The following is a 118,625-nucleotide window of genomic DNA, read 5'->3' as shown; positions in this document are numbered from 1 at the left end:
TCCCTGGGTTGGGACCCAGAGTAGAGGGTGGGCCTGGGTCCCCCCCCCACCAGCCACTGGGAAAGTGGCCTGAACATGGAGACACCCCAAAAGGGAAACTTAACTGTAGCGGTCCAGTTGGAGAGCTGCAGCCAGAAAGGCCATGAGAGGGCAAAGACATTGCCTCCAGGGAGGCAAACCTGGGGCACCACTGAGCAGGGATAGCTTGAGGGAGACATATGGCAGTGAGAGAGGTCCCAGTTGGACTTGTTTAACAGGGCAAGTTAAACTTCTGAGGGGTTTGCTTTGCTTTTATCTCAGACTGTGTGAGACTCAGCTGGAGGGCTGAGTTGCCAAAGACCCACCACAAATGGAGCGAGAGAGTGCAGGCACTGAAACGGGGGTGCTCACGAGGTGAGTGCACCCCATTGCAGTGACCTCGAGTGAATCACTTCTCATGCTTTGGCTGTTGCGCCTATTTACATGCAGGCTCTTTGGGGCAGGGACCATCTGCCACCATGTGTTTGTGTGGTGCTGTTTCTGGGCAACAACTCACCGGTGCGGCGCCTCCTGTCTGTCATCCTGGGAATTAGCTCTTCTGGCCAGGAGCACCCTCTGCAGGCTGGTGTCTCTCCTGCTGCTGGCCCCCATGTCCCTCCTGGACCCCAGTGCCCTCCTCATCAGGGTTCCACCCCAGCAGTAACCCACAGTCTGAGTCTCCCCACCCAGGGGAACCCCCAACCCTCACCTGCCACTGCCAGTCATCTAGCCCCCACTCCCCGGGGTAGACTGCAGTCTAGGAACCACTCCTCATCGGCAAGGGGGGTTGGACCAGCTGCCTCTGGGCTGCCCCTCTGCAGCCCCAGTACCTTTTATAGGCCTTTCACTAGGCCTGCAGCCTGGGCCTTTGCTAGGCCAGAGCTCCCCAGCACTGCTCCACCCTAGGAACCCTTCTTAGCTTCCCAGGCAGCCAGGTCGGGGTCGGGGTGGGTGGGTGGGTCGGTCGGTCGGTCGGTGTGTGTGTGTGTGTGTCTCTCTCTCTCTCTCTCAGAAGCTAGAGAGAGTGTCTGTCTTCACTTCTGGCCCACAGCCCTCTTAAAGGGCCAGGTGGACCCTGATTAAGCTGGCCACAGCTGTGACTGCTTTCCCAATCGGCCTGCTTTTCCCACTCTCAGCCCTCTCCTGGGATGCTTTAACCCCTTCAGGGCAGGAGCAGGGTAGTCACCCTGCTACAGGTGCCTAGCATAGTGAGACTTTTTGATCTTCACTGAGGCCTCTAGGAGCTACCTCAATATTGATGATGATAAAATGGCATCATAGGTTTCCATGTTTAGCAATGATTCCAGAGCAAATGAGCTCAGTTTATATATATAATCTCACACACAATGGGGGAAGCAACTGACTCTTCCCCCTTACCTAGTCTCTGTGGGCTTTGAGAATTGAGCTGGGCTCTTAACTTCTCAAATCATCAACTCTAGTACATAAGAACTTAAGAATGGCCATGCTGGGTCAGACCAAAGGTCCATCTAGCCAAATATCTTGTCTTCCAGCAGTGGCCAATGCCAGGTGCCCCAGAGGGAATGAACAGAACAGGTAATCATCAAGTGATCCACCCCCTGTCGCCCATTCCCAGCTTCTGGCAAACAGAGGCTAGTGACACCATCCCTGCCCATCCTGGCTATTAGCCATTGATGGACCTATCCTCTATAAATTTATCTAGTTCTTATTTGAACCCTGTTATGATCTTGGCATTCACAACATCCTCTGGCAAGGAGTTCCACAGGTTGACTGTGCATTGTGAAGAAATACTTCCATTTTTTTTAAACCTGCTGCCTATTAATTTCATTGGGTGACTCCTAGTTCTTGTTATGAGGAGTAAATAACACATCCTTATTTACTTTCTCCACACCAGTCATGATTTTATATTCACCCTTAGTCATCTCTTTTCCAAGCTGAAAAGTCCCAGTCTTATTAAGCTCTCCTCCTATGGAAGCCATTCCATACCCCTAATTATTTTTGTTCCCTTTTCTGAATCTTTTTCCAATTCCAATATATCTCTTTTGAGATGGGGCGACCACATCTGCATGTACCATTCAAGCTGTGGACTACCATGGATTTACACAGGGGCAATATGATATTTTCTGTCTTATTATCTATCCCTTTCTTAATGATTCCCAACATTCTGTTGGCTTTTTTTACTGCTGCTGCACATTGACTGGATGTTTTCAGAGAACTATCCACAATGACTCCAAGATCTTTCTTGAGTGGTAACAGCTAATTTAGACCCCATCATTTTATATGTATAGTTGGGATTTGTGTTTTCCAATGTGCATTACTTTGCATATATCAACATTGAATTTCATTTGCCAATGTTTTGCCCAGTCACCCAGTTTTGTGAGAACCCTTTGTAACTCTTTACAGTCTGCTTTGGACTTAACTATCTTGAGAAGTTTTGTATCTGCAAATGTTGCCATCTCACTGTTTACCCCTTTTTCCAGATCGTTTACGAATATGTTGAATAGGACTGGTCCCAGTACAGACCCCTGGGGGACACCACTATTTACCTCTCTCCATTCTGAAAACTGACCATTTATTCCTAACCTTTTTTCCCCGATCTTTTAACCAGTTACTGATCCATGAGAGGACCTTCCCTCTTATCCCATGACAGCTTACTTCGCTTAAGAGCCTTTGGTGAGGAAACTTGTCAAAGACTTTCTGAAAAGCTAAGTCGCTATATCCCCTGGATCCCCCTTATCCACATGCTTATGGACCCCCTCAAAGAATTCTAGCAGATTGGTGAGGCAGGATTTCCCTTAACAAAAAATATGTTGACTCTTCCCCAACAAATCATGTCCATCTCTGTGTCTGATCATTTTGTTCTTTACTATAGTTTCAGATAGTTTGCCCGGTACCGTATTCAGGCCTATAATTGCTGGGATCACCTCTGGAGCCCCTTTTTAAAAAAAATTGGTGTCACATTAGCTATCCTCCAGTCATTTGGTACAGAAGCTGATTTAAATGATAGGTTACAAACTACACTTAGTAGTCTTGTAATTTCACATTTTGAGTTCCTTCAGAACTCTTGGGTGAACACCGTCTGGTCCTGGTGACTTATAACTGTTTAGTTAATCAGTTTGTTCCAAAACCTCCCCTAATGACACCTCAATCTGGGACAGTTCCTCAGATTTGTCACCTGAAAAGAATGGCTCAGGTTTGGGATTCTCCCTCACATCCTCAACCATGAAGACCGATGCAAAGAATTCATTTAGTTTCTCCGCAATGGCCTCTTAGCTTTTGAGTGCTCCTTTAGCATCTCGATGGTAAAAGAGTAAAAGTTATGCAGATCACACCCTTCCCTCGGTGACTCCTTTTCAGTCCCATTATCTTCACTGGGTTTGCAAAAGTGTAACTGACTGCAAATTAATAAATGAAGGCTGCTCTAACATGTGCCAGTGGCTAATGGTCATCTCCATGGGGCTATTGCACGAAGGGATCCCCAGGGCATAGGAAGGCCCTGACCATGCTCCCTGCACAGAGCTGGGAGGTGGGTGGCATACAACATCTGTATGCTACCTGAAGATTCTCCTATGCAAGGGAGGCTAGATCAACTGAAACTGGAGACACTTTTTGCCCACAGAGCAGTACATGGAGACTGCAGTGTGGCCCAGAACAGGGTCAACAATCCAAATTCTGCTCCTATTTACCCTGGTGTAAATCTGGGGTATCTCCATGGATGCCAATGGTGGTGTTCCAGTGTAAAACTGGAGAGAATCAGGCCCAAGATCTGCCCCAGAAAAGATCCTGAAAGAACTATGTATAGTCAAAGTGTAGTGGTCTGTGAGCACAACATCACTGTTCCCTTCACAAACATTCCATGTTGTGTTCTCTTCCCGTTACCCAGGTTTCTTTACTGGAGGTGCAATGGGATTGCACTAGGGTAATTGAGAACAGAACTTGGCCTGACATCCCAGACCACGCACTTCTCCATTTTCAAAGTACTCCATGAAGGTTTTGCCAGTGACTCTGGGGCAGAAGTGTCCGAAATGGGTTCTGAGGACCAAACATGGTCAGTCCTCCAGCCATTCTGCAACTGCTGGGTGAGCCTAAGAGAGGTCATCCACCAGTGCTTGCTGCTGATGAACTCTGGGTGGGAGGGTCTGAAGTCCCTCAGGCATTCTTGAACATCTGACCCACAATCAGCAGGCAATATCTCTGGGAAGGAAGGTAGAAGCATTCTACTTCTGTGCATCTATTTTTGGTTTTAAAGAATGTCAACTCACAGGCAATTTTGGCCCAGTGGCAAGTTGCAGTCTCAAAGTTTAGGTACCTGCTGCTTTAACAGGAATCACATGGCTAGCTGGCCTGCATTCTCTTTCCTAGGCTGACCTTAGGAGCCAATATATTTGGCTCCCAGCAATGGGAAGTCCTCATTTCTCTGTTAAATTGGCAGCTGCTCATCAGAGAGGAGGATGAGCAGATTAGCCACTGATTGCAACACAAAAGGGAAAACACATTTTCCAGTTCTCCTTTCACTTCATTTTGCTCTAAACAGGGAGACGCTGTCTGTAATGGGGTGATATTTATTACTGAGGCATTGTGGAGGGTTCTGTTCTTCCCCTTTCACTTAAGAGCAGTAAAAAAAATACTCGGGTCTCACAAATGTCTCAAACGCAACTTTACTTTACTTTCCTCCAGCTTCCTGGGAGCAAGCTGGTGTCATGTTACTAATTCGATCATGCTTACACAGCAAGCTCTTCCACGTCATGGCTTCATGAGTCAGGATTTTCAGTCTGAAAAAGATCACGTCAAGGGTCCCAGACACACGCTCCCCAGAGCCTAGCAACGGGAGCATACTGTAAGCCCTGATTATGGACTCGAGTGAGAGTGTTTCAGTGGTGCCAGTGTGTGCCAGAGTCGGCACTTGCAAAGATATTTCTGCCCCTGGCAATCTTCCCTATTGGACAAAGGGAGTAACGGTCAATGAGACGTCTCATGACTCAAATGCTTTGCTTCTCAAGTAGAGTGTGAAACTCCATAAACCTGCAATACATCTAGACGGAAATGTAAAGGGTGGGTTTGCTGATGCAAGGATGCCTTTGAAGTCTCTGTCAGTGAACTGTTTGCTGTTCAGTTTCCTTCAGCACTAAGGAAACTCCAGTGGTCTGTTGCGTGTGGTTGTGGCTGTTGTTGTTGGCAGAAAACTTCAGACCTTGCTAGGGCATGTAGTGATCTTAGAGCAACATGCAGACAGCCCATTGCTGAGTGATTCAGATTCATTACATCCAGGGTCTTTGCTCAGTCATACTTTGATGCTTCATGCTTTTTGATGTCAGGAAGTTTTTGTTTCTGTGTAAATTTGGAATTTTCACAGGCTTTTAATTCTTTGATATTTCCTCTCCTGTCTGATCATTATAATCCTTAACACTTCCCTTTTCATCTATAGGTCTCAAAGTACTTTGTACAGGAGGGTAAGTGTCATCCCCATTTTACAAATGGAGAAACTGAGACACTGAACCAGGCAGTGACTTGCCTGAGGTCATACATCCCATCAGTGATGGGCCCAAGAATAGAACCCCAATCTTTAGTGTTCTGTTGGAAACTTGTCTGGAGTTTGTACTAACATAACCCTGTTTAGAATTTAATCTACCATTAAAATACCAGAAGAGCCTTGTGAAATGGGCTCTGGGAAGATGTGATTCCTTTCTTTGAAGGCAGCATTTCTATTTATAGGGCACAATTCTGGTCTGCACTGTCTCTTATCTTTAGTCTGAATCTGTTGTATATTCTGGCTGCATTTCAAATCTGGACCTGTCACAAAGAGTGACAAAACAGTTGCAGAATATGCACAAGGAATTCCTGCTGCAGAGCTTTTGTAATAATAATAATATCTAGCCCCTATATCTGTAGTTTTCAAAGCACTTTGTCTAAGAGGTCTCTCTCATTGTCTCATTTTGCAGAAGGGGAAACTAAGGTGTGGGGAAGGGACTTGCCCAAAGTCACTCAACAAACTGGAGTTAGAACCAGGAATTGAACCATTGTTTCCTGAGTCCTAGTCTTCCACCCTAACCACTAGGTCATGCTATTTTAATATCCGCACCTTTCTCTATCAGTACACTCTAGCTTATATATTTGCAAGAGCCGCAGGGACCTAAATGTGGTGCAGATTAGCCCACATTTTCCTGTGAGCTGCTTGTATCTTTTCTCTGAAGCTTCTGGTGCTGGCCACTGTTGGAGATGGGATACTGGAGTAGATAGACCAGATGGGTCAGACCGGAAGTCAAACAAATGTTTATGCATCACTAGCTAATCTCACTGGAGATGAAAATTTCGCTGACACTCAGTACTTCTGCAGTCCTTTGAGAAACAGAGGGTATTTTCCTTGGGTTTCATAAGAGTGGAGCTTAGAGAGTTGATCCATATACCTCCCTCAATACATACAGCATTCCACATGGAGTACGGATAGGCCACCATCTCTCTGCCTAGCCCCAGAAATAAAGCAACTTACCTGTTTCACAGTTGCCTTGAGAGCTCTGAGTGTGGGAAAGCACTGCTGGGGAGTTGAGAAAAGATCCCACTTGGCACATAATATAATGAGGAACAAGTGGACGTGCGTGTTGAAAAAACTTTGTATGGTATGAAGAGCTTTGCAAGCAAAGTGTGGTAGAAAAGGATTAATCAGGTACATGGACAGTGCAGGGAGGCATCAGTGGCTAGAAACTAGGAGGGAGACAGGGCTTGTAACTGGCCTGGCATTCGCTTACCGTGTGACCTTCATGGCTGCCTAAGCCTGAAGGCTCTGCAAAACACTGATTGAAAAACACTGCGTTAGAGGCTGAATGCTCCACCCCTGCAGCAGTCCCCACCCAGCTGCAAGTCCCATAACTCCCAGCTTTGTGCCCCAGACTTTGGGGGGGGGGGGGGAAATGATGCTTCCCATGACCCCCAGGCTGCCTTAGATACTGGGAAGAGGCAGGTTGTGAATTTTTTTTTTTTTTTTTTTTTTGAAGAACTGAAGCCCAAAATATTTAGAATGTGATATGTCATCACAGATCCTCATGGGCATTATAGTTGTCGCATGATTCCCATTCTCCGTTATTGGCAGGGCTTCCCATTCACACAACATCTGCCATTATTCAGCACTGCCATGATGCAATGCCTCCCCCCATCAACAGAGGAGACCGTGATGCATCATGGGCAATGCAGTCCAACCAAGGAGTTGAGATCATAGAGGAGAATGGGGACATGAGACATCTGAACTACAACTCCCATGAGGCACCATAGTGACATATCAGAATCTTACATCTATTGGTTTGGGATTTTTCAACAAAAACTTGAAATTTTCTGTGGTAATTTTTTTTTTTCCCCCAACCTGGCTTAGCTCCTCTTTCTTTCATTAGCACTGGCCAACAGGAGTGGGGGCATCAAACTTATCTGACATCAGAGGCTGATGCAAAAGACAGTGCCTTCGCAGGAATCCCAGCACCTTCTCAGCAACTGCACGTGGGCATTTCATTAGCATTGCCCCGGACCTTGTTCGGTTCCCAGCTTCTTCTTTCCTATCAACTGCTGGCTAGCAGGGCTACTCCTTTAGCTAGGTCTGTGGGTATCTGGTAACTTTTTTTTTCCAAGACCTGCTCGCAGCAGCGTTGTAATACACTTCTGGTTTGATTGAAGCCAGATGAGAGTGTTGTGATTGACTCCAGTGGGACCAGAATTTAGACTGCTAGGTATAAAATATGAAGGAGCTGGACTGGCCTACTTGGACAGGAGAAGGAGGGGCGGGGGGGAAAGGCTCCTTGACCTCCAAGGACCCACTAGCTATTTCGCCTGTTCCCAGACCCAAGGAACGCACCTCGGCTGCAATCAAAGAAAGCACATGACTAGGCAACTCTTTGCAAAGAGCACAGGTCCTTGTGGGAGGGGAGTGAGGCCCAGCCAGCTCTGGGCTCTGCTGTGAGACAAAGCGCTATTTAGAAGACAAGGAAGTCTTGATAACTGCTGAGTAAGAGTAAATTCTAAAGCAGGGGAAGGATGCTGGATTCGGCAAGGCAAGTCTGTTCTTGGAGGAAATTTTCCTCTGAGGCCAGTTAGGAAATAAAAAAGGGAATATAGGAACTGCTGGGGTGGATCCAATCCAAGGTCCATTAGTCTGACCCTGACAGTGGCCAGTACCAAATCTGCCAGAGGAACCCCACAGTAGCAGATGTGGGGTAATCTGCCTCCACGCTTGGTTTCACCCTGAGCTCTAATAGTTAGAGATCAGCTTAAGCCCTCGAGCAGGCAGTTTCATATCCCTTTCCAAAAAATTGTTCTCAGGAGCCCAGGAACCATCCAGCACTGCCAAAACCAAACCGTTTGCTTGGGGGGGAAGAATCCAGCCAGTAGAGCTGTTCTATGGTATTGGTGTACGAATCACATTGCTGGAAGCAAAAAGACTTCCAGCTGGACCGCTCCGATAGAGGCATCACTCTATATCATAGAAACATCAGCCTGGAAGGAACCCTGCAAGGTCATAAAGTCCCACCCCCCCTACATTGAGGCAGGACCTTGTAACCTGAGACGGGTTTGTCCAACCTGTATTTAAAAACCTCCAGTGTCAGGAAGGTGCTGGTAACTTGACCTGGATGCACTATGCTTCAGTGTAAGACTCACTGTCGGACCCCACTGGCTACTTCAGAGTCTGAAATAAACTTAAACTGGAATAAATGGACACAAATCAGACGTCAAGAATTCTAACATTCAAAAACTAGTTGGAGAACACTTCAATCTCTTTGGTCACTCAATTACAGACCTAAAAGTAGCAATTCTTCAACAAAAAAACTTCAAAATCAGACTCCAGCGAGAGACTGCTGAATTGGAATTAATTTGCAAACTGGATGCAATTAACTTAAGCTTGACTAGAGACTGGGAGTGGATGTGTCATTACACAAAGTAAAACTATTTCCCCATGTTTATTCTTCACACACGCACACCCCTCACTGTTCCTCAGATGTTCTTGTCAACTGCTGGAAATGGCCCACCTTGATTATCACTACAAAAGGTTTTTTTCCTCTCCTGCTGGTAATAGCTCACCTTACCTGATCACTCTCCTTACAGTCTGTATGGTAACACCCATTGTTTCATGTTCTCTGTATATAAAATCTCCCCACTGTGTATTTTCCACTGCATGCATCCGATGAAGTGAGCTGTAGCTCACAAAAGCTTATGCTCAAATAAATTGGTTAGTCTCTCAGGTGCCACAAGTACTCCTTTTCTTTTTGCGGATACAGACTAACCCGGCTCCGACTCTGAAACAAACTTGACACCACTGTGCATGTTTGCGCGAAGAACATGCAAGGCCTTCCTGTGACTATCCAGAAGGAGCATTCAACCATTGGGGGTTTCTGAGGCTGTGGTCAAAAAACAACTCTCTGCTACACACAGGGGGCCAGACCATCCTGTCCCTTACACCCCTTCTGCTCCATTAAAGTCCCTCTAGACTAGGCTATCAGCACTTCCTCCCAGCGGGGGCAGAGCTACTCTCAGCCACGCACCCTGCTGAGAGCCCAGCAACTATGTTTCTGTCCCCTTTTTCTCCGAGGCAAGGAACCTGTAGCTCCACATCCACACCCAGGGGTGACCCTGTGGCACAGAGAGTGGGTGAGGGGAGGAAGCTTTAGGCAAATTGCTGATCGATCGAATGGGAGTGAGTCAGGGGTAGGAACTAAAATGTGCCCTGCTCTCGTTTTCCCTACTTTGCCTTCAGGTAAGGAGCTGTGCCAAGCAACATGCTGGTCCGCATGCGGGCTGCCACTGATGGAGCCAGGCCCCTCTGGATGCTGCTAAGACATCCCTGACTAGTAGCGTGAGCCCTGCAAGCTCCAGTTAGTCAACCTGCCTCTGAGACTCTGCTGTGGTTTTGTGGGGGTATTGTGTTTTGGGTGGTGGTTTGTTGTTTTTTTGCAGTGTAGACATACGCAATGAGGTCTACAGCCTTCCCCAATTTCATATTGCAAGGGTTGAAACCTACTTATTTGCCAAGCTTTTGCTTAATAGTGTCCCCATTCTCACTGATTTAAAGCCATAGGCCTGTATCTTGCTGGTAGGAAAGAGAGAGGGGACTGTTTAATTTTAACCGGAGGTGCTCACGTACTACAGTGATGAAGGATAGAGCCTCAACATACAAAGTATCTCCTATGATGCGAGCTCCTTGAGCACAAATGTTCTTCCAGTGGCCCAGAGAAGTACAAAGATCAGGGAATCTCAGCTGCATGGATGTGGGAGGAAGCAGCATGAGGAATGACAGGATCATTGGGATGGGGTGGGATCTGAATTACTACAGAAAATTCTTTCCTGGGTATCTGGCTGGTGAATCTTGCCCATATGCTCAGGGCTTAGCTGATCGCCATATTTGGGGTCGGGAAGGAATCTTCCTCCAGGGCAGATTGGAAGAGGCCCTGGAGGTTTTTCCCCTTCCTCTGTAGCATGGGTCACTTGCTGGAGGATTCTCGGCACTTTTAAACCATGATTTGAGGACTTCAGTAGCTCAGACATAGGTGAGAGGTTTTTCGCAGGAGTGGGTGGGTGAGATTCTGTGGCCTGCGTTGTGCGGGAGGTTGGACTAGATGGTCAGAAGGGACCATTATGATCTTAGTCTCTATGAATCTAGATGAGTGTGGGGGGAAATAGAGGGGTATGGATGATAGATTAGCTTCAGATTGTGCTTTGAAACAAAATTTTGTCATTTCCAATGACACACCCTCTGTATGTTTGTCTCCCTGGCTGCCTTCCTCCTTTGTTGTCATGAGCAGACATTTTTCAAGTCAATGGCCAAAAGAATGATTAGCTTCTCTAGCCCTTGCTAGTAGCACCAGCACCTGCAACACTGGCTTTCTCACAGATTAAGGCAGGCCCCGCTGGTTATGGCCCCGTGTTGGAATACTGGAAGTTGATTGATTCCTTTCCTTTCGTGTCTGCTCACATGGATCCTCTGCTGTAATAAAGGTGTGATCTACTTGGCTATTACTGGCCTGAGTCTCTGCCAGTGTCCACCCAACGCTCTGCCAGATTTGTGCCAGCGACTGCCCCATTCTGCCACTACCCACCTAAATTGCTGCGAGTGCCTGGCCAAACCTTACCATGGGATTTGGCCCATTTCTACTGTGCATTGTTCCTGTGTCTGCACCACCTTTCCCTTGTGTCGGCTTCCCCCGCATGTTGGCACATTGCTTATAAACATCCTCTCCTGAAAATGCCTCTGGAGGGGGAGTTTTCCCAGACACATGTAAAGCCAGTTGTTGCTCTTGTGACATTTATTACTGTCAATATATCATTTGTTTCTAAGAAACTAGCAACCCAGTTGGAAAGCCCTGAGGGAAGTGTGTCTGCTAGATCATCAGGGTTGTGGTTACTGTCTGGCTGGAGGCTGCACTGAGGGCAGGTGTCAAGAAACAGCTGCCAAACATCTCCTCTGCCTCTTAGAAATCAAAAGCAATAGTCAAAACTCTGAAGTGCGGGGACACCTGCACGCACAAATACACACAGAAACATGCAACCATAGACATGTCCACGTAGACACACGCACACAACAATGTGTACACACAGGCAGGCGCACACATGCACACAGATCCATACATGCATTGACATGCAAACACCTATGCATGCACACAAACATATGCAGATGCCCATGCCCACACGCATGTACACACAAAGAAACATGCACAGACAGCATAAACGATTATTCCTTCATGGGTCTGAGAAATGCTGTCAGCATATTCAAACTCACATTTTTCCCTTTTGTGATTGAAATTAAACATGGCTCGTTGGTCCAAGGTTTTCTTTGCTTCAGTGTTTCTACTACAATCTGGAGTACTATGTCCAGTTTTGGGCCCCCCACTACAGAAGGGATGTGGACAAATTGGAGAGAGTCCAGCAGAGGGAAACAAAAATGATCAGGGGGCTGGGGCACATGACTTACGAGGAGAGGCTGAGGGAACTGGGCTTATTTAGTCTGCAGAAAAGAAGAGTGAGGGGGGATTTGATAGCAGCCTTCAATTTCCTGAAGGGTATGGGGTGTGGGGGGTGGGGGCGGAGTCCAGAGGGGATGGAGCTCGGCTGTTCTCAGTGGTGGCAGATGATAGGACAAGGAGTAATGGTCTCAAGTTGCAGTGGGGGAGGTTTAGGTTGGATATTAGGAAACACTATTTCACTAGAAGGGTGGTGAAGCACTGGAATGGGTCACCTAGGGAGGTGATGGAATCTCCTTCCTTAGAGGTTTTTAAGGTCAGGCTTGACAAAGCCCTGGCTGGGATGATTTAGTTGGGGATTGGTCCTGCTTTGAGCAGGGGGTTGGACTAGATGACCTCCTGAGGTCTCTTCCAACCCTGATATTTTGTGATTCTATACTATAATTTGGATGTGGGTAGCCCTTTTGGGATCACTCAGTCTTTTCTCCCCTCTAGGTGTGGAGGGACACCCCCACTTCTCTTTGGAGCCTCCCAGTCTTGATGGATGGTTCGCTAGGAGCGCAACTGATCAATTTTGTGTTTGAAACTTTTGTCAACAAAAAAACCAACCTTTTTACAAAAATTAAAAATTGTCCTGTTAATATTTTCTGCTATTTTGACCCCCAAAAAATCAAACCTGAAAATTTTTTCTGCGGTTCTTTCCCCACCCATTTCTCCCTTTTTCCACTTTTCCACTGGAAAGAGGCAAAAAAGGAGGGGAAAAGTCAGAGAAGGATGGGGGGGGAATGAGAAAAAAGGGGGATTCATTTTTTTTGCATTGAAAAATGGGACTATTTTGGAATTTGTTGTGGGAAAAATGGCCAAAAAATGCACATTTTTGAAAATTATTCATGAAAGAGCCTCATTGTATGGTGAGCAGTTCTAGCTAGGAGTGAGAGGTGCCATAATATTGCCAGCTGTGAAATGAGGCATCTGCTTTGCCACTTCCAAGGGGGAGCCTGTTGGATCCTTGTTTGCCAGCCGCTCCAAGAGTCCCAGATGGAACCGCACAGTCCTGTAGTGTCGCACTAGCTGTAATGTTTCAGTGTTGGGTGCAACCCTGGCCACGCTGAAGTCCAGTAGAACCACTCCCATCGACTTCAGTGAAGTCATGACTTCACTGCGCAGCAGAGAGGTCATCGTTGTAAGGATGCTGTTACTAGCTGCTCTGGGCTGTGAATCAAGCTCTTCCCCCCCCCCCCCCCCGAGTCCCTAATGCTCATTATATAGACTCATATTTACCTTGTGAGCCCCAGATCTCTTTCCGCAGTACTCCTTCCTAGGCAGTCATTTCCCATTTTGTATGCGTGCAACTGATTGTTCCTTCCTAAGTGGAGTACTTTGCATTTGTCCTTATTGAATTTCAGCCTATTTACTTCAGACCATTTCTTCAGTTTGTCCAGATCATTTTGATTTAATCCTATCATCCAAAGCATTTTCAACCCCTCCCATCTTGGTATCATCCACAGACTTTATAAGTGTACTCTCTATGCCATTATCTAAATCATTGATGAAGATATTGAACAGAACCAGACCCAAAACCGATCTCTGTGGGACCTCACTCGTTATGCCCTTCCAGCATGACTGTGAACCACTGATAACTCTCTGGGAACCTCTCTGGGAACAAGAAAAGGAGGATTTGTGGCACCTTAGAGACTAACAAATTTATCTGAGCATAAGCTTTCGTGAGCTACGGCTGCATCCGATGAAGTGAGCTATAGCTCAAGAAAGCTTATGCTCAAATAAATTTGTTAGTCTCCAAGGTGCCACAAGTCCTCCTTTTCTTTTTGCGGATGCAGACTAACACGGTTGCTACTCTGAAATCTCTGGGAGCAGTTTTCCAACCAGTTATGCAGCCACCTTATAGTAGCTCCATCTAGGTTGTATTTCCCTAGTTTCTTTATGAGAAGGTCACACGAGACAGTATCACAAGGCTTACTGAAGTCAAGATATACCACATCCCCCCTATTCACAAGCTATCAGGTTGGTTTGACATGATTTGTTCTTGACAAATCCATGCTGACTGTTACTTATTACCTTATCTTCTAGGTGTCTGCAAACTGGTTGCTTAATTATTTGCTCCATTATCTTTCCGGGTACAGAAGTTAAGCTGACTGGTACAGAGTTAAGCTTTCCTGAGAAAGCAGGATGATCAGCAAGTTATCTTAAGTGCCTATACACAAATGCAAGAAGCCTGGGAAATAAGCAGGGAGAACTGGAAGCCCTGGCACAGTCAAGGAATTATGAAGTGATTGGAATAACAGAGACTTGGTGGGATAACTCACATGACTGGAGTACGGTCATGGATGGATATAAGCTGTTCAGGAAGGACAGGCAGGGCAGAAAAGGTGCGGGAGTTGCACTGTATGTAAGGGAGCAGTATGACTGCTCAGAGCTCAAGTATGAAACTGCAGAAAAACCTGAGAGTCTCTGGATTAAGTTTAGAAGTGTGAGCAACAAGGGTGATGTCGTGGTGGGAGTCTACTATAGACCACCGGACCAGGGGGATGAGGCGGACAAGGCTTTCTTCGGGCAACTAACAGAAGTTACTAGATCGCAGGCCCTGGTTCTCATGGGGGACGTCAGTCACCCCGATATCTGCTGGGAGAGCAAGACAGCGGTGCACAGACAATCCAGGAAATTTTTGGAAAGTGTACGGTCAATTTCCTGATGCAAGTGCTGGAGGAACCAACTAGGGGCAGAGCTCTTCTTGACCTGCTGCTCACAAACCGGGAAGAATTAGTAGGGGAAGCAAAAGTGGATGGGAACCTGGGAGGCAGTGACCATGAGATGGTCGAGTTCAGGATCCTGACACAAGGAAGAAAGAGCAGCAGAATATGGACCCTGGACTTCAGAAAAGCAGACTTTGACTCCCTCAGGAAACTGATGGGCAGGATCCCCTGGCAGAACAACATGAGTGGGAAAGGAGTCCAGGAGAGCTGGCTGTATTTTAAAGAATCCTTATTGAGGTTACAGGGACAAACCATCCGGATGTGTAGAAAGAAAAGTAAATATGGCAGGTGACCAGCTTGGCTTAACAGTGAAATCCTTGCTGATCTTAAACACAAAAAAGAAGCTTACAAGAAGTGGAAGCTTGGACAAATAACCAGGGAGGAGTATAAAAATATTGCTCAGGTATGCAGGAGTGAAATCAGGAAGGCCAAATCACACCTGGAGTTACAGCTAGCAAGGGATGTTAAGAGTAACAAGAAGGGTTTCTTCAGGTATGTTAGGAACAAGAAGAAAGTCAAGGAAAGTGTGGGCCCCTTACTGAATGAGGGAGGCAACCTAGTGACAGAGGATGTGGAAAAAGCTAATGTACTCAATGCTTTTTTTGCCTCTGTCTTCACGAACAAGGTCAGCTCCCAGACTACTGCACAGGGCAGCACAGCATGGGGAGGAGGTGACCAGCCCTCTGTGGAGAAAGAAGTGGTTCGGGACTATTGAGAAAAGCTGAACGAGCACAAGTCCATGGGGCCGGATGCGTTGCATCCGAGAATGCTAAAGGAGTTGGCGGATGTGATTGCAGAGCCATTGGCCATTATCTTTGAAAACTCATGGCGATCGGGGGAAGTCCCGGACGACTGGAAAAAGGCTAATGTAGTGCCCATCTTTAAAAAAGGGAAGAAGGAGGATCCTGGGAACTACAGGCCAGTCAGCCTCACCTCAGTCCCTGGAAAAAGCATGGAGCAGGTCCTCAAGGAATCAATTCTGAAGCACTTAGAGGAGAGGAAAGTGATCAGGAACAGTCAGCATGGATTCACCAAGGGAAAGTCATGCCTGACTAACCTAATTGCCTTCTATGATGAGATAACTGGCTCTGTGGATGAGGGGAAAGCAGTGGACGTGTTATTCCTTGACTTTAGCAAAGCTTTTGATATGGTCTCCCGCAGTATTCTTGCCAGCAAGTTAAAGAAGTATGGGCTGGATGAATGGACTATAAGGTGGATAGAAAGCTGGCTAGATCATCAGGCTCAACAGGTTGTGATCAATGGCTTGATGTCTAGTTGGCAGCCGGTATCAAGTGGAGTGCCCCAAGGGTCGGTCCTGGCGCCAGTTTTGTTCAAAAGCTTCATTAATGATCTGGAGGATGGTGTGGATTGCACCCTCAGCAAGTTTGCAGATGACACTAAACTGGGAGGAGTGGTAGATACGCTGGAGGGTAGGGATAGGATAAAGAGGGACCTAGACAAATTAGAGGATTGGGCCAAAAGAAATCTGATGAGGTTCAACAAGGACAAGTGCAGAGTCCTACACTTATGACGGAAGAATCCCATGCACTGCTACAGTCTAGGGACCAAGTGGCTTGGCAGTAGTTCTGCAGAAAAGGACCTAGGGGTTACAGTGGACGAGAAGTTGGATATGAGTCAACAGTGTGCCCTTTTTGCCAAGAAGGCTAACTGCATTCTGGGCTGTATAAGTAGGAGCACTGCCAGCAGATCTATGGACGTGATCGTTCCCCTCTGTTCGACCTGGAGTACTGTGTCCAGTTTTGGGCCCCACACTACAAGAAGGATGTGGAAAAATTGGAAAGAGTCCAGCAGTGGGCAACAAAAATGATTAGGGGGCTGAAACACATGACTTATGAGGGGAGGCTGAGGCAACTGGGATTATTTAGTCTGCAGAAGAGAAGAATGAGGGGGGATTTGATAGCTGCTTTCAACTACCTGAAAGGGGGTTCCAAAGAGGATGGATCTAGACTGTTCTCAGTGGTAGCTGATGACATTACAAGGAGTAATGGTCTCAAGTTGCAGTGGGGGAGGTTTAGGTTGGATATTAGGAAACACTATTTCACTAGGAGGGTGGTGAAGCACTGGAATGGGTTACCCAGGGAGGTGGTGGAACCTCCTTCCTTAGAGGTTTTTAAGGCCCGGCTTGACAAAGCCCTGGCTGGGATGATTCATTTGGGGATTGGTCCTGCTTTGAGCAGGGGGTTGGACTAGATGACCTCCTGAGGTCCCTTCCAACCCTGATATTTTATGATTCTGTGGTCTGTAATTCCCTGGATTGTCCTTATTTCCCTATTTATAGATTGGCACTATAGTTGCCCTTTCTAGTCCTCTGGAATCTCTCTCGTCTTCCATGACTTTTTGAAGATAATCGCTAATGGCGGAGATCTCCTCAGTCAGCTCCTTGAGTATTCTAGGATGCTTTTCATCAGGCCCTGGGGACTTGAAGACATCTAACTTGTCTAACTAATTTTTAACTTGCTCTTTCCTTATTTTTGCCTCTGATCCCACCTCATTTTCACTGATATTCACTATGTTAGACGTCCAGTCGCTACTAATCTTTTTGGTGAAAACTGAAACAAAAATGTAATTTAGCACTTCTGCCATATCTGCATTTTCTTTTTTTGTTTTTCACCCTCTTGTCTCCGGTGCAGGGGTAAGGCCAGGATGTCCCTATTCCCTCTGATCCCCAGAGTGACCCCTTCAGGGCTATTGGTAGCTGGGGTAAATTAGAATAGCTCTGAGGCTGCTCTAATTTACTTTGGGGACTGGCCCAGTTTCCAGCTGGTCCCAGGATCTGTGTCGTCATGTTCTGAGTGCAGGGTTGGCAGAATGTCCAGGCAAGGAAATGAACAGTCAAAACCTCCTCACATTGTAAATGGCCTAGTTACAAAGCTGGGCTGACCTAACGCAGCCTGAAGCCCAGAATGTTCTGCGACTTCATCTCTAACAAGGCAGGGTGGCCCACAGTATCTGTAATAATAGCTCCTTCTGGAGGGAAACACTGGTCCAAATTCACCTTGGGTGTAACACTGATGAAGTCAAGAGAGGGATGGATTTGGCCCAATCCCTGCTTCATCTCTGCTCCCACCATGGCTTTGCCTTGCTCCCAGATGGTCATACATTGTATTCATTAGACACCTGCTGTCCTGTGGAAACACCAGCCTAAGAACTCAGCAGAAGAAACCATCTGGGCTAAATTTAACTGTTGAAAAATATGTGGGAAAAGAACTTTGTCTATTATGAAAATAACTGAATAGGATTTTACTAGTGGAAATTAAGGGTCCAACCCTTGGGCCTGGTCTACCTTAAAAAAATGAATCCAGTGAAGCCCCTAGAACCCACAAATATATGCCAAAAGATCTTTCAATAGCCAGTTAAAGCTGAGCTGCTTCAGTCTGAACTAATGTAGAGCTAGTGCAGACACAGACACGCTGATATGGTTCAATTCATCCTCTCCAGGCACACCAGTGGCCTTTTGAAATCTCCCATAATGCATTGCTTCTGGGAGATTGGCTGGGAAATTGGTGGGACAGGTACCCAGATTGCAGCTGAAGCGATTCTGGATACCACCAGCATGGCAAGGCTCAAAACTGACACTGATTCAGCATGGCTAGTGTGAATGCACTTAACTATTGGTGCTTAGACCAGTTTGGTTTGACTACAAACATTTCTATTTGTTAGTGCAGACAAGGCCTTGCGCTTGGTTTGCAATGAAGCTCGGAGCCAGTAGCATGGAATGGGAAATCTACAGGGTAAGGAGTTGACAGGTTGTGAGAAGGGTACCTGAACTCTGACTTGTAGATGAAAGCCAATCTTTGTACCAGGTGAACTCTTCCTCCAGCTTCAAAGTCCCAGTCTGCTTCAAAGGAAGATGGAACTCCAGCAGCTGGTTCCTCCATCGCTACCCTTGATATGCCACTCTGCTGCAAACTTTGTGTATCAGCATCAGTGATCACAGCAAAGGCAGATGGAGACTTTACAGAAATGAAATTGTATGAAAAATGCCAAAAAGGAGATTAGATCTTGGCCATGACTATTTCATCGCCTTTGTCTCTAGGAAGAGACTTCTTACCTCCACTTTCTTTTCTTTCTTGCTCTTGAAGCCTTCACCTTCCCAGCTAATTTTCTGACTGTTTTCCTTGGTAGGGCTAGAAAATGATGCAAAGGGCTTGCCTACATGACAGGGTGCCAGCTTAACCACCGGTGTGTGTTTAAAACTAACATAATGAAACCAATACAAAGGGCTGTGTGGAGACAAGGGAGGGATAGTTTGGTGGTTTGAGCATTGGCTTGTGAAACCCAGGCTTGTGAGTTCAATCCTTGAGGGGGACGTTTAGGGATCTGGGGCAAAAATTGGGGATTGGTCCTGCTTTGAGCAGGGGGTGGGACTAGATGACCTCCTGAGGTCCCTTCCAACCCTGAGATTCTATGATTCTATGATGCTCTTATTTCTCTAAAACCAGACTTAGTTCAGTTTAACTTAAATCCACTGGGAACATGTTTAAGCTAAACTTAAATTGCGTGTGATGGGGCAGTCAGGGCTCCACACTGGCACGGAGAGGGTTAATGAGAGCCTGAGGACCCACCCTGCTACACCTGCAGCGAAGGACGAGACCTAGCCCAGTTCAGGGTGAAGCAGGGATGAGAACAGAGCTCTGCAGAAGCCTGTTTGCACAGAGGCTGTGACCGTTTTCCCCAGGAGGCTTGTCCACCCAGCAGGGATTGACCCAGACTCTGGCAGCCAGTCAAAGTACTGGTTCTGTAAAGCTCTTCTAGAAGGGGGGTCCTGCCAAAAGTTCCTTAGAAGACCCTGTTTGAGTGGCGGTTTGTCCTGATTTCTGTGGACATTAATACTCCAGAAGGGACTGGGCTGGAGGGCTCAAACAATGCTGCACTGGGCCTTGCAAGAGACCCTACCAGCAGAGACCTGCGGCTGGCTGAGTCATGCCAAAATAGGTCACAAGGGGGCGCTGCAGAGGCAAACCTGGTCACATTGCCCTTAAACCAGAATAGGCAAGTCCACACAAAGGGCTGCACCAGTGTGAATTTGACAATGGTGGGGTTACTCGTCATTTACACCTGAGTAAGTAAGAGTTGAATCAAATCCATATTTTCACTTTACTCCCCTTTCACTGGTCTAGCACTGACCTTCTCTCTGACCTTTCATGCCGTCATCACAGCCGCTGTTCTTGGCATCTGCTCTCAAGCATCTTGACTTTGCTGCTGTTTTCAAACCTCTTCTGAAATGACTCATCATTTTTCTCTCTCCTCTTTCTTTGCTTCTTTATGATTGATACAGAAAGCCTGGAAAGTTGGCTTTGGTTGTTTGATCTTGTTTTGTCACAGTATCAGTTCAGAGTGGCAGCCGTGTTAGTCTGTATCAGCAAAAACAACGAGGAGTACTTGTGGCACCTTAGAGACTAACCAATTTATTTGAGCATGAGCTTTCGTGAGCGACAGCTCACTTCATCGGATGCTCAAATAAATTGGTTAGTCTCTAAGGTGCCACAAGGACTCCTTTTCTTTTTGCGAATACAGACTAACACAGCTGCTACTCTGAAACCTGTCGGTAAGCAGTATGTATATGGAAAAAATGGGAGTTGCCGTACCGAGTGGGGGGTCAGTGCTAATGAGGCCAATTCAATTAAGGTGGAAGTGGCCTGTTCTCAACAGTTGATTACTTTTGTAGTGCTAACGAGGCCAATGCAATCAAGGTGGATGTCGGCCATTTCCAACAGTTGACAAGAAGGTGTGAGTATCAGCAGAGGGAAAATTACTCTTTGTAAGGCAACTCCCATCTTTTTATATATATACTGCTAACTGTATTTTCCACTCCATGCACCTGATAGAAATGGGTTTTAGCCCATGAAAGCTTATGCCCAAATACATTTGTTAGTCTCTAAGGTGCCACAAGGACTCCTCGTGGTTTTTGCTAGTATCAGTTCAGGTCTTGTCTCTTCCTGCTTTCCCTTGACAGATTCTATGGAAGGATGAAAAATCAGAAGGGATTATGACACCACAATCCCAGCGAAGTTAAACTTGGTTCATTAGGAGGGGGAAGAGATTTGGGCTCCGATCCTTGGTCGCACGGGATTTGGGCACCTAGATACCTTTGAAAATATGGGCCTTGGTATCAGACAGTTTACAATTTGTTTTCTGTTTGTTTTGTTTTTTGTTAACACCTTTTTAACTCATACACCTGGCAAACAGCTGGGAGAAAAGAACTTGGTGAAAGATTCAGTATCTTTGCCCTGAGAAAGCACCCACTCAAGTTCTCTAGTTATCCACGGAGACCTCCAATGCAAACAGAGAAAATTAGAGTAGAAATTCCAGAGATTTTTTTAAGGTAAAAACCAAGCAGAAAAAAATTAAAAACTAATTCAGGCCTTCTTTCACCATGATGTGGAAGAAAAATAAGATAAAACACCCTTATTTTCTCCCTTGCAAGTCACATTTAAGGCCCTGCAAAGGGCTTGCACAGCCTTAAGCATGATTAACTTTACACAGTGAGCAGTTCCAACTTTGTAGCTGTTTCATTTAACTGTGTGGTGCATTTTGGGCTACAGTTTTTAAGCAAAAAGAAAAGGAGGACTTGTGGCACCTTAGAGACTAACCAATTTATCTGAGCATAAGCTTTCGTGAGCTACAGCTCACTTCATTGGATGCATTTAAGCCAGATTTTATGCCAGAGAAAGTTGCGTGAGGTTTCACTGTGGCATAGTAGCTAGAGTGGACTGGGACTCAGGAGACCTTAATTCTCTTCTCAGCTCAGCCAATGACCTGCTGGGTGACCTTAGGCCAATCACGTTAAGACCTTGTTAATGAGTAAAATTGGGGCTATTGCTGTGCGTTTGATCATTCTGGATCTCTTCTGCTCTTTCTAGGGCCTGCTCTTCAAATGCAGCATAGCTGAGAGCCTCTGTGCAAAGTCGGTTCTTATTAATGCTACCCCATCAGAGGCAAAAAGCTACCGAGACAGTAGCAGAAGTTTCTGCATTTTCTCTTTTCAGCCAAGGCCAAGATAACTGCATGCTCTGATCAGATACTTTATCTGATTGTGGTGCTGCCGTTGATGATGATAACGTAGGATATTGTTGCTGACTCAGGGCATAAGATGAAGCAGAATGTTCTGTTCCCAGAGTTGGCCCCATTTGTCCCCAACCTCACACACACATCTGATTTCCTTTTTAAGGAGGAGTGAACTTTAGTGATGGTGAAAGGTAGCAGACAGGCCACTTGCGGGACCAAAGCAGGGGTGGTAATCGTGGGGGATGGGGAGGGTGAATCCACACACCCTCCCCCCCCCCCCCCCGGTTTTTGCAATTGCTCAAAGTTTCACAGGCCACAGAACCAGGGGGCCGGCCCACGGCGTGAACACTTTTAAATGCAGCCGCTGCTGGAGCTGTCTGGAATGTGGCTCTGGCTGCATGGTCGCAATGCCACTGGAATGTGACCTAGCTGCCCCTCCGTACAGACAGTGGGCGGCAAGGCCAAATTTCAGCAAGTGGCATTGTGACCTGGTACACAGGGTTGCAGCAACACTCAGATTTGGCGGGCTGCCCCTCTGCCCAGAGGGATGGCTGGCTGGGCCAAACGGAGCTGTAATTAGCACACAGGGAGTCTGTTCCTGTGCAGCAGAGTGCAGGGGAGTCTGCTGAGAACCCAGCTCCTCCTGGCAGCACCCCCATGCTAGCACTATGTCGGGAAGAGAGGGGAGACTCGTGTCCCTGCAGCAGGAGAGGGGCACAAGTGAGGACAGGACAGGGTTCCCAGTGGGGCAGGGCATGGAAACAGGGAGTGGAATCTCTCCCTCACCCCAAGAAATAGCTGAATTGACACCACTGGAAATCCTTTTCTCCTTCACTGAGCAGGTACAGTCACAATGCAACAATCGGGCTCAACCCTAATCTGGGGAATGATCTGTAGGGGCTGGGGGTGAGTTCTGTCTGTCTGGGTTTGTATTCAGCACCAAAGCGTCTGATCGCTGAGTCTCTGGGACACGTTCATTCCTAATCTCACCTGCGAAACTAGCAACAAGGATCAATTTAATGTCAGGTGGGATGTGGGCATCTGCCTTCCAGAAGCTGGACTTAAGCCTGTAAGGGTACAATTACACGTCAAAACCCCCTGGCAGCAAGTCTCAGAACTGGCCCTCATGGGTGGCCACTGGGAACCCGGACATTGAGGGAGGCTAGGCCCCGGTACCTCCCCTTCTGCCCAAGGCCCTCTCCCTCCCCCAAAAGAGTCCAGAGCACCCCCACTGCGGCCCCCAGCCCTGGGCCCCCTGAGCGTCCCAGCCCTGGAGTGCCAGGCAGCACAGTCCCAGCACCTCCAGCCCCGGAGCGCCAGACAGCTTGGCAGCCGCGCCCCCAGCCCTGGAGTGCTGAGTGGTCCGAGCACGGCCCAGGCCCCAGCACCAGTCACCCCGAGTCCCGGCAGCAGGCCGCCCGCCCCAGCCAGCCTGGGCCATGGAATAGTGCTGGGAACTGCAGTAGGAGGCCTGGGAGCGGAGCATGGGCAGGGCCATGCCAGGCTGTTTGGGGAGGCACAGCCTCCCCCAGCCTATGACAGCTGCTGCCCATGATGGGCCTACAGCTCAGGCTTGTGGGGCTGATGCTGCAGCACTAAAAATAGCGATGGAGACGTTCCAGTGTCGGGCAGAGCTCCAGCTCTGGAGCCCGGTAAGGTGGGTTTGTTTCCGAGCCCGAACTCCAGCCCAAGCCGGAGCATCTCAACTGCTTTTTGCAATGCTGCAGCGTGAGCCCGGGTCTGTAGCCCCAGGCTCAGAGGCTTGCTGCCAGGTTTTTGCAGGGTGGTTTTTGACATGTAGATGTTCCCTTTCAAAGGGGTCACAAAGTGCTGTGAGAGCCGCACTCTTTGCCAGTTCTAAGATGACAAAGCAATGACAGGCTCCATAACTCACTTCCAGCCCTCTGTGCCTTCCAGGCCCTTAGGTAATCTCTGTGGAAAGGGACTGGAAGCTGTGGTCCCTCTCTGTTTTCAGCACTCTTGCTGAGTGTTACCCACTGCTGCTTGCTGTCATTGCTTTGAGGCCCGTCTCCGTTACAAAGAGTCTAAACACTCGCTTGTGAAAGCTTTGTACACCGATCTCGGATGAGTCCAAAGGGCTTGTTTCTGATCTCACAATGAGTGTTACATCTGTCTTTACCTTTGATGGAATTACTCCTGATTAACCCCTGTACAAGGGCAGAATCCAGCCCATGTTTTCTACATTTCCCTTCAACTCCTGATGTCCTGTCCCCTTCTTTGTGATAGAATAAATGCTTAAGATGTAGCTAGTCTAAGTAAAACATGCTGAATTACTGAGGCTCTGCCCTCACTTCCTCCTCAGGCCCATTTATTTGTTTCGCTTGCCAGTTACGTCGTGTCTTTACTTAAGATTGTAAGTTCTGTGGGGCGAGGCCCATCTCTCACTAAATGTGTGTTCCACACCCAGAACAATGGGGCGCCGACGTGGTTGGGGTCTCGAGGAATTTCTGTACTAATAAGACCTATATAGTGTTGTGGTAGCCATGCTGTCCCGGGATATTGGAGACACAAGGTGGGGGAGGTAATGTTTTCTATTGGACCAATTTCTGTTGGTGAGAGAGATGAGCTTTCAAGCTACACAGAGCTCTGCTTCTGGTCTGACCTGAAAATGGTCCAGTAAAAGATCTTGCCTCACCCATCTTGTCTCTATAATAATCTTCTTCTTCTTTTCCCTTTACGCCACTTTTCCTGCTGAGGGTCACGGCGGCAGCATGGAGAGTAGGGAGGTCCAGACCTCCTTTTCCTCCGCAAACAGATTCCAGCTCCTCCAGGGGGATTCCCCAGCGATCCCAGGCCAGCCCGGAGATGTAATCCCTTCAGGGGGTTCTGGGTCAGCCTGGGGCCTATGCCCAGTGGGACATGCCTGGTACAATTCCAATGGAAGCCTCCCCGGGAGCATCCTTATCAGGTGCCTGAACCACCTCTGTTGGCTCCTCTTGATCCGGAGGAGTAGCAGCTCTACTCCAAGGCCCTCCCCAATAGCCAAGCTCCTCACCCTGTCTCAGAGAGCAAGCCCAGTCACCCTGCGGAGAAACCTCATTTCTACCACTCGTACCCATCATCTCGTCCTTTTGGTCATTACCCAAAGTTCATGACCATAGGTGAGGATGGGGACATAGAGCGACCTGTAAACCGAGAGCTTTGTCCAAGAACTCAGCTCCCACTTCACCACCACAGATTGGTACAGCACCCGCATTACTGCTGCCGTCACCCCAATCCACCAGTTATTTTGCACTCCCGCTTGCCATCACTTGTGAGCAAGACCTCTAGATACTTGAACTCATCTACGAAAGGCAGCTACTCCCCCATCACCTGAAGAGAGCAGTTCACTTTCTTCCAGGAGAGGACTATGACCTCTGATTTGGAGGTCTCTATAATAATAATAATTAATAATAATTAATTAATAATGTCTCTGGAACAGGTGAATTTCTAAAATACTAAGATCTTGTTTTCATGTCCTTGGCTATGTGAATTTCAGATCCATGATCTCTTTCAAATCAGAACCTTCCAGCAGTGGTGGGTGCTTAGATTCAGGGATCTGGTTTAAATTCCCTTAAAGACCGCCCCAAGTTATGGAGATCAGTTCCAGATCTAATTCTCACTACAGCCCAGGCATGTTTTAAGCCAGATTCTGGCTTGAGCCAGGCTCTCTGGAAGAAAGACCCTAAAACTCCACCCAAGCCTGAAGAATCCCATGTATAGATTCATAGATGGTGAGGCCAGAAGGGATCATCTAGCCTGACTTCCTGTATAGCACAGGCCAGAGAATTGTACTCAGTGACTCCTGTAGCTTGGGGAATTGCTCTCACCTACTCGATAAGTGACATTATCAAGCCCAATACCTTGTGGGTGAACTAGACACAGCATGTTGTTTCAGAAGGCATCCAGTAACATTGCAGAGACTGCAGGCGACCAGCCACATCCCTTGGTGAGTTGTTCCAATGGCTAGTTGCTCCCACTGTAGGGGAGGGGGCTCCAGTGGATAATTGCCCTCTCTGCAGGCAGACATCACATATCTGACATCACATCTTTCAAAAGCTCCTGCTCCTCTCTTCTGGGTAACTTCCGCCTAGCAGCACCTGTGGACTATAGGAATTTCTTTAACCACAGTAAAGGGCAAGTCGATTATTTAAACTGGAACTCCTTCTCTCTGGGGCTAAGTCATTCCACTTCTGTCTGATGCTTTGACCCACTCAGTGGCCTATTCCATGGTGAGTGTTTCCCAGGTTTGGTGAACCCTTGAAGAAAATCTCATGTTTCAACAGTAAGTGACTTTCTGAGCCAGATCTAAAACTATTTGATGTCAGTGGAAGGACTCCCATTGACTGTAAGGCCTTTGGGTCAGGTCCAGGATCCATCGGTATTAGGGGCGGAGCTGGCCCAACATGCTTGCGCCATGGCAGGAGACATATTTCCTTCTGCCATCAATTTGCCTCTGCAGCGTGATGAGGAGAGAGCAGGTCACCGGGGTGACCATGGAAGGCCAGGACTCCTGCTTCTGCTTTGCACCAGGAAGTTTTGCCACACTGATTAGTGCTGCTTTATCTTTCAGTAGGATCATAAAATGTTGTTATCTGCTTTTGGCTGACTCAGTGTTTCTAAAATGATGAACTGAAACTAGGCTGAGGAGCTGGGCCCGGATATGCCTGGGCTTGAGTCCTGCGAGTCATTCTGAGTTCAGGCTGCAGGCCTGAGTCCTTTAGGAAGCACGAGTTTCTATAGGGATCCAGATTTCAGAGTAGCAGCCGTGTTAGTCTGTATTCGCAAAAAGAAAAGGAGGACTTGTGGCACCTTAGAGAATAACCAATTTATTTGAGCATAAGCTTTCATGAGCTACAGCTCACTTCATCGGATGCATAAAGTGGAAAATGCAGTGAGGATGTTTTATACACACAGACCATGAAAAAATGGGTGTTTATCACTTCAAAAGTTTTTCTCTCCCCCCACCCCACTCTCCTGCTGGTAATAGCTTATCTAAAGCGATCACTCTCCTTACAATGTGTATGATAATCAAGATGGGCCATTTCCAGCACAAATCCAGGGTTTAACAAGAACGTCTGAGGAACAGTGGGGGGGCAGAGGGGGAAGGTAGGAAAAAACAAGGGGAAATAGGTTTCCTTGCATAATGCATAACCACTCCCAGTATCTATTCAAGCCTAAGTTAATTGTATCCAATTTGCAAATGAATTCCAATTCAGCAGTCTCTCGCTGGACTCTGGTTTTGAAGTTTTTCTGTTGTAATATCGCAACTTTCATGTCTGTAATCGCGTGACCAGAGAGATTGAAGTGTTTTCCGACTGATTTATGAATGTTATAATTCTTGACATCTGATTTGTGTCCATTTATTCTTTTACACAGAGACTGTCCAGGTTGACCAATGTACATGGCAGAGGGGCATTGCTGGCACATGATGGCGTATATCACATTGGTAGATGTGCAGGTGAACGAGCCTCTGATAGTGTGGCTGATGTTATTAGGCCCGTGATGGTGTCCTCTGAATAGATATGTGGGCACAGTTGGCAACGGTCTTTGTTGCAAGGATAGGTTCCTGGATTAGTGGTTCTGTTGTGTGGTATCATATCATAGAATCATAGAATATCAGGGTTGGAAGGGACCTCAGGAGGTCATCTAGTCCAACCCCCTGCTCAAAGCAGGACTGATCCCCGACTAAATCATCCCTGCCAGGGCTTTGTCAAGCCTGACCTTAAAAACTTCTAGGGAAGGAGATTCCACCACCTCCCTAGGTAACGCATTCCAGTGCTTCACCACCCTCATAGTGAAAAAGTTTTTCCTAATATCCAACCTAAATCTCCCCCACTGCAACTTGAGACCATTACTCCTTGTTCTGTCATCTGCTACCACCGAGAACAGTCTAGAGGCATCCTCTTTGGAACCCCCTTTCAGGTAGTTGAAAGCAGCTATCAAATCCCCCCTCTTTCTTCTCTTCTGAAGACTAAACATCCCCAATTCCCTCAGCCTCTCCTCATAAGTCATGTGTTCCAGTCCCCTAATCATTTTTGTTGCCCTCTGCTGGATGCTTTCCAATTTTTCCACATCCTTCTTGTAGTGTGGGGCCCAAAACTGGACACAGTACTCCAGATGAGGCCTCACCAATGTCGAATAGAGGGGAAGGATCACGTCCCTCGATCTGCTGGCAATGACCCTACTTATACATCCCAAAATGCCGGTAGCCTTCTTGGCAACAAAGGCACACTGTTGACTCATATCCAGCTTCTCGTCCACTGTAACCCCTAAGTCCTTTTCTGCACAACTGCTGCCGAGCCATTCGGTCCCTAGTCTGTAGCGGTGCATGGGATTCTTCCGTCCTAAGTGCAGGACTCTGCACTTGTCCTTGTTGAACCTCATCCGATTTCTTTTGGCCCAATCCTCCAATTTGTCTAGGGCCCTCTGTATCCTATCCCTACCCTCCAGCGTATCTACCACTCCTCCTCTGCAAACTTGCTGAGGGTGCAATCCACACCATCCTCCAGATCATTTATGAAGATATTGAACAAAACCGGCCCCAGGACTGGCCCCTGGGGCACTCCACTTGATACTGGCTGCCAACTAGACATGGAGCCATTGATCACTACCCGTTGAGCCCGACAATCTAGCCAGCATTCTATCCACCTTATAGTCCATTCATCCAGCCCATACTTCTTTAACTTGCTGGCAAGAATACTGTGGGAGACCGTGTCAAAAGCTTTGCTAAAGTCAAGGAACAACACGTCCACTGCTTTCCCTTCATCCACAGAGCCAGTTATCTCGTCATAGAAGGCAATTAGGTTAGTCAGGCATGACTTTCCCTTGGTGAATCCATGCTGACTGTTCCTGATCACTTTCCTCTCCTCTAAGTGCTTCAGAATTGATTCCTTGAGGACCTGCTCCATGCTTTTTCCAGGGACTGAGGTGAGGCTGACTGGCCTGTAGTTCCCAGGAACTTCCCTTTTTTAAAGATGGGCACTACATTAGCCTTTTTCCAGTCATCTGGGACCTCCCCCGATAACCATGAGTTTTCAAAGATAATGGCCAATGGCTCTGCAATCACATCCGCCAACTCCTTTAGCACTCTCGGATGCAACGCATCCGGCCCCATGGACTTGTGCTCGTTCAGCTTTTCTAAATATTCCCGAACCACTTCTTTCTCCACAGAGGGCTGGTCACCTGCTCCCCATGCTGTGGTGCCCAGTGCAGTAGTCTGGGAGCTGGCCTTGTTCGTGAAGACAGAGGCAAAAAAAGCTTTGAGTACATTAGCTTTTTCCACATCCTCTGTCACTAGGTTGCCTCCCTCATTCAGTAAGGGGCCCACACTTTCCTTGACTTTCTTCTTGTTGCTAACATACCTGAAGAAACCCTTCTTGTTACTCTTAACATCTCTTGCTAGCTGCAACTCCAGGTGTGATTTGGCCTTCCTGATTTCACTCCTGCGAGCCTGAGCAATATTTTTATACTCCTCCCTGGTCATTTGTCCAATCTTCCACTTCTTGTAAGTTTCTTTTTTGTATTTAAGATCAGCAAGGATTTCACTGTTAAGCCAAGCTGGTCGCCTGCCATATTTACTATTCTTTCTACACATCGGGATGGTTTGTCCCTGTAACCTCAATAAGGATTCTTTAAAATACAGCCAGCTCTCCTGGACTCCTTTCCCCCTCGTGTTATTCTCCCAGGGGATCTTGCCCATCAGTTCCCTGAGGGAGTCAAAGTCTGCTTTTCTGAAGTCCAGGGTCCGTATTCTGCTGCTCTCCTTTCTTCCTTGTGTCAGGATCCTGAACTCGACCATTTCATGGTCACTGCCTCCCAGGTTCCCACCCACTTTTGCTTCCCCCACTAATTCTTCCAGGTTTGTGAGCAGCAGGTCAAGAAGAGCTCTGCCCCTAGTTGGTTCCTCCAGCACTTGCACCAGGAAATTGTCCCCTACACTTTCCAAAAATTTCCTGGATTGTCTGTGCACCGCTGTCTTGCTCTCCCAGCAGATATCAGGGTGATTGAAGTCTCCCATGAGAACCAGGGCCTGTGATCTAGTAACTTCTGCGAGTTGCCGGAGGAAAGCCTTGTCCACCTCATCCCCCTGGTCCATGGTCTATAGTAGACTCCCACCACAACATCACCCTTGTTGCTCACACTTCTAAAGTTAATCCAGAGACTCTCAGGTTTTTCTGCAGTTTCATACTTGAGCTCTGAGCAGTCATACTGCTCCCTTACATACAGTGCAACTCCCCCACCTTTTCTGCCCTTCCTGTCCTTCCTGAACAGCTTATATCCATCCATGACCGTACTCCAGTCATGTGAGTTATCCCACCAAGTCTCTGTTATTCCAATCACATCATAATTCCTTGACTGTGCCAGGACTTCCAGTTCTCCCTGCTTGTTTCCCAGGCTTCGTGAATTTGTATATAGGCACTTGAGGTAACCTGCTGATTGCCCCTCTTTCTCAGTGTGAGGCAGGAGCCCTCCCCTCTCACGTGTTCCTGCTCGTGCCTCCTCCCGGTATCCCACTTCCCCACTTATCTCAGGGCTTTGGTCTCCTTCCCCCGGTGAACCTAGTTTGAAGCCCTCCTCACTAGGTTAGCCAGCCTGCTTCCAAAGATGCTGTTCCCTCTCTTCGTTAGGTGGAGCCCGTCTCTGCCTAGCACTACTGGTATGTGGTTGCTGGTGAGTATTTGCTTCAGGTTGGGGGGCGGTCTGTGGGCAAGGACTGGCCTGTCTCCCAAGATCTGTGAGAGTGATGGGTCGTCCTTCAGGATAGGTTGTAGATCCTTGCTGATGCGCTGGAGAGGTTTTAGTTGGGGGCTGAAGGTGATGGCTAGTGGCGTTCTGTTATTTTCTTTGTTAGGCCTGTCCTGTAGTAGGTGACTTCTGGGTACTCTTCTGGCTCTGTCAATCTGTTCCTTCTCTTCAGCAGGTGGGTATTGTAGTTGTAAGAATTGTTAAACCCTGGATTTGTGCTGGAAATGGCCCACCTTGGTTATCATACACATTGTAAGGAGAGTGATCACTTTAGATAAGCTCCTTTTCTTTTTACTGTGAGAAGAGTGATCACTAAAGATGAGCTACTACCAGCAGGGGCGGGGGTGGGGCGGGAGGGAAACCTTTTTAGTGATTATCAGTACAAAAAGCTCCCCCCCTTCCCCCCTCCCCCCCCCCCCCGCTCTCCTGCTGGTAATAGCTCATCTTTAAAGTGATCACTCTCCTTACAGTGTGTATGGTGACACCCATTGTTTCATGTTCTCTGTGTATATAAATCTCCCCACTGTATTTTCCACTGAATGCGTCCGATGAAGTGAGCTGTAGCTCACGAAAGCTTATGCTCAAATAAATTGGTTAGTCTCTAAGGTGCCACAAGTCCTCCTGTTCTTTATAGGGATCTAGTGGCTGCCTAGGCCGCTGCTGCGCATTAAGATTGAATCAGAAATTTGTGCTGGAAGACAGGAAAACTGAACCACTTCTCCTTTGGAAGCTAAGTGTGGTGAGCAGTCTGCTGACTGCTGCTTAGGTCTAGAGCCTGGGCTGGGGCATCTCTTTGTAAACGTAAAACCAAGCACAAAGTAAGTTTCTATTTGGTAGCCCCCTCTTTCTTTTTATCTTTTTGTCCCCTCTGAGCACCCATAATCTTTTGTGTGTCTATCTTTACAACCCCTTTCCCCAACAATGGCATGGTTATTATGTGCATTTTACAGCTGGGAAACTGAGGCACGGATAGGGTAAGTGATTTCCCTGAGACTGCACAGAAGTCTGCAGCAGAGCAGGGACTTGAGAGACCTGGGCTCAAGACAGAGCACTCACCATGAGTCCATCCTTCCTCTCCTCCTTCATATAGTAACTAATCCATGGCTATTTAGGAATTTACAAGCATCACTAGGCTTCATGGGGACTGAAGAAGTAGACTCGGATCTCCCCAGCTACCAAAGCATAGGTCCCAACCACCAGAAAGGAGAATCTCCAGTGGTTATTTGTGGTAAAGGGTCTATAACTAGAACAGGTTGGAAATTTTCTGGTGAAATATGGTGTCATTGGGAAAATTCTGTTCTAGCAAAATATTTTGCTGGATCTATTACATATTTGATAAAAAGTTTGCCAAATACAGGCAGCTTTATGGAAACCCAGCAGTGTTTTAGGGTCCACACCTGCCAGCCCCTGGACCCTCAACTGGAGCCAGAACTCTGGGGGCCGGCAGGCTCCGCGCTCCATGGTAGCAGCCCTGGGAGCCCCAGTGGGGAGCCTGCCAGCCCAGAAAGTCCCAGCTGCAGCAGAGCTGCTAAGTGAAATTGACATTCTTGTCAATTTCATGGCTGCTAACTAGAATGTCAGTATCATATTTTGTTTCAAGAACCCATATTTTGGTGTTTCTGAAACATTTTTGGGGATCTCCGGCTTACTGGAAAACGTTGGTAAATTTGCTTTGGTTTCAAATTGGTTTCAAAGCAAATTCATAAATGCCAAAATTCCCTGCATCCCAAAATCCCCAGCTGTGGCCGGCTCGTGCTATGGCACAGAGGGGAGTTGCTTCTTGCCACCCACGGAGGCTGGTAGTAACACAGAGCAGCCAGCTCTCTGAGAACAGCAAGAGAGCCACGGGGCATTGATGAAGTTGCAGAGGCTGCCAAAGAATAAATGACTTCGCATTGCTCTGGGTCGGATGGCAGCCTGTACACATGTGTGCCTGAGCAATTATGATTGTAAAGCCTGGGCTGAACAACCTGAAGGGGCATGTTATTAAGAGAGAGATATTTTGTGCTCCTCCGAGACATGAGGGATGATCAAACAGGATGTTAGCTCATCCGCTTTGTCTCATGCCTGGGAGGCTTGGCTGGAGCCGCATGGGCTCTGGAGGAGGGTTTCATCACCCTGCTCAACTGTGCTCATAATCACCCTCTTGTTAAGTGATACAATCCCATTTTATTGGCCAGCACAGGATCATTGTTCTGTCTGAAAGTTAGGTGGTCTGGGTTTAGTTAGACTTTTATGAACCTCTCCAAGGGTGGGACTGGAGCCTTTGAGGTGGTTGTTGTTTTTTTTTTTTTTTTTAATCTGATTTGGTTTGTTTCTCCTCACTGGCCTGTGGGCTTTGTAACACCTGTGGCCTCCCCGGCTGTGCAGCCACCCTTTGGCACCAGCATTATTTGTGGAATGCCAGCAGTACGCTAGCTGCTTCCTGTCCTGAATCTCATCGGTGTCCCGAAGTGCTTACACCGCCTCTGATGGCGTAAAGAAGCTGCAAAGCTGCCATAATCCATTCGGTGCCCTCTGGGGGGTTGCCCAGCCTGGGGGAGTCCTGGCAGGCATAGAGTGGCAGGCAACTCTGCAACCCACTGCTGCAACTTCTGGCACAGGGGTGGTCCTAGAGGAAAGGGGGTGTGGCCAGAGCTACTCTCTGGCTATTTCCAGCTGTTGCAAAGGTCTGTTGGACTGTGAGCAACTGGACATAGGTTAGGGCAGCAACTCTGGCTGTTCTAATCTCACTGAGGGACGACATGGCCCCCAACATAGTGGTGCAGAGGTGGCATATGGCCAGCTGTCTAACAGCCAGCTCCTGTGCCAAGCTCAGCTCTGCCCCCAGTGATTTCAGCCCCATGGTCCCATTCCTGAAGAATCATAGAATCATAGAATATCAGGGTTGGAAGGGACCCCAGAAGGTCATCTAGTCCAACCCCCTGCTCGAAGCAGGACCAATTCCCAGTTAAATCATCCCAGCCAGGGCTTTGTCAAGCCTGACCTTAAAAACCTCTAAGGAAGGAGATTCTACCACCTCCCTAGGTAACGCATTCCAGTGTTTCACCACCCTCTTAGTGAAAAAGTTTTTCCTAATATCCAATCTAAACCTCCCCCATTGCAACTTGAGACCATTACTCCTCGTTCTGTCATCTGCTACCATTGAGAACAGTCTAGAGCCATCCTCTTTGGAACCCCCTTTCAGGTAGTTGAAAGCAGCTATCAAATCCCCCCTCATTCTTCTCTTCTGCAGACTAAACAATCCCAGCTCCCTCAGCCTCTCTTCATAAGTCATGTGCTCTAGACCCCTAATCATTTTTGTTGCCCTTCGCTGGACTCTCTCCAATTTATCCACATCCTTCTTGTAGTGTGGGGCCCAAAACTGGACACAGTACTCCAGATGAGGCCTCACCAGTGTCGAATAGAGGGGAATGATCACGTCCCTCGATCTGCTCGCTATGCCCCTACTTATACATCCCAAAATGCCATTGGCCTTCTTGGCAACAAGGGCACACTGTTGACTCATATCCAGCTTCTCGTCCACTGTCACCCCTAGGTCCTTTTCTGCAGAACTGCTGCCTAGCCATTCAGTCCCTAGTCTGTAGCGGTGCATTGGATTCTTCCATCCTAAGTGCAGGACCCTGCACTTATCCTTATTGAACCTCATCAGATTTCTTTTGGCCCAATCCTCCAATTTGTCTAGGTCCTTCTGTATCCTATCCCTCCCCTCCAGCGTATCTACCACTCCTCCCAGTTTAGTATCATCCGCAAATTTGCTGAGAGTGCAATCCACACCATCCTCCAGATCCAGAAGAGCTGATAAGGGCCTGATCCTGCCAATCCTTGGATACACAGGGAGGATAAAGGTGGCTTTATGCCACTTGGACCCTTGGGTTTCCAGCTGCTTCAGGGTCTGCAAGAGCTCCTGGTGTAATTTCATAGAATCACAGAATAACAGAGTTGGAAGGGACCTCAGGAGGTCATCTAGTCCAACCCCCTGCTCAAGGCAGGACCAATCCCCAACTAAATTTAGGCAACTGGAGCAGTTCTAAGCCTCCCCCAGGCTGCCTAAGATCACTGGTGCTGCCAAGAATGACCTAGTGCATGCCCCCTCCAGCCTCTGCCCTGCCCCCAGCATGTGCCCATCTGGGGGAGGATGTGAAACTTTTACAGCCCCTATTCAGGGGCCAGGCCATGGGGAATATTCCCCCATGTTGAGCACTTTTTAAATTCTGCCCCAATTGTGGGTGCTGAACACTTGAAAATCTGACTCCGAGGACCTGCTCCAAAGGCTAGAAAGATGCCCATGGACTTCGGTGGCCTTCGGCTCGAGATCATAATGAAATGGCTTCCAGAGAAACTGATCCAGCATTGCTGAGATGCAACATTGCAGGAGATGCATTCGCAGCTCTACAATTACTGCAGTTTGGGGAAAGACCAGAGGTAACAAATGTAACACAACAGGGGAGTGCTAAGAAAACCACAGGGGAAAAAAGAGATTGTTTCAGGATATTTATTGTAAAAAAGACATTCTAAAAAGTATAAAAATAAATATTTAAATATCATACAATATATTATTATTATTATATTATTATTATTTATTATTTATTAAAAGTCCTGTCAAATATGTGGCATGGGGCATACCTTCCCATAAGGCTTTACAGACACACAGACGCCATGACACACACAGACTACCCTGTCACCATGGAGCACATCAATAGTTTTGCATGTCACCAAATATTAAATAGCCTCACAACATCCCTGTGAGGTATGGCCTCTTGCACAGCAAAGCCCTATGGAGTCTGAGCCCACTGCAGAGGTGCAAACTGTGATTTGCACGAATGTAAGGAACAGGGGAAACAGAGTCCACAGAGCTACAGCAACTAGGTCGTGCAGATCAGTCCAGTTGGGATTAGCACTTGGGCTCTCTTTACTCCCCGCTCTGGGCTGGATCTACTAGACAGCTAGCTCTGTGGTCTGGATACAGAATCCATCTGTCAGTGTAAGAATACTTGTGATACAGCCTTTAAAGTGCACTTTGATGGAGGGGGTTAGAATGAAAGATATTTGTGCCTAGCCGGAGGCACCCAGCCCTGATTTTCAGAGGTGCTGGAAATCCCCTGACTTCACCTGCAGTTGCACTCGTGTTCCAGTACCTCTGAAAACCAGGTTCTCGGTGTCTCAAGTCGGACTCCCAAAAGCAGAGGCTGAAATTGTGCTGCCTCAGTTTCATCACCTGTAAAACGAGGTGAATGAGAATAAACAAACCTTGTCTGCCGCTGGGAGACCATGAGGGTCCGTTAGCTAATAGACCTGGTTCCCTCCCGCTTGCCCTGCTTGAACTGGTGTCACTGCTGATTTACACTAGAGTAAAAGGGGAACCAAGGCTGCCAGATTTACCCGCGCTGGTCAGCTCCTAACTCTACAAGGGGGTCACTGACCCACTGGAGGAAGGTGCTTGTGATAAGGACACCAGAGCCCGGCTGCCTCGAGAGAACCAGCACTATTGTCTTCCCCTTGCGACATTCCAATAGCTCACCTAGACATGACACAGAGCCCTTTATAAGGACTATTAATTACATGCACAGTGGCCTGAGCCCCTTCATGATGGGAAAGGCCCTTTTCCTCACTACAGGGGTGAAGTCACTGAAAATGTAAGTGAAGATTTGACAAAATCAGTGATATTTGAGCCTTTTAAACTATGGGTTCCCTCCCTCAGCTGCTTGGGGTTTGGGGAGAATGATCCAAAATGGTAGCTGGCCAACCAGCACCTCAACACTCACCCTCCCCCACCTCCCCCCCTTGCAACTGCCCTTCGATTGGAGTGCCTTTCTCATCATTCTGGTTTGACAGCCCAAGCCATGCACAGTAAATAGTCAAGTTTGCAGAGCCAGCTGCGTGGAAGATGTCAGTGCAGAAGAGAGAGTCTGTCTGTTTCAAAGTAACCACACCTTTCACTCACCTGACAAGTGCCTTAATACGATGTGCAAGTAACAACAAGGAAATACAAATAGATGGGAGTTTACAAGATTGCTCAGGTAGTGCAATGGTTCTGTCCAACTCCCCACTTCTAATTGTTATGGGCCATAAATAAGAAATTCACTGTATTAAATTTTAAGGCTAGAAGAGACTGTTATGATCATCTAATCTGACCTCCTGCCTAACACAAGCCAGCTGATTCATCCAGCATTGACTCCAATTCCTTGAGGTTGAACTAGAGGAGATCTTTTAAAAGGACACCCAATCTTGAGCTGAAGATCACACAGGTCAGCTGTGTCCTTTAGCTCCTTCCAGATGCTCTGAGTATCTTACAGAGACAGGCAAAACTAGGGCTGCTGTAGGTTTTGTCAAGATCCTGGTAGTTCAAATCCAGGTCTCATTTTATCTGATCCCAGACACTTTTTTTGGAGGAGTGTGATGGGGAGAATGAGCTAAATGGTTCTGGTTTTCCAGTAACCCATCTCTTGATATCTTCCTTTAGAAACAGACACTCTTCCTCCACAAAGAGGAAAAGCATCTCAAAAACCAAGCATCTGCCATGGTGGAAGTTGGTACTGAGTTTGATAGGGAGTTTTGGTTTCTGTTTTAAGTGAAATTTTGTGAGAAAACTCACTCACTGGATTTAAAAGCACCCCAAGGCCTGCCCCCGAATGGTTCAGCCCCATGATAGAAAGGTTGCCGCTTTGAAAATAAGCCAGGAAGGAATCCAGGCGCCTGCAAGACTGTATTTGCCATGTGGTGCATAGTGCACAAGGGGGAGCCAGGGCAGAGAGATCTGAGGGGTGTTCCCTTTCCGTGTGGGCGCAAGGGGAAGCCTGTGTGACTGGAGAGGCCAGGAGGAGATTATCAAAACCATCCATTGGGTGTCCATAGTCCTTAGGCAACCTGGAAAATCTCAGCCTCTTGGCATGAGCTGAAGCCATTAAAGATTCCTATGGATTTCAATGGGCTTTGGACCTGCTCTCTGAGACATTCTCCTTTGTTAACTCTGAGCAAGGCTGAGTCTCATGCTGGCGTTCACAAAGACAATGTGTGCAGGGACGGGGTTAGACTCACTGGGGCCCAGGGCAGAAACTCAGGAGTGGGTTCACACCCCACTTCCTTACCTGCTCACACATTGGATTTCTGCAGCATTTCAGAAGCTGAAGCCTGAGCTGCCCCATGTGGGGCCCCCTGTGGTGTAGGGCCCTGGGCCATTGCCCTGCTTGCTACCCCCTAACATCAGCCCTGAATGTGTGGACTTTGCAGTGGCTGTGTGACCTCCGCTCAGGTTCACAGAAGGGCATGCCACGGTTTGCCCAACCCATGGGACACTCTCCAAAGGGTCAGGTTCTAGGCTGAAATGGAGAACTTGTAGGGCGCCCATTACTGCAGAACCTGGACTCAGCTGAGCAGATCCTGTTCTTAAATCCTTGCCACTGGCGATTTTATACCCGTACGGGAGGTGTGTCTCACAGAGCACCTGGGCTCCTGCGACAGGCCTGGTGCTCCAGCAGTTCCAAAGCTTTGTTTCTAATCAAGATTTAAAAAGGCCCCGAGTGGGGGAGGGGGCTAGAGAGGGACAAAGAAGAAGCAGTGAAACCCAACTCCCAGCTGCAGTGCAGAACCTCCTAGAATCAAAGGACCAAACTCTCTGCTCACTTCCCTTTGAAGTCAGAAGAAAGGGTGGCCCAAAGATGGACAAGAGCTACCCAGTCCATCTCGCTGGGGCCAGGGCAATGTCCTTCCCTCTTGCTTTCCCCATCCTGCTTTTTGGCAACCCAAGCAATGGTGCGTCCATGAGGGCCATTGCCAGACTGCTCTGCAGCCCGGCGCCTCTCGCTGCCGGGCCATCATTCCCTGGTCTTTTGCCCAACCGTCCTTTGTCTCAATTCCAGTCGATTCGGCCTCCCACAGACTAATAATTCAGGTAATTCATAACGCACCCTATCCCTAAGGCACTTGGGCACTGAACAGCATCATAAAGACACAATTAAAATACCAGACAAACATGATAGAACTCAACCCTCATTAACATTCAAATAAATAAAGGCGCGGGGGGAGCAATAGCACAAAAGGGATTGGGGGGAGATAATAAATAGGAAGCAAACAAGGCTCATTAATAATAAACCACCCGTGAAGGAAGTGTCCGGAGGTGCAGAGGGCTGGATGGAGGCGGATGCCAAGGGGGATCCAGTCCTATGCCAGGGAGCCACCGCAGCCCCATTGGATGGATGAATTCCCTGAAAGCTGAAAGTGTCTTAAAGGTCAGGGGCTTTCCAAACCAAGAGGGCTGCCCAAAGGACAATCATGCCTCCTCGCCCTTTGGAGTCTGTAGCTGGTTGTCGTGTGCCCTCTCTGCCCCGATTCACTCCCTGCAGGTCCCTGCTTACCTCGGCCATGCTGCACTGACCCCGCCGCAGCCGGGCCCAGCAGGCGAGGGGGCAGCAGCAGGGTCCATTGGCGGGCAGCTCATGCCTGCGAGAGGTGAGGTAGCAGGACGTGTACCGCCTGGGAGACAACCTGCACGTACCTCCTCAGCACCTGGCAGCCCTGCTGCTTCTTCTTGAAGACGTTCATGCCCTTACTGCTCTTGCCGTAGGTGACGTCCACCTGGGAGACGTTGTACTTGTTGCACAGCAGGCAGGTCAGATTGGAGATCAGGCCCCGCGTGGTCTTGGTGGTGTTGTGGAGCCGCTCCAGCAGCTCCTTGGCTGTGGGGTTGAGCTCCTCCTGGTCCCTGGTGATGTTGCCCAGCGAGGCGTTCAGGAAGGCAAAGACCTTGTACAAGGCCACCATGATCTCCTTCTTGTGGCTGGTTCGGTTCACTTGGAAAGCAGGGAAGTCGGTGGTGGTGGCATTGCAGAGTTCATCCAGGTGACTGCTGAACGGGTCGCCCTGGCAGTCCAGCTGGGGGAGACAGGAGGGGAAATAATGACGAGGGAATCTCAGTCACACACCCCCACACACACGCTGCCCCACCTTCAGCCCTCCCCCACTCACTGTTTTATCACACGTCTCACGCTGCTAGGTGGGTTTTAAAGCCCTGTCCCTGGAGCCCTGTGAGAATCTCAGCTGTCGTTAAACAAGAAGGTTTCTAGCCCTTCTAGCTGTGCAGAAAAGCTTGAAAACTTGGCCCAATTGTGCCCGAAAGGCTCCTAAACCTCAGTAAACAAGAGCCTGACGCAGGACTGTTGAACCCTTGTCGTTGGCAATGCTGTAAGAGCTGAGGCACCTCTCGTGAGGTACTTCTCTAGCCCCCCCGGTCATAGCACCCGAGCATCTGGCAGTCTGCAAAGGATTTACAGGGCTAATACCCTGTCTGTCATGCGTGTGGAAAACCAAGGCCCGGAGCCCTTTGCCCAAGATCACACAGGCCAGCTGCGGGGAACAGGCATTAGAGTGCAGGTCTCCTAAGTCTGGGCTCATGCCCAATCCACTGGGCCGTCCTTCTTCTCTGCCATCCCCTGACTGCACCAATAACTCACCTACCAGTGCAATTTGGTCCTGCTTTGCAGTCCCTCCTGCTCCATCCACCGCTGGGACAGGGACAGCAGGAGCTATTAGCTGTGCTGAACCGTGCAGTGGGGAGGGGTGATAGAAACATAACCCCCCAAGGGCTGGAAGGTGACCCACCAATGACTTTCCCCAGCTGAGGCTGGCATCTAAACTCAGCACTCCACTCCTGAAAATCTAGCCCACTAATCCGCACCCCTCCCTGCAGGCCAGCGCTCATTCACCCGCCCTAGATTTGTGATGGGAAAATCCGGGGCAGGGTCTGATTTTCAGAGGTGCTGAGCACCCGCATTCCCAGCTGACATCCATGGCTCGTCCCCGAGGTCCTGCACAGGGCAAGCAAACACCTGCCAGTTTTATGTAAACTCTTCCTATGAGTTTCTAGCAAAAAGCACATTCCACTTGCCCAAAGCAATGTCCTTGGGGATGAGCAGCTCGGCGGGGCGAATAGGACAGGCCTGTCTCCTGCCTGAGTAGCTCACACAATTTTAATCTAGGCGGAGCTGAGGCTCCAATGGGAACTTACGTAGATGCTGAAGAGATCCGGAGCTGTTGCATTGAGCAGCACCACTAGTTTCCGGGTCTGCTCGACCACATTGGGTTTGCACAAGTTCATGTTCTCGCACATGGGGCTGGGGGTGTTCACCGGCAGTGCCTTGCCAACCACCAATTTGCAGTGGATCATCAACAGCAAGGGGACAACACCTGTGCAGAGAAGAAAGTGGGAGTGGTGAGATGATGCCACGGGGAACCAGCCATCAGAGCCATTCACTTCAGAGTCCAGTGCCCACCCAGCCAGATGAGAGCTCTGAGATCTCCTCTGGGAAAGTGTCCAGTGTCACTGGGATTGGACCACCTCAGTCACGAGGAGTTCCTGATCTTGCCGGTGCTGGAGGGAAAGGAGGATCAAAAGAAGCTCTCCCCCATTGCCTCCGGCCAGGATCTCTCTAGGGTGTCAGATCACTAGGAAGGGAACGAGCTATTGCCTGGGCTGGAGCGGCTGATCTCTAGGATCAAGAACATTTCCACCGCCCAGGCCAGCTAGCGCCAGGACTGCAGTCAGAACTACGTGCCACTGAGGCACATGGTCTGCTCTTTGATAAAGCAGAGGAAACGTCCTACCTGCCCTGAACCATCCGGCTGGCACCCAGCTTCCCTTTGCTCCCCCATGCCCACGTATCTGGTGTAGCTCCTGTAGATAGGGGCTGGAGTTTGTCCTAGGGGCCATATTCTCTTCTCACTTCTACCAGTGTAGCTAAGAAGAAAATTCCTATTTCCCCATCTCCCCAACCCCCGATGCTCTGCTGTCTGCATCCTCCAGCACCGCCTGAGCACTGCCCCCGGCTCAGCCCTGCCCTGCAATGGAGCAGGAATTCCGCTGCATTTTTCTTTCCTCTGGGAGCTTTTTGTGTTCCCCCAGGTTGCGCAACTGCCCATGACTACCTGTCAGATTTAGTCAAGCATGCAAAGCAAGGGGCAGGGTTGGGTGTGGGTTTTGTGCCCATTTTCCAGGCTCGTGTTGTCGAAATTGATCAAAGTTTTGATAGTGGCCAACTGAGGTATTTCCAAGGGGTCATCTAAAAGGAAGGGTGGTCTAGTGGCTAGCACTGTAGCTTAGGACTTAAGATATTTGAGTTCTATTCCCAGCTTTACCCCTTACCTGCTGGGTGGCCATGGACAAGTTTCTCAGTTTCCCCTTCTGTGAAGTGGGGATAATGATACGAGCTGCTTTGCCGTCTACTGATGATAAGCGCTAGGACCTGCCCCCCAGACCCGTGAGCATTCTTGAAAAAATGCTGGTTTGAATCCCTAGTAGGAGAAGCTGCTGACACGCAGCAGAACGCATAGACCTGGGTTATGGATGGGGCTGGCCAACCAGGCTGAGTCCGAGTGGAGCACTGATTCCCCCAGCACCTGTCATAAGACAATAGTAAAGAATCCCAGAACCAGCTGTTCTCTTCTCACACTCCACAAGGAGCTTTATTAGACGTAGGAGGTTGGCATTATCCCTAAAGCTTCTCTCTCTCTGATTCACTGTAAGGTTTCTGCCTAGGACCTTTCCTGGGCCTGCCCCAACCTGGCTGCCTGCTACACATTTAAAGACACAGTGCTATTATTCTTCAAGCAGAATCTTCTTTCTAGCCCCTCTCCACACCAAGGTGAGCTCTTGTCTTCCCTTGAGTTCCTGATCCTCCCCACCCGGGAGGTGGCCTGCTGGTGATCGGCAATCAGCTGTGTGCTGCATCACTGCCTGCTGGCCTGTCTCTCACTGGGCACTGATTCGGGTTCCCCTCCCTGGTATGGCCCCATAGGCAAAGATCCCACCTCTCCCTCGCAGCTTAGCCATCTTGCATGAGAGGCAGCCCCATCATGGGTTAATGGGAGCGGATGCAGGAAGGCATCAGTACCTGCAGTCATGGGTCAAAATCACAAGTTCCCAGTTGCACTCACAGGAGTCAGTGTGGTCTAGCTGGATTGGAAACCTGGGGTGACAGCCTGGCCCTAGGGACATCAACAGGGGTTTTGTCACTGATGTTCCCAGGATCTCACCCCTGGTTTCTAAACCTACCTTTGCCTCTGGGTGATCTAGGGCAAGTCACTGTCACTCTCTGTGCCTCAGTTTCGTCTGCCCTCTTGTCTGTTTAGACTGTGAGCTCTTTGGGGCAGAGACTAGTACAATGGGGCCCTGGTCTTGGGTGTAAGATGTCATTATTGTAGGCCCTACTGTAATATGAATAGCTAATAATAGCAGGAGCCTAATCTTGCATCTGATGATATTACCAGGCTGAGGCATTGTCTTTGGGCTGAGACTCCAACTATCTCCCCCCACACACGGCACACACCCGGCCCCCCTCACTGCCTGGGGTACCAGCACCAGCTCAGCACACAGCCGCGAGCCGGACAGGCTGCCAGATGGCCAAAGCGCCACCTAGTGTGTCACAGCGGAACACAGCAGGGTTAGGTCAGGATGTTATGAAAGAGGAGCTGTGTATCCTTTCCCTCTCTGTTTCAACCCCTGGACATTCCTGCTTGTTCTCTATCGGCCCATGCAGCCCAGAGATTGATATGCTGCCGTTTGGGAATAGTATCACATGTGGTAATGGTGCTGTTATGAATTATTATTATGAATAATAATCCTTGGCACTTACATGGTGCTTTTCATCCAAGGATCCCAAAGCCCTTTACAAAGACAGGTAAACCTTATCATCCCCACTTTACAGATGGGGAAACTGAGTCAAAGAGTGACACAACCAAGGTCACCCAGCAAGGCAGTGGCAGAGCTGGATAGCTAGAACCCGGGGTCCTGACCCCCGCAGTCCCATGCTATAAACTGCACAGCGAGGGAGAAAAATTACACTATTCAGGTTCTATGGAGCACAGTATCTTAAGGGCGTGATCCTGTGCAAAGTAGAAGATACTCAACCTCTTTGCCGATTGGGCCTAGAGACAGCCAGTTCAACAAGCAATGTCGCAATGCAGCTGCTGAAAAACCACATAGTTCTTGGGATCTGACAAACTCTGAAGTTGTCCACACTTGTCAGAACCTCAGAATCGCTGCAGGTCACAAGTCATACAATAATTACTTTATTTACACTTGCTGTAGCAGCATCTGTGCCCTAATTTGTACATTGCAACTGACAGGACTTCCCTTCTGTGTTGCAATCACTCACATAGCAGTGATCATGTTTGGGACAAGGGCATTTTCAGGGAAAGCAAAGGAGGATGGAGAGCAAAGGACACAGCCAATGTCCTCCCTGATGTAATTAAACTCTCAGTGGGGAGGAACATGGTCTGGTGTGGACAAGTACTATGCAATTTCCTCCCATGCATATTTCAGCTCTGGGACTGTCAGAGAGCCCAGCAGTGCTGAGGTGGCTTGTGACATTCACCACTGAATTAATATTAACTTGCAATCTTATTCAGTTTCTCTAGCCCAGGACCTCAGTAATACCTTGCTCTCCTGTAGCTTCATTCTTATTAGATCTTGACGTGCTTTAAGGTGGCACTCACTACCATTATCCCCATTTCACAGAGAGGAAAACTTAGGCACAGTGATTTGTCCAAGGGCACTCATGAGGCCGGGTAGCAGTGCTGGGACTAGAAGCCAGCTCTCCTGAGTCACAGCCAAGTGCACCAGCCAGTGGGCCATGCTGCCTGCTCTGCTTAAAACCCTTAAAACTCTTTTCTCCCTATTGCACTGGTTTGCATAGCGCAATCTATCCTACAACACTTCACATAGACATGACTTGTACTCAGGCCACGAGAACAACATTCTAGCTTCAGTGCCTATCCTTTAGATAAGCTCTACTCTAATCTGTTCAATGCAAAAACATTTTGCACTTGGCAACTTCCTTATTTCTCTGATTTTTCAAAAATCTAATTAAACAAGAGTTACCAGTGTTTCTCAGCAGTGAGAGACCCAAAAGAATTCAAAAACCCTTTGGAAGAATTTAGAGTGGTATAAATTTCCAGATGTTGGTGGAAATATGCCAGAGAGCCATGTTTGCTTTTTACTGCCAATTCCCAGAGATGCTAAGACTAGGGAAAAAGTTTCTTAAGGGTTTCTCTCTGCGCCAAACAGCAGAGTCTCAGACAAAAGGTGTGACTGATTGCTTCAAAATCAGCAACGTTTAAAAAAAATCAAATAGGTTTGACAAAGATGGTTTTACCTGCTGGAATGAACTTCATTTTGAGCTGTATCCCAGGAGCAACTTAACAGAGATTGATGTTGACAGAAGGAGTTTTCAGAAATTCATGTTCATACTGGGGGATTTCACTGGTTTATATACAGTCTGTGTTGTAAGAAAGAGGTGGAGGGGGGGGGGGAAGAAGTTAGGCAGATTCATTCAAACTAACAATCAGGAAGTAGCGATCAGTTTGGAAACAGTGAATGGTTATTTCTAAGTAAGTTTTTGTGATAAAGTTGAGGTCATCATGCTGTGGTTTTACTGAATGCTTCATTCTGGAATTGTTTGAAGCAGAGAGATGGGTTGATTAAAGGAAAACCCATGAATTTGCAAACTGACTCCAGAAAAAAAATTCTGCCTACGTTCATAGGACAATACCGCGACTCACCCAGGGAAAAGTGCTGCAGTTTCCTGAGGGTGAGTCTTCTTCCTTAGAAAGTACTTTCACCTCCCACCTCCCCTGCTGGTGGTTTCCCCCCAACAGTTGCTTTTCATCATTTCAGATGCTGTGTAATGCATAGGTAGAGCACCGGGACTGTCTCATTTAGAAAATAGCCAGGGTGAGAGCTAACACTGAATGAAACCAAAGGTCATGCTGGCCGGGAAAGTATTTAAGTGGGAGGGGATGTTACAAAATAGACATTTACATGAATCAGGGAGGGAGAAAGGGATGGAATTGCAACTGCTCGGCTGTGTGTCATGGTCTCGAACATGGCTGCAATCACTTGGGAATTCTCTGCCAGCTCAAGCAGTTGATGTGCTGCAGTGGGCTCGTGAATGAGGCGTTCCGTGCCGGGCTGTTGTAGGCAAGTCCTGGGTCACTTCACTGCACACTCCTGAGTGTGACAACAGCCTATGGCAGGCTTATGGATTTGAACTTGACATGGAAACTAGCCCATCTGCTGTTAGGGGTTCAGGGCTGGCTCCTTGCAACAGCCATCTTGCTCCACAGGAAAGTGTTTCTGGTCCCAGGCATTGGGGGTTTTAACATCTTTTACAGACAGCGAACGCTTTTCATTAAAAATCTTCATTAGGCTGAAAACCCAATTTCCTGGCAGAAAATAGTTTTGATGGAAAATTTTCCACTAGCCCTGCTGTGCTGCTGACAGTGAAGGGCGTTAACCCTTTAGTTCTGGTAGCAGCAGCTCATGCTTCTAACTGTGTAGGTTGTGGACTCAGACCCTGCATTTGGTTCAAGGGCGGGTTGATTTTATTATATTAGCACTACAAGAAACACAAGAGCCATCTTCCCCGGGACGCTCCCTTGCAGTGTGTGCTCAGGCTGGCTGCTAAGCCTGCTCAGGAAGATGCAGTTTAATTTCCAGCTGCAACGCTGGGGGTTATGCTGAAATCCCCTCCTCCTCAATTCCCACTTTGGCTCCTTTTCTGAGTCAGCTCCGCCTCGTGGATGCTGTCTGAACACAGAGGGCTGGGCTCCTTGGCTGGTGGCCAGCAATACAGCCCCAATGACATCAGAGAAGCACAATTGCCCTTGAACACAGCTGTGCTGTAAGGTGCGGATAGGGCATAACGGGGTTAAAGTGATTTTTTAAAGCCGTGCTCAAGCCCGGAAGCAGTTCTAACAAGTTTATATCCTGTTCACACCAGCAGCCTGAGCATGTTCCAGTCCCTGGGTGGGAGAGCTCCAAGGAACAGCCAGCCAATGATTGTGTCTCAATGCAGCAAGCTCTTCCTTCTGGGTCAGTACTGAACCAATGCCCAGCAGGGTGCTCGAGGCACAGCGCTGCAGGGAGCAGAGTGGGTGACTCAGTAGGGGGTGCTCTCCCTTCTGATCCATGTTGACCCCAGTGCCTAAGCATGATGCTCGGGTGCCTTACTGCAGACAGTGGCATGGTTCATTCAGGAGAGGGGCTGTTGGCTCTGCGTCAGTGCTAACTCCAGCGCCCAGCGTGAGGCTAGGGAGAGTTGTGCAGCAGTCACTGGTGTGAGCAATCAATAGGGGGCGCCATCTACTCTGAGCCCTCACTAATTCCAATGCCCCTGTGCAGTGATAGGGGCTGCTGTGCAGCAGGGGGCACTCTCCTCTCTGAGTAGTGACTGTGTCACCCAATTGCGCCAATCCTCAGCAAGGCACTAGCAGGGGCTATAATGGGAGGTGTGACATCACACGCCACAAGCTTTATGAAAAGATGCTTATAAATGTGAAGATGATGTAACTGGAATATGCTTTATGCAAAAGGTCTCTTGTAAGGTATCATTACAATGATTATGATCTGATGAGTGTGGTCATCCTATTTGTTTGCATGTATTATTTCTATGTCTGGAGTTAGGAGAATAAGATATAAACTTGTATCACTGATGTAAACATTTAAGTGGAAGCCCTTAAGGGTTCCATTAAGGGTTCCAAACATTAAGGGAAGCCAGTTCATTCAGAATCAATGAACTGTAAGTGGCTCTGTTTACTTGCAGACCTTCCTGTGTACCTGTGGGCCTGCCCAGGAAGAATGAAGACTGGGGTCTCGCAGGACATGTGACCATGTCAACTGATAATGAAATCAATCTTAAATCTGGTACTTTTCCATTTAGAAGGAGGGGTGGGGACCCAAAGAGACAAAAGATTCCTGCCTTGTGCCAAAGCAATAAAAGGGGATGAAACAGGACAAAGTGTGGTGGCCAGTCATGAGAAAGCCCCTGCTTACCACCTGAGATGTCTGTTGGAACTAACAAGGACTGTACCGGGGAAAGGACTGGTCCCAGACTAGGAAGGAGTCTAGTCTGTAAAAAGAACGAGGAGTGCTTGTGGCACCTTAGAGACTAACAAATTTATTTGGGCATAAGCTTTCGTGGGCTAAAACCCACTTAATCAGGTGCATGCAGTGGAAAATACAATAGGAAAAAAATATATATATTCAGAGAACATGAAAAAATGAGGGTGCTATACCAACTCTAACGAGACTAATCAATTAAGGTGGGCTATTATCAGCAGGAGAAAAAAACTTCTGTAGTGATAATCAGTGTGGCCCATTTCAAACAGTTGACATGAAGGTGTGAGTAACAGTAGGGGGAAAATTAGCATGGGGAAATGGTTTTTACTTTATGTAATGACCCATCCACTCCCAGTCTTTATTCAAGCCTAATTTAATGGTGTCGAGTTTGCAAATTAATTCCAGTTCTGCAGTTTCTCTTTGGAGACTGTTTTTGAAGTCTTTTTGTTGAAGAATTGTGACTTTTAGGTCTGTAATTGAGTGTCCAGGGAGGTTGAAGTGTTCTCCAACTGGTTTTTGAATGTTATAATTCTTGATGTCTGATTTGTGTCCATTTATTCTTTTGTGTAGAGACTGTCTGGTTTGGCCAATGTACATGGCAGAGGGGCACCGCTGGCACATGATGGCATATGTCACATTGGTAGATGTGCAGGTGAATGAGCCTCTGATAGTGTGGCTGATGTGATTAGGCCCTATGATGGTGTCCCTTGAATAGATATGTGGGCACAGTTGGCAACGGGCTTTGTTGCAAGGATAGGTTCCTGGATTAGTGTTTTTGTTTTGTGGTTGCTGGTGAGTATTTGCTTCAGGTTGGGGGGCTGTCTGTAAGCGAGCACTGGCCTGTCTCCCAAGATCTGTGAGAGTGAGGGATTGTCCTTCAGGATAGGTTGTAGATCCTTGATGATGTGCTGGAGAGGTTTTAGTTGGGGGCTGAAGGTTTCCCCTACTGTTACTCACACCTTCTTGTCAACTGTCTGAAATGGGCCATCCTGATTATCACTACAAAAGTTTTTTTCTCCTGCTGATAATAGCCCACCTTAATTGATTAGTCTCATTAGCGTTGGTATGGCAACCCCCATTTTTTCATGTTCTCTGTGTATATATATATATATCTTCCTACTGTATTTTCCACTGCATGCATCTGATGAAGTGGGTTTTAGCCCACGAAAGCTTGTGCCCAAATAAATTTGTTAGTCTCTAAGGTGCCACAAGTCCTCCTCGTTCTTTTTGCTGATACAGACTAACATGGCTACCACTCTGTAGTCTGTAAAAGAAGCTTATTGGAACATCTCTGAGGGTGAGATATTACCTATAATCAGTTTTTTAATGTATTAGGCTTAGACTTGCGTGTTTTTGCTTTATTTTGCTTGGTGACTTACTTGGTTCTGTCTGTTATTACTTGAAACCACTTAAATCCTACTTTTTATACTTAATAAAATCACTTTTGTTTATTAATAGATCCAGATTAAGTGATTAATACCTGGGGGAGCAAACAGCTGTGCATATCTCTCTATCAGTGTTATAGAGGGCGGACAATTTATGAGTTTACACTGTATAAGCTTTATACAGAGTAAAACAGATTTATCTGGGGGCTGGGTGTCTGGGGACTGGAGACAGGTAACCTGCTGAGCTGTTTTTGGTTAAAGTCTGCAGCTTTGGGGGCATGGCCGAGACACTGAATCTGTGTTGCAGCAGGCTAGCATGTCCGGCTCAACAAGGCAGGGTTCTGGAGTCTCAAGCTGGCAGGGAAAATGGGTTCAGAAGTAATTTCAGCACATCAGGTGACAGTCCCAAGGGGATCTCTGTGACTGAACCTGTCACAGGAGGAGATGCCAATTCCTTAGTGAAATGTAAAACTGAAGCCCTGGCCTCTCAGAATCATTGAAGAGCTCTGGGACTGATCAGGAAAGGTGACAGTGTTCTTGCTCCATTTCAGTGTGGGTGTCTATGTCCCACCTCCCTACATTCTTCCTGTTCAATTCTGCAGGAATTCTTCTTCACTTCCTGTCTTAAACTATTGTCTAGTAGGGCTGGGCACATGGTTGAGTCTTTGTAGCCAAAATATTTGTATTTACATTTTTCATTGGCTTTGTAATGCTCCAGGGAGCCATACACATGGGTCTGAAATAACCCAAGGTCTGATCCTCAACCTGTATTGCTATTCCTGGACAGTGGCAATCCCATGGGAAGAGCTGACCCTGAGTTATGTGGCCCCTGAGGCATCCAAATCGCAGTGAAACATACACCACAAATGCTGAGACATTTGGTTTTTCCCAAATAGCACTAGTTTGGGCTTTATTTGGGTCCCTGCCTTGTCCTGATGAGCTGCCCTCCTGTGCAATATTGCTGTATGCTGTTGCACAGCGGCCACATCCCATCCCAGAGGAGGCTGCATTTCACTGAAGGGTGAAGTAAGTCCCGATTACCAGTGCTGCATAACTTTGCAAGATTGACTGCAAGGACCACACTTAATTTGCATATATTGTTGCACAGAGTTTTAATTTTAACACAGAAATTACTAGGGGCTTTTGTGTTAGAGAGGAAGGATGTGGAGCTGAAATTTGGCCTCAACTGCCTACTGTCAGGATGGCTGCAATGAGTGGCTACAGCTGAATAAATGATCACCTGAAATGTCCTGGCCTGTGCTAAGGAGGAGCTAACTTCTAGATGGATACATGGAAATAGATTTTGACATAAATCTAGCTTAGCCTGCGGAACTCACTGCCACTAGATAGTGTGGTGGCAGCCAGATTGGCAAGACTCATAAAAGGACTGGACATGTATATGAATAAAAAAGAGCAACTGCAGTTGCAATAAGTAGGGTAAGATTATGACACAGCATTATTATCCTCGTTTCACAGAGACTGAGTGACTTGCCCAGCATCACATAGGATGTCTATTGTGGAACTGGGAATTTAATCCAGATCTTGAGAGGGCTATTGCAATGCCCTAACCACGAGACCCTAATGCTTCCCAGTCTCAGTCTTTATGATAAGAAAGTGAATCACTAACTGGGATTAGGAAGATCTTTCCCTCCTACATCCTGTTTAGTACGACACAACAAGGTGAATAATGAGATTTGTATGGCTTTGTCTGAAGCATTTTGGATTGGCTGCTCTCAGACAAAATAGGAATTGCCAACTAATAACACCTAGCTCTTATGCAGATCTCAAAGTGCTTTACAAAGGACGTCAGTGCCATTATTCCCGTTTTACAGATGAGGAAACTGAGGCACAGAGAGGAAAGTGACTTGCCCAAGGTCATCCAGCAAGCCAGTGGCAGTCAGCAATATAACTCAGTCCAGAGTCCCAGTCCACATGTATGAGGGCCAGTACCAGATCCCTCACTGGAAGGTGCAAGAAACTCTGTAGTAGACACATGTGGGATAATCTTCCCCCCAGGGAAAATTTCCTACTGACCCCTTTAGTTAGTGATTGGCTTATGCCCTGAAGCATGAGGATTATTATTATAGTGCTAGCGCCTAGGGGCCCCACTCAAGGACCACAACCCTATTGTGCTAGGCACTGTACAAAACAAAAAGGACAGTCCGGGCTCCAAAGAATTTGCAATCTCTAAAACTCATAGGATTTAAAAAAAAATCTTACTATTGTAACTCTGGATGGTGTTGTTATTCACATAGATGTCCAGTCCCTATTTGACTCCTGCTAAGTTCTTAACCTCAATAACTTCCTGTGGCAATGAGTCTCACAGGTACATTGTGTTCAAGAGGATTTCCAAACCAGATGTGGCAAGGGAACGTGGTACTGGACTCAGTGGGTTCTGTTCCAAAGTGCCCAGTCCTATGAGGAAGCATAGAATTTACATACACATGAGCAAATTACCTTGTCTCCAGGCAGGTCTGATCCATGTCAGCAGAGGAATATTAGAACATCAAAAAAAAAAAAAAAAGAGGGGGGGTCAGGCAGGGGTTAATGCCATTGTTCAAATGCTTAAACTTCATGTCTACAGGATGATGTATAAAAATGACATAGCAAAGATTTAAGCAAACATTCTGTGGCCTGTGAACCTCGTAATGTTTTATGGAGTCATTCACCACCCAAGCGAGGGATATTACGGAGAATACAAGAATGTCCTGGATATGCAGGTAACTCCCTCAAGTCTTTCCAACAGCACATCAAACACAGCACATTATTCTGAAGTTGATTCGGAGCTGAATGTCTCTGAAGCCAAACATTAGGGCACTCTGAGCTGCAGTGAGGAGACCAGGCAGCTGCCTGTGAGATATTTACTCATGTCATGGCTAGTGCTCATCAGTGAGGGGAGCACCTTTAAAAAAGCATAAAGGGACAGTGCCTGCCCTCTGACATCCTGCTGGATCACTCATTGGCCATAAAGGTGAATTTGCTTTTTTATTACAGTAAAAGAAGGCCTGTAAAGTTTGATTATTGCAGTAGCACTGAGAGATCCAAATGAGGGATCAAGGGCCCCTCATCAAGTCACTTTTCTCGCTGTGTCTATTTCCCTGTCTGTACAGTGGGAGCATGGCCTCTTTTGTAAAGCACTTTAAGCGCTGCTGATGCAAAGTGCTAGATGAGCTTCGGTATCACTATTAATTATTTCTGTGCTAGGTGCTTATGCATATTCAATGTGAAAGATGGGGATTTTTAACGTTTATTTTCTCATCTTGGGTCTTTCCCCCTTTGTATTAGAAATTCAGCTCTTTCCTACCCCAGAAGGCTCTATGGATGACTGGAGAGCTGGTGGGATTCTGACAGCAGCCAGCTTCCCTCCTGAGCGTTTGAGTGAAACAGGTCGTTAAACAGTCTGAGTGAAAATGACTCTCCTCTCGATGAATCAGCTTTCACTTTCTTGGTACTTGTGCTAAGATCTCAGTGTGTGTTTCCTTCAGCTAACGGCGGGAAAAGCTACCAACTGGCATTTCTGAGTCACCCAACAAGTCGTTCAGCAAAAGAAGGAAGGCTTCAGTGAACACTGCTGCTATTTCTAAGGGAAAAACATACCTGCCCCTGGTTAGGGCTCCACTCACCCTCACAAAGCAGAAAAACAGAGCACAAGCCCAATTTGGCTGGTTGTTGCAGCTTCACCTTTGATGGCAGCCACAGCACACAGCTGAGGGGGTGAGTCTGGGCATGATGTCTCCCAGGGAAGGTGATCCCAGTGCTGGTTATGGCGCAGACGGGTAACCCCAGGTGAGGGTGCGCTGCAGCCTCCCATGTGCCTGTGCAGGACAGGCCACGAGCCAGTTCCGGAGCCAGGGTGTTTCAGCTCTGGAGGTTCTTGGTTCATTCCCCACTGTACACGCCAAGATGGCAGGTGTTACAAATGCCCAATCAGCTCAGGCCTCACCCCTTTGCCACAACGTGCCCCACAAAGAGCAAATATTATAGAACAGAGGATGGCAGCTAGGAATCGTTTTACCTAAACTATTTCCACCCATGCGATAACACAGTCGAGCGCATGTTCCAGATCCATGGGGATTTCACAGTAAGTAACATCTGTGAGAGGCATTTGGTATCTATTATTAATCATTTGTATTACTATCATATTTGGGCCCCACTGTGCTAGTTACTGTACAAACACAGAGAGAGTCCATACCCCAGAGAGTTTACCACCTAAATAGACAAACTCAGTGAATAGAACCCATGTTCCACTGGGCTGCGCTTCCGTCTCACCCGTTAGCTCTGTCTTCACCTCTTTCACTGGATTTTGTAATGTCTCAACTAGCCCAAATGAGGCAAGGGCTGAACTGGTGATATTTCAGCTCCTGGATGGTGGCCATGAGAAGCATGGATCTCACTTTGCTTTGGCCCTAGAAAAGGTGGGTAAAACAAAAAATGGAGACCATGTGTACAAATATGAAGATATGCCGGCTTGTTCGAGCTTCTTTGAGCCTGAGTGTGCAGCCCCAGCATGTTGCTGGGATGTACCATTGCTGGGGGTGTCCAGCTCGGTCCAGCATGTATGTTTCGTGTATCTGAATTAAATGTCAAAGAGCAGGACATGGTCAAGCAGCAGCTTCCAGGGTGGAGTAAGTTCCCACAGCTAACTGTGCCCGCACTAGCTGCGACTGCATCAGGGTGTGTGCAAAACCCCACCCCTTGCAAGTGGGAAACTTGTGCACGCAGCTCAAACAGCTGTATTGTGGGATGCTCCACTCTACATGGACAAAAGGATTGTTAGCAGCAAGAAAAACCAACAGCAGTTGTTGGTGGAGGGGCGTCGTCAGGGGAGCTCAACTGGCAGGCCCCACACTAAAGTGGGGATCACATTTTGTCCCCAGGCTCCGCTTGAGGCACTATCTTCAATCTGAAGAGTTAGCAGGCAGCGTGTCCTAATGGTTACTGCCCTGGGGGGAGTTAGCAGACCTAGATACTAATCATAGCTTTAACACTGATCTATTGAGTGACCTTGGGAAAGTCTTTTTGTCAACTCTTTGTTGCAAGGATTGTCTCTTTCCGCATTTGTACAATGCCTAGTGCAATGGGACCCTGAGCTCAGCTGGGGCTCCTAGGTATTATTTTAATTACTAATAATTAATAATAGATACCCAAAATTCCCCTGCTACAGGCAGACGCTACTTGCTGTAAAAACTCCATTGAGCTGGTACATGTGCTGGATTGTGTTATTCCCAAAGCCATTTAGAGGATTTAGCCGCACTAATCTCACCAAGTTCAATGGGAGTTTTGTAGTTTAATCCATTAATTAAGCTTTGATGCATAACTTTAAAATCTGCTACATTGCCTAGAAAAGTCTTTGCCCAGAAGATCTTTCCTGTTTTCTTTCTGAATATCAAAGACATATGAACAGGGGTCAGAGATTCTAGGATCAACTCCAAAAGCCATCACTCTATGTGAGGAGTGAGAGTGGACACTGGTTTGGCAGAAAAATGATTTTTAAAATCCCAGAAATTATCACCAATTCTTGCAAAACTCCTGTGTGAGTTAGCCCAAGCGCCTATAATGGTCATCCCTACCCCAGGGGAGGATGCCAAAGAAGAAAGAGTGAACCACCTGCGTCAATTTGGAGTTGAAGATTTTTGCTTCAATTCACCAGAAGCACCTATTATTCATTTGTGTTACTGTATCAGCTAAAGGTCCTACCTGAAAGGAAGACCCCATTGTACGGGGTGCTGCACAGACACAAGAGACAGTCCCTGCCCAAAACAGCTTAAAATCTGAATAGACAAGAGAAGAAAGAGAGATGACATGACCAAGGTCACAATGCAAGTCAGTTTGTAGAGCTGGGAATGGAGCCTGGATTTCCTGAGCTGCAGGCCTATGCCCTACCCACTAGATCACACTGCCCCTCATAGCAAAGCCTGTCATCTCTGGATTGGTAGGTCTAAACCAGGCAGGAGCCCATCGGAAGATAGCATCAATCATATAGTCAATGTGATGCATCACATGCATTACATAGAGCTTTTCATCAGAACATCTCAAAGAGCTTTACAAAGAAAGGCGAGTAGTATTGTCCTCATTTTACAGAGGAGGAAACTGAGGCACAAATACATGAAGCAATTTGCCCAAGGTCACTCAGTAGGCCAATGGCAGAACCAGGAATAGAAGCCACCTCTCCAGAGTTCCAGAGCAGTGGGCTAACTTGTCCGTAATTCACCTTCGCCAATGAGGGAGGTGCAATTTTCTCACTTAACAAGGAAAAACCATTTGAGTGGGCTGATTGACTTTTTAAAATTAATATGGATTTGGGAAGGTGACAGAGGGTGGCTCAAGACAGGGAGTCTAAAGAATTTGGGGTGAGATTTTTTCAAAAGAGGGGCCTGAGTCCCCTAAATTCAATGATTCCAAGGCCAGAAGGCACCATTGTGATCATCTAGTCAGGCAGTTCTCAAACTGTGGGTCAGGACACCGAAGTGGGTCCCAACCCCATTTTAATGGGATTACCAGGACTGGCTTAGACTTGCTGGGGCCTGGGGCCAAATCCAAAGCCCGAGCCCAACTGCCCCAGGTTGAAGCTGAAGCCCAAGGGCTTCAGCCCTGGGTGGTGGGGCTCAAGTTGCAGGCCCCCATTGGGGCTAAAATCCTTGGGCTTCGACTCCCCCCCACCCCGCCTGGAGCAGTGGGGCGGTAGGGTTCAAGTGGGCGCAGGCTTTGGTCCTCCCTCCTGGGGTCATGTAGTAATAGGGGGTCACAGTGCAATGAAATTTGAGAACCTCTGGTCTTGTCTGACCTCCTGTATCACACAGGCCAGTGACAGGTCCCACAATAACTCCTAGAGCAAAGCTTTTAGAAAAACACCGAGTCTTCATGTACAAATTGGCAGTGATGGAGAATCCACCACGACCCTTCGTAAATTGGTCTATTGATTAATCACTCTCACCATTCAAAATGTGCACCTTTGTTCAGTCTGAATTTGTCTAGTTTCAACTTCCAGCTGTTGGATTGTGTCAGACCTTTCTCTGCTAGCTTGAAGAGACAATTATTACATATTTGTTCCCTAAATAGGTACGTATGGGCTATAATCAAGTCACCCTTGGGGGAGGGATAGCTCAGTGGTTTGAGCATTGGCCTGCTAAACCCAGGGTTGCGAGTTCAATCCTTGAGGGGGCCATTTCGGGATCTGGGCCAAAATTGGGGATTGGTCCTGCTTTGAGCAGGGGGTTGGACTAGATGACCTCCTGAGGTCCCTTCCAACCCTGATATTCTATAATTCTATGATTCAAGAGGTCTCAGCCAGAGCAGTGATGAAGAGTCTTAATGAAAATTAAGACGATAGGAACATTCTTCTCCAGACTGCGAATCGCTGAAATCTGGATCTCTGCCCTGCTGAATAGGTGCCTCTCTGCAGTTCACGTTGGCTGTAGAACCTGCAGGACCACCGGGAAGGACATGCACAAAAGTCCCCTATATGCAGCTGATCCTGTTTCTGTCTCGTTCAACTGAGTCCAGTGAACTCCCGGTCCGAACCCTGAAGGAATCCTGCCTGGCTTTCAGGGTATAAAATCAACCTGGGGCCCGGAGTGGATTCCCATTAACTCAGCCCCAGTTCTGTAGCTGATTTCTCCATCCTCTTGGCCTCTCCAAATGGATTTTGACACTTTGGAATACAGATCCCCAAAATGGTAAATCTGTGCGGTCCAATCATAACAAAGATAAAAGAAGATCAGAATAAGTGGCATGGCCTCCTGGTTTCTGGGCTAACAACTCATTAAAATGGAAGTGTTGATTATTCTCTGCCTTTCAACATAGTCCTATACCCCATCTTCATTGATAGCCTTGTCTGGACTAAGGATTTGCCCTGGTTACAGCCATCAATGTGGCTGCACCCCTGGGTTAACAGGCACAGCAATTACTTGATGAAATTAAATGAGCCCATTGCAAATCGCAGCTTGACCTTCTACACTAGAGGTCGTATCTGTGCAGCTACGCTGATGGCTGTATTGGGGCAAATCCCCAGGCAGATTCAGAGTATTTAAGGCCAGGAGGGCCCCTTTTGATCATCTGGTCTTGATCTCATGTATAACGCAGGCCAGAGAACCTCCCCCAGTAATTCCAGCATTTAGCCCGGATCTGGCAGTGGAGCTGAAGCAGGCTAGCCAAAGCCATGCACAGAATATTCTCAGGGTTCTTCTCGAGAGGCTAAAAACCTCACGTCTGACTAAACAAAGCATGGATGAGCTAAAGAGGAAGAAGGAGTGGGCAGATGCAGTTTCTGCTCTTCCTTTTGGACTAGGTTCCTGAGTCTGCTGGATTAGAGAAGCAAAAGCTCTCACCTCATTCGGAATCCATTGTGGGTCTGGTTGTATATGCCCACAGCTCAGCCCCCCTCTGCTTCAATTTCAAAATGAACTTGCTGGCTGGCTCACATACCCTCCAATTCTAGTCATGTTAAAAAAGACCATGGGGTGGGGCTCTCATCTCACTCAACCTTTGAAACACCCAGCTTCCCCCCAGCCAGTGCTTCAAGCCCAAGCAAGAATTGCACACACCGTCTTACTGCCATTATCCCCTTGCGCCATCTCAACACGGGGGCTGGAACAATGTGTATAGTGGGGGGGAAGGGCGGAGAGCCATGGAACCAAACCGCAAACCCTGTAGATGATGAAACCCCCTTCAAGCGGAGGGAGGGGCTGCTACACCCCCTGCACCCTGAGTTGCAGCACCTGTGCATCTCAACCCACCTGGTATGCCTCACCATCTAGCCTTTGGGGCAAGGCCTAGCATTTACTCTGGGGCTCTCAGCACTGGCCTGCAGTGACGGAGAGATTTGCCATGACTAACCATGAGACCTGAGTTAGGCCAAAGCTGAGCACTATCAAAAGATCTCACCTCATATGTTAGCATGCCACCAGCACAATGGGGCCCCAAGCTTGTCATCCTCTAGGTGCTCTCGCAAACAGCTCGTCAGCACCATTATCAAGAACAAATTCATTCTGGCTGTGCCAGGATTTTAAGGTCAGCGGATTCCACCCCTTCAGGTACCTGAGGAGCTCAACTCAGGCTCCGTATTCCACAGCCCCGCACGTTACCTTGTGTAAAGCACCTCTCAGCTTCGGTCCCAGAGGCGAGCTGCCCAAGTCCTGGCTCCAGCCGAAACCCTGCTAATGGCTTGAGCTGACCAAATGCTAAGCTCTGCTGGCATCTGTGCCAGGCCAGAACCAGAAGAGTTCTGAAAGGTCAAGGAGCCTGCGCACTAGGGACTGCACTGGCAGAGTGGCTCGGGAGAGCACGTGCCCCAAGGCCCAAGTGAGCCGTGGATGCTGTTAGAGAAGGGAATTATTGGTCAGACTATTGCATCACACCCTTGGTTCCCAATGTTCTACGAGGGAGTCGCCCTAGCATGCCCCGCAGCCCACTAGCACAGCTCAGGAGGGCCTATGGCCTAGCTGGCTATTCAGCCCCTCAGGTCCACTATTTCTGCTTTTTGTATTAAGCAGCACCCAGGGGCTCAGTCAGGAGTGTGTTCCCAGTGTGCCCTGTACAGCTTTAGTGAGAGATCCTGGGCCTATTTAAGTCAATGGCAAAACTTCCATGGATTACAATAGGGCCAGGATGTCATGCGCATACTAGAGTCCCAGGCCCCAAGAGCTTATCCTTCCTTATCCTTAGGCCGTCTAAGAAAAGCCTTGCCATTCCTATGGGAGCACCCCGATACATTCGCTAGGCTAAGCAACACCAAGCGTGGGATTTAAACCCTCATGGTCCAGGGCACGAGCCAACGGCCCGAGGAGCAGGCTGTTCCTTAATTGTCCACAAGGGGGTTTCTTGCACTGTTGTCTCAAGCATCTGGTGCTGGCTGCTGTCAGAGCCAGGCTGCCGGCCTAAGTGGACTCGGGTCTGATTTAAAGTGGCCACTACTCCATTCCTATCCCCAGCCATCTCTCTGATACACTGGTCCCTGTGACTGGGGGTGGGCACTCTCAGAGGTGGTGGGAATGCCAGTGGGCTGTGATGTTTAGACTCAGCTTATTGCATCTGTGGGGGAGGTAGTCACTGCTGTGGTGTTCCAGCCCCTGCAGCCGGAGGAGCTCGCTCTCCCGCGGCCGCCAGCCAGAGGAGCTGGATCTCCGCCCGTGTCCGCAGGGCTGGAGGAGCTCGCTCTCCCTGCCCCAGCCCTGGAGGAGTTCTGGGCCTGCACTGATTCGGGGGGGGGGGGGGAAGCATGCCCCTGCTTGCCCCCACCCCCGCTCACACCCCTGAGCCCCTCCAATCCTGTTGCTGAGATGGGGCAGCCAGAAGAGCGGAGCAGCCATGGCACCTGCTGGCTTCGGTTCTGGAAATCAGCCCCCAGACACCAAAATCAGTGGCCACCTTTGAATACCACATCACTAGGTCTCAAAGACTTTATAAAGGTGGTTGGTGTCATCAGTTGGGGAAACTGAGGCATAGAGTGAAGAACTGCCTTGCCCAAGGTCACCAGCAGACCAGTGACAAAGCCGGGCCTAGGATTCAGGTTGTCTAAGTCCCAGTCCAATGCTTGAGCCCTAAGCCACATTGCCTGGGTGGATAGACTGAGGAAAGGCTGACCGAGCGATGGAGAGGGGAAGGTGGCTTGCTCCTGACATCGAGGGTGGGGCTCTGGTGTGTGTTTAACTAAAACACCTCATCTCCAGCAAGCAGCAACGTCCAGGTCTGAGGTCAGAGTTCCCCACATCTGGCGAATGTGACATCAAGGAGAGTTTCGCTAAGTAGGGACTGAGTAAGGAGCTCAGGACTTCACCCATGGTCTGGGGAAGCCCAGGATTGAATAATTACAGCCATAAATTCCCCTTTGACTCATGGAGATGAATGATCCTTCCATACCAAGGACTGAGATGCTGTGGGCTGATTCTCCACTGCCTTGTTTATGGCAATTAACCAAGATGGTCATGGACGCAGCCCCATGCTCTGGGTATCCCTAAACCTCTGACTGCCAGAAGCTGGGACTGGATGGTAGGGGATGGCTCACAAGATAACTCCCCTGTTCTGTTCGTTCTCTCTGAAGCACCTGGTACCATCCACTTTCAGAGACAGCATCCTGGGCTAGATGGGCCATTGATCTGACCCAGTTTGGTTCTTATGTTCTTGCCAGCACTTGAAGCACCTGCTTAACTTTAAACAAAGACTTGAAAGTCCCATTGATTTTAAATAAAGCCTGTGCATAAGTGCTCTGATCTCTGCAAAGTGGGCATAAAATGCTGCTGGAACAGAATGGTTTGAAGACTGCCTGAAAGGGTTGGCCTGTTTGCAAGTCCTCCTGTTGTTTTGCACAGAAGAAGTTCAGGTCTTGTCTACCCTGGAAGACTCTATGGCCAGCTGGAAAACTAGGAGGAATCTGCCATCACAGGTACTAGTGAAATGAACCAAATTAACTGACGTGGGGAACAGCTCATCTCCTTAGGAGTGAGAGACAAGGAATAGCTGCTGGGCAGAGCTTTGTCATGGCGAATGGGCAGAAGTCACAAATTCAAAGGAAAACTGATTGGAGAGAGAGTCACACGTTGTCACTGAGTGGAGCCAAATCTTTTTCATTTTGCAATGGGGGTGATTTGAAAACATTTCATCCTAACGTGTTCTTCTGAAGAAAACGATTTAAAAACCCAGGTCTGGCTCAGATTTCTTTACACTGAACAGACAGGGCTGGAAATTTCAAAAGGATAATAAGGGCCAGATTTTCAGTTCTGCTCTCATTTAGATAAATAAATGGCCAGGTTTTCAGAATTGCTCAGCCTGTTGGATGCAAATGGGATGCCGGGCTCCCTTAAAAATCCAGCACATAGAGAGTACTTCTGTATAAATACATGGGAATCTCGCTCAGCAGCTCGGGTTACAAAAGCATGGGCCCGATTCCCCACTCTTACATTTATACAGAGTGCTCATAAAACCCCAGCACCGCTATCTTTGGAGAATTCTCATCTCAGGGTATTTTATGCCCTCATGGTACAGATGAAAGAGGTGCAAGGCCCTGGAGGAAGCAGGCCCCATGACTTGGCAGGCAACCCCCTTATAAGTCACTGGTTTCAGAGTAGCAGCCGTGTTAGCCTGTATCCGCAAAAAGAAAAGGTGGACTTATGGCACCTTAGAGACTAACAAATTTATTTGAGCCACACGTCCTCCTTTTCTTTTTATAAGTCACTGTTGTCACAAAAGTCCTGGCCATGGCAAACGTACAGCCTTAGCCAGAATGGACCAAGGGCACCCAGTTTTGTCACCAATGTGCTAGTGACCCAATGGCCCAGATTCTCTGCTGCAATCAGTCCCCATGGGGCAGGAGCCACTTACAGCTCCCTGATCCTCCAGCCAGTTTTACACCATCCCCTTCCTCATCATCTGCCCAGGCGCTAAACTCTGCCAAGTAATTACAGGTGTCTAAGGAGCCATCTACCAATCAGGGGTAGCCAGAGCATGCTCCCACCCTGCCCAGCCCTCACTACCCACTCTCCTGGTTGCTGCAAGGGCTGGGGACATAGGAGCTGGCTTTGCTAGCTACATACCTTTTGGAAACTCTCCTGCCAGCAGAGGAGATGTGGCCAGGTTCTGTGCCCACTGCACTGCCAGAATGCATAAGAACGGCCCTACTGGGTCAGACCAAAGGTCCATCTAGCCCAGTATCCTGTCTTCCAACAGTGGCCAACGCCAGGTGCCCCAGAGGGAATGAACAGAACAAGCAATCATCGAGTGATCCATCCCCTGTTGCTCATTCCCAGCTTCTGGCAGAGGCTAGGAACACCATCCCTGCCCATCCTGGCTAATAGCCATTGATGAACCTATCCTCCATGAATTTATCTAGTTCTTTTTTGAACGCTGTTATGGTCTTGGCCTTCACAACATCCTCTGCAAGGAGTTCCACAGGTTGACTTTGCGTTGTGTGAAGAAATACTTCCTTTTATTTGTTTAAAACCTGCTGCCTATTAATTTCATTTGGTGACCCCTAGTTCTTGTGTTATGAGAAGTAGTAAACAACACTTCCTTATCTACTTTCTCTACACCAGTCATGATTTTATAGACCTCAATCATATCTCCCCTTAGCCGTCTCTTTTCCAAGTTGAAAAGTCCCAGTCTTATTAATCTCTCCTCATACGGAAGCCGTTCCGTACCCCTAATCATTTTTGTTGCCCTTTTCTGAACCTTTTCCAATTCCAATATATCTTTTTTGAGATGGGGCGATCACATCTGCACACAGTATTCAAGATGTGGGCGTACCATGGATTTATATAGAGGCAACATGATATTTTCTGTCCTATTATTGATCCCTTTCTTAATTATTCCCAGCATTCTGTTAGCTTTTTTGACTGCCGCTGGACATTGAGTGGATGTTTTCAGAGAACTATCCACAATGACTCCCAGATCTCTTTCCTGAGTGGGAACAGCTAATTTAGACCCCATCATTTTATATGTATAGTTGGGATTATGCTTTCCAATGTGCATTACTTTGCATTTATCAACATTAAATTTCATCTGCCATTTTGTTGCCCAGTCACCCAGTTTTGAGAGATCCTTTTGTAGCTCTTCGCAGTCTGCCTGGGTCTTAACTATCTTTAGTAATTTTGAAAATTTTGCCAACTCGCTGTTTACCCCTTTTTCCAGATCATTTATGAATATGTTGAATAGGACTGGTCCCAGAACAGACCCCTGGGGGACACGACTAGTTACCTCTCTCCATTCTGAAAACTCACCATTTATACCTACCCTTTGTTTCTTATCTTTTAACCAGTTACCAATCCATGAGAGCACCTTCCCTCTTATCCTGTGGCAGCTTACTTTGCGTAAGAGCCTTTGGTGAGGGACCTTGTCAAAGGCTTTCTGAAAATCTACGTACACTATATCCACTGGATCTTTTGGTCCACATGCTTCATGACCCCCTCAAAGAATTCTAGTAGATTGGTGAGGCATGATTTCCCTTTACTAAAACCATGTTGACTCTTCCTCAACAAATTATGTTCATCTATATGTCTGACAATATTGTTCTTTATTATAGTTTCAACCAGTTTGCCCACTACTGAACTCAGGCTTACAGGGCTGTAATTGCCGGGATCACCTCTGGAGCCCTTTTAAAAATTGGCATCACGTTAGCTATCCTCCAATCATTTGGTACAGAAGCCGGTTTAAATGATAGGTTACAGACTAGTTAGTAGTTCTGCAATTTCACATTTGAGTTCCTTCAGAACTCTTGGGTGAACACCATCAGGTCCTGGTGACTTATTGCTGTTTAATTTATCAATTTGTTCCAAAAACCTCTTCTAATGATATCTCAATCTGGGACAGTTCCTCAGATCTGTCACCTAAAAAGAATGGCTCAGGTTTGGGAATCATCCTCAGCCACATCCTCAGCCGTGAAGATCGACGCAAATAATTCATTTTGTTTCTCCACAATGGCCTTATGTCCTTGAGTGCTCCTTTAGCACTTCGATCGTCCAGTGGCCCCTCTGGTTGTTTAGCAGGCTTCCTGCTTTGATGTACTTAAAAATAAATTTGCTATTACTTTTTGAGTCTTTGTCTAGCTGTTCCTCAAATTCCTTTTTGGCCTTCCTAATTGTATTTTTACACTTCATTTGCCAGTGTTTATGCTCCTTTCTCTTTTCCTCAATAGGATTTAACTTCCAGTTTTTAAAGGACGCCTTTTTGCCTCTCACGGCTTCTTTTACTTTGTTGTTTAGCCACTGTGGCTCTTTTCTGGTTCTCTTACTATGTGTTTTAATTTGGGGTTTACATTTAAGTTGAGCCTCTATTATGGGCAGGGGGCAGGGCCGAGGAGGCGCAATGTGTTTATCCCTGAAGCAGCTCTATAGGATTTCACATGGTCCACAACACATCACAAGCAAATTTTTCCAGCAGAGCTCCCCTCCAGCATGAGATGCGGAGAGCCCACGCATTGGCTCTGGTGAAACGGACCGCCCTCTGCCACTGAGCACCAGGGGAAAGAGCCGGCGTTTAGAAACAGATCCCGTGCTCTTCGCACAATGTTCCACTGGCTGCTTGGGAACCATCCCGTGGGGATTCACGTGCCTGCCTGCCACCAGACAATAATTTCCAATCTACCCGTCCTGCCTGGTCCCCAGCTGATCTCCCCTGGCTTCCACTGAGTCTAAACCAGCGGCATCCCAGCACTGCTCCCCAGCTCCCGTCATGAGATGTCTTGTATTAGGAGATGGAGACTAGCCCGAAGACATGTAACTGGCCAATCACTGCTCTCCTAGGCAGGATTGCACTGCAGGGCAGCGTACTCCCCTGTGTTAGTTTCCAGGTGTCAGCTCTCAAGGCCAGATAAAAAGGGCCAGAGTTAATGGGGTGCCCTGTGTTAAACACTGCCATAGGGAGACCTCCATTCCCTGTGATGCAGGGTGGTGCAGGCCCGTCCTGGGATGGCCACTGAGACCAGGTGGATTCCCCCTAGGAGAGACGAGGTGGCAAGCACAGTGCCCAGTACAATGGGGTCCTGAGCCATGGGTAGGGTGTCTAGGCGCTACCGTAATGCACCTAATAAATAACATACAGTGCCCAGCACAATGGGGTCCTGAGCCATGACTAGGGCACCTAGGTGCTACCATAATGCACCTAATAATAACGTACAGCGCCCAGCACAATTGGGTCCTGAGCCATAGCTAGGGCTCCTAGGCACTACGATAATACAAATAAATAAATAAATAAATAATAATTAATAATAAACTCATCTCATCATCATCTCCACTGTGCCCTCCCCTGGGCTCTTGGCCATCAGGGCAGTTTGATCTCCACCAAGAGAGTGCCATAGGAGCTGAGCTAGCAGCAAGTGCAGAAGGGGTGCTCTCAGCTGACACAGCCCCGACTACCCCACTTCCTGCCTTGCCAAACCAGCGCCAGCCACTTTGGAAACTGCGGGGGCTGCCTGTGAAGAGGTGGGCCGCCAGGCAGGGCATGGACTCTCACAGGAAACCCACAGTCCTGCTCCCACCCTTATTAAACATGACTATACAATCTGCCCCCTCAAGCTGCATGAATCCTGCACCACACTGGACTGGCTTCCCCCTTGGGGCCGTGTTCGAAAGCGTCAGTCACACGTAGCGGAGATGCTGCTCCCCAGTGAATGAAGGCAGCATATTACCTCAGTCCTTGCATTCGATGCCCATGCAGACAACGTCCTCTTCGGAGCTCAGCTGGCGAGCACTGGACAGACGTAGAACATGAACCCGGCCACTGCAGCCTAGGGCCTGGAGCGTGTCTACTGGCTGCAAAGGAAGCTGACACTGGCTGCTTCATTGTGACATCTCTCGAGGATCTCTGGCGCTTGCCTCTTGCAGGAGAAAGGGTGGCCTCCTCCGTGGAGCAGCTGCTGCGCTGGACCTTCCTCAGTGGCCCTTTCGCAGGGTGGCCCAGTCGAGATGCTGCAAGTTAGGAAGTTGTTGAGCTAGAATGAGGAGACTTCATGCCATCAAGTTTGACCGTTCCCTAGCAGAGTCAGGCAGTGGGCACTGGCCCTTTGGGTGAGCCCAGAGAGTGTACAGCCCTCATGTGCAGCCGAACAGTGATCCTTCCAGGGACTGACTCACAGCGATGGCTGATTCTCCAGGGCTCTGCTCCGGGCCGTGCTGACCGGGGCCAGACACAAGGGAATGACTGACTCCTCGTGTGCTCATGATCAGACGATGCGTGCCTTAGGACTTTTGACTCAGACACCCTGATTCTCCTCTCCCTTGTACCAGTGTAAGGACATTGACTTCAATGGTGGCACTCCTAAGTTACATCAGCAGGTGGAGCGGCCCACCCTGTACATTTAGGCAACCCCTTCCCAGGGCAGAGAATAAACAGCCCTGCTCCAGGCAGGAGTCTGAGGCTGCTCACCGCAAGGCGTGAGGAGCTGGGGCCCAATGTCTTGTGCCTCGGGGGATCACTGCACCTGTGCTACGGGATGTAAAATGCTCTGAGTTTGATGTGTGTTTCACGCTCCCTTTGCACAGGTATAAACGATGAGGGGCAAAGCCAGGGGAGAATCAGGCCTCAGATCCGCTGCTCACGTGCCAAAGTGCCAGAGTGCAATGGCTTTTTGCAGGGCGTCACACTGGGTGCTGTCCATGAGTGACTTCTCTGTTCGGAGGAGCCCCTGGGTTGGGTCACCCCAGCTGGTGTGACTCAGCCCAGCTCCGCTGATGTTGGTGCACTCCCGCGGGGATCCGGCCCTGTTTGGAAGGTTGGGTAAAACCAAAGGAGACGTGTGGGCTTTTGGGTTTGGGGGCTCTTTGCAGGGGCTGTTCTTCAGGATGGAGATTCCACTAGACTCTGTGTCTAAAGGGCTCCTGGAGACTGATGCGCTGTGCTGTCACTTGGCCGAGCCCGGATCAATGCACTACAAACCCTGGGCGACGAAGCACCACAGGAAGGGCTGCCCATGGAAGGATCTTGGCAGTACGCCGATGCCCTCTGATAGGTTCAGGTGCACTATTTAAGCCTGCAGGACAGTCCAAGAAGCTGTCTGTGTAATTTACCAGTACCTGGCCTGCTGCTACTACAGGCCCTGCCCTTATTCCCTGCTTTGGACCCCAGCTCTGTGCTTCAGTGCAGATTTTGACTCTGGTTCCGACCTTCTGCTTGACTCCTGCTCCCTGACTCTGGCTGGATGGCTGCTCTCACCACTAGGGCTGACTCCTTGCCCCACCCGCTAGGCCAGGCCGCCCAAGTCCCAGTCACGACACTTTGGCTGCACACCTGTGTCACTCCGTTGGCTTCTATGGAGTTACTTCTGGCTGTCAGCCAGGACAAGGAAGCAGGATGAGGCCCTGGGAGTCAGGTATTGACACAGACTCCTGATGGATGTGAGTGCAGGGCTCAGGAGAGTCAGTCCACAGACAAGATACAGCACGAGGAGGATCTGTGTCACCGGAGCGATCAGTGTGCCTCAGAGGGAGAGGGGGACTAGAGTCTCCACGTTCTCTTTCTGGGGTTTGAAATCATTTTAACCTGACTCCAATATCACCCACGTGTCCTTCTGTGACCTCAGAACCATCCACGTCTCCCCACATCCCAGAATCCTTCGCAGCCATGTCCCTTAGCGCAGAACGCTTTGGTTTAGCCTCATGCATGTCACTGTGTTGTTTCTTTTGTTGGCGTGCTTTCTGCCATGGACAGCCGAAGCCAGCCCTGAGAGGCCTTGCAGTGAGAGATCCTTACGCACTGCATCACAAAGCACTATCCCTCTGTGGAAATGGCAGGATTCAGAACCCAAACCCTAAATTCACGAGAGTTTGCTGCAGCAATTGACAGGTGGGAGATTTCCTTTTGCAAGCAGAAGGGCTGAGTCTGCTCTCACTTGCACTCAGCGTAAAGCCGACGTAACTCCCCTGCACACAAGGAGCCAGATCTTTTGCCCTGACACAGCCTCTTTGTACTTCTGGGCAGCACAAAGGGGCAATGAAGCCAGCTTAACCAACTTCCTGGGGACTTCTTCTGGTGTGGGGAATCTCAGGGCTGCACAGATCTATCAGAACCAGATCCACACCACCCAGGATAGGGGGTGTGGCTGGGAAAAGGGGAGGGGTGGGGGCACTGCTGTGGTCCAGCAACCTCCAGCAGTTGGAGATGATCATTACCAGCCAGCGCTACTTAGATCAGCCCACAATCAGAAGGGTATTAAGGTGTCTTAAAGCATCTCTTCCTATTCCAGCACAGCTGAAGACTGAGCCCAACAGAGTTATCCTGGGGTGAAACTGGAGGGGGTGGAAAATCACACCTGTATCTGCAGTAAGTTGTGTGTTGTTTACAAAAACCCCTTTGTAAACAACAGCTGGGCCCCGCCAGAGGCTGTGACATAGTTTTGCTCTCCCTTAGAGATGGCCTAAAGGATTTGGGGACGTCTGGATCCAGATGTGGAGCTAAACTTTGTTGCTCAGGCCCATCTCTGCTCAAAATTCTTTAACAATGGAGACCCAGTTAGAGGTTTCTTCTTTAGTCCCAATCTGGGGGGGGGGGGGGGGGGGGCTGGGTGCAGAAATACATGCACACAGTGCTGGGTGGATGGGTCAGGCAGGAGGAATACAGGAAGTGGTGCGGCTGATTCAGTGGGTGGCCTGCTCCCTCTGAGTCAGGGCCTATTCTGTGCCATGGAGGTGGCCCCATTTCAGTGCTGGGTGCAGGGTGCAGGGGCCTGTTACAGAGAGCTGGAAAATGTCATCTCTGCACCATTGACTTTTTGGTGAGAAATTGAAAACAAATCTTTTGATTCAGAAAAGCTGCCTCAGGGCCCCATGGGAGTGTAGTTCAGGTTCCTCATGCTCCCTTTCGCTGCTGTAGACGGCCGGGATCCATAGGAGAACAACGCCTCCTATGGTTTCATGGGCTCCCTTCTTGGCAGGGTGACCATACGGCCCCTTTTGGCTGGGGCAGCCCTCTTTTTAATCTCTGCCCCAGATGTCACTGGGCATAGGTGCCGACTCCGCAGGTGCTTGAGCCACGGAGCACCCACGAAAAAAATAGGGGGTGCTTAGCACCCACGGACCGTGGCCCCATCCACACTCTGCCCCAAGGCCCATCCCCGCTTGGCTTCGTCCCCCCGTAGCCCTGGCCAAGCTGTGCCTCTTCCTGCCCCCGCTCTGCCTCTTCCCCCAAGGCCCCCGCTGCTTGCTCCTCTCCCCGTCACTCACCCTTAAGGCAGAAGAGGGCAAAGAGGAGTCAGTGAGCGGCGCTCGAGGGGGGGGTGGAGAGGCGTTAGTGCCGGGGGAGGTCCTTGGGGGAGAGAACAAAGGTGGGAACGGAGGGGGAGGGTTCTCAGGGGAAGAGGCTGAGTGGCACAGGAGTGGCGCACCCACCAGCAAAAACAAAAGTCAGCGCCTGGAGGGTTGGCAACCCTAGTGTCACAGGACATTTGGCCTGTTTGCTCTTGCCAGCTGATGACATGTATGCTATTCAGAATAAACTATTCTAAATCATAGAATCACAGAATATCAGGGTTGGAAGGGACCTCAGGAGGTCATCTAGTCCAACCCCCTGCTCAAAGCAGGACCAATCCCCATCTAAATCATCCCAGCCAGGGCTTTATCAAGCTTGACCTTAAAAACTTCTAAAGAAGGAGATTCCACCACCTCCCTAGGGAACCCATTCCAGTGTTTCACCAACCTCCTAGTGAAAAAGTTTTTCCTAATATCCAACCTAAACCTCCCCCACTGCAACTTGAGACCATTACTCTTTGTTCTGTCATCTGCCACCACTGAGAATAGTCTAGATCCATCCTCTTTGGATCCACCTTTCAGGTAGTTAAAAGCAGCTATCAAATCCCCCCTCATTCTTCTCTTCCGTAGACCAAACAATCCCAGTTCCCTCAGCCTCTCCTCATAAGTCATGTGTTCCAGACCGCTAATCATTTTTGTTGCCCTTCGCTGGACTCTCTCCAATTTCTCCACATCCTTCTTGTAGTGTGGGGCCCAAAACTGGACACAGTACTCCAGATGAGGCCTCACCAATGTCGAATAGAGGGGAACGATCACGTCCCTCGATCTGCTGGCAATGCCCCTACTTATACATCCCAAAATGCCACTGGCCTTCTTGGCAACAAGGGCACACTGGTCTACTTATAATAAAAACCATTTTTACTATTCAGACCATCCAGCATAGTGTTAAAAAAAGTATTTGGCTCAGTTAAACGGTGACTTACTCCAACACCATAAGCCAGAGGTTTTCAAACTGTGGGCCGAGCAGCGGAGCTCAGCCATGGTGTCAGGCGGCTTCACACCCAGAAGAACAGTAGCAAGACAAGGAACAATGCTAGTAGCTACTGAATTGCAAGTAAAATAAATGACACTATAAAATTGATGAACATATATATATACAATATGTGAAACTGCCATATCTTTTTTGCATGCTGTAAGTAAATTCCCCTGAGCACTGATGATCTCTCAGCCAGTGTCCTGTTTTCAGTTTAGGGGCTATGGTCTCCCTACTTCTTGGTGAGAGGAGATGGTTACAGCCTGGGAATCCCTAGACTTGGCACATCCTGGAAGGTGTGGGCTGGCTGGAGAACCTACGACAAAGAGGAGAATGGGGCCATGCGGAAACTGACTTAGGACTCCCATGGGGCACTGCAATGCAATAGCTGACTCAAAATACTTAGATTATTTTGGCAAAATATTTCAATTTTGGGGCATTTGTTTTTTCAACCAAAAAAATTGAAATTTTACATAGAAAGCTATTTTTCTCACAATAATTTTTCTCAAAAAAATCTCTAAGTTACAAACCCATTTTCCACTGACAACCAGTTTTGATGGAAAATTTTCACCCCACCCAAGTTGCCTTGAAAGTGCAAGTGGCCTTGGTGAAAGGCTGGGTGGCCAAAGCCTGGTTACAATGATAAGCTTTGGGCCATGTTTGATTTTCTGCCGATAAAGTGACTGGCTGTAGCTAATGCTACCTTCTGCTCTTGCTGTAGGGCCTGCTGAAGATTATTCCAGAAGAGTTTGCCCTTTAGTTTTACTTTTTAAACAGACTTTCTCCAACAGGTAACCCCCTGCGAGTTCTTTCACCAGTTCTTACTTTCTTTTCAGGTTATTGCTAATTAGTCACTATCTTGTCTAACTTTCACTATTAGCCTCTGAACCTCCCTTCCCTCCCACACATCCGTTTCATTTACACATTCCTGGCATTTGCTAGACCTTGTGGCCAAAAATCCCCTGAAGGAACAGAAATTTGGTTTACAAAATTCGTTACCTTGCTCTGGGGCCTAATGACTGTGACAGTTTCTTGGGATTTATGATCCATTCATAATGATATGTTGCAAAAGAAAGACTCAGCTCCTGGCCATGAAGAACAGCACCTGTAGCTGGGCTAGTTATTTAACTGGTGTAGATTTCTAGTTTCCATCTCTGCCACCAGCATGAGTTCTCTTGTTGGTGCTGTGACACTTGTTCATGTGAGGGAATCCTAGAAGATCACGGTTGGAAGGGACCTCAGGAGGTCACCTAGTCCAACCCCCTGCTCAAAGCAGGACCAATCCCCAGTTTTTGGCCCAGATCCTTAAATGGCCCCCTCAAGGATTGAACTCACAACCCTGAGTTTAGCAGGCCAATGCTCAAACCACTGAGCTATCCCTTCTGCCTGGGATAGCTCCTTAGGACTGGCTACAGAGTTCCTTGCAGAGTTCCTTAGGACTGGCTACAAACAGCCATCAAAGATGAACTCTTCCACCCACAACATGGAGCTACCAGTGATGCATGTAGAACCTCCCCCACTTCAGTATCCAAGAGCTTTTCCAGCTCGGCTTATCTCTGTAGCTAATTAAGCAAACCTGCATTCTGCCTGCCCCATAAGGCTTTATGGAAATATGCTTATGAAGGTATATATGACATAACTGGAATAGTTTTATGCTACATATGCCATGTAACATATGTCTGTAAAGATTATGATCTACTGAATCTATTCATCCTGTTTGTATGTAGGTATCATTTTTGTATTCGAAGTTATGAATATTGGCTGTGTACTTGCTTGATTTCTATGTAGCCTTAGTAAGCATTTGGTCAGTTTCTTGAGAAAGGAATGTGCAAGTTAAATGCCCAGTCGAGAAGCACTTAACAGACAAAGAAAAGGAGTACTTGTGGCACCTTCGCGACTAACCAATTTATTTGAGCATAAGCTTTCGTGAGCTACAGCTCACTTCATCGGATGCATACTGTGGAAAATACAGAAGATGTTTTTATACACACAGACCATGAAAAAATGGGTGTTTATCACTACAAAAGGTTTTCTCTTCCCCCACCCCACTCTCCTGCTGGTAATAGCTTATCTAAAGTGATCACTCTCCTTACAATGTGTATGATAATCAAGGTGGGCCATTTCCAGCACAAATCCAGGGTTTAACAAGAATGTCTGAGGAACAGTGGAGGGGGGGGAGGAATAAACAAGGGGAAATAGGTTACTTTTTATAATGAATCAACCATTCCCAGTCTCTATTCAAGCCTAAGTTAATTGTATCCAATTTAACAGACAACAGATCTGAAAAGACACCAATCCACATCTGAGCATTCCCAGGAATGTGGCTTGGCTGGTAAGAAACTCAGTCATACATGGACATGTGACTTGCCCATGTGACTCCAAAACTCCATTTTGTAGCTGGATTCTACACGGGGAAGGTCCACTCAGAGGAGAAAGTCTATTTAAACCCCTGGGAGACCCCTCCATTTTGTCTTCAGCTGGCTAAGGAGATAGGCTCTCCACCCCCAAGGATACCTGAGAGAAACTGGAACAAAGGACAGTAACTACAGGGGGTGTGAGTGATTGCTGGACCCAGACTAGAAGGAGACTAGTCTGTAAAAGGATGCTTACTGGGTGAGGTTTTTATCTGTATTCAGTTTTCTTAGACATAGACTTGCGTATTCTATTTTATTTTGCTTGGTAATTCACTTTGTTCTGTCTGTTACTACTTGGAACCACTTAAATCCTACTTTCTGTATTTAATAAAATCACTTTTTACCTATAAATTAACCCAGAGTATGTATTAATACCTGGGGGGGGGGGCAAACAGCTGTGCATATCTCTCTATCAGTGGTATAGAGGGCAAACAATTAATGAGTTTACCCTGAATAAGCTTTATATAGGGTAAAACTGATTTATTTGGGGTTTGGACCCCATTGGGAGTTGGGCATCTGAGTGCTTTCAGTTAAATCTGAAGCTTTGGGCACCTGGTTCAAACCCTGGGTCTGTGTTGGAGCAGACCGGCATGTCTGGCTCAACAAGACAGGGTGCTGGAGTCCCAAGCTGGCAGGGAAAGCAGGGGCAGAATTAGTCTTGGCACAGCAGTTGGCAGTCCCAAGGGGGTTTCTGTGTTCCAACCCATCACACTGCTTTAGCCAGAGGAGCTTTGGATCACACCATGCTCCCACTAGTTCTGCTCTCTCCCAGACCCAAACATTCGGAAGAGATATAAATGCCCATGCTTCAGGGCATAGTCCAGTCACGCACTGCTCCAGGTCAGGAAGAAACTTCCCCTATGAACAGTTTATTGTACAGATCCTAACACCTTCCTCTGAAGCATCTGATTGTGGCCATGATACTGGATTGGATGGACCACTTGTCAGAGCCAGTCTGGCAATCCCTAAATTCCCCCAGGCACTCTAGTGGTTATCTCTGCTGCACTGCATTCTTCAGTGATTGCCATCTCATGCTTGGCCAGATAAAAAGAGCTTTGCAAGTAAGGAAAACAGGGAAATGTGCTGCTATTTTGTAACAGTGGTAAATCCATGCAGGCAACTGGGAATCCCATTGAACTAATTTCCATTACAGGATGACAACATTTATGAACATGGGCAAGGGCTGAGAAAAGAGAGAGTTACATTGGATGAGCCACGTCCTGAAGTCTTTATGCAAGCAAAATGCCCATTGACTTCAAGGAGAGATTGCCTCAGTCAGCAAGGACTTCCAAAGAGCTGAGCGACATTTTTCGCCCAAAACTTATTTTCCCCCAGCAAAGAAATGCATATTCAGGTCGACACAGACATTGAGAATATGGGTCAATTTCACGGAATTGTTTTGGTGAAACAAAAACCCCCCACCCATTAAAAAAATCCAAAAAAGTCAAAAAGTTTTGTATCCCCATTTTCTAAATGGAATGGTTCTACTTTTCAATTCAGATCAGCATTTCATTTCAACATTACTTTTAATGAAATATTTTAAAATAAAATTAACAATCTGGTTGTACAAAAATAAGTGGGTCTGACTTACACATTACCAGAATGATCCAGGTAGCCTAATACCATGAGAAAAAAATAAAATAAAATCCATAAATAAAATATTCTTGTGTTCATATTTTAACATATATTAAAAACATACACACATATATATATATATATATATATACACACCACATATTTTAAATAGATCTTTCCAGTACAAAGCTATTTTAAATTAAACCATTGTATATAATAAATACAGAACCTGTACAAATATTAATCTATAAATTATTACAGAGCAAGGCATGCTGGTTGTTTCAACGGTCACATTTCATTATGTTGGCATCAGTGCCATACTACCCTCCAGGGGTACAGTGCAATGGTGCCTTAGGACATCAGCACAGCACCAGCAGGTGATGCCACTCCCAGGTAATACTGGGGAATTAAAACTCATTTAGAGTCATTTTGACGGCAATACAAATTACCAGGCCAGATCCTTAGCGGGTGTGAACTGAAGTCTGTGGAGATAAACCAAGTTACTCTAGCTGAAGATCTGGACCATGGTTTGCGATCTCAAAACTACTTCTAGGAAAGAACAACAAGGGGCATAAAGAGAACAAACATCTGCAGCAGTCATGTGCTGAGTGTTGTTGGATCCTGGGTAGGAGAGACACATACTCCACAGTGCGCAGCGACTTAGTCAGGCTGGGTCACTGGACCTTTGAATCACTGGAAAATCAGGCCAAGTTTAACAACATGTTTAATGTTCAGACAGTCAGTGCTGCCGGGCCACAGTAACCTCCTGATCTGATCTGACCTGGGAGTGACTGGTGTGAATCTGCTTCACAGGCTAGCGGGCCTGAGCCCGCTTCAGTCCAGCTTGCGCAGGTAAAAATCGCATGGCAGACATGGCAGGGAAGGCAGTACAAGCCCGGTATGGACCCTGGGTATGGACTCAGCTTGCTGTCTTCAGTGCTATTGCTCCTCATGCTAGCTGGAGTCAAGCTAGCTAGGTAGCCCATACGCACCTTTTGCTGTGTAGACATACACTTCGCCAACCCCCAACGGCTCTGTGCTGCTGGTGACTTGGAGTAACGAGTTAATTTCACATGCAATTTAAGTTTCTGTACCTGGGATCAGATTGTCCATTGCCCAGCACCTTGGGTCATCATTTGCCCCAGTGCTAAGTGAGCGTAAATAGTTACCATTCTGTTTTAGAGGCATTTTATTACACTCAGCACTGGGGATGACCCAAGGTGTTGGGCAATGGAAAACTCAGCCAAGTGGGCAAAATAGGTTAAACTAGGGTTGGATCATCAGGATAGATCGGGGTGGGCAAACTTTTTGGCCTGAGGGCCACATCTGGATATGGAAATTGTATGGCGCACCATGAATGCTTATGAAATTGGGGGTTGGGGTGAGGGAGGGGATGAGGGCTCTGGATGGGTGTGTGGGCTCTGGGGTGCAGGAGGGTGGGACCGAGGGGTTCGGAGGGTGAGAGGAGGATCAGGGCTGGGCAAGGGTTGTGGCGTGGGAGGGGATCAGGAGTGCAGGCTCCAGGTGGTGCTTACCTCAGGCAGCTCCCGGAAGCAGCGGCATATCCCCCCTCTGGCTCCTACGCAGAGACACGGCCAGGTGGTTCTGCGTGCTGCCCCATCTGCAGGTGCTGCCTCTGCAGCTCCCATTGGCCCCGTTTGCTGGCCAATGGGAGCTGCAGGGGCGGCGCTTGGGGAGCCCCCTGGCTGCCCATATGCATGGGAGCTAGAGCAGGGATGTGACGCTGCTTCCGGGAGCCACGCTCCTCAGCAGGAGCTTAAGGGCTATATTAAAACATCTGAAGGGTTGGATGCAGCCCCTGGGCTGTAGTTTGCCCACCTCTGGGATAGATGCTGGGTCTTTGTGCATTTGAATCCAGCCTGTTCTTCTGCAAAGGGTCTCAAACAGTGCAGTAATGAACCATTCCTGCAGAATCCAGTGGTGCTTTTGATAAGAAACAAGGCACCTTGGCTTCTGTACGCTGTGCAGAGGTACCTGGAAGCTCTCAGTCCGGCCTTCCATACGTGCATGGCCCCCAGCAGCTCCCACTGAGAGCGAAGGAAAATCCCCCCAACCACTTGAGAACAACAGAGAATACCCCACACCCCTGAGAGCAAAGGTGGCTGCTGGGTGCCAAGCACTTTGCCAATCTGGCCCCAAGGGACTGTCTGTCCTAGCACATTGAATGTGGGACCAGGACACGACATGGCTCTGGTGTCCCTGCACCAGGCTCCTGTGCAGCCGCTTCTCAGGGTTAAACAGGGGTTGTGTATTTCGTTCAAGTATTTTTCGGAAGCCTTCCTGGCTCCATCCTCACCACCAGATCTGAGCGGCAGCCATCTAGGGTTCCCTGGCTCCCGCTGGGTGGCTCATTCAGGAGTGTGAGGAAGCCTCCTTTCTTTTTGTGCCTTTCCGTCTTTTCCTTTGATCTCTGAGTCCCTGCGGCGCATTCTCCCCTGAGCCCCTGACCAGTTTCTCCAGGAACTTGCTGTAGTTCCAGAGCACTTTGCATCCGTCAATCTTTTGCTGGAAAGCGTTAGTGGCTACACGTCTCTCTGGGATGCCCCTGGAGTTGGGCGAGACTCCCTTGAGACAGAGGGCGCAGCCGGTGTTGGAGAGGAGCCCTCTCACTGACCACTGGGTGCTTTGGAGTTTGCCGAGTAATGCAGCACCTGGGGTGCTCAGCACCTGCTGCTGCTTCCCGATGTTCTCGAGGGCGTCCTTCATGTGCTCCAGAGTCCGGTATAGCTCCTGCAGCATGACACTCTTTGGCTGGTCTCTTATATTCTCCGTGGGAAACCACTGTACAGCCTCGTTGCAGAGTTGGCGAAGGTCGGGTGGAAGCAAGCCCTGGTGAGTCAACTGGAAATACAAATAAACAAATGCAATGCCAGCCACCATGGGAGAGACTGACAGAGTCGCCTGGGCCACTGTCACATGGACAGTAAAGGAAACCCTCTTAGACACACACCTGTCAATGATTGTCTCACTCCTGCCTCCTCAGGAGGGGATGGGCTAAATGACCCCTGGAGGTCCCTTCCAGCCTAAATGTCTATGAATCACTACAATACATTACATATATAGCAACAGGACACTACCTATCATGGGCCTTCAAAGCACTCTGCAGACATTAAGGAATTAATTGTCACACCAGCCGACAGAAATAGGTCAATATTATTACAGCAATTTTATAGATGGTGAAACTGAGGCATAGAAACATGAAGCAACTTGATTAGTGAGCTGATGACAAAGCCAGGGCTAGAACCAGACTTTTTGGTACTTAGGTCAGTGCTTTAATTACTGAACCATGGTTTTTCTACTATAGTCCTTGCACGAGAGGATCCAGTACTAGTGCTTGACAAACTACACACATATTCAACAACAGGAAAATGCAGCTACTTCTGGGCTGGAGAGTAGCAGCCAGCATGCTAAACAACAGCAGAATGGGAGATGTTGGCTGAAGACATGACACAAATTTCAGCTCTATGTTCATACAGTGCAGGCAGGACTGCGGCTTTTAAGATCTAAGAAAACTCCCACACTCTAAATTGCTTCTCCTCTGGCAACATGGCAGGGTGGGGGCTGTGCTGGTCATGGTGCTCTAAGGAACATGAGTATGTCAGAGGGAATGCTTACACTGCTTCGGCCTGCCGAGCTAGATGGAAGTGCTCTCCACAGTCAGTTCTCAGGCGATTACTCTTTGACAATAGCAGTCAGGTACACCCAGCCAGACGGCACCAGCTGTGCTGCTGGAGGCACCAACCACGTCTTAACGTTCCTCTGATCTATGATTCATGGGCCTGTGAGTTCCCTCCCACACACACATTCTGGCCAAAGCTCGGGGAAGCATTGATGGGCTCTGGGGAAATCTAGCTGGAGGGAAGGTGACTGTGTCAGTGGGGTTATTCCCCCAGACCACCCACACACCTCCAACGACTCTCGGCGCACCAGTCTGCCACCCCAGCTACTCATGCTGACTCCACCATGTGATATTTCCAGCGAACTCCTGCCCAACAATAAGGCAGGACCCAGAGCAGGCCCCATGCCTTTTTTGGGCAGAAGGATCCCAACATCATTGCATGTCCGTGAAACATCCACCTTCGTGGCAGACACTGGGGACCAAACTAGGGACCTCCAAAGCTAGAAACATGAGTCTTTACAGCTCAAGCGAAAGAGGGAGGTTGTGTGCTGCAACAGGCCCATATGCACTGGGCATGAGGTGCTACACACATCACCCGGCCTCCATCTACAGGGAGATCAGTCAGCCCCTTGCTGGCTCCATGGGGCCATCCCTGTGGCTGCCACCTTCTGGGTACAGTTATGCAGTTACCAGCATGGGCCAACCACTTTGCCCAACCCTGCTTCATGCTGCTGTTCTTCAAAGCAGTGCCTCGGGTGCTGGAGAGCTGTGCCCTCCATGCAGAGCTTAGTGGCATCCCTTGAGAGATTCTCCCCAGCCAGAGGTGTCCCCTGGAGGGCAGCACTTACATAGGATCTGAACAGCTCCTTGGCTTCCTTTTCCATCTGTCTGGTCTTTGCTGTGATTTTGCCCAGGGAATTCCGATGACACCCTCGGCAGGGGGCAGTGCTGGAGTTTACACGTGCCAGGCATTGGATGAAGAGACCCTGAGTCACGGCTAGAAAGGAATAGAAAAGAGTCACAGCAACTGATGCAGATGGCAGGGAGACACCAAGATACCTCAGCCCATATTGGAGGCCTTGTATCAAGGCAGGCAGGAATGAAGGAGGCGCTACCTGGAAACCTCTGTGCTTTCTTTGGAAGGAAAAAAAGTAACATGTAATTGCTTCTCCTTTACGCTCTCAGATCAGCTACTAGCCACATACCACTCTGAGAAAGCTGGCGAGATCAGAGCCCAGTGTCTCTTTTAGCACCAGCAATGGCTGAGCACACCCGCTGGGCATATAGCAACGTGTGGCAGAGCAATAACGTGGTTATCTAGCGTGTTTTACCCTGGGACCTCAGAGCGCTTTGCAAAAGCAGGAGCCATCCCTGATTTTCCCCGGGGGGAAAGTGAGACCAAGCGTGGTTAAAGCATCAATGAAAACAGTCTTCGGTTTGGATTTCAACATTCCTCTGCATGTTTGCAACCCACACTCTGTAGCATTGCGCTAGTGCAGGATGGCCAAAGCCTGATTCGGGAGCCAGGCTACCTGCCCCTGGGAAATGGATTCTAGTGTGTCTAGGGTAACTGAGCTAGGATCCCTGCATCTGCTCTCAAGGCTGACACGTGCCTGCTTCTTAGTTAGACAGTTAAAATCCCTCTGTCATTTATTTTCCTGTTAGCTCATAGGTGGCCTGATTTTACTCCCAGTGAAGTCTATGAGGCCCTGAGTCATGTGCTCCATAACAGTGTTTTCCCCAGGGCACCCAGGCTCAGGTGACCTGCCTGGGGGCTCCCTAGTAGGGGGCCATTCTGGCTTTCAAGTGGGATTTCCCAGAGGCTGGAGTAAAGGAGCCCAATGTGTCCTTTGTCCTTCTAAGCAGCAATGTTCGTTGGAGGTGTACATGACACCGTGGGGCTAAGCATGGAGGGGCTCGTCCCTTGGGACAATCCTAGCCGGGTATCTGGGGGCATCTAAAAGGTACTAGAAGAGACCTAAGAAGCTACAGGTTCTGCTCCCCCACCTCCCCCCGTATAAATATTGCAGAAAAACTAGAATTCAAGATTTCTAATAACTCCTTGGGCAAAATTCATAGATTCTAAGGTTGGAAGGGTTAATTCTGGTCATCTAGTCTGACCTCCTGCAGAACCCAGGCCATGGCACTGCCCCAAATTACATCTCCATCCAGTCCATAACCACTGTCTGAGGCAGACTCATCAACGCCAGCGAATGCCAATCCAGGTGTTCCTGGCCAGAAACCTCTGGGGTGTCTCAGGGTAATTTCTTTTGTTCATGCTTTATCCCCGAACTATATCTACTTCCCTAGATCTATAGCTGGGACACAAGGTACCCGCAAGGGTGGGGAGGAAGATGTCTAAATACCTTTGTGAATCCTACCCTACATATCTCCCTGTTTCTCTCATACGCATCACTGTGGTATCTGCCTTTGGTTATTCAGCATTCACCCTCTTAGCTTCGAGGACAAGATGCAGCCACCTGGGTCTTGAAGTGAACACGGTCTAGATAATACTTGGCCCTGCCATGAGTTGCAGGGGACTAGGTGACCTCTCAAGTTCCCTTCCAGTCCTACGATTCAATGATTCTGTGCTCCTCAGGCTGTTTAGCCAGGAGAGTTCGGCAAAGGATTTCCACCAGAAGTTTTCCCTTGGGAACTGACGATTAGACACAATGGACATTCCATGGGAACGTGGCAAATCCATCAAAACTTTCGACAGAAAGCAGGCAGGCACTCTGGGCAGCTCTGAGCCGGCTAGCTGCCTGGTGCCCAGGCTTATCTACCTGTCCTGCTCCCTGGGCAGCTGGTTCCCCGGGCTCCTGGGGCTGCCTAACTCCCTGCTGGCAAAGTGGGCAGCCCCAGAGGTGGGGAGCCTGGGCATCCGAAGCTTTTCCGGGAAATATTTCTGAATTCCTTTCCAGCAAAAAGATTTGAGATTTTTGACTTTTGGTCTGAATTCAGGACAATTTAGCTTTTTACACTAGAAATTTTTCATGGGATGGAAATTCCACTTCCCAGCCAGTGCTAGGAGTCAGGATCCACAGGGCCAACACCAGAGCTGCTGGACGCAGCACCTTGGGAGCACTTGCTGCCCACATAGCTCCCAGGTGGGAAGAAACGAGACTCGGCTGCAAGTTCACTCCTTACGCAAAGGGGGCCAACTCCATTGACGCTGGCAGAAGTGCCCCACTTATGCCAGGTCTGGAGGCAGCTCTCCCTCCTGGGGAAGGTGATGCTTGGACAGAAATTGAGCTTGGTGAACTTTGCTTGCTCTTGACACTCACACAGCTCATGGAGAAGCCCCTGAGTTTTTAGATGAGCAATCTCCCAGAACATGCTGCACCACAGGCTAGCTGAAGTCAGCAGGGCTGGGCTGCAGAGATGCTAGCGAGGACAGTGTTGACTTGCTCTTTCCTGTTGCAGAATGAGTTGTAATCTCCAGAAATGCCAAGTATGTTTCTTCAGCAGCATTGCCGTGTGTGTTAATAATACAGAGTTGTATATAACACAGGCATTCACACATTTTCAAACAACTACCGCACCATTAACCCATCATAACTGCGGCTAAGCTAATTTGCATACGTAATTCTCAGACACGCTGCTCACGGTGTCATGGGACAGCATTTGACCCTGACACCTTTGACTCTCCAAATGTCCTTCTGGGACATACAGTGGAATTTCACCTTGGGACTTAGGTGCTTTCGAAAATGTTACCTGTGGAGAGGGCTAATGTGGTAGGCACCTCTCCCTGCTAGTTTCCAGCCCTTGTGCCACTTGAAGCTGGCTGTGGTGGAGGTATCTGAGCGATGGAACAGGATTGTTGCACATCGACACAGTTTTCCGCTCCGTGCTGGCTGACTTTGCCTTCATACATTGATCCTACAGGTGCCACTTCTAGCCAGGAGTCACCTCATGCTGAACTTTTACCTCTGCCATCAGTTAAGGAAGAGACAGCTACTGGCTGATCTCCCTCTGGTACCAGATCGTGCCCACGTGTCTGTCAAATCAAGTCCTAGACCTAGTCTACATCTGCCTGGCTCCATATGAAAGTAAGGAGAACATTTCTACATATCTCTGGGCTAAATGACGGTGAAAGGCACCAGACTGACTACTTGGGGACTCCCTAAGCTGTCCACAGACAGGCACAGACTGCATCTCATCCCAACCCACCCCAATGTGGAAGGATCTGCTCTATGGGGGAGAGAAGAGATTGCTATAACCTCCCACCCGAGATCTCTTTGTGGAGGCTGCCTACAGTTCTGCTGACACAAGAACACCTCCCTCTCCTACTAGAACCATTAGGCAGACCTACCAAGCTGCCATGGAACATCCATGCGACAGAAACTACTTGGGGTTGGTACCAGCAGTGGCTGGTCTCAAACCAACAACTCAGAGGCAAAAAGCACCATCTCTCATTCCCAAAACCAAGACTAAACCCAATGGCAGTCCCCTCTATGCCAGCCAGTGCCCCCAAACTGCCTTGTACAGCAGCTCACACACCCCAAACCTAGGGTGTAAGCACTTGCAAAGCTAAACCCTAATGCAAATGTTTTTCAGACCAGTACAAAGCATATCTTCTGTGAGGGAGCAAGTACTGATTTTCACAAGCAGTTTTCACTCTTCTTTTTACTTGTTTCCAGTAAAAGAGCCATTTCCCCAGAAAGCTTTCCGATGCTCACTTTCCAGTGACCCAGCTTAGCAGAACAGGTCACAGATTCAGCAAAACACCTCTGAATTTCAGTCTGATAACACAGTGCTATTTGTCTTTAGAGTGACTCAGTCTCCAAAAGTACTGTACCTCTCTCTCACGTACTCCTCCACCAAACCCTACACAGCCTTTTGCTTCTGATCACAGCCTGCAGCCAAAGGAGAATGGCAGCGACTCACTGTGGGGACTTTTTCAAAGCTGCCGCGACAGCAAGCGATTGGCCGAAGAGCTGAGCAAGCGAAGAAAACGTCGTCACCTACCTAGAAGAAAGCCCAGGGTCTCCACATTCCACAGCATGCTCAGAGTGGCAAGCGTTCAGCGCAGCCTGCTGCGAAGTGCACTGCCACTTCCTCTGCTAATGGCCCAAAATGGGGAACCTTGCTTTCTTCAGTATACTGATTAGCCAACCCCTACTGCAGGAGGTGGCCCAGTGTGACAGGAAAAAAAGAGAGAAGCTAACGGAATGACTAGCACCAATGAGTTCTCCACTGTGCGGCCACCCAGAGGAAATGATGTATCTTCTCGCTGGCTAATTCTTCGAATAAGTTCCTCGAGATCCCACCAGAGCTCATCCGTGATGCAAGCAGCGTCCCAAGTGCCTAGTCAGAGGGCTGCTTCAGAAAAAGACCAGGCTGCTCCACCCTTCGGAGCCACATGGCATTTCAGGGAGTTCCTTATTTTGAAATAGGAAAAAGAATCAGAATGGCAGCTGCTCTGTCTGACCCAAAAGCCAGCCCTCCTGTGGGCATGGAGAAGATGCTGCTTAGAGTCAGCTTCAGCCGCTAGCGATAGACCATCCTCTCCAGCCCTTGCCCCTGCATAGGTTGCAATGGAGTTACACTCCCATACAGCTTGAGAAGAACAGGGCTGAGTCAGGCCCCAGCCATCCACCAGGAAAGGGGGTAGCTTGGTTCATAGCTTCTTATTCAGTGAGCCTTCCCCTGCAGGGTCAAGGGAGGCGCTTTTGAGGCTCCAGGCTTGCAGACAGGAGACCATGTGTGATCTGGTACCTAGCATGCAGGCCAGTGAGTTGGGAGGCCTGGGTTTGGCTCCCAGCTCTGTCATTGCCCTGGTGGACGATCTTGCTCTCAAGGAAGATCATGCACATTTCTCTGTCTGCCAAATGGGCTGATGACAGTGGCGGATTTAGAGTTGTGTGCAGCTTCATCTTTGGGGGCCCCTCGGAACCCAGACAGGGAAAGGACATTCTATCTTATCTCTCCCACATTTTCTGTTCTTTTTTTCTTCATCCTCCTCCTATATTATAAGTAATGGGAAGTAAATGAAAATAAAGTGAGGTACCTTGATTGGGCAGGTGGTTGGGGTGCAGGAAGGTGTGCGGGGTCGGGATGGAGTTTGGGTGTGGAGGGGTGCGGGGGTGGGCTCTGGGAGGGAGTTTGGGTGCAGGGTGTGGGCTCTGGGCTGGGGCAAAGGCTTGGGGTGCGGGAAGGGGGCAGGGGGGTGGCACTTACCTCGGGTGGCACAGCTCCCAAAGCGACTGGCACACCCCACCCCGGCAACAGCTCCTAGGCGTGGGGGGGGCCAGGGGGTCTCAATGCGCTGCTGCCCACAGGTGCAGCACCCGCAGCTCCTATTGGTCACAGTTCCCAGCCAATGGGACCTGCGGAGTCAGCCTTGGGGCGAGGGCCACAGGGACATGCCAGCTGGTCCAGGACTGGCATGATGCAGAGGGAGGGAAGCAGAGCAGGCAGAGAGCTACCTTAGCCCTGCTGCTGGCACGTCTCTGCGTGCCCCTTAGGGGGAGGGGGCAGTGGGTCTCTGTGTGCTGCTCAGGGTGGGGGCAGCGTGTGGAGCCACCTACCCCCCGCCAGAGACGTGCCGGCCGCCTGAGCCGTGCTGCGCTGCCAGCCAGGATTCAGGGGCAGGTTGTCAGATGAGATTTGTCCTGCCTTTTGCCGGGGGAGTGGGGGGGTCCCTGTCGTTGGGGGCCCTGTGCCACTGCATGGTTTGGTTCATGGTAAATCCGCTCCTGGCTGATGACATCCACCTCTGAGTCTGCACGATGGAAACTGCTGTGTGAGTGCCAAGCACTATTATACTGCCCAGCTCCAAGGAAGCACTACGGCCCTCCAGCTCCCCTAACGTCCTGGGCTGTAGTGCCCCATGGTGCTCCCTTTGGGCACGCTCGCGTAACCCACTAGCGCGTGCATGTTACCGGTCCCCCTCTGTGCTGAGCTGCAGCGAACAAACATGAATCTCTTACAGGCCTAAGCTCTGGAGGGGCGCTGTGCTACCCTCCTGTGTGCTGGCTAAGGCAGCAGCTGCCACAATAGCTCGGGGAGAGCCTGGGGGCCTGGATGTTCTCTGCTTTCCATGGACACCCAGGGGACTGGACTGAGCTCACTGCTGTCTTTGTGCTACCTCCAGAGCACTGATGCTCCTCACCGGTACAAGAGCTGGCTCCAGCCTGAACGCTGGCGCTGCTGCCAAACCCCGACGGAGGCAGTGCCTAGAGGGCCAAGCACGATCAGGCCCCCACTGTGCGAGGTGCTGTACAGAGGAAGAGCTCACCACCCACAGAGACCAGGCAGAGAGGGAGCAGTAACATCCCCAGATGGGGAATTGAGGCACCACGAGATCAAGAGCCACACAGGACGGTGCTTAGGCTGCACAGAAAGTTTGTAGCACACTACGAAACTGAAGCTGGGCCAACTGAGCATGCGGCCAGTGATTTATCAAGCCCTCCTTCCTCTTAGGGACTTGATGATAGTTGAAAAGCATCTACCCCCAGAGTCATCACCATGAGCTGTTAGCCTCCCCCACCCCCCGTCATCTCCTGGTCACCAAAGCAGCCTCCCAATTTTCATAGAAGAATCATAGAAGATCAGGGTTGGAAGGGACCTCAGGAGGTCATCTAGTCGAACCCCCTGCTCAAAGCAGGACCCATCCCCAACTACATCATCCCAGCCAGGGCTTTGTCAAGCCTGACCTTAAAAACCTCAAAGGAAGGAGATTCCACCACCTCCCTAGGTAACCCATTCCAGTGTTTCACCACCCCCCTAGTGAAAAAGTTTTTCCTAATATCCAATCTAAACCTCCCTCACTGCAACTTGAGACCATTACTCCTTGTTCTGTCATCTGCTACCACTGAGAACGGTCTAGATCCATCCTCTTTGGAACCACCTCTCAGGTAATTGAAAGCAGCTATCAAATCCCCCCTCATTCTTCTCTTCTGCAGACTAAATAACGCCAGTTCCCTCAGCCTCTCCTCATAAGTCATGTGCCCCGGTCCCCTAATCATTTTTGTTGCCTTCCGCTGGACTCTCTCCAATTTGTCCACATCCCTTCTGTAGAGGGGGGCCCAAAACTGGACGCAATACTCCAGGTGTGGCCTCACCAGTGCCAAATAGAGGGAAATAATCCCTTCCCTCGATCTGCTGGCAATGCTCCTATTAATACAGCCCAATATGCCATTGGCCTTCTTGGCAACGAGGGCACACGGCTGACTCATATCCAGCTTCTCGTCCATTGTAATCCCCAGGTCCTTTTCTGCAGAGCTACTGTTTAGCCAGTCAGTGCCCAGCCTGTAGCGGTGCATGGGATTCTTCCTTCCTAAGTGCAGGACTCTGCACTTGTCCTTGTTGAACCTCATCAGATTTTTTTGGCCCAATCCTCGAATTTGTCTAGGGCCCTCTGTATCCTATCCCTACCCTCCAGCGTATCCACCTCTCCTCCCAGTTTAGTGTCATCTGCAAACTTACTGAGGGTACAATTAATCCCATCCTCCAGATCATTAATGAAGATATTGAACAAAACCGGCCCCAGGACTGACCCCTGGGGCACTCCACTTGATACTGGCTGCCAACTAGACATTGAGCCGTTGATCACTACCCGTTGAGCCCGACAATCTAGCCAGCTTTCTATCCACCTTATAGTCCATTCATCCAATCCAGACTTTTTTAACTTGCTGGCAAGAATACTGTGGGATAGCCAATCAAAAGCTTTGCTAAAGTCAAGATATATCACGTCCACCGCTTTCTGCATATCCAGAGCCAGTGATCTCATCATAGAAGGCAATCAGGTAGGTCAGGCATGACTTGCCCTTAGTGAATCCATGTTGACTGTTCCTGATCACCTTCCTCTCCTCCAAGTGCTTCAAAATGGATTCCTTGAGGACCTGCTCCATGATTTTGCCAGGGACTGAAGTGAGGCTGACCGGTCTGTAGTTCCCCGGGTTCTCTTTCTTCCCTTTTTTAAATATGGGCACTATATTTGCCTTTTTCCAATCGCCTGGGACCTCCCCCAATTGCCATGAATTTTCAAAGGTAACGGCCAATGGCTCTGCAATCACATCCGCCAACTCCCTCAGCACCCTTGGATGCATTAGATCTGGCCCTATGGACTTGTGCATGTCCAGCTTTTCTCAGTAGTCCTTAACCTATTATTTCACACTGAGGGCTGCTCACCTCCTCCCCATACTGTGCTGCCCAGTGCAGCAATCTGGGAGCTGACCTTGTCTGTGAAGACGGAGGCAAAAAAGGCATTGAGTACTTCAGCTTTTTCCACATCATAGAATCATAGAATCATAGAATATCAGGGTTGGAAGGGACCCCAGAAGGTCATCTAGTCCAACCCCCTGCTCGAAGCAGGACCAATTCCCAGTTAAATCATCCCAGCCAGGCCTTTGTCAAGCCTGACCTTAAAAACCTCTAAGGAAGGAGATTCTACCACCTCCCTAGGTAACGCATTCCAGTGTTTCACCACCCTCTTAGTGAAAAAGTTTTTCCTAATATCCAATCTAAACCTCCCCCATTGCAACTTGAGACCATTACTCCTCGTTCTGTCATCTGCTACCATTGAGAACAGTCTAGAGCCATCCTCTTTGGAACCCCCTTTCAGGTAGTTGAAAGCAGCTATCAAATCCCCCCTCATTCTTCTCTTCTGCAGACTAAACAATCCCAGCTCCCTCAGCCTCTCTTCATAAATCATGTGCTCTAGACCCCTAATCATTTTTGTTGCCCTTCGCTGGACTCTCTCCAATTTATCCACATCCTTCTTGTAGTGTGGGGCCCAAAACTGGACACAGTACTCCAGATGAGGCCTCACCAGTGTCGAATAGAGGGGAACGATCACATCCCTCGATCTGCTCGCTATGCCCCTACTTATACATCCCAAAATGCCATTGGCCTTCTTGGCAACAAGGGCACACTGTTGACTCATATCCAGCTTCTCGTCCACTGTCACCCCTAGGTCCTTTTCCGCAGAACTGCTGCCTAGCCATTCGGTCCCTAGTCTGTAGCGGTGCATTGGATTCTTCCATCCTAAGTGCAGGACCCTGCACTTATCCTTATTGAACCTCATCAGATTTCTTTTGGCCCAATCCTCCAATTTGTCTAGGTCCTTCTGTATCCTATCCCTCCCCTCCAGTGTATCTACCACTCCTCCCAGTTTAGTATCATCTGCAAATTTGCTGAGAGTGCAATCCACACCATCCTCCAGATCATTTATGAAGATATTGAACAAAACCGGCCCCAGGACCGACCCCTGGGGCACTCCACTTGACACCGGCTGCCAACTAGACATGGAGCCATTGATCACTACCCGTTGAGCCCAACATTCTAGCCAGCTTTCTACCCACCTTATAGTGCATTCATCTAGCCCATACTTCCTTAACTTGCTGACAAGAATACTGTGGGAGACCGTGTCAAAAGCTTTGCTAAAGTCAAGAAACAATACATCCACTGCTTTCCCTTCATCCACAGAACCAGTAATCTCATCATAAAAGGCGATTAGATTAGTCAGGCATGACCTTCCCTTGGTGAATCCATGCTGACTGTTCCTGATCACTTTCCTCTCATGTAAGTGCTTCAGGATTGATTCTTTGAGGACCTGCTCCATGATTTTTCCAGGGACTGAGGTGAGGCTGACTGGCCTGTAGTTCCCAGGATCCTCCTTCTTCCCTTTTTTAAAGATTGGCACTACATTAGCCTTTTTCCAGTCATCCGGGACTTCCCCCGTTCGCCACGAGTTTTCAAAGATAATGGCCAAGGGCTCTGCGATCACAGCCGCCAATTCCTTCAGCACTCTCGGATGTAACTCGTCCGGCCCCATGGACTTGTGCACGTCCAGCTTTTCTAAATAGTCCCTAACCACCTCTATCTCCACAGAGGGCTGGCCATCTCTTCCCCATTCTGTGATGCCCAGCGCAGCAGTCTGGGAGCTGACCTTGTTAGTGAAAACAGAGGCAAAAAAAGCATTGAGCACATTAGCTTTTTCCACATCCTCTGTCACTAGGTTGCCTCCCTCATTCAGTAAGGGGCCCACACTTTCCTTGGCTTTCTTCTTGTTGCCAACATACCTGAAGAAACCCTTCTTGTTACTCTTGACATCTCTTGCTAGCTGCAGCTCCAGGTGCGATTTGGCCCTCCTGATATCTTTCCTACATGCCCGAGCAATATTTTTATACTCTTCCCTGGTCATATGTCCAAACTTCCAATTCTTGTAAGCTTCTTTTTTATGTTTAAGATCCGCTAGGATTTCACCATTAAGCCAAGCTGGTCGCTTGCCATGTTTACTATTCTTTCGACTCATCGGGATGGTTTGTCCCTGTAACCTCAACAGGGATTCCTTGAAATACAGCCAGCTCTCCTGGACTCCCTTCCCCTTCATGTTAGTCCCCCAGGGGATCCTGGCCATCTGTTCCCTGAGGGAGTCGAAGTCTGCTTTCCTGAAGTCCAGGGTCCGTATCCTGCTGCTTACCTTTCTTCCCTGCATCAGGATCCTGAACTCAACCAACTCATGGTCACTGCCTCATCATCTGTCACTATGTTGCCTCCCCCATTCACTAAGGGGCTCACACTTTCCCTGACCTTCTTCTTGTTGATAACATACCTATAGAAACCCTTCACATCCCTTGCTAGCTGCAACTCCAATTGTGCCTTGGCCTTCCTGATTACACCCCTGCATGCTCTAGCAGTATTTTTATATTCCTCCCTAGTCATCTGTCCAAATTTCCACTTCTTGTAAACTTCCTTTTTGAGTTTAAGCTCACCGAAGATTTCACTGTTAATCCAAGCTGGTCGCCTGCCATATTTACTAATCTTTCTGGACTTCGGGATGGTTTGTTCCTGCGCCCCCAATAAGGCTTCTTTAAAATACAGCCAGCTCTCCTTATCTTAAAATGGTTTATACCATCGCCTCTGAGTCATGTTTCCTGCTCCGCCCTCCTCCTTTCCTCTCAGTATCTCAATGCCAGCATCTGACACAGATAAGAAATCTACATAGCGCTCCATTGATACACACTCAGTCTATTCCGCAGCGTGCGACACACACCCTGCAGGCCTCCCCATGTGTACATCAGTACTGTGTTCTTTGTGTGAATCGTGCTGGACGCTAGGAAGAGAATTTCACCTCATGTCAAAAGCAGATTGATAGGCCCCTGCAGTCTGCAGAATCACCCCACCTTTATCTGGTTGAAGTGCAAGCAGAGTTAATTTATGCTTTTGAGTTTGGTTCCGCTCTGAACGTTTACTCTGAAAATAGCATCCTAGAGTCCCCTCTTCATTGAGTCCCAGTGACTAACCAGACTGCTCTGTTTACAGGTCAAGCCCCTCTAGCTGCTAGCCCTGCCAGCTTGGCCTGGGATCTGAGAATCAGGCGGGGCTCTTTCTGGCTTGCGCATTCCCAACAATAGATTCTGCCAGAGGTATGGAGCCAGAAAAGACCCAGCTCCCTCTCCCAGAGCTGGGTTGGTTCTGCAGGAAGAACAGGTAACTCAATCCAGTCAGCAAATAGGACTCTGAATTCCCACTTTCACCTCCTGAATTCCTTTCTTTCCCTTTAGGGCCCTGAGTACCCCTGCTCCCCCCATCATATCCCCCCTTCTCGTTTCATTGGCTGCTGTCTCCTATGCTCTGCTATCCCCTGTGCCCCTAACCCACCCCTTACCCCTTCCTGAGCTGGCCCCAAGGCCACCCGCCCACATCACAGAATCCCATGAGCACTTTGCCAGCTCTGGTACCTCCATAGCCCCTATGACTGCAACCTCTGGGGGCCTCCTTAAGGCATTTACCCTCCCGACCCCCCTGTGTGTTGGGGCAGGCCTATTATCCCGCTGTACAGCTGAGGAGCTAAGGCACAGGGAGGCCCCAGGAACCTGAACCCGGATCTCTCAAACCCTACTGTCTGTCCGGTCTGGATATCCACACGCAGGCCAAGCTTGAGAAGCGACTGGGCCACCATACACTGGGATCCCTGGCCTTGCCTGTTATCAGGCTGTAAGCTGGCTGGGGAAAGCCGCCCCATGAGGTTGGGCAGTGGGTGTTGCCGGAAACAATTAATAAATAATAATAATAATGATTATGTGGGTGACCCAGTGAGTAACAAGGGGCTATTTCTACACAGTCACTTTACAGAGCAGAATTGCACATCACTCTTCCTGTTAACGCTTTCAGCCCAAAGAAGCTGGAATACTGGCAAGAACCTCACAGCAGTCAGCTTAGATGGTCTAAAGCTGTGCACTTGTCAATGGAGCTGCATGAGAGGCAGGTCCCTTAGCTGAAACATGGCCCAGGAAGGAGCGAACATAACATGGAGGCACCGAGGCATTTGGGACATGGAGGGTGGCTTTGTGGTTACAGCACAGGAGTGGTCTCGCGGGCCCTTGAGATGAGCTAGTAGTCCCTTCTGTCCTTGAACTCAACAACTCAGAAAAGTGACTTTTCCCCTCTGTTCAGGATTTCCAGAGACCCATGTCAACCCCTCCCCAGCCTCTATGCCTAGCGCCAAGCCAACTCGGGGCTGCCTCTGCTGTATTCCAAGGGGCAGGGGGAATTCTGGGAAAGGCAGCATTGCCAACCCTAAGTGTTCCAAACTTCTGATTTCCGAGTCTCTGTGTTACACCCGAATCACATTTTCAAGCTTTTCTCCACAACTATGTGGGTTTAAAACTTACCATTGTGTTTAAAGAAAGCTGAGATTTCTGGGTGAGAAAATGACTCCAGAGGCTGGTGCTTTAAAATAAAACCAAGCAAATATAGCCAGACTCGTAAGAGTTGGCAAGCCTGCAAAGGCCAAGGATTGGCTGGAGGAGGGAAGGGGTGTGGCGGGGGCATTCTAATACCCTGGTTGTTCTGTGCCCTGCAGAGCCCCACAGTACCAGTGAAGCAGGGGTGCAATTCAGGGCATTGCTCAAGGCTGCTATAGCCTGTGCCAAGGGCCCAGCCAGCCCCTTCAGCTGCTGAACAGAGGATGCATCCCCTCTGTTGCTGTGCAGAGGCAAAACTGGATCTGTGTTTCCTTGCCAGCCCAGGAGGATGACGATGCTTTCGCTGCTTTGCACAGTGATGGGCCAGCTTTATCAGAGAAGGGCTCTGTACACATAAAACCCTAATCACATTCTAGGAAATTGTGCCCACTTGCTAGGAGAAGACGCTGCTTATCTGCATGACAAACTCGTTCAGTTTCCTTGCACTCAGACATTCCACTGAAGTGCTGACAAACTTTCCCACATGCAGGTGTTTCCTTCCTGGCTCACACAGCTGCCAAATTACATGCTGATGAGCAGGCCGGGGATGTCCAGATCTGAGAGCTGTGGGGCCTGTGGTATCCCCTCCCCTTACATGTGACATCCCAGGTACACAGGGAGTTCATCTACATGTCATGCGACCTCTTTCTTTCTCTCTCACTCACACACCCAGACTCACCAGTGTAAAATCTCTCTTTATAATGTTGTTCTCGTACATTCTTTGGGTGCATGTGTGTATCTGAATAAGTGCCTGGGGGGTGAAATAAAGAGAAGTTAGGAAAAGACAGACAGAGAACTGGGGGACAGACAAGGCATACATTGTGTAGGGGAGCTGAGGCCCAGTTAGCCCAGCTGTGTGACAGATGCGTCGAAGGAAGGTGTAAGAACCTCACAGTAGCAGGTGTACTATCATCTGTCCCCCACATTAGGTTTCATCTTCAACTCTAAAAGAGATCGGCTTGAGCCCTGCAGCATGAGGTTTAATTTCCCTTCCCCATTAATGAGAACTGGCTATTGTACTGATCAATGCAGATGGTCTCCTGCCAATCAATGGTGCCATATGCTGCTAAGCTGTTGTCTTGCATGTTATTAGGTTGTTGTAGCAGAGTTTGGGGGACAGCGGGGTGGTAGCATGCTGCACATTTGAGTCCTGCCTGCGTGTGCAAGGCTTATTACTTGCAGTTTGTCCGTAAATCCTTTGAGTTCTGTGAGTATTACACTATTGTTGTTACCCATATAAATGCCCGCTTTGGAGGTCCGTGCTCTGAGCTTTGTCTCTCTCTCCCCTGAAATCCATTGTGCTGCCAGCATATGGGGTCTTTTCCAAATTGTTCCATTTCATCCGGATACAATTGAATACAGAAATTTTTTTTAATTGATAAGAACTAAGCAGGTCATCCCCACTGCCATATTGGACACAAAGTCACCTGCAGGGGCTCCCAGGATCACTTCCTGCAGGTCATTGAGGATGGATTCTCCAGGTTGTAGCATATCGCAGCGTAAGCTCCTTTGAGCGGAGATTCCATTCAAACCACTTTGGGGTTCAATTTTGGAAAACCCAGTTGACTCATTTGAGGCCCAGTGCCAACCCCAAATGTGCAAAAATCCTGAGACGGTCTTAAAAAATCATGAGATTTTTTTTAAAAAATGTACACGGTTTGGCTCCTCTTTTTTTGCCTTCTGGCATTGGAGCCGCTAGGCCACAATTTCACGCTTTTCGTCACAACCACAAGGGCTAGACTTTTTTTTTTTTAATCAAAGCTGAGATTCTCACATCATCTCCTGACTGGGATGTTGAAAGAGTAACATTTATTGCAGTCTGCAGGACAGATTGTCACAGTTCCAAAGAGGAAGCTGATCGGAGCCTTCGTAAAACATCAGATATCATGAGACTGGTGCCAAAATGGCAAGTTTGCAATAGTAGGCCCTCTTTTTTAGTGGAGCCCTTTTTGTTCTCCCTTGTCTGTCACCAAGATGAGTCAAACCCAGCCCCATTTCTCCTGCACTGCCAAGCTTCCTCTTGCAGGGAATGAGGGGCAGATGTGAACCAGGCTTACTTAGGGATTTGGGGAACAAACAACCCCCCCTGAAATCTGACTGACTAGGTTTGGCACAACCAAAGGTGCTGCATCTTTACAGGCAGGGAATGCCAGTGTAGCCGCTGCCAAGGCACCCCCTCAGCACAACTCCGAAAGCAGCAGCTACCTCAGTATCCCCACTCAAAGGACTTCATCAGTAACTCCCAGAACCTCTATACATTCACAGCCCCTCTGAGGTTCTGGTTTATTAAATTAAAGTTCTCAAGTCCATCCATTTTCCCTCTTACCGGATCACTGCCAAATTTGCTGCTTCTCACTCCCAGCAGCCTCTGTGCTCCACCTGGACATCCCCCACTGAGGCTTCCTGCTGCTCTTTCTAGAAGCATCAGCTGATCCCTGCTCAGATGGGCCTTCTTAATAACCTAAGATTGGCTGGCCCCAGGCTTCCAGCCCTTAAAGGGCAAGCCATCCTGTTCCCGGGAACATGATCTAGTGTTTAAACCCAGGAAATGGCACTTGAGAAATACATCTATCTCAGCTCTGCCACTGACTCACCGCACAGGCAAATCACTTGACTGCTCTGTGCCTCAGTTTACCTGTCTGCAAATCAATGCAGCAAAGGGTTCAACAGGATTTGAAAAGGGGTGCAGCAGTTTTATGAATGGGATAACATTTGTAGATACTTTTATTCTAGATCTAGACGTTGCAGAAGAACAGCAACCAGCCTGCTTCAGGGCATATGCTTTTGGCGGGTGTCAAGAAGGAATGTTTCTCTTCTGATCAAGGAGGAAGGATAGACCAGTCAGGATAGAACTATGATGTGACAGGGTACTAGATGACAACTCCTATAGGTATTATAACAGTATTTCCAACCTATTCTTCCTGTGAGTCACTGCATGGGAGAAAGTTAACTAGTTCTCACAACCACTCATTCTGAGGCCCACCACCATAAATAGCTCTGCTGAGCCACAGAGCACAGTCTGAGAATGCTTGGGCCCAGCTACGAAGAAATATTTAGGCTCCTAAAGTCCCCGGAAATCAGTGGGAGTTAGGAACCTAAATATCTTTGAAGATCAGGCCTTTGTTCTCCAGCGCAGAACTTAGCCCTGCCTGGTGGTTAAATAGGTAACACAGTCTGAATTTCAAGCTTGAAGGAAATCTTAAGATGGCCACGGTTCCCAAGAGGCAGCTGATTGTCAGTTTGCCTGGGTTTAGTGTACGTGCAGATGGGACAATCTCTTGGGGATGGCTAAGACCCCATAAGTACTTCTCTCTATGGGGAATTCTGTTCTCTCCAGAGCAGTGAGGCCAACTTTTCAGTACTGAACAAGTTTCACTGTTCTGAACTTATCCCCACTGTTGTCTGCCCCCATCCCATCCAACAATTATTGCTGATTTGCTCTTCATGCCTCTCCTTCATTTTGCACATTCTCAGTGCTGTTGTGACAGGTCTCCTGTGAATGGCCAACCCAGAGAGACGGTAAGAGCCTGCTACAAGCAGCTAACAGAGTTGTTCTCTTAGTTCAAGTGGTGGAAACCTGTGCTTTTGGTGCTAACTGTCCTGAGCTCTACCCCTGCTGATGCCCCTGGGGGAAATTGCAATATGGTGCATCTCATGCCATTTCTCCTCCATCTCTGCATACCATCTCTGAGACTGCCCTGAGCTTTACCATTCAGACTGGGAATAAGACGTAAATATTTGACAGTGGGGATCATTAACCATTGGGTCCTGGTGGATTCTCCATCACTGACAATTTTTAAATCAAGTTGGATGTTTTTTCTAATAGATCTGCACTAGGCATTGTTTTGGGGCAGGTCTCTGGCCTGTGTGATACAGAAAGTCACAATAGGTGGCTACAATGGCCTCTTCTGGCGTTGGAATCTTGTACTCCAAGGGTCTTTATCACAGGCTGTTGGTCTTTATCGCTGGCTGTCATTCCAGCTAGGTCTTCATTCTGTTCAGCTCTCCGTTGGTTGTTCGTTACCTCCCCCAGTCCTCACCTGGGAAGTGTTGTGGAGGCAGTGTTGACTGTATAAGAACATAAGAATGGCCAGACCAAAAGTTGATCCAGCCCAGTATCCTATATTCCAAGAGTAGCCAATTCCAGGTGCCCCAGAGGAAATGAGCAGAACAGGTAATCAGCAAGTGATCCACCCCCTGTCGCCCGTATAGCACACCTGGCCCCAGCTCAGAGGGACTAGACCTTCCCCAGTGTTTGTGACTGATCCTTCTGTGCTTGGTGGAGGCCTTCAAGGAGGAGAGGAATCCCAACAGCAAGGGACTAACAGAACGTCTCTCTCAGCGCAGGTGGGTGGGTTCTGGCATAGAAGGTCCTGCGTTCTACTCCCAGGGCTGCTAGCTGGCAGGTGGGCTTGTCACTGTGGGGTCTTCCCAAGGGCCTGGATTTGTGACCTGCCCCTAGGGAAGGAGTTGTGCAGCTTTTGACCCCAGTGGGGATTTGCATCAGTAGACTTTGGGCTCTTCTATTTTTTAAATGAAAATGGGAAAGAGAATATCTGGGAGTGAAGAGGGGGAGGTGTTGACTCCAGGAAAACTCTCCCCTTCCCCATTGACCTGACAATGCCTACCCCAAACTGGAACAGGACACTGACAAAGCCCCAGCAAACTCGTTCCTCATACTCTGCTACCAAGTTTTATTCAAAAGCCAGCCACAGGCCTGCTGCATGGCCTGGGGCAAGTCACTGGCCTGTGCCTCAGTTTCCCCATCTGCAAAATGAAGGTAATGACACTGCCATCCTTTGTGAAACACTTTGAGATCTGTTTCAGAGTAGCAGCCGTGTTAGTCTGTATTCGCAATAAGAAAAGGAGGACTTGTGGCACCTTAGAGACTAACAAATTTATTTGAGCATAAGCTTTCGTGAGCTACAGCTCACTTCATCGAATGCATCTGATGAAGTGAGCTGTAGCTCATGAAAGCTTATGCTCAAATAAATTTGAGGTGCCACAAGGACTCTCTAAGGTGCCACAAGTCCTCCTTTTCACTTTGAGATCTGCGGATAGAAAGCACTAGATAAAGGCTAGGGGTTGGTATTATTGCACTTGAAAGACCTTGCGTCTTTTCTCACTGGGAGCATATGATGGGCATTGGTGGCAGCGGCCTGTACTCATACCTCTCCACTGGCCTTCATTTCAAGGGACGCCTGTCCTTTTCTCCCCGAGTTCCCTTCGTTCTGCCCCGATTTGGCCTCCCTTCCCCTGCGCTGCCAGCCGTGATTGACACCACTGGCAGAACGAGGGCACTGCAGGAAGGAACCATGCATTGTACGTTTCCTGTAGGGACCCTTTTTCCGGGTCCATCACGTGGGGTCTGTTGCACTCTACGCTTGGCCTTTGCTGGTTGAAGGGGGCAGCTCCAGTGCCGGGGTTTCACGGCGGGGGGGGTGTAAAGGAAGGATGCAAGCCCCAGTATGACGAGTTGCCGTAGTCACCGTGGCATGGCGCTGCCTCCTGGAGGTTCTGGGAATTAGCTCAGTCAGGCCAACGCCCCATTCCACGGTTACACCCTGTCAGTGTGTAACCTTCCACAGCCTCTCTCTTGCTCCAGGAACCGCAGCATCCTCTTCATGACTCGGCCTTCCACCCAGGTCACTAGTGTGATTTCCCCTTCAGGCCGTCTTCTGCTTCACAGCCCCACAGTGCCAGGCCCACCCTCTACTCCAGTTCCAGCTCAGAGACCCTCTGCACAGCCGCCAAGGTCTGTTCCCTGCACCTTGCTGCCTTTCCCTGAGCTGCTTCCGTACCTCCTGGCCCTCCCCATGCCTCTAAGTTTGCCAGTCTCCTCACTCCCGCCTCCTCGGGAGTAACTGCAGGCAACTCATCTCTGCAGCCCCCCAAACACTCCTCCCTTCTCCCAGGGAGGGACTTCAGCCTTCTCCCTGCTGTCCCCTCTGCTTCCATTCCCTGGCTTTTGTAAAAGCCACGCCTGTCCCTCGCAGGTGAGCTTCTCGAATTAGCTGCCTTCAGCCTAAATCTCCCCTGTTTAATGCAGCTAATCAGCTGATTGGGCCCACCTGGCCTAATTCAGCTCTTGCAGGGCCAGTGTGGGGAGCTCACCCATCATACCCAGGAACGAGCATGGTGCTCTTGAGATGGTGCCATGAGCATGCACAATGCTCCCCAGAGATGGCTCATCCTCCCGAGTCACCATCTATGAGAAACACAAGCGGTCCCAAGCAGAGGCCAGGTGGGAGGAGGGAAATCCTGGTCTCAAATACCCAGAATCTCTGTCCTGCCCCCAGAAAGAGAGAAGGAAATGCTGGTTTTCCTCTGAGGTCAGAGCCTTTAGGTTACGTTGATTGAACCAGGATAAAGATAGAAGGGCGGTGGGGGGAAGGTTTCAACACCAATTTCAGTTAAAAATAGAGTCTGTGACCACCCTGGCAGTGACTGGTTTCTTAATCTTCCTGGCATACGTCACTGCTGCCTTATGACTCTGGAAAAGGCAGCGAGACAGAGGAAGGAAGGAGCCTGTGGACTTCACAGGAACTCAAGGGCTTTGGGGTGCGAGAGCACTTGGCAGAGCACTGCATACCACTGCTGTGTAGCAGGAACTTGAGATGGCTGGGTGCTCGCAAGCATCTGGCTCAACTCGTGTTGGGCAAACATTTGGTATAGGCATGGCCATGCCAGGGCAGGTTCTTTGATGGGGGTGGAACCAGCTGCTCCCCACATTCCCTCCACCATTAATAGTTCATGTATCAATCATTTTTACATTGTTCTCCAGGCATAGGGAACCACCATCCACTGGCACAAATCCCCACAGCAGTCGATGGAGTTACACTAGAATTACACCAGACAACAGAATCTGGCCTCCCTATGTCTGATACGGAAGGGAAAGGTTAATGAACTTTGCATCAACGGCCACATCTTAATCAGGCCCTTTCTCAGGCCTTGCTGAGCTAATCTCCCATAGATTCCACTGCCTAAGTGAGAACTGAGCAAGGACTAAGGGTGAAATTCACCTCGGGGACAAAGGACAATACCAGGGCTATGGACCACTTAAGACCAGTTTTGAGGCAGTGGAGAATCAGGCCCTGAGTGTGAGTGACCTTCCATCATGTTCTGGTCTCCTGAGGGGCAGGGAGCAGCTTCTTAAACAAGAGGTTTGCCTGAGGAGGTTGTGAAGGCTAGGACTATAACAGGGTTTAAAAGAGAACTGGATAAATTCATGGAGGTTAAATCCATTCATAGAATCATAGAATATCAGGGTTGGAAGGGACCTCAGGAGGTCATCGAGTCCAACCCCCTGCTCAAAGCAGGACCAATCCCCAACTAAATCATCCCAGCCAGGGCTTTGTCAAGCCTGATCTTAAAAACTTCTAAGGAAACAGATTCTACCACCTCCCTAGGTAACGCATTCCAGTGTTTCACCACCCTCTTAGTGAAAAAGTTTTTCCTAATATACAACCGAAACCTCCCCCACTGCAACTTGAGACCGTTACTCCTCTTTCTGTTATCCACTACCACTGAGAACAGTCTAGAGCCATCCTCTTTGGAACCCCCTTTCAGGTAGTTGAAAGCAGCTATCAAATCCCCCCTCATTCTTCTCTTCCGCAGACTAAACAATCCCAGTTCCCTCAGCCTCTCCTCACAAGTCATGTGTTCCAGTCCCCTAATCATTTTTGTTGCCCTCCGCTGGACGCTTTCCAATTTTTCCACATCCTTCTTGTAGTGTGGGGCCCAAAACTGAACACAGTACTCCAGACGAGGCCTCGCCAATGTCGAATAGAGGGGAAGGATCACGTCCCTCGATCTGCTGGCAATGACCCTACTTATACATCCCAAAATGCCGGTAGCCTTCTTGGCAACAAAGGCACACTGTTGACTCATATCCAGCTTCTCATCCACTGTAACCCCTAAGTCCTTTTCTGCACAACTGCTGCCGAGCCATTCGGTCCCTAGTCTGTAGCGGTGCATGGGATTCTTCCGTCCTAAGTGCAGGACTCTGCACTTGTCCTTGTTGAACCTCATCAGATTTCTTTTGGCCCAATCCTCCAATTTGTCTAGGTCCCTCTGTATCCTATCCCTACCCTCCAGCGTATCTACCTTTGGATGCAGTGCATCCGGCCCCATGGACTTGTGCTCGTCCAGCTTTTCTAAACAGTCCCGAATCACTTCTTTCTTCATAGGGGGCTGGTCACCTCCTCCCCATGCTGTGCTGTCCAGTGCAGTAGTCTGGGAGCTGACCTTGTTCATGAAGACAGGGGCAAAAAAAAGCATTGAGTACATTAGCTTTCTCCACATCCTCTGTCACTAGGTTGTCTCCCTTATTCAGTAAGGGGCCCACACTTTCCTTGACTTTCTTCTCGTTGCTAACATACCTGAAGAAACCCTTCTTGTTACTCTTAACATCCCTTGCTAGCTGCAACTCCAGGTGTGATTTGGCCTTCCTGATTTCACTCCTGCAAGCCCGAGCAATATTTTTATACTCCTCCCTGATCATTTGTCCAATCTTCCACTTCTTGTAAGCTTCTTTTTTGTGTTCAAGATCAGCAAGGATTTCACTGTTAAGCCAAGCTGGTCGCCTGCCATATTTACTCTTCTGTTCCTGTAACCTCAATAAAGATTCTTTAAAATACAGCCAGCTCTCCTGGACTCCTTTCCCCCTCATGTTATTCTCCCAGGGGATCCTGTCCATCATAGAATCATAATCATAGAATCATAGAATATCAGGGTTGGAAGGGACCTCAGGAGGTCATCTAGTCCAACCCCCTGCTCAAAGCAGGACCAATCCCCAACTAAATCATCCCAGCCAGGGCTTTGTCAAGCCTGACCTTGAAAACTTCCAAGGAAGGAGATTCCACCACCTCCCTAGGTAACGCATTCCAGTGTTTCACCACCCTCCTAGTGAAAAAGTTTTTCCTAATATCCAACCTAAACCTCCCCCACTGCAACTTGAGACCATTACTCCTTGTCCTGTCCTCTTCTACCACTGAGAATAGTCTAGAGCCATCCTCTCTGGAACCACCTCTCAGGTAGTTGAAAGCAGCTATCAAATCCCCCCTCATTCTTCTCTTCCGTAGACTAAACATTCCCAGTTCCCTCAGCCTCTCCTCATAAGTCATGTGTTCCAGACCCCTAATCATTTTTGTTGCCCTTCGCTGGACTCTCTCCAATTTCTCCACATCCTTCTTGTAGGGTGGGGCCCAAAACTGGACACAGTACTCCAGATGAGGCCTCACCAATGTCGAATAGAGGGGAACGATCACGTCCCTCGATCTGCTCGCTATGCCCCTACTTATACATCCCAAAATGCCATTGGCCTTCTTGGCAACAAGGGCACACTGCTGACTCATATCCAGCTTCTCGTCCACTGTCACCCCTAGGTCCTTTTCCGCAGAACTGCTGCCTAACCATTCGGTCCCTAGTCTGTAGCGGTGCATTGGGTTCTTCCGTCCTAAGTGCAGGACCCTGCACTTATCCTTATTGAACCTCATCAGGTTTCTTTTGGCCCAATCCTCCAATTTGTCTAGGTCCCTCTGTATCCTATCCCTGCCCTCCAGAGTATCAACCACTCCTCCCAGTTTAGTATCATCCGCAAATTTGCTAAGAGTGCAATCCACACCATCCTCCAGATCATTTATGAAGATATTGAACAAAACCGGCCCCAGGACCGACCCCTGGGGCACTCCACTTGACACCGGCTGCCAACTAGACATGGAGCCATTGATCACTACCCGTTGAGCCCGACAATCTAGCCAACTTTCTACCCACCTTATAGTGCATTCATCCAGCCCATACTTCTTTAACTTGCTGACAAGAATACTGTGGGAAACCGTGTCAAAAGCTTTGCTAAAGTCAAGAAACAATACATCCACTGCTTTCCCTTCATCCACAGAATCAGTAATCTCATCATAGAAGGCGATTAGATTAGTCAGGCATGACCTTCCCTTGGTGAATCCATGCTGACTGTTCCTGATCACTTTCCTCTCGTGTAAGTGCTTCAGGATTGATTCCTTGAGGACCTGCTCCATGATTTTTCCGGGGACTGAGGTGAGGCTGACTGGCCTGTAGTTCCCAGGATCCTCCTTCTTCCCTTTTTTAAAGATTGGCACTACATTAGCCTTTTTCCAGTCATCTGGGACTTCCCCCGTTCGCCACGAGTTTTCAAAGATAATGGCCAATGGCTCTGCAATCACAGCCGCCAATTCCTTTAGCACTCTCGGATGCAACTCGTCCGGCCCCATGGACTTGTGCACGTCCAGCTTTTCTAAATAGTCCCTAACCACCTCTTTCTCCACTGAGGGCTGGCCATCTACTCCCCATGTTGTGATGCCCGGCGCAGCAGTCTGGGAGCTGACCTTGTTAGTGAAAACAGAGGCAAAAAAAGCATTGAGTACATTAGCTTTTTCCACATCCTCTGTCACTAGGTTGCCTCCCTCATTCAGTAAGGGGCCCACACTTTCCTTGGCTTTCTTCTTGTTGCCAACATACCTGAAGAAACCCTTCTTGTTACTCTTGACATCTCTTGCTAGCTGCAGCTCCAGGTGCGATTTGGCCCTCCTGATTTCATTCCTACATGCCCAAGCAATATTTTTATACTCATCCCTGGTCATATGTCCAACCTTCCACTTCTTGTAAGCTTCTTTTTTATGTTTAAGATCCGCTAGGATTTCACCGTTAAACCAAATTGGTCGCCTGCCATATTTACTATTCTTTCGACTCATCGGGATGGTTTGTCCCTGTAACCTCAACAGGGATTCCTTGAAATACAGCCAGCTCTCCTGGACTCCTTTCCCCTTCATGTTAGTCCCCCAGGGGATCCTACCCATCCGTTCCCTGAGGGAGTCGAAGTCTGCTTTCCTGAAGTCCAGGGTCCGTATCCTGGTGCGAACCTTTCTTCCCTGCGTCAGGATCCTGAACTCGACCAACTCATGGTCACTGCCCCCCAGATTCCCATCCACTTTTGCTTCCCCCACTAATTCTTCCCGGTTTGTGAGCAGCAGGTCAAGAAAAGCTCCCCCCCTAGTTGGCTGCTCTAGCACTTGCACCAGGAAATTGTCCCCTACGCTTTCCAAAAACTTCCTGGATTGTCTATGCACCGCTGTATTGCTCTCCCAGCAGATATCAGGAAAATTAAAGTCACCCATGAGAACCAGGGCGTGCGATCTAGTAGCTTCTGCGAGTTGCCGGAAGAAAGCCTCATCCACCTCATCCCCCTGGTCCGGTGGTCTATAGCAGACTCCCACCACTACATCACTCTTGTTGCTCACACTTCTAAACCTAATCCATAGACACTCAGGTTTTTCTGCAGTTTCGTACCGGAGCTCTGAGCATTCATACTGCTCCCTTACATACAGTGCTACTCCCCCACCTTTTCTGCCCTGCCTGTCCTTCCTGAACAGTTTATAACCATCCATGACAGTACTCGAGTCATGTGAGTTATCCCACCAAGTCTCTGTTATTCCAATCACGTCATAATTCCTTGACATCACCAGGACCTCCAGTTCTCCCTGCTTGTTTCCAAGGCTTTGTGCATTCGTATATAAGCACTTGAGATAACCTGCTGATCACCCCTCATTCTCAGTATGAGGCAGGAGCCCTCCCCTCACAGACGTTCCTGCCTGTGTTTCCTCCCGGTATCCCGCTTTCCCACTTACCTCAGGGCTTTGGTCTCCTTCCCCCGGTGAACCTAGTTTAAAGCTAGGTCATCAGTTCCCTGAGGGAGTCAAAGTCTGCTTTTCTGAAGTCCAAGGTCTGTATTCTGCTGCTCTCCTTTCCTCCTTTTGTCAGGATCCTGAACTCGACCATCTCATGGTCACTGCCTCCCAGGTTCCCATCCACTTTTGCTTCCCCTACTAATTCTTCCCGGTTTGTGAGCAGCAGGTCAAGAAGAGCTCTGCCCCTAGTTGGTTCCTCCAGCACTTGCATCAGGAAATTGTCCCCTACACTTTCCAGAAACTTCCTGGATTGTCTGTGCACCGCTGTCTTGCTCTCCCAGCAGATATCAGGGTGATTGAAGTCTCCCATGAGAACCAGGGCCTGCGATCTAGTAACTTCCGTTAGTTGCCGGAAGAAAGCCTCGTCCAACTCATCCCCCTGGTCCGGTGGTCTATAGCAGACTCCCACCACGACATCACCCTTGTTGCTCACACTTCTAAACTTAATCCAGAGACTCTCATTAATGGCTATTAGCCAGGATGGGTAAGGAATGGTGTCCCCAGCCTCTGTTTGTCAGAGGGTGGAGCAGGATGGCAGGAGAGAGATCACTGATCATTACCTGTTAGGTTCACTCCCTCTGGGGCACCTGGCATGGGCCACTGTCGGTCGGCAGGACACTGGGCTGGATGGACCTTGGGTCTGACCCCGTCTGGCCGCTCTCATTCACTCTTTAGAGCACAGAGAGACATCTAGTGGCTGAATAACATAACTGCAACCACACAGCATTACAGCACAGACGCTCCCCCATGCTGCCTGCAGGGAGATGAGACTGGCAGGTCTCTCCCACCTCCAGTGTCCATGTGACCAACAGGCCAGCCTGTGTAAATGCACCCAACTCTCAGCTGTGGTTCACACACACACCATGCAATTCCCTCCCCCTCCCCTCCTCCCCCTGCCCAGTTCCGAGGGCTACAGGGTTTGGAAAAGTAGGAATAGTGATGCCTTAGCAAAGGCCGCTGGCCACCAGCTGTGCACCGTGGTGGAAGGTACCTGGGCGGAAAGCAAAATCTGCATGTAGCCATCCAGCAACTAAATCATCTGCGGGGGGATTAGACCTGGGGCATGGCTCTTCCCTAGAGGAGGAGCCCACTCTGAGCAGAAAGTGAAGGTGTTCCAACAGGTGGGGCAGGTTCTGCTCCAGCCGCTGCTTGGAAAACCCACTGCGGTCAGGCCTGGTCCCAAGCCTCGGGCCAGGAACGGGCTGTGTGGCGCAGGGAAGGCACACCCAGCGCTAAGGTTGGGCCGCTATGTGGCAGGAGGTGGGGAGAGGCCTTGTTCAGCTGGAGGGGAAGGCTGGGCCTGAGCGTTGGGAAGGACACCCTTGCGAGTTAATGGAAGAGAGACTGCAGCTGGACCCTGCAAAGTGCCTGCAGCCTCTGGCCCTGCCGAGCTTCCCAGCCCATCTCACCGGCACATTGTTGTTAGCCCGTGACTTGAGCAGGAGTGTTGTTCACGCTCCTAGGCTGGGGGCAGCGGGGCAGAGGAAGTGGCAGGTGATCAGGCAGTTTGCTCCAGGCCCTGTCTCATGCCTTGGGCTGGACGCGGAGTAGCCAATGAAAAGCGACACCCAGTAGCTGCTGGCCCCTTCTTCCTGTAGCTTAGCTTTCCCCTCTCCCCATCTGTAACCCCTCCATCGTCAGCCCCAGCATGATGGTTAACGGGGAGAACACACGCTCGCCCTGCTCAGGGCTGCTGTGACCTCAGGGCGGGAGGTCAGTCGCATCCCCCTTGCCTCTTCATGGAGGGTCTGGCTACCCTGCAGTGGGAGGTGTGATTGCAGCACCTGCAGCCATACCCGAGTTAGCCTCAGCTAGCTAGCTCAGGTACCAACAGCAGTGAAGCTGCAGCAGCCTGGAGCACAGAGTACTGAAGGTGGCTTGGCACTCTCTAGTTCCTGCGTCCTTTCCAAAGCGGGCTCAGTTATGCCAGCCCCACACCCTGTGCCTTGGCATCAGGCAGGATATCACAGAGCACCTGGAAGAAAGATGGACAAACGCTTCTGGGGGCCAGTCTGAGACCCTGTCAGAGGCCTGATTTGCAGCGAGCCCGTGCTCAGCACATTCTAACAATCAGTCCATCTGAAGTTGGACCTCACAAAACTGACCCACCCAAAATCACTAGCCCCCTCTTGCCATTTTAAGCCAAGCCGATCAGCTCAGTGCATCGCAATGGAAAGCAGCTAGCCAGCCCTTTTTTTGTGCAAGTGACAAGTGTTTGACTAACTAGCACCCAGGGATGTGTGAACTGAGCATGTGGGTCCAGTTTCCCACATGCGGGGTGGGAAACAGCCTCTGCCCCAAGGAGCTGGCCATCGCAATAGCCAAGGCAGCCAAAGCATGGGGGAAGGGGACAATCAGCGTGCGGGGTTTACTGTCATCACAGCTTCACCTGTGGTTTTGTTACTGCAGTGACTGTAAAGCTCAGAGGTTACAATGGCCTGTTAGTATTATCACCCGTACTGGTGTGACCAGCCTCTCAGCCCCAGAGACCAAGCTAAATTCAACGGGGAGCTCCAAGGGAGGGCGCTAACAAGGCACAAATGGGGAGGTGCACGGCCGTCAGTAGTGAGCACACATGTTTCCTTGGTTACTGGACACATGGTGCCTCTCACTTGCTCTTGAGTCTTGCTTCCAGGAGGGTGCGCCGGGGATGCTGATCCCAGCTTTGCAGACCTGGGCTGAATTCCCTTCCCTGCCGGCTGCGTGCGCTTGGGCAAGTCACTTAGGCCCAGATTGTTCAAGGTATTTGGGTGGGGCTGCACCCAGCAGTGTAACGCCTCACTCATCTAGGTGCCTAAATCCAATGAACTCTCCATGGGAGTTTGGCTCTCAGTGCCTCAATCAGTGAGGTGTTGCACGGCTGAGCTCAGCAACCCCTAAACATCTTGAAAACTCTGGGTCTTAGCCTCTCTGTGCTTCAGTGCCCATCTGTACAGGGGCTAAAGGCCCTGCCCTCCCCGCAGGGGGCCTGGAGGAGAGCACAGTTAAAGACTGAGAGGGGCTCAGATGTGGCTGGGGAGGGGGTGTTTGTTGTGACACTGCACCCATATTCTTCATAGAAATATGATGATGATTATGGCATAATTCTGATGTATTTTATGCAAGATGGGTCACATGAGGGGTCATTGGAAAGGTTATGATTTACTGAATACGATTATCCTATTCGTATGCGGGTATCATTTTTGTATCTGAAGTTAGGAATATTGACTATGTATCTGTATTACAAATGTTTTTACATTAGGGGAATGCCCACTAGGCAAAAGGCTCTCAGTCCAGATGGCTGGCTGGGAAGAGCCCATTCAGGTTAATGAGCCATTAGGGGAGAATAGGCCTTAGTAGAAGCTTATCTCCCACCTGGGGGCCTTCCTGAGGACGCTGCAGACACTCATGGCTGTTGTGACACTACAGGGACATGTGACCAGGTCACCTGGTGCTAGACTCCATTTGGAATATCAGTGTTTTTACATTGACTGGCGTGGGAACCAAGCTCTGAAACAAAGGGTTACAGCAATATGCAAAGGCTATTTAAGGCAGGGTAGTGACATCATTGTGGTTCACTTACTCCCCACTCAAAGAGACTCCTGGAAACATGCTAAGGAACAAAGACTGAACTGGGGGAAGTGCTGGACCATGGCTAAACGGACTTTTAGCCTGTGAATGGAACACCTGGGGATTCCAAGCTGTAAGCAAGTGCAGTTTACCCCTTAAGAACATGCAGCTTGCCTGTGTCATCACTTAGGGTGAGGATTTGCTATTCCGATCTGATCTATGTAGCATATTAAGATCAGTTTGTGTGTTTTGTTCATATGCTAGGTAATCTGCTTTGATCTGTTTGCTATCCCTTATAATCACTTAAAATCTATCTTTTGTAGTTAATAAATTTGTTTTTGCTTTGTCTAAAACCAGTGTGTGGGAGTCATAACTCGGGGCAGAAAGCTGTTGTATATCTCTCCACATTGAGGGAGGGAGCGAATTTTATGAGCTTACGCTGTGTGGTTCCCTGTGCAGCGCAAGACGGTATAATTTGGGGTTTACACTCCAGGGGGTTGGGGGTGTGCCTGAGTAGGTGGGAAGCTCCGTAGCTGGAGCCTTCCCATGCAGCGCTGATCACAGGGTCTGCATGTAACTGGAGCTGGGTGTGTCCCTACCTGTATGTGTGCTGGTGAAAGTGCGGGCTGGTCACAGGTGTAAAGGGAGCCCAGGCTGGTGGGTCAGGGGGCTCAGTAGTACCCCAGTTCCAGGTGGCACCCCGGGGGAACCTGTCACATTCCTATCAAAGGCCCTGCGACTAGTTTCAGTTTTAACTTCATTTCAGGCTGGGCCAGCCTTAGAAGACAGCAATCAGCGTGGAAGAGGCCAGCAGAGGATGGGATACCTGCCGACTGAGCAAAAGAGAGTTTCCAGCATCTGGTGACAGAAACAGCAGATCTACGAATGTAGGGGACAGGTTAGCTATATCGACAGCCATAATAAGTACACCCTGCCCAAAATCTAACTGCCCATCCAGAGCTGGCAAACCATGGGAAGTTTTCCTGCACCACCAGCCCAGAGGGGGTGAAAATTCATAGGCAAATCGATATAATGCTGAGCTACAATGGAGATACCTTATAGTTTCCTGACAACCCATCTTCCACACTGGACAACACTAGACAGCATGCCATGAGCAGACGAAACCCAGGAAACAAAATCCACCCGCCACGGCAACTGGGGTGGATAATCCAGGCAGCTCAGACACTGCCGCAATGCCAGGTGGGCATGCTGACGAACCAAGCCCAACAGGCTGAAATATGCATCCATGCTTGCGAAGGCTAATTCCCTGCTCCCTCTTTCCCATAGGTAGTGTATATCTAGTTACACTAGTAAAATGTAATCACTGGCTGCTTGCTTAATTTTTCCCCTGGCTTGGAACCCATTTTGGATCCCATGTGGGGTGGGGAATGGGGGGGAGGGGGCAATGGTGCAGCTTCTGCCCTCAACAGAAGCAAAATTCAACCCCCTGCATGTGATTTTCTGCCTAATACCAATTGCAAGGGCACAGCCTGGAAATCCCTCCCATTTTAATGCCAGACAAGGCAGCGGTCGCACTGTCTGAGGCTCCCTGTTTCCTCTGCAGGCTACTTATTGGGGCCATCCCCAAATAGTTCCTCCAAATACAGGCCCACGCTGGCCCGTCTGATCCATCCCCTTAGCCTGGTCCAGTGGGTCTGCTCCTATGACTTGGGGCCTCTCTCCAGCGGTGTCCCTGTTCCCTCTGCCTCAATGGTTATCAGCACAGCATCCCAGCTCAGGAGACAGGCATGCTGGATGGCGTGCTCAGAGCTGGGCAGGGTTCCCCGCACCCAGTCAAATTCTCCCTAGTAGGGGCAGGGAGTCCCTGGACCTCCCAGTCCCACCCTTTGCTTTGCAGGAGATGGGCTGGATGTGCTAAAGAAGCACGGCAGCTCCAGGAGCAGGGACTGGTGCTTAAGGTCCTGAGCTCCAAGTCTACGATGTCTGTATATAGGTGCCCACTGTGCATGCCCGTGAGAGACCCCGACACAGCACCTTAGCACAGGGACTGCTACAAACTCCAAGACTCATCAGCATTAATGCTGTTTGTGACCATATGGAGTCAGGATCCTCGCTCAGCAGGGGTGGGGTGGGGAGTTCAGCCTCAGACTTTCTTTTAAACCAATTTTAGGGTTTTTTACTTAAACCCAGCCCCCACTGATTGCACTGGGCAAGATCTGGACCAGCAGCCTTCATTCACATCAGGTTGTAGGAGCTACAGCCGCTTGACCCCACTCCAGCACCCATCTGCTGTATCATACTCTAGTTTGTCCTTTTTAGGTAATGGCCGAGATGCTTGGTGGTTAAAGGGGCGGTGAGGGGGAGGGAGAGTCGGAGACTTTCTCGGGGGAAGAGAATTCAGTGATACAGAGGGGTGCAGCATGGTTTTCCCCAAGGCTATTTTATTCATAATGGATTAAATCCCCCCCTGCAAGGCCGATGGGTGATGTTGGGGGATGGCAGCAGCAAGGCCCACTCCTTGCGCTGGCTCTCTGGGTACAGGCTGAATTTCACCCTGTGCACCAATCCTCCCACTTGGAGCAGCACAGTTGAGTTTGACGACACAGGGGAACTGACCACAATAGCTAGGGGAGAATAAGCTATTTTGCAGCAGCTATTGTGGAGTTGCTTGCCATATGGACAGAGTTCCAGAATGAACGTGATTTCATTGCAACATAATTACTCCACTTTGGAAGCCCACCAATTATTTTGGAATAAAGTGACTCTTTAAAGAGCATACAGACAGCGTAGTCTACAATTAGTAAATGTGTTTATTACAGGAGGGGCTGAGGACCAGCCAAGATCAGGGCACCATTGTGCTAGGCCCTGCATATTTGCAGAGCAGCCCTGAAGAATGTACAAACTAAAGAGACCAGCTAGATGCCGGGTGGGAAAAGGGGTCTAACACGACGCACTGCACAGCTGCTCTGGTCAATCTCCCTGAGCAGACACCTTTCCCTAGTCAGCCGGAAACTGCACCTCCCTCCCCCGCACCCCTCGCTCCACATCTTTCATCCTCTGGAGACTGGTTCAGTCCTCGCAGGAGCCAGGCTGTCTGGAATTCTCCTTCCTCCCCAGAGTGACTGTGCCCCCGCCTTCCCTGGGCCCTTGGGCTGGGTGGGGCTCTAGCAGGCAGCAGAAGCCAATTGCGTGTGTCCGATTGTTACCACGGTCAAAGGGCCTGCTGAGCTCCACGCGATGAGCCAGCGATGGCGGGTCGGAAGCATGGGGGGATTAGTCCGTCATCGGCTGGGGCCAAGTCAGAGGAAGGCTAGTGGAGTAGCTGGAGCTCAGCTTGGAGGCAGCAGGGCCCGTTTAGTAGAGATTGTGGCAGCCCTGTATTTCTATGATTTAACAGAGACTTGGGTTCAAGTCCTAGCTCAGCCACAGTGCACAAGTCAAGTCACTAGCCTGTGCCTCGGTTTCCCCATCTGTAAAATGAGAATAGCACTTCCCTGCCTAACAGAGGGTAGTGAGGATAAAATCCAGGAGCAACTGTAGGGCACTCATAAACTACAGTGAGCAGGGCCCTATAAAGTAAGTGTCTAGACTGATAAACACGGCAATTCCTCTGCTCTCCTAACCCGATCAAGGGGAAATTCTCTCCCCTGTTGTGCACAGTGCAGGTCCCAAGGACTAACAGGAGCCGAAAGGGCATAAGGGGCAGCTGCCTGCGAAGCAGGACAGGAGATTCCGAGCAGGAAAGCCCCTCGGCTGAGTAACAGGCCTCAGGGCCACGTTCTCCCAGCTCGTGGAGAGCAGAGGCTGCACCGAGCCTGCTGTTAACGTGCAGGGAGGGTGGCTCCTGGTGGAGCAATTGTAGAACAGAGGAATGGAAACTGAGGCACAGCCTTGATTTCAGTGCCCTTAGCAGCAGCAGCCCAACTAGCTCCTCTCAGGCCCCCTCACTCCTGTGACGTGCAGGGATAACGCACTCTCCCTTCAGTCATTTCCAAATCACAGAGAATCACATTAAAGAATCCAGGGTCATTCCCTCCCTCTGCCCGCCAAAGGATTCTCTGGCTCTGCGCATGTGTGGGCAGCTTCCCACGCCGCTCAGCTCAGCCTGGGCTGGGCTGCCAGGGCCTCCAGGAATTTCCCTGCAGAGCAGAGCGTGAGCACGCACTGCCAGACCCTGAGCAGGAGCAGGGCCAGGGGGCGGCCGGAAGAACGCAGTGCGGCGTGCTCGCTCCAGGCCCAGGAGATTCTCCCCCGGTGCTGTCACATCCTGGCCCTTTTTCATGCTCCGACTGCAGCGACCCGTTCAGATTGTCCTGGGGGGTGAGTGGAGCGTGGGCCAGGAGAGGACGTCACAGATGCAGATAACAGTGAGCTAGGCGAGGGCATGGCCTGATGAGATACAGCCCCGTGGGTGTTATTAATGAGCCCAGCAGACGCTCCAGGGGCCTTGGGAATGCGCTCTCAACGAGCCCCACCCTCTCCCCTCTGTTCGCAGCCACCCTGAGGTAATGCCTCTGGATCGCCCGGGGCTCACTCGCTGCCCTGGAATGAGGAAGAGGGAGAGTTGGAGAACAAGCAGGCCATGACGCTCGGCAGGCCTATCCCGAGACCAGGCCTCTCGCTGCTCCAGGCCTGCTCCCTCACGGCGCAGGCTCCTGCTGACTCAGGGAGACGATGCTGCGGCTGGAAGGAGAGCGTGGGCCTGTGGCTGGAGCAGCGAGGGCAGACGCACAGGACTGAGATTGCGCCATAGGTTTGGACTAAGAGGAAGAACGTTCTTCGCAAGAGACAGGGATGGTACGGCCCAGCGAGCCAGGACCACCCAGTCTCACCCCAGCTCTGCCCCAGCCTCATTGTGCAACTTTGGGCCATTCACTCCCCCCTTCTGCGCCTCAGTTTCCCTACATCTCTAACAGCCTTCACTGCCCTTTAACAGTGGCACAAAGGGCTCAGCAGGGATAATAGGGCCAAGCCCAGTTCTTCTCCTTCAGGATCTCCTTAGTTTCCAAGCTGGCTCCACCGTGAAAGCTGCTCGTCCAAGGAGAGGTTTTGTACATTCTGCCGAAGAGAAGGGATGGGACGGCACCAGCGGTGATGCTGAGCTCTGCAGGCGCCTGCAACAGGAGAAGGCGGAGGCCTGGTGAAAGTTTCAGATGCGGGGGGTTGCTCAGTTGGTTCTGGTGGACAGGAATACGGACCCTGCCCGAGTGCTGGGCAGCGGCAGAGCCGGGCAAAGGGACGAACGGTTCAAAGGCAGGAGGTAGCAAAGGCCAGTTTTTTTAATGGTTCCTTGGAGCCGCGACTGACATTTGAATTTGTTTGAGGGGGTTTTAAGTTTGGGTTTTTGTTTTTTTTTAAGTGAAAAGTGAAGTAAAATTTGAAACAGAGTCTGACTGGTATGTCTGGAAAACATTAATACACATTGTGCTTGGGGGGTGTGGGTCACGAAAGCAATTGGGCAAATGTGACACATCTGCACAGTTCAGTCGCCCCAAATCTGCATTTGCTGGCAAAAAAGCTGAACATTTTTGCCCATTTTTGCTCTAGCCAACAGCTTCAGTTCATTAACCTGCCCCCTTCCACTGGGCCATAAATAGGCCCTCCCAGCAAGGCAGATGGGGTATTATGGCCAGGAAATGGGGCAGGTGGGCGGGCTAGGTAGGGAACTAGATGCACATTGAGGTGTTTTATTTTGCAAAATTCCACCTCCCTGGGAACTCTCCCATTGGACAGGAAGGACAGCTCCGTGGTTAGGGCAGTATCCTAGGACCTGGAAGGCCTGGGTTCAAGCCCCTGTTCTGTCATATACTTTCTATGTGACTGTGGGCAAGTCACTTTGGCCCAGCTGCTCAGAGGTATTTAGACTCCCATTGAAATCGGTGCCTCAGTTCCCCATCTTTGACATGAGAATAATGACACATCCCTACCTCACAATAAAAGCACTGAAGATTGTGAGGTGCTCAGACACTCTAGGAATGGGAGCCAGAGAAGGACCTCAGATTGATTTGTAATGAGCAAAAGTTTCACTTCCTTGCTGTCTTAATGAGCCTAGCACCTTTCAGATCCAGGTAACTCTAAACCTCACTCGCTTTTATACCCTCCGCTGGCATCACCTCATCGGCCTCCGTGGGTTATTGCTTGGGGGCTAAAAAAGAGAAGCCAGATCTGCATCTCTGTGGACAAGGAATCTGGGCTTACACAAGCACAAACTGTCCCCACAATAAATAGGTGTGAATAGGGAGAGCATTCTGGGTAGTATGCAAATTAGTATATCATCTACAGCATTCCAGAGTCAGCAAAATTCTGCTCCAGGTTCAAAAGCCAAGGGCAGTCACCCACGCGGCTCATGGAAAACCTGGGCTGGGCAGCAGAGCTGCTAGGGTACAAGCCGGAGGAATGGAAGCTGAAGCGATCGTCCTGGCAAGGCCCAAGGGGACAGAGCCTCTTTACCGATGGAGCGCTTCCCCCCTGTACTCCTCACACTTCTTTGCACAGGTGGGAAGGGTCCCCATCCTACAGAGGGGAACTCACACAGACCACAGCCAGGAATGGCTACTACAGCTTATGGCTGCCAGCTCTCCCCCCGCCCCGTGCTCTCAGCTTGCTGCTAGTTTGTTCAACTCATCACCTTCCCAGGAACAGGCTGCCAAGTCTGTGGTTAACAGGTCCTCCCTCTGATGCAGTGTCAGCACTTGCTGCTGTGGGGAAGGAGGGGGGAAGCAGCAGGCCGTAACTGAGGTGAGAGACACCCGACCACGGGGATAGACAGAGCTCATGGTAAAGCATGGGGCACCTCCCATCACCACGGCTTCCCGATCTCACTCAGCTCAGCCTGGGGGACCCATCAGATCACGCCACATCCTGAGTAGTTAGGAGCTGGGGTGTGGAGTTCATTAGTACACAGGGACCTGAGCCTTCAGCTGTTGTTTATGATCATGGGAAACATTCCCAGCAAAGCAGAAAAACCTCAACAGCAAGAGGATTTTGCCTCATTGCTTCCATTCTGCAAGCTGGCTCCATTCTCCAGAACCAGCAGCAGTTGGCTTTGACCTGCTCACAGACCAGGTGACATGGGCATGAAACATGCTTACCCCCACACACCAGGAACCAAGAGCTCTGCTTGGCAGAGTCCAACATTCCCTTTGGGCAAAGAACAAGCCGGGCCTCAAAACAGAAGGACTGGGCGGGGGGAAGGGGGAGATTTCAGTTTATAAAACCACAAGGATTTGTGGAGGATTGGGCCAAAAGAAATCTGATGAGGTTCAGCAAGGACAAGTGCAGAGTCCTGCGCTTAGGATGGAAGAATCCAATGCACCGCTACAGACTAGGGACCGAATGGCTCGGCAGCAGTTCTGCAGAAAAGGACCTAGGGGTTACAGTGGACGAGAAGCTGGATATGAGTCAACAGTGTGCCCTTGTTGCCAAGAAGGCCAATGGCATTTTGGGGTGTGTAAGTAGGGGCATTGCCAGCAGATCGAGGGATGTGATCGTTCCCCTCTATTCGACATTGGTGAGGCCTCATCTGGAGTACTATGTCCAGTTTTGTGCCCCACACTATAAGAAGGATGTGGAAAAATTGGAAAGCGTCCAGCAGAGGGCAACAAAAATGATTAGGGGTCTGGAACACATGACTTATGAGGAGAGGCTGAGGGAACTGGGATTATTTAGTCTGCAGAAGAGAAGAATGAGGGGGGATTCGATAGCTGCTTTCAACTACCTGAAAGGTGGATCCAAAGAGGATGGATCTAGACTGTTCTCAGTGGTAGCAGATGACAGAACAAGGAGTAATGGTCTCAAGTGGCAGCGGAGGAGGTTTCGGTTGTATATTAGGAAAAACTTTTTCACTAGGAGGGTGGTGAAACACTGGAATGCGTTACCTAGGGAGGTGGTGGAATCTCCTTCCTTAGAAGTTTTTAAGGTCAGGCTTGACAAAGCCCTGGCTGGGATGATTTAGTCGGGGATCAGTCCTGCTTTGAGCTGGGGGTTGGACTAGATGACCTCTTGAGGTCCCTTCCAACCCTGATATTCTATGAAGGGATTTCCCCTAAAGATCATGGATTATTCATACGTGCCAGCTCCTCAATCCCCCAGCATCCTCTCTGCCCCCAGCCTCATAGGGAAGCCAGCAATGTCCTTCCCCAAGCATCCCCACAGACCCCTGCTCTGAAACCAGCAGCTGCCCCATTCCCTGAACTACGGCTGCTGCCCATCAACCCAGCCAGCAAGGGGGGCTGGGGGTGGGACACGGCTGAGAGAGAGGCAATAGTGCGGGATGGAGGGGGGACAGACGCTTCCAAGTGGAAGTTGGAGAGAAGGCTGTGGTGAGGTAGCACTTGGTCACATCTAGCCCCTGGTACGTGGAACAAGTATCTACCTTTCATCACAATCGTCTCAACAGGGCCCATGGGGGGGCAGCTGCTTCTCCTCCCCCCCAGGCGCTGTGCAGGGGTAGCAGGCAGGGCCAGTGCAACCACTAGGAAACTAGGTGGTCACCTAGGGCACCAAATGGTTGGGGGCAGCGGTGGAGCGGAGGGGAGCTGGGGCGGGGGGCGGGCCGCCTGCAGCAAGTAAGGGGGGGGTGGTGCACAGGGGAACTGCTCCCCCCCCCAGCTCACCCCTGCTCTGCCTCCTCCCCTGAGCCCTGCCCTGCCTCTCTCCCTCCCAGGCTTGCCGCCAAACAGCCGATCGGCGCCACAAGCCTGGGAGGCAGAGAAGTGGCGCGTGCTTGGGGAGGAGGCGGAACACAGGTGAGCTGGGGCGGGGAGCTGCCCGGGGGGAGGGGCGGGAGGGAGGGGGCGGGGGGGGCCTCAGGGCGGAGAGCTGCCGTGGGGGAGGGGGCAGGCAAGGTGGAAGTTTCGCCCAGGGCGTGAAACCTCCTTGCACCAGCCTGGGTAGCAGGAGACAAGTCCCACAGCAGCCGTCTGTCCTGCAGGCTGAGCTGGCTCGGTGCTGGAGAGGGCTCCACAGGGGGCACGAGAGCCGAGGGGGCGGAAGCCAGGAGAGGTGGCAGCTGCCCTGGCACTCCCGGCTTAGGGCTGGGAGTCTAGATGCCGAGCGCTCCTACACACTTTGCCAAGTGACCTTCACCTCTGTGCCTCATTCCAGCACACTGGGGAAGGGGGTTCCTTGCCTAATTCACGCATTGGTCAGCCACCAAAACCCGGAGTGGGGCGGCTAGCAGAGCATTCATTGTTAGGACTGTCACAAGGCCTCAGCTATTGGCACAAGCCTCCAACAGCCCCTGGGAACCCCACTGAAGGCCTCAGGGTGTTCGTGCCTGCAGCCCCGCAGGCAAGATACAGGCCTGCAAGTAACTGGCACTTCAGTTTGTAAGTAAGCTGGGGTTCCTTGCTCGGAGATGGGGTCAGGGCACCAGGTCCAGCTGAACTGCATTGCCCAGCAGTCTGCAGCTCCTCTACTGCTTGACAGAACAGGGGGGCTGCCTGCTACATAAACTCCACCGGCCCAGGCTTCAGTGGGCCCTCCAGACCTTGGAGACCATGGGCTTCTCTACACAGCACTACCGTAGGAATCCACTGTGCACCAGCTTGGTGTGCAGTAAGACCCCCTTTGGATGCTGTTAAGCAAGAGTGTCAGAATGTGGCTTGGCTTATTGCCCTCTGAATTAGTATGTCAAACCACCTGCTGGGACTTTCCCTGTACTGTAGCACCGTCCACACCGGAGGGCACTGTGCGCTGTCAATTCGCACCCTAGCTTGCCACGGAGGAAGCCCTAGGAGACATCTGATCCTTGCTCCCACCCCACAAGCAGAGTGCTAGAGGCAAGGCTGGATTAAGGCAGGGGCTTTAGGGGCTGCAGCCCAGGGTCCCGGCTCAAGGGGATATCCGCAAAGTAAATCACAGGCAGCGATCTCCAACTCCGGGCCGCTAAGAGTCTCGCAGCGCTCAAGCAGGCTGCCTGAATGCCGTGGCCCCACGCTGTTCCCGGAAGCGGCCAGCTGCTAGCACAGTGTACAGAGACACGCTATTCCCCTCCCCACAGGGGCCATAGAGACATGCCAGCAGCCAGCTGCTCCCACGAGTGGCGTAGGGCCATGGCATGCAGGCAGCCTGCCTAAGCCCTGCTGCACCACCACCTCCTGTCCAGAGCCTACTCCTCACACCCCCTCCTCCATCCCAACCCCCAGCCCCCTCCCAGAGCCCCCTCCCACACCCCACCGCCCCAGCCCTGAGCCCCCTCCCACACCCAAACTCCCTCCCAAACCCTGCACCCCTCCTGCACCTCAACCCCCTGCCCTAGATCAGAATCCCCCTCCTGCACTCAAACTCCTTCCCAGACCCTGCACCTCATTCTGCACCCTAATCCCCTGCCCCTGCCCCAAATTGCCTCCTAGGAAAAAGACTCTTATACAGGGGCCCCACAAAATATAATAGCCCTGGGCCCACAGGAGAGTTAATCCAGCCCTGGCTAGGGGAAAGTGCTCTAGGTCAGTCAGTGCCATGGGCTGCAAAAGTAGCAGGGCTCTTTATAAGGATAGGGACTAGCTCCCCATGCTGGTTTGCAGGAAGACTTCATGGAACTCTACTTGACCTACCCTCCGAATTCATCCCTTCTGGTACTGATCATTCAGACATCTGCCAACAGCTCCACATGGCAGGATCAGGGCACCTCATCTGTCCTCCCCAGCATCTTCCTCTTGCTAGGTCTCCCCTGCAAGCTGAGAGTGCGCTATCATCTGTCCTGATCCCAAGCCCAGAGCCACTGAGCTCTGAGAGCTTTCCCCTGTTCCCCCAACATCAGCCCTACGGCTATAGGTGGCTTCGCACCTGGTCATGGTCTGTCAGCGCCAGTACACCAAATGCATCCAGCAGAGTGGGTAGGAGACGCTTCGGCTGAGCCTTTGTCCATCAGAATAGGCAGTTCAGGCACAAGGCAAAATGGAGCATGAAATCAAGTCAGTTTTGCCAAAATTTCACTTAAGAAAACCAAAAAGTCCCGGCCCTGTCAAATGCCCCATAGGGACACCTTTCAGGGCAAAGACACTTCCATATTGAAGTTCAGTTAAAAACAAAAAAAATTTTTGAAACAAAGTTTCATGGTGTAAACACAATCAAAGTCATGGTGTAAACACAATCAGGAGTCAAAATTGAAAGAAAATGGTACAATTGACCCAAAATGATTTTTAAATTTTCCTTTGGAGAATTAAGATTTTCAGGTTTGCTCCAATTTAGACTCCAAGTTCCAAAATCCTTTGCAGAATGGAACTGCTGTTCTCTGCCTGAAGACTGTTCAAAAATAATCCTCCAATTTCTTCATCCACAGCCTGATCTTTCCATTGCATCCCACCCCATAGCTTGAATGCTCACCCAGGGTCAAGGCACCTCCTTCCTGGACTGTTGCAACTTCCTCCTCCCCATGCCCCCATCCAACTCGTCAGAAATCCCCCCCACATACTACCCCTCCAGACTGCTGCAGCAAAATCAAGCTTAGTGACCCAGAGTTCAGGTTGCTAGGCCCTGTGCTTGTCAGGCTCGCTACCAGAGCACTCCTCCATTCCAGGGACCCACAGCTATCACATTCCTTTGGGGCTGCAGTGGTCTCTGCTCCACTGTGAATTCCTGGCAGAACCCAGCAGCTATTTTTGAGTTAAAAGGAAAAGTGACTTCCCCTCCTGGTAAAGGCACCAGATACAGTATGTCCTGGTTCTGTCTTAGCGTCCTACTGCTTATTCTGTACCACGTGCCCCACGAGCTGCATTGCCCAGACACTGCCGTGTGTTAGTGCTGGGGCTTTTCCAGTTTCCCAACTGTCTGGGCTACCGTGACACAAGGGCTTTTGCATTAGCCTGGCCCTAGGCTGCAGCACCCAGGAGCACTTCAGGAGCGACTTAGGGCAGCTGCAGAAGTGAAACCTGTTAACAAGGGAATTGGGTAACACGATTTTCTTACGAACTGCAGGCGTCTCGCTTGTTGCTTGCTGTAGCAGATTTGCTGAGACAGCTGCTCTTCTCCATTCCTAGCAAAGGAAGAGCTGGCTTAACAGTATTTGGCTCCCACCCCCAACCGCTTGTTTAGCTCCTGAGCAACCTTTGCTGCAGTATGCCTCTCCCCCAAGGCCAGCTTGGCTCCTTGATGTGTTGAGAATCCATAACGGTGCTGGCCCAAAAACCATTTCCCTAAACTCCCGCTACCCGCCTTCCCACTCCAGTACAGCTGGAAACACTTAACACAGCTAGGTCCCATTCCCTTTGGCAATGGAGTGGAGGGATTAGAACTGGTCTAGAGACAGATGCTTGGTTTGTGTAGTGGAGACCAGTGAAGTGCCCTTCCATCCTTGTTCAGTGCCTCACTCCTCAGGGAAGCTCGTGTCCCCTGACGCTTATGCTCTGGCACTGCAAAGCTAGACGCTCTGAGCATGAGAGGGGCCGTTCCCCACCAACACTGGGCATATACACAGCAGCAGCCACCACATGTTCTTCAAAGTGGGAGATTTATTGATATTAAAAACCCTATGCAAAACTCGAAGATTAAGGAAATCTGGTTTTGCTGCACAAACTAGTGGGCGCCTTGCTGCATTGGCAAGAAACTCAACAGGGATAAAGTCACCTGAGGATGAACCAGTCAGCCACTGGGCTAGCAGCCAGAGGCCTTTCCTATGCACAC

General features: G+C 49.4%; 2 protein-coding genes across 2 annotated transcripts; both read right to left on the bottom strand.

Annotated features, from left to right (window-relative positions):
• Positions 1-38,799: 38,799 nt before the first annotated feature.
• On the bottom strand, positions 38,800-44,638 carry LOC141999487 (leukemia inhibitory factor-like). The gene is made up of 3 exons (XM_074972981.1): positions 44,620-44,638; positions 40,476-40,654; positions 38,800-39,343 (listed from the first exon to the last, which is right to left on the bottom strand). The coding sequence occupies exons 1-3, from the start codon at positions 44,636-44,638 to the stop codon at positions 38,906-38,908; spliced, it is 636 nt and encodes a 211-aa protein (XP_074829082.1). The 3' UTR covers positions 38,800-38,905.
• A 31,172-nt stretch (positions 44,639-75,810) lies between these two features.
• Positions 75,811-77,961, bottom strand: LOC141999568 (leukemia inhibitory factor-like). The gene is made up of 2 exons (XM_074973133.1): positions 77,926-77,961; positions 75,811-76,299 (listed from the first exon to the last, which is right to left on the bottom strand). Exons 1-2 carry the CDS (start codon positions 77,959-77,961, stop codon positions 75,811-75,813), a joined length of 525 nt encoding a protein of 174 aa, XP_074829234.1.
• Positions 77,962-118,625: the final 40,664 nt, after the last annotated feature.

Source organism: Natator depressus, chromosome 15 (genome assembly GCF_965152275.1).
Source record: "Natator depressus isolate rNatDep1 chromosome 15, rNatDep2.hap1, whole genome shotgun sequence".
Lineage (NCBI taxonomy): Eukaryota > Metazoa > Chordata > Testudines > Cheloniidae > Natator > Natator depressus.
This window is presented reverse-complemented; position numbering and strand designations above follow the sequence as displayed.

What these genes read in the sequence shown, in the direction of transcription:
- LOC141999568 (XM_074973133.1), bottom strand. Translation starts at nt 77,961, where the DNA reads ATGGAAAAGGAAGCCAAGGAGCTGTTCAGATCCTAT. An exon ending in AGGAGCTGTTCAGATCCTAT is followed by an intron (nt 76,300 to 77,925) that starts GTAAGTGCTGCC and finishes TTGTATTTCCAG; the next exon opens with TTGACTCACCAGGGCTTGCT.
- LOC141999487 (XM_074972981.1), bottom strand. An exon ending in CGGATCTCTTCAGCATCTAC is followed by an intron (nt 39,344 to 40,475) that starts GTAAGTTCCCAT and finishes TGTCTCCCCCAG; the next exon opens with CTGGACTGCCAGGGCGACCC.